The following is a 138194-nucleotide window of genomic DNA, read 5'->3' as shown; positions in this document are numbered from 1 at the left end:
TTTGATAAAATGTAAACACTCCATCTACAAAATACAAACACTGAAACATATCAACTATAGCAACTATATGAAGGAACAAAAATATGAGACTAATTAATTGAACATATAAAAAAATACATGTCATGTAGACCACACAATTGGATGAATATATACCTAAATCGAAGCATTTAACAAGTTCTACACGTCAATATCGCGGGCAGAGACTCAATTGTGTATGAACTACGTATCATCTAACACAAAACACCATTGCATTGCATTCAAAATTTAAATCACCAACCTAACCCTAAGTCACCTAAACATCCTCCGATCTACCAAATGCAACGGTAAAACACAAGAAAAAGTAGGGAAATACCTTCCACACGAAGCAGGGATCGATTTCCAATACTTTCCCCCACCCAAATCGCCAGATTTTGGGTGAATTTCGGGGTGGGGCGGTGGGGGCCGGCGCAACAAGCTAAGGGTGCTGGTGTGTCTGGAGGAGGAAGAAAGGAGGGAGGGAGGAGGGAGGGAGCCAGCGCGTGGCTCTAGTGTAGGCCTTGCCGCGCTAGGAGGGCTGGCGCGGCGAGCGCCCGCCCATGTCAGCGCCCACCTGGCGCCGCGACTCGCCGCGCCAGCGTGGCAGGGGTGTAACATCCGCAGAAATCACCACCTAAAATCACCCGTCAAAAATCATCTTTAAAATCTTTTTACCGCTGAGCTCCCGGAAATCGAAAAACTCCCCGGCGATTTGCGCCGTCCCGGCACCCATGCCGACCCCTACCTTTTTATCTGTGCCCGTAAATCTCGCCGCGTGACGTTGTCAGACGCCGCGCGCGTGCTCCGACCGCGTGCCGCAATCGCCGCCGGTCCCTCTCTTTTTCTTTCACTTTTTCCCTCCCCTTTTTCTTTTTCTTTTCCCTTCTTCCTTTCTTCCTCCTTCTTCTTTCTTCTTCCTCCTAGTGACTGGCGCATTTACTCCAGGCGCCCGGCGTCCTAGCGCCATACCCCAGCCCCCGCACCACTTGGGCCCGCGCCGCTCGGCCCGATCCCGTCGGCCGCGCCGGCGCCCCATCGACCGGCCCCGTGCTAGGACCCCAACGCCGGCCCCTACCTCCCTTGCACCGCCTCCGACCCGGCCACGGCACTGGTGCTGTGCCGGCCACCACCGCCCGCTGGCCTCCCAGCTGCACGCAAACCCCGAGCCCACCGCCGCCTGCCGGACCTCGCCCCCGGCGCAACCCGCCGCACGCCATCTCCTGCCGGACCCCCACCGCCGCCCGCCGGTTCCGGCCCCGCCTTGCAGCCCGCCGGCCACCTCGTCGGCCTATAAAAGGGGCGACGCCCCGGCCATCTCCTCCACGCCCACCCCATCCTCCTGCGCTAACTACCGCTGCCGCCACCCGTGTGCCACCTGAGCCGCCGCCACCGCCGCTGCCACGATCCACCACAGGCCGCACCCCCTTCCTTACCCAAATCCCCAAGGTGAGTAGCAAAATGGGGCCTCCACGAACCCCTCCGCCTTCTCCCGCCGCCTCCCCTTGCCGCCGGCGACCCTAAGCCGCCGCCCCTAGGCCGGCCGTGCCCCTCCCTCTCTCTCTCCCCCTGTGTACTGTGCGCACAAGAGGAAGAAGACAGCCAAATTCCGATCTAACCCCCTGAAATCCACTATTCACGAAATAGTCCTTCCACCACTCTCATAAACCTATTCGCAGATAAGCCCCTCCACCTCCAAATATTTACAAATAGGTCCCTAGTTTATTATAAATCAGTCCTCAACCTCCGTTTAAGCCCCTAAATCATGTTTAACCCGTCATTTCATGCGCCAAACTTCCTCCAATTAATCCCAAATTTCACCACTTCATCCTCCAAAATACTTTCACCGATCCATATCCAAATTTCCCAAAAATAATCTTTCTACCTATTTTCCGTTCACGTTTTCTGTTCGGAGCTCATGGTTAAAAATCAATCTTTCTTTTATTTATTTGTGTGTCCGTTTGTGTGTGCCGTAGATCGCGGATTGCCCGAGGAGGACCCCAAGGAGGAGTTTGACCGCGAGCCCGAGCCCGAGGACCAGCAGCACGAGCCGGAACTCCCGGAAGGCTTTGAAGACGGCAAGTCCAATCTCACCCTTTGATGCATATTTAATACCTAGTTTTTCAAACACAACCCATTGGCCTGTTTTTACAAAATGCATATTATTTCATCGCAAGACATGGTTGGGTAGCCACCCCTTGATTGTTACGAACAGTCCTTGTTATCCTATGGTTGTCTCTAAATATGATTCGCCCTATTTGGTCGATAGCCACCGCTAGAATGCTTAGGAAATTACTACTCAAGTACAATCACCACTACAACTATATTTTCGGAAAATAAGCGTGTGTGTGTGTGCAAGTAAGGAAAATGGCTTTCTGGGTTCAAGGGAAAGGATGTGTAGACAGGATGGATGGGTATTCCTTGTGTGGGATGCTAGGATGTTGTGCTCGTACCTTAGTGGTTGAGCAATGTTGGGAGATATCCATCTTGTCGTGGTTAAGGACCGAGTTGATGTGTCATCTTGCCTAATTCCACCATCGTGCAACCACTCGACCGTTGTATGGGCAACGGCTTAGCATAAATCCCACTAGTTGAACTGTTGGTCTTTAGGGGTGCTGGTGAGCAGCGGGAGCCCATGGAAAAGGAGTAAGATCTTGGTGACTTAGGTCCCGATTACGGTCTCATGGATGAGCCGTGAACCCCTTGGGTGCTTCCGTGAGGGCTAGCCAGTCTTAGCTAAGGTGGGTAATGGCTTTGTTAGGATCCGCACCGGCACTAAGGTGATCATGCTGTGGTACCCTACTTGTGGGAAAAGTGTACAACCTCTACAGAGTTAAAACCTATCCGGGTAGCCGTGTCCACGGCATTGGACGAGTTACGGCTTGGTCACATAACTAGCACTTGGGCATGGATTGTGTGTGTGTGTCGAATTTTGGAAGAGTCCGGCAGTTGTGCCGTGCGCTATGGCGGACGGGGAGTCCGATAGCGATAAAAACTTGGATCCTTTGTGTAGGATCAACCCCACTCCTTGCTCGGTTACTAAAGAAAAGTTTTACAAAAATTTATTTGAAACGAGCCTATGCATGTGTTGAAAAAATCTAGCTTTATTGCAAATAAACTCTAGCCTATCCTTGTTGTATCCTGTGCATATACTTGCTTGTATCCCCCTCCATGGATGGGGTTGGACTTGTTGAGTACGTTCGTACTCACCCTTGCTTCGTTACTACAGAGGAAGACCCTGACTTCATCGCTGAAGACCTTGAGTAGAGGTTGTGTCCGCACCCAACGCTGCCTGTGGTGTTGCCCTTTCCAAGATGCTGCTGCTGCCGTGTAGTCCCAAGTGCTGTCTTTTGGCAGTCGCTTGGTTAGCCGCTGTTGTTTATTTACTTCTTATCGCTGTGTGGCTCTCACGCCCACTCCCTCGGGAATTGTACGGTAACTGAATTATCTGTCGAATAAATGTGCTATCAGCCTCCTGGGACTGATATTTGTATCACATTTAGTCTCTACTTATGTGGGGACGCTTCAAGGGGCCTGCCGCGCCAGTGCATGCGGCGCGGCAGCGGCTTCCTGCCGTGCCAGGCGGTCTGGCGCGGCCAAAAGGGTTATTTCCGCAAATAAAGTCCCGGTGAGGTTACTTTTAAAAATAAATAAAAAAAAGTTAAAAATAAAAAAAATCCCCCGATCCCACCGTAGCCAATCCATTCGTTTTGCTACTGCACATCCCTTCACCTTTGTTCATGTACAAGGAACGTCATTCGATGCACCGTCCACTGCATATCTGATCATCGCCTTTGGGACGCATCCCAAATCCAAAACTCATCTTCCTTCAGGTTGAGGCTAGGGGCCATATAGTCAAGGGTCGTCTAAAAATTACAAGTTTGGAGGTATGGTACAATTTGTTTCATTTTAGAGCGATCATTGCAATTCGCTGTACAGCCCTAGCCACCAATCTGGGACGCACCTCAAATCCAAAATCCCTCTTCCTTTCATATTTGAAGTGGAGATGTGTGCATGGAAATTGTAAGTTAGGATGTTGGTATGATTCGTTTCTTCTTCGCATGTTTAACATGTGTGTGTGTTGGTCGTTGGCGTGTCGCACCAAGGACAATCACCATCGTCGTGGTCCAGGTCCTTAAGAGAGCTAGACACCTTCAATTATAGATAGATGTACACAAGGGGTTTGGAAAATAAAATGGTTGCGGAAATAAAATGCTGCTCGCACCGGCGGTAAGTCTACTCACACTGCATGCAGCTAGTGGGTGGTAAGTGAATATCTGAACATTCGCTGCCATACATGGCAAAGCAACAATCACACACGTAATTTTGGCCAATAGACCTCGATTAATGTACACAATCTAGATGCATGCTCGTTCGGTTTTTATGGTGCTACTACATGCTTAGCACCGATAGAGATTCCATCACAGCGCATCAGTTCTAGCTTTAAAACGGCAAATACAATAGTACCAACGATCCCATTTGCCTTGCTAGTAACATCATTAATCTGACGAGTACATTTAGGTGGTGTTTGGTTGGGCAAAATGTAACATAATCAGATTACGGATGGTAATGAATCACGTTACAGCTGTTTGTTTTCACCCATCCATAATCGGTTAACGTTGTAATCAAATTCTCATACTATACGAGCCTCTTACCACCCCTTTCCTCCGTAATCAGAAAACAGAAGAAGCATGCTATTTGATTACGTTACCGCAGTAGAACCAAACAAAGAGTTTAGTCGCACATTTCATAGTTGAAAGGACTACAATCCATTCCATTTGCATTTACATTACCATACTACGAATCAAACACCATCTTAGCACCGAAGACGATAGCTGCTGATCACTCTTTAGCCTCCGGCCTTCCAATCTCACACACCTCACGGAGCATCAGCTCTAGGCTTTCAAACGACGACCCGCCCGTCTCCATAGAGGCTCTAGCCGAGGTTGCGAGCTCACTCGCTTTGGCGGCCGCACATTTCCCTCCCTCTCCCAGGATCAACTCTCTAGCCAACGTTTGCACATCTTCGCTCGGAACCAGCTCGCTTCCAGGGCCACCGTCCCCCATTTTCGACGGCCAAATTCTGATTCCGACTTTGAGCACATCGACAACGAATTTTGCGTTTAGCTTCTGCTCTGCCGCCATTGGATACGCGAGGATGGGGACACCCATGCTGATGCTCTCCATCACCGAGTTCCACCCGCAATGACTGAAAAAGCCTTTGATAGCTTTATGGCTCAAAACACCGAGCTGGTTGATAAAATATTTCACCACTTTACCTCTGTCACCGAACCTGCCTCGGAATGGCTCGTCTTGACCGAACCACTTCGATCGAACCACCCATATGAAGTCCAGATCCGACCGGTCCAAGCCAATTGCGATCTCCTCAAGTTGTGACCGGCTCAGGTCAGCCTGCGAACCGAATGCCACGTATAGAACCGGGCGGTTCATCGCGAGCCTTGAGTCAAGCCAGGCGGCTATATCTGAATCCAAGGTCCGGACCGGTTCGCCGGCAAGGCAGAGCGGACCGACCGGCCACATCTTGTGGAGCGGCATCTCACGGTTCCACTTGTCTATGTAGAATGACTCGAGCTCATGGAAGGAATTGAGGATCCTGCCCCGGCTCGAGCCCATGGCCCTGCCGCTCTCGCAGATGAAATCCCAGTGAGGGCCGGCCGGCTCCGGGTCGACGAAGGGCGGGCTCAGGTCCGCCTTGGTGAGCCGGAGCCCCGGAAAGCCGTCGACCTCGAACGGCTCCGACGGCGAGCTCACACGCGCGTATGGCTTCTGCGCCAGGACGGCCATCGGGACGCAGGAGGCGAAGGCTCCCATGCCGAGCGAGACGAGCCGCGGTACGCCGAGTTCGTCGGCGGCGTCCTTGGCCCACGGGAGGAACCCGTCGTGGACGAGCAGGTCCGGCCGGGGGTCCAGCGCCGCCAGTGCGTCCCCAAACGCCGGTCGGAGCGCGGCGGAGGCGGAGACGACGTCGAGGAAGCTGGACGCGGAAGGGAGGTCCTCCATGCTCTGCGGGCCTGCCGCCGAGGAGGGGAACGGCAGCTCGACGACGGCGGCCGCGCGGGGGGCGCCGGCGCGGATGAAGGGCGCGTCGCGCGGTGTGGCGAGGAAGGTGACGGCCGACGCGAGGCCCCGGCAGAGGAGGAGGCGGGTCAGGTGGAGGAGCGGCATGGTGTGGCCCTTGGCCATGAAGGGGAGCATGACCACGTGACGGAGCACCGGGGGCGGCGAGGAGGAGGCCATGGGCATGGACATACAGCTAGCTGCTAGCAAAGTGGCGAGCTGCGCGTGCACCGTGCCGGTCGAGCCGTGCAAGTGCGTGCGGTGCCGGGCTGGTGTCTTATGCGAATTTATTGCTGTAGCGTGTGGTGACCGGTGAATGGTGATCGTAATATCATGTACTCGCACGCATCATCAAAGCCCTTTGTTTAGTTCAACCTCAACTTCCAACTTTAGCACTATGCAAAAAGAAGATTCCTCATCACTTACATGCATGGAGTACTAAATGTTGACGAAATTAAAAACTAATTGTACGGTTTTGTTATACTTTGCGAGACGAATCTTTTGAGCCTAATTAGTCAATATTTGGACAATAATTCACAAATACAAATGAAATGCTACAGTGTGCTACGGTGCTGTAACAGTAATTTAGCACCTCCGCAACTAAACAAGACCTAATTTCTCTCCAAAGCTGCTAGTGGCCAGCTGTCTACGATTGTTTTGACGGTGTGGTTATTAGCTGGTATCGAATTGCTTTTTTTTGTTTTGGAACATTTTCAACCTGCTCCGTCCGTCAAAAAAACAATTCAACCTGCTCCGTCCGTCAAAAAAACAATTCAACCCGCGCTTCTCGAGTAGTATAAAACTATATTATATGATTAATTTATTAATGAAATGCTACAGTGTGCTACGGTGCTGTAACAGTAATTTAGCACCTCCGCAACTAAACAAGACCTAATTTCTCTCCAAAGCTGCTAGTGGCCAGCTGTCTACGATTGTTTTGACGGTGTGGTTATTAGCTGGTATCGAATTGCTTTTTTTTGTTTTGGAACATTTTCAACCTGCTCCGTCCGTCAAAAAAACAATTCAACCTGCTCCGTCCGTCAAAAAAACAATTCAACCCGCGCTTCTCGAGTAGTATAAAACTATATTATATGATTAATTTATTAATATTTATTTTGTACCTTAAATACTTCTCGGTAGGTAAGAGTTGCTTTTTTTTTACGTAGAGAGTAGCTCGTTGTACTCGGTGTTGACTGCTTTTGTTTTGGAATCTTTTCGGGTGGAGAGATATGCATAGGATTTCCTCTAGCATTGGAGCAGCTCCAGTGGCAGCAGTGGAGCTCATTGGCCTGTTCGCTTCAGCTTATAAGCCGGCTGAAAAGCTGAAACGGCTGATTTGTTGTGAGAGGAAAACACTGTTTGGTGGCTGATAAACCGGCTGAATAACCTGATAATAGTATAGGCTAGCAGCAATCCTATCCTTCCCGGGAAGCGGGAAGCGCTGCAGTTGGGCTGTGAGTGACCCGAAGCTGCAAGACTCTACTCCCTATGTCCGGTAATTTAGAGGTGTTTGTGAGGAAGGGCTTTTAACCCCATCACATCTATGTTTAACACTAATTAGGAGTATTAAACCTAGACTAATTACAAAACTAATTACACAACCTTTAGGCTAAATCACGAGCCGAATCTATTAAGCCTAATTAGTTCATGATTTGACAATGTGGTGCTACAGTAACCATTCACTAATGATGGATTAATTAGGCTTAATAGATTTGTCTCGCGATTTAGCCTAGGGGTTCTGCAATTAGTTTTGTAATTAGCTTATGTTTAGTCCTCCTAATTAGTATCGAACATCCGCTGTGACAGGGTTAAAGTTTAGCCCCTGGTATCCAAACGCCCCCTTAGCTCCTTGGCCTTGTCCGAGAAAGAATGCAATCTAGGCCTTGTTTAGTTGCTCCACTTTGGACAACCAAAATTACTGTAGCGCAACTGTAGCATTTCGTTTGTATTTATGAATTATTGTCCAAATATTAACTAATTAGGCTCAAAAGATTCGTCTCGCAAAGTACAATAAAACTGTGCAATTAGTTTTTGATTTTGTTGGCGCTAGAAATCGGTCAACCGAATCCCCAGCGTCTGACACACGACCCGGGAGAATCTGCTTAACTCCTGTTCGGGTGATTGCCCTGGTGCGGTTCGCGCGGCGTGCCAGCCAATCTGACCTGTTGATTGGCAAGGAAGAATACGTGTCAGGTCCAGAAATCACGATCGGCTAAGTTTCCGATCTCGAGAGAGCTTATCAGCGAATCGGTCGATTTGCCGTAATGAAGAAATCGGCTATAAGGCAGCCGATCACTGTAGCCTTGTAGACAGAAAACTACTGGAGTAATCGACACAATGCTATAGTAACAATACTAGGAATAGATCTAATCGACTATATGTAAAATAAGTGAATTTAATAACAGAATGTAAAGGAAGCCGAAACCACCGATTCCTATCTGGATAACTGGTGATAAAACTAGAAAGACAGGTAAAATCTATGATTCTAGTAAATATCGATAACTAGTGAATAAATCTAAACGAAACAACAGCGATGCGCCCGAAGTTAAAGCTTAGAATTTACTCGGTAAACGGAACTTACAAGATCGGCCGGAGATCAAGTTGACGCAGCCCTGCCAACCCGTACGAACTCGTGAAAAAGGAGAAAGTATTTGGCGAAGTCGCCTGCTCGAAAGTAAGTACGAGGAAATAGTAGTTGGTTGTATTGATTTGTTGATGATTACAGATTTACAAAGGTAGCTATTTATAGCCCCGTACAGATGACTCCTTAACTGACTAGAATTCTATCCCTAATTCAAATAGAAAATGAATATTTACAAGCACGATTCGTGCTAGGTTGGTTATTATACGCTTCACCGGCTAATCTCCCCTTCATCCTTCTATTCCTTTCCAAGCCCATACCGGCCCAATTATCCCAACCTCCTAATCGGCCGATTCCTTATCGGCAAAAAGGTAACCGATCAGGAACCTGGCGTGTCCGATCCGAACCCAAAGGGTTAAGCGAGGCAGAAGTTATCGGCCGATCCCGTACTGTAGCATTAGCCGATCTTGGACTGTAGCGCCATTCGGCCGATTCCCAACCGTACTTTTCCAATTTCCTCTTCTCTTGGCGCCGATTCCACTGGTGACGAAATCTGGCGTCAACACATGCCCCCTAGTTTCGGAGTAAAACATAGTCTTTTACTTCGGAATTCTTTTCAACTTCTCCTCCGAAACAGCCGCAATGAAAATATCCTTCCGTTTCGCGGTCTTCCAGCTGAAGATTGCAATCTTTTCGAAACGGGCGCCCACGACAACCACTACTCCCGAAAAACTCGAAACGTCGGCGCGGTAACAATTCCATTTTTACCCCTCTTCAGGCGCCCTTTAAATAGCAGTTCACCCCGCACTTCACCTTCAAGCTCACGTCCTTCTTCCTCAGCGTGCGCGCCCTCTTCTTCCCTCAGCACTTTTCCTTAGCGCCGAAGCTTCCCAGCGCCATCCTCCTCTTGCTTCCTCTCTTCCCCTTCAATGGCGGCCCCTTCAGGCAGCTCTCCAGCGCGCGATGCTCCGGAAATGGCGCCTCCGGCGGTAGTGGCGACAGCAGTTGCTCCGTCGTCAGAAGAAGGAGCTTCATCGGAGATCCCAATGGCGATCCCCATCGCGGCCTCATCCTCCGTAGCTGCACCGGCGGTCACGCCGACTACTAGGAACTTCATCCCAGAGGTTATTACCGAATCCTTCCTCTATCGGCAATGTATTTACTTTAGATCTATTTCTTACTTTTGCACCCCCCTTTCCTTTTTAGGCGGTTAGACATCGCATCACCATCCACCTTTCGGGAAATCCTGGCCTTATCTGTCTCGAACCCATGGGGAACCCAGATCCAATAGAGCTTATCAATTTAGAAACCCCCAGAATCCCCTTCAAACAATCCACCATGGACCTGGATCACTGGTTGGGCACTTTTAGGTCCTGGTCGAATGAAACCCCAGGTTGGAGGGAGTGGTACCAACGGATAGCCGAACCGAAGAGGGTCCTATGGGATGAGCTCAAAATCGGCCAGTGTATCAACCTGTCTTTGTCCCAGATGGAGCAAAATGAACCGTTGGTGATTGCGGCCTCTTACTTTTGGTCCGATGCCCTCAATGCCTTCTTCTTTGAGCATGGACCTATGACTCCCACACTGGCCGATGTGGTTCTGTTGACCGGCCTTGACATTTCCTCCCCTAACACACCTTTCCGCCTCTTAGCCGCAACGTCACATCGGCTGGACACAAGAGGAATCGGCGGGTGCAAAGGATTCATCAGATGCAACAAAAGAGCCGGGTCTGTTGAGAATAGGGAGCACACGGCCTTTTTAATGATCTGGTTAGAAAAACACTTCTTTTGCGGAAGAGCAGCCGGCCCATCAACCAACACCCAGGCTTTAGCCGAAGCGCTATCAGCAGGAACCCCTGTTCCACTTGGGAAACACTTGCTAGGGGCGGCGTACCACATGCTCCACCAAATCGGCATCAAACTATCCAAGGGGGAGCCGATTGGAAATCCAGGTGGCCCCTGGTGGTTCATCAATTTATGGTTGAACCTTTATATGAGCAAGATCACTCAGCAGAATGTGGGTCACATGATGTTCCCTAACATTGAATCGGCAGAAGACCCTACTGCTCGTCGTCGATGCACATCTTTCGGTGAAGCGGCGTCGGCCTTCCCGGGTTGCTTGTACTCTGCTACAAAAGTGGCCGAGTACTTCCGATGCTTCTACAACGGCTTTAATGAAGATGCAACCGTCTGGTTTCCTTATCAGCGGGATGACCCAATCTTTGAACTCCCAACCTGCTTTGACTCAACTACTGGCCGATTCGACGAAGAACTCACTGATGAGTTAATCAAGCCAGGAATCCTGCTAGCCAACTTCTTTTCGGGGAAAGATGCCCCCACGTACGAGTTCTACAATCCCTCTGCTGCAGCACGCCAATTCGACATGGGTCAACTGTCGATTCAAGTATATTTTGCTGGCCGAATCAAGTTCAGAGATGGGCTCACAACAGGTCTGGACTACAGTCGGGTACGAGACCGGATCCCGGACTCCACCACTATTGACCTGAACAACTGGATAGTAGCCCCCTTCGCTGTCCAGCCATTCAAACTTTGGTGGGCTGAATGGAAACAATTCCTCTTCTGCAACTCGGCATCGGTATACTGCAATCTCCTAGATCCAGCCAACATCGACCCGAACGCCGAGGTATTTTCCTTAGCCGATTTTCACTCTTTTTTCAACGTAATTGAATACTAATGCTTTGCTTCATTTCCTCAGTCTGAGAATCGTACTCCTCCAACACACAGCCGGAGTGGTCAGCTAATAGAGGGTCATCATCCATACACCTCCTACCCTCTCATCGGCTATGACGCTCCGTCCGTGGACGTGATTGCTGGCCGATCGAAACAAGCACAGAAGAGAGTTACTAAGAAGACCAGCCGCCGAGTCCGAGCCCGTATAGAATCGGCGGATCCTCCCATGCTTGTATCGGCAGAGACTTCGGCCGCGCCACCCCCTCAGGCTACCAGAGATATCGACACTCAAGTCGTCGCACAAGCTGGGGCAGCCGCCGCGTCATTGTTGTTAGAGGCCGTTCAGGTAAACTTATGTTTTAATCCTCCCGATTGTTGTCTCGATATTAATCCTTCTTATCTTAGACTGCACAGAGTACTTCCATGGACACACAACAATCGGCAGCAACCCAATCGGCCATCGACGCGCCCCCGCTTCCATCCGTTGAGGTACAACACTATTTCACCGATTCCCCTAGTATTTGAATAATATGCTTACTCAACCTTCTGACACAGGTCATCGGTACGCCAAGCGCTCCTCAACCACTGGTCCCCTCTCAGGAAGCTGGTCCAAGCATCGCGCCGATCATCGTGGAGTCTTCCTCGTCTGATGAACCTATGGTACAGGCCCCTGAGCAGGGAACGACGGCTTCCCGAATGCAACTTGAAGAGATTCGCTTCAAAGTGGTAAGACATCTTTCAGCTTTATTTAGCCGATTTGCTATCACCGTCAGCCGATTTATTTTTTTTTCTTTATTCTTTCCAGGAACAGGACACCCCTGACAATAGCCTCTTCTCTTACGCGGTCGCCCTCTCTGACAATGAAGAAGTCGCTTCTCGCCAGGTCGCCTTGAGCTCCATCCCTGACGACGTCCGAGCCAAGCTTGCTAGCATCTGATCCCTTCTTCAAGGAGACATCGGCCTATTAGTAGAAGATGCCTCACCGATTCGGTAGCTTTTCGGTGACATTAGCGGACGAGTGCCAGAAGAAGCAGAGGAATCCTTGGCGCCGGCTGCATTCATCGAGTCCATGAGGATCCCAGTCTTCAGAGCCCTTCGTCACATGGCCGATCGTGCCAAGTTGGCCAAGACCCGTGAAGAAGAGGACGCGTACAAACGTCAGGCTCAAGAGGTACACCAACGCATCCACTTTCTGGAAGATTCCCGCCCAGGGATTGTTGGCGAAATAGACCGCCTCAAACGCCGAAGGGCAGAGCTCGCCAAGGAAATGGAGCAGGTGACCAAGGCAATCAGTGCCGAAGAGAAAAGGCTTCAAGAACTTCCTTCCGTCATTGCCGATTTAAAACAGGAGAGACAGCACTTGGCCCATGAAGCCCTGAAACTCCACCGTAGCGCGTCAGAAGTCCCCGGATCGGCGGATGAAGACCAACGGGTCTTGGACTCTGCCGATCAGATCTGGCACCGGGCGATTACGGCTATCGATGCCCTTCTGGGTAATCTGTAAAAGCACTGACTATTTTGTACGAACCTTTAATAACTGCTTTGACCGTCCTTCGCGACGCCTCTTTTATTTATTACCCTTCTTACTTCCGATGGGACGCACCCTTACCAAATTTCCACGCCTCTTTCTCTTATAAATACCGGCCTAGACTCCCCCTTCCGAGAGCACCAGTTTGGCTTCGGTCTTATTTTCTCAACTTGTTCTTATCGGCGCGAACTTCTGTCATGTCTTCGTCATCTTCTTCTTCCTCTATTAACCAGGTGAAAACCTCATCCTTCTTCTCCGTTCAACTTTTCTAAAGGAGATCACTTTTTTACTCTTTCTTTCCCCAGCCTCGATGCCTTAGCACCGGACTTGAGCGCGCCATCGAGGTTATACACTCCGATGAACCTTTGTCGTCGGAGGATAAAGATTTAATCCGGGCTCATCGTGACGAACTTCGAGAACACGTCTCTGCTGACGCCCGTCGGGTACTGGACTTTCTGGAAGGCAACGCCCGTCGGCGACCTCAAGCCGACAGAAGTCACCCGCTTCCTCCGCGAGTCGCCCTTGAAGACGCGGTGGCAGGAACGTCACGCCCGGCGGTGGACCGGAGCCACCCTCTCCCCCGTCAAGTCGAAGCGGAGGCTTCAATGAAGGAAATAGAAGAAGAGTACATCCGTCTCATGATAGAGTTAGGTCGGACTGAGAGAGAGCGCAAGAAAAAAGAATAATTAGTTATTATATATTTTTTGTTCTAAGGGCGACTTGTATCTTGTCGGCCGTGTAATCCACCGTCCGTACCGAATGAATACATCGGCCGATTTGGACGATTTCATGTTTGAACCGTTTTGTATCAGTTGTGTGCGATTGTATTACGGTCAATCCTTTATGCTCCGACCCATATACTAGGTTAGTATCTTTTTAAGTACCTTCCGTTCAAAGCCCTAGTAAACTCTTCTCCCTCGATTGTTTCCAAAATATAAGCGTTCCCCGGAGCACATCTGCCGATTTTATACGGCCCTTCCCATGTAGGGGACCACTTTCCGAATTTAGGATCTTTCGAACCAATCGGCAATACTAACTTCCAAACCAAATCCCCAGGGGAGAATTGTTTAACTCTGACCTTCTTATCGTACCACCTGGCTACTTTCTTTTTGTTTTCCTCAATGCTTATTAAAGCTCTCAATCGCTGGCCAGCTAAGTCATCAAGTTCCCTTTTCATGAGTGACGAGTAGTCGTCGGCCGTTAACTAGTCCTGGAGCAAAATGCGTCTCGATCCCGCCCTTGACTCCCACGGTAGTACTGCATCGTGACCGTACACCAACTGATAAGGGGATAACTTGGTGGCCCCATGACAAGCCATCCTGTACGCCCATAAGGCCTCAGTCAAACATAGATGCCATTTCTTTGGCTGCTCTTCAATTTTCCTTTTGATTAACTTAATTATCCCTTTGTTGGAGGATTCGGCCTGGCCATTGGCTTGGGCGTAATACGGAGAGGAGTTTAACAATTTGATCCCCATATCGGCTATAAATTCTTCGAATTCCCCCAATGTGAACATTGTTCCTTGATCGGTTGTAATAGTCTGGGGAATGCCGAATCGGTAGACGATATGATCCCTTACGAAGTCGGCCATGATAGCCGATGTTACGGCTCTTAATGGAATTGCTTCCACCCATTTGGTAAAGTAATCGGTAGCCACCAGGATAAATTTGTGCCCCTTGCTTGATGGTGGGTAAATTTGGCCGATAAGGTCTATTCCCCATCCTCTGAACGGCCATGGTTTGATAATGGGATTCATGGCCGATGCGGGTGCACGTTGGACATTCCCAAACTTCTGACAATCCTGGCATCCCTTATAATATTTGAAACAATCTTCGAGGATCGTTGGCCAGTAATACCCATTATTCTTGATCATCCATTTCATCTTATGGGCTGATTGGTGTGCTCCACATACCCCTTCATGGATTTCTCCCATTAGAGTCTTGGCCTCTTCTGTTCCCAGGCATTTGAGTAGGACGCCGTCAATCGTTCGGTAGAACAGGTCGTCTTCGAGCAGTACGTACTTAGTAGCATGAAAACGTACTCGTCATTCCACCTTCTTAGACGGATCCTTCAAGTAGTCGGCAATTTCTTTCCGCCAGTCATCGGCCGCGAGTTCCTGAGCCATAGCACCTAGAATTGGCCGATATCCAGATGCGTGCTGGGCGAGCTTGTTGGCATCCTCGTTGTGGTCCCTTGGGATGTGCTCGATTACTACCGATTTAAATTCTTTTAAGAGCTGTAGGTAATCTTCATAATAAATTCTTAATACACCGTCCTTGCATTCGGACCTTCCGGTTAATTGATCCACAATAAGCATGGAATCCCCGAAGACTTCGACAGAATCAACCTTGACTTCTCTTAGTAGTTGTAAGCCCTTCAATACAGCTCGGTACTCCGCTTGATTGTTAGTGGCGGTGGCTTCTATCGGCAGAGAAAAATCATAGCTTGCCCCCCGAGGCGATATGAGAACGATGCCGATTCCTGATCCGACCCCACATGATGTCCCATCAAAGTATAAAGTCCAAGGCGCCGGCTCTACGACGGTAACCTCTGGTCCGCAGTGTTGGGCGACAAAATCGGCCATGACCTGACCCTTGACGGCTTTTGCCGATTCATACCGCAGGTCAAACTCCGACAAAGCTAAGATCCATTTGCCGATTTGTCCTTTCAAGATCGGCAGTGATAGCATGTATTTTACTACGTCGTCTTTGCATACGACCACGCATTCTGCCGACAGTAAATAGTGCCTGAGTTTGGTGCATGAGAAGTAAAGACATAGGCACAATCGCTCCACCGGAGGATATCTTGTTTCAGCGTCCAGAAGTCTTCTACTGACATAATAAATCACTCGTTCCTTTCCTTCGAATTCCTGGACTAGAGCCGACCCAATAGCCTTTTCATCGGCTGATAAGTATAATTTAAATGGCTTACCAGTCTGAGGAGGAACCAATACCGGTGGTGAAACCAAGTACTGCTTGATATCTTCCAATGCTTTGCATTGTTCCTCCCCCCATATGAACTCCTGGTCAGGCTTCAACTTCAACAGCGGTGTGAACGCCTGAATCCGCCCAGACAGATTAGATATGAATCTTCTGATGAAATTCACCTTGCCGATTAAAGACTGCAATTCAGTTTTATTCTGTGGGGCCACGACTTTGTTGATAGCCGCTATGGTCTTCCGATTGATTTCTATTCCCCGCTCGTGCACCATGAATCCTAAGAACTGTCCGACGGATACGCCGAAGGCACATTTACTGGGGTTCATCTTCAGCCCGTGTTTCTTGGTGCACTCTAGCACCCTTCGTAAATCGGCCAGATGCTCTTCGTATTCTTTGGACTTAACCACGACGTCGTCAATGTAGATTTCTACCAGAATGCCGATGAGTTTGTGAAATATGTAATTCATGGCTCTCTGATACGTGGCGCCGGCGTTCTTCAAGCCAAAAGTCATCACCACCCACTCGAATAAACCAAGGTGCCCCGGGCATCTGAAGGCCGTTTTGGGTATGTCCTCTTCGGCCATAAGTATTTGATTGTACCCAGCGTTTCCGTCCATGAAGCTAATAATCTTGTGTCCCGCGGCAGCGTCTATCAGCACATCGGCCGTCGGCATGGGGTATCCGTCCATCGGTGTGGCCTGATTAAGATTCCTGAAATCAACGCACACGCGTAACTTTCCGTTCTTTTTGTACACTGGTACAATGTTGGAGATCCATTCGGCATAACGGCATTGCCGAATAAATTTCGCTTCGATTAGCCGAGTTATTTCGGCTTTTATGTCTGGTAGAATTTTAGGATTGCAGCGCCGAGCGGGCTGCTGGTACGGCCGATACCCTGGTTTTATGGGTAGCCGATGTTCAACGATAGATCGATCTAAACCGGGCATCTCATGATACTCCCAAGCAAAACAATCCTTAAATTCTCTTAACAAGTTTGTCAATTTATATTTGTATTCTGGGTCTAAATTTGCACTAATATAAGTCGGCCTTGGTTTGGTACCATCGCCTAGGTCTATCATCTCTAGTGAATTGGCCGACGTGAACCCGTGCCCTAGCTTCCCCTCTTCTCGGGCGAACTGATCCATTTATTCTGAGTCTTCGGAACCGACTGCTCGGATCGGCTGTAGGCCAAAATCGGTCACCTTCAGGAAATCGGTCTCCCATACTCTGCCGGATATGCACCTGACGGTTTCGCAGCTCCACTGCTGCGTGTCGGCTGCCGCGATGCTGTATGTGGACTCGGCGTTGACTACCTCGATGTTGTCGCCGACCCATTGTACAAGACATTGATGCATTGTTGACGGGATGCAGCAATTTGCGTGTATCCAGTCCCGACCGAGTAGCATGTTGTAGGATCCCTTGCCATTAATAATAAAGAAGGTAGTGGGAAGAGTTTTACTGCCGATGATGAGGTCGACGCAGAGGGCGCCGCGAGCGGGAGACACGTTGCCTTCGAAGTCTTTGAGCATCATGTCTGTCTTGGTCAAGTCGTCATCGCTCTTTTCCAAGCTTCCGGAGCACGACATATGGCATGATATTGACTGCAGCTCCTCCATCTACAATTAATCTGGTGAGGGGGCGACCGTTGACATGCCCTTTGAGGAACAATGCTTTCAGGTGTTGTCGTTTGTCGTCCTCAGGCTTCTCGAACGTGGCTATCATCGGCTCCAAAGCCAACTGTGCCATCTGTTCTTCTATCGCCGACACATCCTGTCTATCGGCAGGAGTCATAAATTCCATCGGCAGTATGAAAACCATGCCGATATCGGCTGCCGATTCATCACCCGCCGACTCGTCGCCCCCTCCATCGTTTCTTTTGGGGCACCATACCCGAGGCCTTCCTTCCTTCTTGTCTGTCGTGCTCTGTTGTTCCTCTTCCTGCTATTCCCACTGGCGGAGACGTTGGATCCTTCGTTTTTGAGATTTGGTCAATCCATCGGGACACCACCTGGGGTTTATTGGTTTGGCTCCTGACTTGGCGCGTTCCCACTCCGGTTCGCGTCCTAAAGGGTTCTCATCTGTAACCCGAGCGTCGGCCATCTCTTCAAGCCGACTGTGAACGTTGGCCCTGTTTTCTGGCCGGTCGTGTCGATCAAACTTGCCCCCCGGTCTGTCACGGCGTCTGTCTTCTGACCGGTCATATCGGTCACTTCTGCCCCCCAGCCGATCACGCACGGGAGGGCGCTAGTCATTTTGGTCGCGCCAGTTCCTGCTGATCGGTTCTGGTCTTCCGTCTCTGGAGCGAGACCTATTAAACGGCCGATTACCACGATACGGGCCGTTGCATTCTGGGCAATTATCGGCAGAAGGTAGCCTGAGGTTGCTTTCCCAACAATGGACGAAGAATGGGCACCTCCAGTGATCTTCGTGCCACCGCATCGCTTCTTCCCGGGATCTTGAGCGTTCATGTTGACGCTGATATTTCTGGAGCAGGAACTGGGAAGTAATGCGTGGCTCTTCTGATTCGCCGTCGTCGTCCTCCATCCGCCGCTTTCCCTTGACGTCCTCAGGCGTTGCTTGATTTCTGGGGTCTACGGCACCACTCTTTTTAGCCGATTCGGACGTCAGCACCTTTGTTTGGAGTGAGTTCTTCCCCGTATCAACCATGTTAGTGGGGAAGGGGTGCTGGTCGATCTTCATCGGCTTGGCCGATTTTGTTGGCACTTCAAATTTAAGTTTGCCCTGCTCAATGGCCGACTGTATCTGCTGCCTGAAGATTTTGCACTCATTAGTATCATGGGATGTGGCGTTGTGCCACTTGCAATATTTCATCTTTTTTAGTTGTTCGGCAGAAGGTATTGTATGATATGGCGAGAGCTTGATCTGCCCTTCCTGGAGGAGAAGGTCGAAGATTTTATCGGCCTTCGTCGTGTCAAAACCGAACGCCTCTGGCTCCTTTTTGCCGAACGGGCATGATATTGGCTTCTTTCCCTTGACCCACTCCGCAAGTCCGACCTCAACGTCTTCTTCGGCTTCCACCTCTTCCAGGAACGCCACTTTCTTCTGGAAATTCCTCCATGGATCGAAAGAACGTACCTCCTGTCCAGACAATCGGTGGACGATTTGGCTCAAACTCTCGAACTCCTGTGAGGCGTATTTTTCTTTGATGTGGGGTAGGAGGCCTTGAAAGGCTATATCGGCCAGCTGCGCGTCGTTTAGATCCAGGGAATAGCACTTGTTCCTGATTTCTCGAAACCTCTGTACATATGAGGATATCGGCTCGTCGCTTCTCTGCTTGAGGCCAGTCAAATCGGACAGCTTCATCTCATGTACCCCGGCGTAGAAGTATTTATGAAACTGTCTTTCCAAATCGGCCCATGTAATAATCGAATTCGGCGGTAAAGTCATGAACCACTGGAAGGCCGATCCGGACAAGGATGATGAGAATAGCCGCACTCGTAGAGCATCTTGCGTGGCCGCTTCTCCGCATTGGATGATAAATCTATTCACGTGCTCCATGGTTGAAGTGTCATCCATCCCCGAGAACTTGGTGAAGTTAGGCACTTTATACCGATGGGGAAACGGTAGTAGATCGTATGTAGACGGGTATGGTGTCCTATAGGTGTAAGTTTGTACCTTCGGCTTCAGGCCGAATTGTTCCTGAATCACCTCTGCAATACGTGCCGACCAATCCGGCTGTTGCTGGTGAACCGTCGGCTGAGGTATTGGCACGTGCTGGTATACCGGAGGTGGAATAGCCTGATGCTGAGTGAAAGCAGGTGGCATCTGAGTAAAAGCCGGTTGTGCATTTAGGGTCGGCTGTTTGAAAGAGCCACTCGTTTCATCATACAGTATGAGCTCTGCTGTTTTGCTCATCTCCGGTGCAACAGGCTGGTACGGCGGCATGGTTGGTCGAGTGGCCGCTTGGAAAGATGCCTGCAATTGGGGACTCCCCTGACTGGCCGATTGGTTTTGACCGGCCGTGGCTGATGGCGCCCCCCAAGGCGCTGGGCTAACCGGAGGGAACGGCACAGAGGACAGCTGGATGGAGTTATACCCCATAGGAACTGATGATGAGGAAGCGCCTGAACCCCTAACAGAAAATTGGATCGACTGAGAAACCGAATTCAAATAACCCTGGTTTGGTGGAATCGGCTGAGTATATGCCGGTCCCCTGTATCCTTGAGGTACCCAACTAGCGAAGGAGTTGACAACAGCATTGTACACCGTATTTGCAAGCACCGGGGATTGATCAATGAAGGCGTGATAAACGGACTGTTGGACCATATCGGCCATCTTGTCCGAGTCTTCAGAGATTGTGATCTGGCGGGGAGTTGGAAACGGAGACTTCTTGATAGTCTCCCCGCTTCTGGAGCGACTGAAAGACTGCAGGCAAGCTTTCCGGAACTGTGCCGTATGCTTATCCAGTTCTTCCTTCTGGTCGTCCTTTAGATCTGCTTCCGTCACTTCGATGACGTTATCTTCGGAGACTTCAGCAGCTTTCGACATGGCGGCGGTTGTATTTGTCCCACCGGGCGTGCCAAAAGTGTGTTGGCGCTAGAAATCGGTCAACCGAATCCCCAGCGTCTGACACACGACCCGGGAGAATCTGCTTAACTCCTGTTCGGGTGATTGCCCTGGTGCGGTTCGCGCGGCGTGCCAGCCAATCTGACCTGTTGATTGGCAAGGAAGAATACGTGTCAGGTCCAAAAATCACGATCAGCTAAGTTTCCGATCTCGAGAGAGCTTATCAGCGAATCGGCCGATTTGCCGTAATGAAGAAATCGGCTATAAGGCAGCCGATCACTGTAGCCTTGTAGACAGAAAACTACTGGAGTAATCGACACAATGCTATAGTAACAATACTAGGAATAGATCTAATCGGCTATATGTAAAATAAGTGAATTTAATAACAGAATGTAAAGGAAGCCGAAACCACCGATTCCTAGCTGGATAACTGGTGATAAAACTAGAAAGACAGGTAAAACCTATGATTCTACTAAATATCGATAACTAGTGAATAAATCTAAACGAAACAACAGCGATGCGCCCGAAGTTAAAGCTTAGAATTTACTCGGTAAACAGAACTTACAAGATCGGCCGGAGATCAAGTTGATGCAGTCCTGCCAACCCGTACGAACTCGTGAAAAAGAAGAAAGTATTTGGCGAAGTCGCCTGCTCGAAAGTAAGTACGAGGAAATAGTAGTTGGTTGTATTGATTTGTTGATGATTACAGATTTACAAAGGTAGCTATTTATAGCCCCGTACAGATGACTCCTTAACTGACTAGAATTCTAATTCAAATAGAAAACGAATATTTACAAGCACGATTCGTGCTAGGTTGGTTATTATACGCTTCACGGGCTAATCTCCCCTTCATCCTTCTATTCCTTTCCAAGCCCATACCGGCCCAATTATCCCAACCTCCTAATCGGCCGATTCCTTATCGGCAAAAAGGTAACCGATCGGGAACCTGGCGTGTCCGATCCGAACCCCAAGGGTTAAGCGAGGCAGAAGTTATCGGCCGATCCCGTACTGTAGCATTAGCCGATCTTGGACTGTAGCGCCATTCGGCCGATTCCCAACCGTACTTTCCTAATTTCCTCTTCTCTTGGTGTCGATTCCACTGGTGACGAAATCTGGCGTCAACAGATTTCGTCTACATTGAGTACTCCATGTATGTACCGCAAGTTTGATGTGATGGGGAATCTTCTTTTTGCATAGTGCCAAAGTTGGGATTTTGGGGAACTAAACATGCCCTTAGTTCCACCCAAAATTCCAACTTTGGCACTATGCAAAAAGAAGATTCTCCATCACATCAAACTTACGGTACATGCATGGAGTACTCAATGTAGACGAAAATCAAAAACTAATTACACAGTTTTGTTGTACTTTGCGAGACGAATCTTTTGAGCCTAATTAATCAATGTTTGGATAATAATTCACAAATACAAACGAAATGCTACAGTTGCACATTTATGGCAAAATGCAAACTTTGCCACTCCCAATTTGGAAACTAAGGCTATCCGCACTCATCGACCTCTATTTCCATCTCTTAAAAGGAATATTCCATCCTAGTTATCAAGATTCTCTGCTCTATATTTATTTAATCCCGTTTATCTCTATTCCATTCTCTATACCCACTATTCCATATTTTATTCCCCTCCATTTTCTCTCTCTCTCCGACTCTCTCTTTCTCCTTTTAGCGTTGCCCCGCTGAAACGCTGGAAGTAGCGGTCCGTGGCCCGCGCGGTAGCGTTCCGCGGCGCATGCAGGCGCGCGGTGCAGGCAATGTAAAGTATCTAGAGGACAATGCAGGCAAGGCAATACTTAAGTGGTTTTAGTTGTAATTAGTGTAGCTGAAGCCAAAAACTTATGCTCCAGAAACACATCTACTTAGCCTATTAATTTGATTGTGAGTCATTAATTAGATATATGACTTTCCAGTTTATGCTCATTGCATTTGTACTTTATCGCTTGCTTTCAGCATGATGGAGCTCAAGCAGAATTAACTGATGCTCGAACCCAGATGGAAAACGAAAGAGGTTAAAACAAAGGGTTCATACATTGTGGAGCTTCAATAAAAAAAATAGAGAAACACCAGATCGAAAGCATCTGAAGGTCGCAGAATTGAACAGACAATACAACTTTCTTTACATATAATTTGAGTACAAGAAGTATATAACGCAAATGGCGCAGCCTGATTTCAAACTGGTTTCAAGGCAAATGTTCTTTACATGCATCAGATTCACTAGACTGATCAACACCTAACAAGCTCCAAACAACATAGAACATGACGAATACATTATTCAGTGCCACAGAAAGTACAGCTGAGCTGAGTTACATGGATGGCAACACACCATGCCTTATTCTACCCAAGTTTCCTTCCTCGGTTCTTCTAGGTCTTCAGTAACTTGTTTTGCTCCCTTTTCATCTTCCTCGCCACCATTGGCCTGCTACTCTGCTTTCAAGAAGAGCCCAAGTAGCCTCTGCACCGGGCTGCCACGACCGGGAACACGCCGTTCAGAGGTCACAGCGTGCTCCACCTGGGTGATCCCCAGCTGCCACAACTGCATCGGGTGTATCCAGTCGCTGATCGGCGTCGCGTTCCTCTCCTTCTCTTCCAGCTCTTCATAGGCTCTCTTCCTCTCCGGATTGCTCTGCCTGCGCTGCATCTGACGTCCCTTGGCGATGATGTCACGATACTCGGCCTCAGAGAGAGGGGTCTTGCGATCTCGTGCAGCCGGCTGCTGCTGTTGGGAAATGCTGATGACACTCCCATCACTGGCAGATCCTGATGACTTGATACTTCCTATTGGGCTATTCACGGTTTCAGCAAACTTCTCTGGTGCAGGAAGGGAGGTGCCGCCGCACTCTTCTTCTTCTATCTCGCCGTCTTCAAGTAATGAACTGCAATTGCTGCTGCTTCTTGGGTTGTTCTTGGTATCTTGTTCAGTTAAACACGGTGATGAACACAGATCAACTGCCACGGGCTTGGGCTGCTTGGTAAGATCATCAGTCTTGGGAAGAACAGCAGGGGCCGGTCTGCTTGTCACGCTCTCATCGTCAGAGTCGGAGTCGCTGCTGTCGGAGTCTGACGAATCGCTGCAAGAACCTCCAGATGAGCAGCCGCTGCTGCTGGAGGATCCAGAAGAACTGCTAGAACTGCTGCTGCTGGAGGATCCAGAAGAACTGCTAGAACTGCTGCTGCTTGGGCTGTTTCCAGTTTCAGCAAACTTCTCGGTTGCAACAGGGGCGGCGCCGCCGCATATGACTTTCTCATCTGCTATCTCATCGTCTTCGAGTGTTCGTGCCGGTGAACAAAGAACCTTGCCTGCCGCCACGGGAGAGGCGTAGCTGCACGTGCCGGTAGCGACATCGTAATCCCCCTCCTCGACGATCTCGCCATCCTCATGTTCACGCGGCGACGAGCAACTAGTGGATCTGGACGCGTTCGTCGACGCCTCCTTCTGGTGCCTGTGCTTCTCTTCAGCGAACTCATCCAGCAACTTCCTCAGCTCGAACAAGGCAGAGTGCCTCATGGATCCGATGTCGATCTCCATCTCGCCGCTGTTCCTGTCTTCGTGGCCGGTGCACTCCTTCTTGAGGAACTCGAGGATGCGCGCCGGCATGTCCTCCGAGAGCAACGACACTTGGGTGGCCAGGTTGGAGATCTCATCCGCCGACATCCTGGGCTTGACGACCGCCGCAAGAGGCATCATCCTCCTTCTCTTGGTGGCCAGGTTAGAGATCTCGTCAGATGACATCCTGGGCCTGACGACCGCGGCAAGAGGCATTGTCTTCCTTCTCTTGGCGCTGCTTGGGCGATCTGCCTCCATGGCCGCAGGGCGGGGTTCCGCCGCCAAGAAACGCTCGTCCTTGCCGCGGCGAGGTGCGGCGCGGCCGTCGCCGATGGTCTTGCCGGCCAAGAGCTCGGCTTTCCTGAGGATGCCGCGGAGCGCCTCCATCTCCTCGCGGAGCCTCTTCTTCAGCATCAGGCGCGGATCGGGATTGCAGAGATCGGCCGGAGCGCAGTCCATCATCTTCGCGCCGAGTTCGTCGCGCGCGACTCGGCGATGGCCAGCAGCGCCGCGGCGCGATTCCTCCGCGCGGTTCCGCGACGGCGCCCGGGCCTTGAGATCACCGGGCATCTTCGTCGAGACGGTGGGCCGCCTGCTTCCGCGGCTCGCACAGCGCAAGAACGGTGGCGGCGGCGGACGACGTCGCACGTGGCGCGGCTGAGGGGGAGAGTGGGGGATGGGGACGTGAGACGTGGGTTGAAGTCGCCCCCACCTCTGATCTGCCTTATAAATAGAGTGGAAGCAGTGAAACGCGTCTCCGACACAAGCAGATGATTTCGAGTCGGAAACGAACAGATTTGGAAAGTGCTAGCTTGGCTATCAAGGAAGAAAGACTGTTTCGATCCACGGAAGCCAGAGTCGGATTCGGAGAATGAGGTGGAATCTCACTGCCCAAATCCTTGTCTGCCCTGTAATTCTTCAGAGGAATAGATGAAACTAGTAGATGCTCGAGTATTTTGTGGAAGAAATCCACTCAATTTTTGGGGAATAAGAGATGTCCGGAGATGCTCACCTTCTTCAATCTTCACCTCCGGCAAGAATCTCCGGCGAGCAATTAGGCTTCTGTGTTGTGCTGGGGCGACACCGGTTTCAACCAAGGTGGTGCGCTGGCACCTGGGTAGAAATTTCTTCTCAGTAGTAAGAAGCTCATTTTTACCACTTTAAGCAGCTAAAATCGTTCAAGTATTCAGTTACGTGTTACTGCCATATATTTGCTTCTAGCTTAAGTCCACACATAATAATGTTCGAGTGAACGATAACTCGCAGAATGAACAAAAGCGCATGAAAATCAATGATGATCTCGATTTGACTTCTACCCATATCGGCGGCATGCTGCAAAACTGGAGATAATTCGTCTATTGCTGATGAAGAAAACGAATGAAAGGTCATCTGAAGATAATGACACCACGCCTCACACGCTAAGTCTAAAACAACCGAGGATAATTAAGCAGTCCAGGTATTGCTGTGCGAGATCAGGACATCAGGCGCGCATGGTTGTCAGCACCTGACGTTCTGACAAGCTTGCCGAGTTGCAAAGAACTGAATAACATACATGCAGCACCATGTATCCATGGTTCATTTTCACGATCGAAAGGACAAAAAAAACAACAGAGTACTTGAACATTCTTTTTCAAGCTACAAAGGAGCACATATTACAAAAGAATACGTAGCCAAGACATCAGAAGATCTGATGTACCAGAGAAAAATAACAAAATATAAGAAAACGGAAAACTCAAAATCTCTGACAGCTACTTCAGTAATCTCCATATACATCTTGTTTCGTAAAGTTGTCTTTAAATGAACCGACTTCTCCTCAATAGGTGAAATCGAAATCAAAGCATGAACCAATCTAAAAACAAGGAAGAGAAGCAACTCCATCTGATGACCACAAAATTAAGATCGCAGCAAAACTATCCACACTTCTACTAACATAAGCAGTGTGGATAAGCAAGATACGAGTAGCTGTCGAAAACTTCAAGTTGGGCAACCACAATACCCGCACGAAGTACACCACCTCTCAAAATCTCCGAAACGACGCCTCCACCGAGGAAACAACAATGGTCGCTACCGCCACTGCCCGCTAGGACAAAGTTTTCACCTGGAGACTTAGTGATGGTGTGGGCTCGAGACAAAGTGATGACGCCCTCAAGAAGAAAAATGGCACCCAAAGGCATTGTCGCCACCGAAGCCGGCTAAGGCTAGCATGACTTTCGCCATCGTACCCTAGCCCACCACAACACAGCCTCAAAGGTCGACGAAACGTGTCCCATACCACGCCATCGCCGATCATTGGAGGTTGAAGCACCTGAAACCCAAAGTTAACGAAGTGCATCCCATACCACACACGCCGCACAGCGAGGTTCCTGAGCACCTGTTGCAAGCACGACGTCCGTGAATGTAATTACCAAAGTCCACGTTGTGCCATCGGCAACTGACCAGCCAGCCTCCCCAATAAGGTTGAGCAGATCCATTCACGCGACCATCGCACCAACCAAGCGAAGAATCAAGCTGAGCCGCCACGACGCCGTACACGGAGAGAGCAACAACCCCGCTCCAAGTGCAAGGCTATCGGTGCTAGATCCACACGAAGTAGATCTGAGCACCTGATGACCAGCGCCACGAGGGGGAGCTGTGCTGTAGCGCCTGCAGCGTACCAGGTTCCCCAACAGCCCCTAGTTGCCGCACCTGCAGCCCACCGCTTGCGCCCCTTTTAACGTGTAGAGAAGACGATGGCGGCGGCGGCGAGCCGCCCACCGCTGGCCACGCCCACGAGCGGCCACCGGCGCATCCTACTATTGTAGATTCGGCTCGGGGGTCGCCGAATCCAACCTCACCGGCGATGGATCTGCAGCCTCTTCGAGCCATCCGACCCTGACGTGTGAGACCTGCTCCAGCTGAGATGCCTCGCCATCGCCTTCCTCGCCAGCCGCTGGGCTTCCGGTGACCTGCTCGGGCAGCGGCGAGGAGAGAAGGAAGAGGACGGAGGGCTGGAGGCGGCGACGCAGGTTCATTTCCTTTTAGTTTCTACCTAATTTCTTCTACCCCAAGCCCTTCGTCAGTAATGCATCGCTCATTCGCCATCTCCTCGTCACCATTGTGTTCACTCCCCTATCCTCTATCTTTCTTCTTCAAGGCAACATGGTAGTGTGGTAGTGATGAACAGATATCCTTGTACACCATGGCTAGGGATGAATATGGATGTCTGAAAATCCGAATTATCCATATTCATATCCGCCTAAAACATTAATATGGATATCCGTATTTGTATTCGATTTTAATATGAATGTCAAATGGATATATCTGAATTCGATTTCAATATTTTTCTCCATCCGATTAAAGATTCGTATTAGACAAAAAAATATGAAATATCTGATACTATCCAAATTCCTGAAGAGTAAAATACCCATGAAATCATCTAAAACTTATTTTTATGACTAATTACTAACGATAAATGATGTTAACATTAATACTACTAATAAAGTAATTGTGTACACCATTTCAAGTATTAAAAAGCTATCTATTTGACAAATGACTAATTATGTTAGTCTAATATTACTAGTGATATAGCATGATTTTTTTATCTACTATAAAACCATCGATAAAGCAAATTGGTACTCGATATGACGCTACGTTCGATGTCGAGTAAGTATCCAAATGCGAATTCGAATTCGAACTATTCGTTTTGTATTTATATTCGATATGATTTGTATTTGTATCCAAATTCGAATTAAAATGTGCTAAATTGTGCTATTCGAATTTGATTCCATGCATATTCGATCTGAATGCATCTTTAGCCATGGCATGGGCGAGGCGTGGCTTTTGGAAAGAAGAGCAGGAGCCGGGCTGCTTGCGACGCTCTCATCTTCGGAGCCGGAGTCTCTGCTGTCAGAATCTTGCCGCACAAAGATTCAGACGAACCGCTGCTGCTTGGGCTGTTTCGGTTTCAGTGACCTTCTCTGTAACATCCGCAGAAATCACCAACTAAAAACACCCGTTAAAAATCGTCTTTAAAATCTTTTTACCACTGAGCTCCCGGAAATCAGAAATCCTCCCAGCAATTTCGTCGTCCCGGCACCCAAGCCGACTCCTATCTTCTACCTGTGCCCGTAAATCTCGCCGCGTGCCGTCGTCAGACCGCCGCGCGCGTGCTCCGACCGCGTGCCGCGAACGCCGCCGGTTCCTCTCTTTTTCTTTCTCTTTTTCCCTCCCCTTTTCTTTTTCTTTTTCCTTCTTCCTTTCTTCCTCCTTCTTCTTTCTTCTTCCTTCCTTCTTCTCTTTCCTCTCTCTTTCTTTTTCCTGGTTACTGGCGCCACTCCTCCCGGCCGGCTTCACCTCCACCGCCGACCGGACCCCCCCGGCCTTAACTCCCGCCGGCCGCGCCGGCGCCCTCGGGAGGCGCGCCGCCCGTCGACCGGTCCCGCGCCGGGACCCCGACGCCGGCCCCCTACCTCCCTTACTCCGCCTCCGGCCCGAGCACGGCACCGGTGCCATGCCGGCCACCACCGCCCGCCGACCCCGCGTTGCACGCATACCCGAGCCCACCGTCGCATACCGGACCCCGCCTTCGTCCCATACCGCCGGCGTGCCCACCACGCCGTGCTCCGGACCCGCCCGACGCCACCGCCGCACGCCGGCCTCCCGGACCCCCACCAACGGAGCTCTCCCCGCCGCCTATAAAAGCAGCCGGCTCCCCGCTCCCCACTCACCAACACCACCACCCACCGCCCCCCTGCTCTCGGCCGCCACCGCCGCCGGCAAGGCGCCGCCCGAGCTCTTCCGCCCGAAGGCCGCCACCACTCGACCACCACCGGTTGTCCCTCTCCCATTGCCGCCACCCACAGTAAGGGAGGCAAAATGGGGTCTCCACCCCTTCCTCCACCACCCCCCGGCCCTCGGCCGCCGCCGCACCCCCCACTCCTCACTTCCTCTCTCTCTCTTCCTGGAAGAAGAAGGTCCCAATTCCGATCTAACCCCAACAAATCCACTATTCACGAAATAGTCCTTCCACCACTCTCATAAACCTATTCACAGATAAGCCCCTCCACCTCCAAAAGTATTTACCAATAGGTCCCTGGTTTATTACAAATCAGTCCTAAACCTCCATTTAAGCCCCTAATTCATGTTTAACCCGTCATTTCATGCGCCAAACTTCCTCCAATTAATCCCAAATTTCACCACGTCATCCTCCGGAATACTTTCGCCGATCCATATCCAAATTTCCCAAAAATAATCTTTTTACCTATTTTCCGTTCACGTTTTCTGTTCGGAGCTCACGGTTAAAAACCGATCTTTCTTTTATTTATTTGTGTGTCCGTTTGTGTGTGTCGTAGATCACGGATTGCTCGAGGATGATCCCGAGGAGGAGTTTGATCGCGAGCCCGAGCCCGAGGACCAACAGCACGAGCCGGAACTCCCGGAAGGCTTTGAAGACGGCAAGTCCAATCTCACCCTTTGATGCATATTTAATACCTAGTTTTTCAAAACACAACCTATTGGCCTGTTTTACAAAATGCATATTATTTCATCGCAAGACATGGTTGGATAGCCACCCCTTGATTGTTATGAACACTCCTTGTTATCCTATGGTTGTCACTAAATATGATTCGTTCTATTTGGTCGATAGCCACCGCTAGAACACTTAGGGAATTGCTACTCAAATACAATCACCACTACAATGATGTTTTCGGAAAATAAACGTGTGTGTGTGTGAGGAAAATGACGTTCTGGGTTCAAAGGAAAAAGGTTGTGTAGATAGGATGGATGGGTATTCCTTGTGTGGGATGCCAGGATGTGGTGCTCGTACCTCGGTGGTTGAGCAATGTCGGGAGATATCCATCTTGTCATGATTAAGGACCGAGTTGATGTGTCATCTTGCCTAATTCCACCATCGTGCAACCACTCGACCGTTGTATGGGCAACGGCCACTAGTAGAGAATTGGGCTTTAATCCCAATTGGTAAGGTGCAAATATCTCAAAAATGCATCCGGGATAAACCAACCGGGACAAAAGGGGGGATCTTTTATCCCGGGTCACTCAACCGGGACAAAAGACCCCCTTTTATCCCGGTTGGTAATACCAACCGGGATAAAAGGGTCGAGAGCGCCGACGCTGCAAAAAAAAAAATTCCCGAGCTCCCAGACAGGCCCCCCACACGCGTAAGTCACAAGTCACAAGTCACGCGATTTTTCACGCGAAATATGCGCGTGCGCGGTTCGTGGGATTCGAACCCACAACCTCCAGCCTCGCGCGTAGCTTCCTTGCCATCCCACCTACACACCACATCTGACTATGTAGGGGATACTATCCTTTTGTATTAACTCGTGGAGGACCCTTTTATCCCGGTTGGAAACACCAACCGGGATAAAAGACCCCCTTTTATCCTGGTTGGTGTTTCCAACCGGGATAAAAGGGTCCCCCACGATTTAATCCCCTTCCAGTCACCTTCCAGTCACCTCGTTGGGGACCCTTTTATCCCGGTTTGAAACACCAACCGGGATAAAAGGGGGTCTTTTATCCCGGTTGGTGTTTCCAACCGGGATAAAAGGGGGGGTCTTTTATCCCGGTTGGTGTTTCAAACCGGGATAAAAGACCTCTGAGAGTCTTTTTTTCCCATTAGCCTTTGCAACCGGGATAAAAGGTTCCGGTTGGTGAGCCCCCCACCAGTGACCGAGTTTTAGTCCCGGTTGGTGAACCTTTTATCCCGGGCCAACTTTAAACCGGGACAAAAGGGGGCGTATGGAAAGCCAATTCTCTACTAGTGGGCTTAGCATAAATCCCACTAGCTGAATTGTTAGCCGTCAGGGGTGCTGGTGAGCAACGGGAGCTCATGGAAAAGGAATAAGATCTTGGTGACTTAGGTCCCGGTTACGGTCTCATGGATGAGCCGTGAACCCCTTGGGTGCTTCCGTGAGGGCTAGCCAATCTTAGCTAAGGTGGGTAATGGCTTTGTTAGGATCCGCACCGGTACTAAGGTGATCGTGCTGCGGTACCCTACTTGTGGGAAAACTGTACAACCTCTGCAGAGTTAAAACCTATCCGGGTAGCCGTGTCCACGGCATTGGATGAGTTACGGCTTGGTCACATAACTAGCACTTGGGCATGGATGGTGTGCGTGTGTGTGTGGGTTGAATTTTGGAAGAGTCCGGCAGTCGTGCCGTGCGCTATAGCGGACAGGGAGTCCGATAGCGATAAAAGCTTGGATCCTTTGTGTAGGGTCAACCCCACTTCTTGTTCGGTTACTAAAGAAAAGCTTTACAAAAATTTGTTTGAAAACGAACTTATGCATGTGTTGAAAATTTAGCTTTACTGCAAATAAACCCTAGCCTATTCTTGTTGTATCCTGTGCATATACTTGCTTGTATCCCCCTCCGTGGACGGGGTTGGACTTGTTGAGTACGTTTGTACTCACCCTTGCTTCGTTGCTACAGAAGAAGACCCTGACTTCATCGCCGAAGACCTTGAGTAGAGGTTGTGTCCGCACCCAACGCTGCCTGTGGTGTTGGCCTTTCCAAGATGCTGCTGCTGCCGTGTAGTCCCGAGTGCTGTCTTTTGGCAGTCGCTTGGTTAGCCGATGTCGTTTATTTACTTCTTATCGCTGCGTGGCTCTCATGCCCACTCCCTCGGGAGTTGTACGGTAATTGAATTATCTGTCGAATAAATATGCTATCAGCCTCCTGGGACTGATATTTGTATCATATTTAGTCTCTACTTATGTGGGGACGCTTCATTCTCTGCTGCGACAGGGGAGGCGTCGCCGCATGTCTCGACGAACACTTCACCTTCCTACGCGATCTCGCCGTCTTCGAGTGTTCTCGCCGGTGAAAAGAGATCCTTCTCAGTTCTCTGCCCTACGGTAGCTTAGAGGCGACGCCGCTCGCCGCATAGGTCGATGATGAGTTGATCGCATTGTAAATTCGTAATCATCCTCAACGATCTCTCCATCGTACTCTTGTTCACGCTGCGGCGAAATGGGTCCGGACGTGTTCGACGCCTCGTTCTGTGCCTGTTCATGATTATTAGGCTGTTTGCTGCTGTTCAAGTTCTATTTGTGCTGGTTCGTTTAGGAATTCCTTTGTCATAATTGCTTTTTTAGGGCATCCTTTCAATTTTTTGAACTCCAGATGAAACCATTTGTCTCATTTGCTTTCAATAAAAAGCAGAGGTGCTCTCCTTTCCCAAATAAATAAATAAATAAATAAAAATGGCCGAGCTCATCTCACATTTGATTGGGACGTTTGTTAGCGCTGTTAATTGACCCTGAAGTTTCAGCAAGTGGATGGGATTCGATTGGATTTTCGTCCCTTTAACTAGGACTAGATTGCATTTGGACTTCTTATATTTGCATTTTCCTCATATTCCTTTGATTTGATTTGGATATGAATTTTGATGCATATTACCAGGTCTAGTCTAACTAGCATGTAGCAGCTCTGACTTTCAGTACTTTAATGCCACTGTTTGTAGGGTATACATACAGCTGTGCTAGTGCTACATCTCTTGCTGAAAGTTGAAGCTTGGCCAACGCACGTCATAAGCTAGAAACAGCCAAACTGGTGAAATAAAAGGTGTGACAGTGCGAGCACACCGGACACAGCTAGCACACTCTTCAGTTATAAAACTTGAGGCCAGAAAGGGCACGGCACTTCTCCGCGGAAGCCATCGCTGGTCACCGTGTCCGCCCACCGGCCGCACCCCGGATGGCTTCCCGCGACGCAGCCGCCGACGAGGTCGCCGTCGAGCTCCTGCCGTTCATCCGCCTCTACAAGAGCGGCCGCATCGAGCGCCTCATCGTCGACGACACGGTCCCCGCCTCCCTCCACGACGCTACCACCGGCGTGGCCTCCAAGGACATCACCATCGACCCCGCCAACAACGTCTCCGTCCGCCTGTACCTGCCGCCGGCGGCGGCCAGCGCCGGCGGCAAGCTGCCCGTGGTCGTGTACTTCCACGGCGGCGGCTTCATGGTCGAGTCGGCCGCCTCCGTCAGCTACCACCGCTACCTCAACGCCCTCGCGGCGCGCGCCGGCGCCGTCGCGGTGTCCGTGGACTACCGCCGCGTGCCCGAGCACCGGCTCCCCGCGGCATACGACGACTCGTGGGCGGCGCTCGCGTGGGCCGTCGCCGCCGTCTGCGGCGGCTCCGCGCCCGGCGGGACGACGCCGGAGCCGTGGCTGGCCGAGCACGGGGACCCCACCCGGGTGTTCCTGGCAGGGGACAGCGCGGGCGCCAACATCGCGCACAACGTCGCCATGCGCGCCGCCGCCACCGGGGGCCTCCCGGCGGCGATCCGGGGCGTGCTGCTGGTGCACCCCTACTTCTGGGACGCTTCGGACGCCATGGGGCCCGCGCTGGAGGAGCGCATCCGGCGCGAGTGGCGGTTCATGACCGGGAACCCCGGCGCCGCGGTGGACGACCCGAGGCTGTCCCCGACGTCCGCGGGGGCGCCGCCGCTGGCGCTGCTGCCGACTGCGCGCGTGCTGGTGGCCGTGGCGGGGGTTGACTTCCTGGCGACGAAGGGGCGCGCGTACCACGCGGCGTTGCTGGCCAGCGGGTGGAGCGGCGAGGCCGAGCTGGAGGACACGCCCGGGGTGGACCACGTCTTCCACCTCGTGCAGCCGGGGACGGAGGCGGCCGAGAAGCTGATGGATCGTGTGGTGGCTTTCATAGCTCGTGCTTGATGGCACGCCAAAGTCCCGATGCGAACTTGCGTGATCCGTGTCAATGTGGAATGTGGATGTGGACAAATAAAGGAGTTGGCTTCAACTTTTTTTTTTTTGGCTTCAACTTTAAAGGGGTGACAAGGTGTTGTTTTTTGTTGGGATTGTCTACACGGCCAAAGGCCCTCGAGGCCTCGACACACAGTTTTTTCTTTTCCGTCGGAGATCGAGCGGAATTCCTTCATCTTCTACTTCGCGATCTAACTTCTCCCGCCAGCTTCCTTTTTACCGGTCAAAAAAAAAAAACTCCCCGCCGACAAGCCTTCACGGCGTCTCATCCCCACCACGTCCTGCTCCAGCTTTTTGGCGTCTTTTGCAGCTAAATTCATGACCGCAGCCTGCCACCAACTCACCGTAACATCGCCGGCTCTCTCGCTCGATTTGGAAGCTCGCCGAGCGGTGGAAGACGTCCGCTGGGCCGCATTGTCATCAACATCTTTCTTAGCCCTCGTTTACTTCCCTCCAAACTCCCAACTTTGACACTATGCAAAAAGAAGATTCCTCATCACATCAAACTTGCGGTACATGCATGGAGTACTAAATGTAGATGAAATCAAAAACTAATTGCACAGTTTTGTTGTACTTTGCGAGACGAATCTTTTGAGCCTAATTAGTCAATATTTGGACAATAATTCACAAATACAAACGAAACGCTACAGTGTCGCATTTATGGCAAAATGCCAATTTTGCAACTCCCAACTTGGAAAGTAAACAAGGCCTTACCTTGCCTCCCTGCCATTGCCACGGGCCTAGGCTAGGGGGCTGTACCCGCCCCTCCCCCGGCCCTACCCGCAGCGGCGTATAAATTTCTGCCAACCCACACCCACCCAAATTTTTAATTAATCAACCCTCTCCAACCTGCCCCACCGATGCTGAGTTATGCATGGGTTGCTGCGCAGGACAAGGCATTCTACTAAGGGGTGTTTGGATCCTAGAGTTAAAGTTTAGTTCGTGTCACATCGGATATTCGGATGCTAATTAGAAGAGCTAAACATGAGCTAATTACAAAACTAATTGCAGAACCCCTAGGCTAAATTGCGAGACGGATCTATTAAGCCTAATTAATCCATCATTAGTGAATGTTTACTGTAGCACCATATTGTCAAATTATGGACTAATTAGACTTAATAGATTCGTCTCGCGATTTAGCCTAGGGGTTGTGAAATTGGTTTTGTAATTAGCCTATGTTTAATACTCCTAATCCTAATTAGTGTCCAAACATTCGATGTGACACGGGCTAAAGTTTAGCCTGGGGATCCAAACACCCCCTAAGGGTGTGTTTGTTTCCACCCTCCTAAAGTTTTAGCTCCTAAAAGATTTTAGCCAGTTTTTAGGCACCTCCTAAAAGTATGTTTGGTTCCACCTCCTAAGGGGGCGTTTGGTTCCCTTTACTTATTTTTAGCACGTGTCATATCGAATGTTTAGATACTAATTAGGAGTATTAAACGTAGACTATTTACAAAATCCATTACATAAGTGGAGGCTAAACGGCGAGACGAATCTATTAAGCCTAATTAATCCATCATTAGCAAATATTTACTGTAGCAACACATTGTCAAATCATGGACTAATTAGGCTTAATAGATTCGTCTCGCCGTTTAGCCTCCACTTATGTAATGGGTTTTGTAAATAGTGTACGTTTAATACTTCTAATTAGTATCTAAACATTCGATGTGACGGGTTCTAAAAATAAGTCAAGGGAACCAAACGCCCCCTAAAAGTGACTAAAGGCAATAATAAAGTGGTAAAATACCCAAGATGCCTTTCCCCCATGCCCCTGCATGCCCCTGCTGTTGGCGCTTGGCCCGCCCGCCGCCGGCCCCGGACCGCCCCTCCGCGCTGGCCATCCCGCCGCCAGCCCCGGACCGCCCCTCCCCTCCTCCTGCTGGCGCCATCCCCTCCCCTCGAATCCCGGGCAACCCGCTACCCCTGTTCCTCTCTCTCTCACTCACACATCTCTTCTTCCTCCTCCAGCTGAGGAAACACCGAGCTGAGCAGAGCCCGTCCGCCGGCCAAATCCCCAGCCTTCGCTCCACCATCTTCAAATCGCCACCTCCCACGGCTTCCTGACCCCCTCCTCTTCCCCCTCGACCATCCTTGTCCGCCGCCGTAGCTCCTGACGCCGGGGATGTCAGATCCCGCGGCCGCCATTGCCGCCGGCCCAAGCTCGGGCGCCGCCGCCGAACACCACCTCCCCGGCCTCCTCGTCCCCAACAAGCAGCCAAAACAGGGTCGTGGTGAAGCCTCGGTGCTCCTGCGCCCATCACCGGTCGCGCCTTGCCATTCCCCACCGCCGGCCAAGGCCACGGCCGGCCATGCGTTGCCGGCTCGTGCCTGTGTGCGTGGTGTGTTGAGGGTGCTGGGCGGCAGCGGCGGCGGGCGGCAGGAGATGGGCGGCGGCGGCGGGCAGGAGTCGGGCGGCAGGAGATGGGCGGCGGCAGCGGGCGGGAGTCGGGCGGGAGAGAGAGGGTAATAAATGAGGGGTAGTAGGGTCAGATCTGATTTTAGGAGGCTTTAGGAGGGGGTGGGGGGACTAAAATTTTTGAGGCTCCTAAAAGATTTTAGTCACTTTTTAGGAGGAGTGTTTGGCACTTTAGACAGTTTTTAGTCACTTTTTAGGAGCTAAGGTTTTAGGAGGGTGGAAACAAACAGGCCCTAAAACATCATCAGTTGCTAATTAAGCATTCTCACTCCTTTAGCACAGTTTGCAGGAGCGTTACACATCAGTGGCTCATTTGCCACAATTTGCAGATGGGATGTACATCTAACAAAAAAACTAGGCTGCCAATAAATTACAAACAGAATTTTCTCAGCAATGTTTAGATTTGGCACGCTCAATATTTTCTCAGCTCTCCATCAGCAACTTATGGAGCTTGAAGAAGGGGGACATGAGGAGGACAACATTGTCTGATTGTCATTGTTTTCTCCATAGAGTGAAAAACTGAGAATTCTCCCCTCCCTGATAGCATTAAAAATGAAACCATTATCACAAGTTCACACACGCCAAGCACAAAGAGGGCTCACAGATTCTTCGCTTTTCTCATGGCATGCTAATCAATCACACATTCGTATTTCTCTTTATTTTTTTAGATGCACAGATGCAGCAAACTCCAATTTCCATATGCACATAACATATTGTTCAAAAGAACTAAGAACTGACATAAATCTGAGAAAGAACATACTACAGCATACTGGAAAAGCTTGAGAAATAACATACAACATATTATATACTGACCTGGTAACATTGCTGACTGAAATATTCAGAGATGTTTGAAATATTAAAAAAAATCAGAAATGGAACTGATGGCTTATCAATCCAGTAACAGGTGAGAAATCAATCCAGTAACTGGTAAGAAATCATTTTCATTAACTCATGGCTTAACTCAGGTTAACAGGGATTGTTAATGGTACAAAGCAAAGCAATCAGACATGGCACTAAGATAGTGAACAATCAGATTGTGCTATTTATAAAACAAAGCTCAATAGCCGGATAGCATACTTGTTCAAGTAAAACAAACAATGAAAGGTGGTCTATAAATTAACACATCAGCTTACTAGTATCACGACTTTTTTTAGAACACAAATGTATTTGTTAAAAAGTATCATAACTTGCATCTCAAACTTTAGTAAATAATGATGAGAGAACAGAGACCGTAAATCCCATTAGCACAGTAGCATAGCTACATAACTGATTCCTACGAGCACAGGGATCAGCGTTCTACTAAAACATCAAGCAATCAATTGCTAACAGATGTACCGACAGCTAACCATGAGCTATGGTGATTCAGTCACAGATTATTAATGCTGAACAGAACATGAGCAGGGATAAGAAGTCTGACTGTGCAAAGGATCGCAAAGGATAAGGATAATCTACTCAGAATTCCATAACTTCCTCCTGGACTGCACACAGATAAAGATCATCATGTCATGAAGGCCTCCCCCATAGATTTAGGAAGAAGAGGAAAGAAGTGAGTCGTTAAGGAGAACAGGAAGGGGTGATGCGGAGGAGATGGAGAAGGGAGGTGGAAGAGGGATACCTCGATCCGTGACCATCGGAGGAGGACCTCGCGTGGTGGGAGGGGAGGCGGCGACGGTGTCGCCTTCTGCTTGCGGGAGTGCAGCGACGATAAAGTCGATCCGTTCTAACCCGCCCCCAACCCGCAAATGCAACAGATCCACCCGCCCCAACCCGCTGGCCTCTAAATCCGTTACTACCTACGCAAACGAATCCCCACTCAATAACCCGACCCGAAATTCCCATTTGCCCCTGCCCCACTAGCAGGCCTACACGGTCCGGCCTACTATGAGCCCTTCTCCTCCTAAGCCCACTGCCCTCCCAAAAGAAAACCAAACCCCCGAACATCCACAGTCTTCAACGACTATTCGACTGGCCCAAACAAATCAAGTGGTCAGAGAGGCTGCCTAATCGCTCGAGTGAGCATTTGCTTTTCCCAAACCTGTTTCCTCATATCATAGATAACCCCGTTCCTCTTTCTTTACTTCTCGCCGATGAATCACCCTCGCCATCCCACCCATGTCCTCCTGTTAAGTGCACGAACTGCATGCTAATTATGTGTCATCAGGACCCTTCCTTGCCTCCCCCGTCCCCTGTCATGGGGACGGCCTGATGGGTAGAGCTTTGGTCCGACGCTGCTACTCGCCGTCCACTACCACCGCCCGCATGCGTAGCTGCCACCTAGAGATATCCACGGCGGTAGGATTGAGTGCTGCTGTACTGACAGGATTGCGAGGAAGAAGAAGATATGGGCCTATTTTTCGGCTTTCACTGCAACATTATCAGGGGGAAAAAAATTCCGTGGGTGTGAATGCTGGGCTCACAATCTCCAGCTCCCGCGCCTGCTGTCCACATAGACAAGGTGTTCGAATGTGGGTGTGAAGCATGGGCTCGCAAAACTCCAGCTCAGGGATGAATTAGCGAGAGAGAAAAAAAACGAATCATACTACAGCAGACAGCACCGTCCCACCACGCCGCCGAAACCTCTAAGTGCCCAACCTCGGGCCCCTTTTCGTGGCACCACGGCACAAATCTTTTTTTCCGGCCGCGTGCTACCCACCATGAACGTTCATGATATTTGTCTCACACCTGCACCTACCAACCGGTGCCACCTGGCCCATGCCGCACCGAACATGCTTTGCAGCCGGCGTCCGTCCGTGTGCAAGCCTTATCCGGCAATCGAACCCCCCACCATTTCCACCGACCTCGCCGCACCAATGCAATCCTGAAACCTGAATGCCAGTAGCCGAGCTGCGGCTGGGATTGGGGGAACGAGCGGCAGCAGGGTGGCGCTCCCGGCACCGGGGATGGCGCCCAGGACGCGTTCCTGCGCCAGGTGCCTGGCCAGTCTCGTGCTCCCCGTCCTCTTCTTCTCCTCCCTCCTCTGCCTGTACACCAGGCCGCCGTTCATCGACATCGCCGTCCGCGAGGAGGCCGCCGCCGCCCGGAAGCGGCTGGTCGTGGGCCGCGCCGCTGACGCCGCGGAACCCAATGCCAGTGTCAGTGTCAGTGTCGCGACGGACGCGGGGGCTCACGCCTCTGACGACGTTGCCGCCGTTGCAGCGGAGGGTGGTGACGGCGGTGTCCTGGCCGACGCGCCACCGGCATCAAGCGATGTCAATGTCACGACGGATAAGGTGCAGGTGACCGGCGGCATCGCTGCCGTTGCGACCGAAGGCGGTGACGCCAAGGTCGTGACCAACGCACCCCCGGCGTCCGGCGATGCCACCGCTGGCGCCGAAGTGCGCACGGAGGAGGTGAGTGCGTCGGACGGCGCGGCGGCCGCCGGCGGCGGCACGAGCGGCGAGGCTGACACCGTCGTGTTCGACTTCCGGCCGTACGTATTCGTGTACAAGAGTGGGCGCGTCCACCGGTTCCACGGCACGGACACTGTCCCGCCCGGCTTCGACGCGCTCACGGGCGTCGCGTCCAGGGACGCGGACGTCGCCAGCGCCGGCGGCGTCCGCGCGCGGCTCTACTTGCCACCGAGGAGCCGGCGCGGCGAGAAGAAGAAGAAGAAGAAGCTGCCCGTGCTGCTCTACTTCCACGGCGGCGCGTTCGTGATCGAGTCGGCGTTCTCGCCGCTCTACCACGCCTTCCTGAACATCCTCGTCTCCAAGGCCGGCGTCGTGGCCGTGTCGGTTAACTACCGCCTCGCGCCGGAGCACCCGCTCCCGGCCGCGTACGACGACGCGTGGGCCGCGCTCCAGTGGACGGTGTCCAACTGCCTATCAGGCCCCGAAACCTGGCTCGCCGACCACGGGGACGCCACGCGCATCTTCCTTGCCGGCGACAGCGCCGGCGGCAACATCGCCCACAACCTGGCGGTGCGAGCCGGAGCGGAGCGCCCGCTGCCCGGCGGCGCGGCCATCGCGGGCGTCGCCCTCCTCAACCCGTACTTCTGGGGCAAGGATCCGGTGGGCTCGGAGCCCGCGGAGCGGTGGGCGCGCGACGGCCTCGAGCAGACGTGGGCGCTCGTGTGCGGAGGCAGGTTCGGCATCGACGACCCGCACGTGAACCCGCTGGCGGCGCCGCCGGCCGCGTGGCGCGCGATGGCCGGGGAGCGCGTGCTGGTGACCATCGCCGGAAGGGACAACTTCCGGGACCGGGCGGCGGCGTACGCGGAGGGTCTGAGGAGGAGCGGGTGGCGAGGGGAGGTGGAAACGTACGTGACGGAGGGGGAGGCGCACGCGCACTTCGTGGGGAACCCCAGGAGCAACAAGGCCCAGCGGGAGACGGACAAGGTGGCCCAGTTCATCGCCGGCGGTGGCCGTGGCTAGGCCGATGTCTGGCGTTTTTTTGGGGTCTTCAGCGATGTGGTCCTGCCTGCTGCATGTGAAAGTGCGGATGCACATGTAGGGCCGCAATTTTTTTTTTGTCCGTGTACAGCTTTCAACGCTATTTTTGAGTCCTACAACTTTACTTTTAGCCCATATTAGATCTAACTTTGTGCTAATGAAAAAGAAACAGGTGTTGTGAGTATCTTTATTAAAAAGTTACACTTGAAAAGTGGTTGCAACTCATGTGTAAAGTAAGTAAATTCATGCTTCCCCTTACCATGCATTCTTACCTTCATAAAAGAGTAGCAAATCTCAAAATAAATTTAAGGCGTCAAAATTCATAATGAGCCTCTTTATAACACTTTGGTGAGATTATGGGCTTGATTTTTTTATATCAGATAAATGGAGAATCAGGATTTTGTGGTTTCTATTTATACTAGCAGAAATGCCCGTGCGTTGCTACGGGTCTTTACCCTCTCTAAAATAATTTTCTTCTTATTCCCGATTCATATTTCATAATGCTATAACCACTTTTCTTCTTTTCCTTCCCGGAATTTTGCGCACGGTATAAATTTAAGAAGTAGATAAGCTATCACAAGTAGAAAAATTCATGAATTTTATATCAGGTACCCTTCTTGTAGCATGATACTACACAATCTTCTTGACTATTGTATCTTCAGGTGGGCCCATAATTACATTATCCAATACGCTTCTCTACGTTCATTGCCTTTTAGATAACTTATGCCACACGGTTCGTCAGTGCCTTCAGAGCATTAATTTAGTGTGCAGACAATGCTACTGATTTTGTTTTAGTGTCCTCTGTACAAAAGCACTTCAATTGCTACCAATGTGACGGGAACGGTAAGATCAGTAGCAACTTTTTTTCAAAGTTGGGAATGACACATTTCTTGACCGATTTAAATTATCCTACAATCAAAATATTTTCAGCATCGCCTGCAGAATTACTCCAAAAATATTCTCCAGTCTTCAGGCTTCACTTATTGCAGTCTTCAAAGAAAGATGAAGGAATATCTTGTGGAGATACCATTGTCTACAGACACCCAAATTGTAAACATGTTTAAGCAGACAAATTTTAACAGAGTACAACATGCCGAAAATAGCAACCAAATTGAGATAATGGATGTACCTTGGGGTGCTCGTACTTCTCTGTGATAGCTTTTAGGTCCGGCCACCGGATGCTGAACAGCAGTTCATGTATGATGATAATGGATTTTTGCAGATCAAAGGTTTTATATCCCATGTTATTGAAGTGTCAAGTTCTGGTAAATCACGCACACTAAAGTTAGAAAAAATAGGTGTAAAAACTAATGTCAGAAAAGTATGCAGCTTAGATACAGTTGACAATAAAGACCATGTTTTCTTACCCAAGGATGAGTCCTTGTGCGGATTGTGAACCTCGCTACAAACAGTCAGGCAGCAGCAAGAACCGATGTTAGGTAGCTTATGCAGTCATAGTCCAGCAAGCTCAATTATGCGAGATAGCAATGCAGTGACACCTAGCAGTTAAGTCCACACATTAAGTCACTATCCACAACACATTTGATGTCTGTCACAAACATGCTGACAGAAATTGACCAGAGTCAAATGCTGACAGTTACAAAATTTCTACCAGACACATACCTGACAAAAACCACTTGTTCCTGCAGGTGGATGAAATTGAGGAGGACGTGAAGGCCATCATTGAGCCGATTATGGATCACAGCAAGCATGTTCATGCGAAGGCATGCCACACGAGTAACAGCTCTCAAAACCAAATGGGGGAACCTAAAGTATTCATTAAGTCCATAATTCCAGACATTGGGTTCTTCTCCTTGTCCATGCTTGGCTTGAACTGTCAACAAGAACAGAAGTTTAGTCAGTAAACTAACTCAAGTGTCATGTGACCAGCCTAGCACTATTCAGACAGGTGCTATAACAAACTAATCTGTCTATGTTTTAGGATTTGCACATGTTGTTAGCATTTGCTAATGTCTAACTACGAAATTTCAGTTTCCTATAGACAAAATCAATAAAAAAAAGTAGTGTCCTACGTACCATTTTTCAGTCATTCAGGGAAATTCAATATCAGACAGATTAAATATGGAACTGGAATATCACAAAGAAGATTAAATTAGCACAACACAGTCAGTACCTTGTCTTCGTTGAAATACAGGTCTAACCAGTTGCCTTTAGAAGCTTTGCAAAGGGTAACAACAACCTTTGTAGGTGCAGGACCCATCTACCGGTAGTTTTCACTGTCCCTGATAACTTCTGCATAAAAACCATATCTACAGGGAAAGTAACAATTTAACATCACCAATGAGCATTAACCGTCTGCAAAAATAATTGATGATTCCATATTATGTACAGACATACAGTGGGATGAGCACTTTAATTACCATCAGGGACACTTTTCTTGTCCATCTTTACATAGTTCCCATCAATGGTCTTCTTTCTGGACAGCAAGCAAATCCATAGGAATTCGAGTTCTTTTTGGACAGCAATGAAATCCATAGGAATCTGAGTACAGCAATCAAGGCATAACTCAAAGATCTCAATATGTTGGGCTCCAAATAAACAGCAAATGCACCTAACGAAAGGTATTTGTAAGAAATCCTCAGCAATCATGTAAATAGGACCATGCTGACTTACTGATGGTACCTACCTTTTCTCTTGCCTCCACCTTGATCAACATAACAGGCAGTATCATTGAAAACAATTCCATTAGATGTACCATTTGTTCCTCGAATGTAGCTCCCAGTAGCTTGAATGTTGTGAAAGTATTTGCACATTTCGTGCTAGACAATCTGATCGAATTTTGTTCTGATGTATTTCTTTGTTTGATAAATCCACCTGAAAGTAAAGCACTGACGTTTTAGGTCACTTTTGAAAGAAGGGTTAAAGAGAGGTCATTGCCTCATCGGGAATTGGACTTGATATAATTCAAATTTCAATGCCAATTTTCCCAATAGAGAAGTAAACCCTAAGTCCATAATTTAAAGCAGATCATTTAGCAGTGAGGTATAAGGAGCATGTAAGTTATTTTGTTCTCTAGATATGCACTAAACTTTATACCTGGCCTAATCTGAGTCGTTATTTTATTCAAGGAATTTCTTTAAGACTGGAAGAAGAATGTCGATGCATGTGGAATGATGCATATATGTGTCTTAACATGAAAGGAGAGAGCAATGATCACCGAGAGGGATTATGAGCAGCTATCAACAGATACATGCACATTGCAGATGTAACATCAATTTAAAAAGTTTGTAATACCTCTGCTTGCTTTTTTCTTGTTGCGACATGCAAAGCCGTGTTCCCATTTTTATCTGGCAGCATTACAATTGCTGGATCAGCATCCACTAAGGCTCTAAGAACATCACAGCTTGTTCCCTTTACGGCCATATGAAGAGCAGTTTGACCTTTCTTGTCATTTCTTCTTGCTAGCTGAGGATCTTTCTCAAGTAATGCTTTGACAATTCCAACATGTCCCTGTCGAGCAGCGAAATGTAAGGCATTTTTTCCATTGTCTCTGGCCATTTCCACCAATCCAAAGTCCTCTTGTTCCAACAACAGTTCAACAACTTCGATATGGCCCCTCATAGCTGCTGATATAAGCGGGGTAGTATTTCCAGGACCAAATGTCTTGGCAAGCATCAAAGGAAACAACAATATAAGTGGTAGAAATTTCCAGAACAAAGTTAATTGAAAAGGATATTGATGAATGGGACATTACTTTCAGATAGGTTAGAGGAGCATTTTCGTGCAAAGATTTCTCTATGGTCCAAAGCGTAATTGGATAGTAAGATTTTTTCCAAGTTCCCCCCCTGCAAATCAGAGACAAAGACCATGTCATTAGCAGCCTTAAGGGAAAATGACAAGCAGAATTAAGTAAGCAAAGCAGTAAAGAGATGCCTCCATTTTCTCAGTTACATCAGAGTGATGATCAATTTATTTATGCAAAGAGAATCATCCCATGGCCCTCTACAATGAGCTCAACTGGAAGGCAAGCGCAATTTATGCAAACTTTGCAAGAATGTCAGATCACCAGATGAATTAACATAATGGCATCTCACAATTAGTTGAAATGCAAAGCAAATCATGAACTACTACTCAGATTTCTTTTCCTTCATTTAAAGGGAAATGGAACTCTAAATTAATCTTCCAGACTCTCTGATCGAACAGGGAATGTGCAGCAAAAATATAGAGCAGAGTATGATGGGATAAAAATATACCATTATGTCCGTGGTCACAGTATCTGATGCCCCTCCAAATAATCACCACAGAGGGATGTGAATGCTGTTAGCAACCGCGTCAATCAGTGCCATCTCCACTCCTAGCCTTAATTGGAAAACAATTACAATCAAATACACATGGAATGGGAAATCTTTGTATTTGATGTGTAAACAGCAACCGAACACTTGAGTACACATATGAATATCAGAAACAAACATTAATCCATGCCTATTTTTCCATTTATTCATCAACGGCCTTTTTTTATAAATGGAACCTTTCTACATGAGCTAAACAAAATAATCGATTTGTCACATGGAAAGGACCTTTATGCTTATGTAGGTTTTTTTTTGGATACAAAACTGGTTGGTTTAGTGGCTTGTATTCTGAATGAACTGCTCTAAGCTTATAACTAACCAAACATTTTTTTTCAGGTTAAATGGGTTTTCAAGGACGATTTCACCAGGCCAGTTACCATCCAGAGCAAATATTAGCGGATATAACCAAGCTTGGTTTTCAGTTACGCTTCCTCTGAAGGCCATCTCACATTCATCCCTCTCACATATTTCATGCCACTCACCTCGTAAGGATGGCAACAAATTAGATCCTCCGAAAGAAACAAAATCTTTCAGTAATTCAGCGCCTGAAAGGCAATTCCCATCTACATCGAAGCCTATACTTCAAAATGCAGTCACCCCATCAACATTGGGATCACCACGTTCAACAATTTAAGATTTCCACAACATCCTAGACTTTTCAACGCGAATCGCACGTTCTTCATCTCAAGATCAAGCACCTGTCAACCTAACTGCAACAGAATGCAAATTTTACTACCCTGCGAGCCGGGCGAGGGAAGGTGCGGATTCCTCACCGATGCAAAGGCGTGTCCATGGAGGACACCGGTGACCTCGTCGAGCAGCGCGCCGAGCGACGCCGCGGGCCTCGAGCGCGGCCGGCTGGTCCTCGTCGACGACGGATGGCAGCACGGGCGCCTCCCGCACCCGACGGCGCCGCTGCGGAGCTCGACGCGCACGGCGACGTTGGAGACGGCGTCGAGGCGCGAGGACGCGATGGTGAAGGGCGCGGCGAGCGGAGCCCCCTCGGTCGCCGCGACGTCCACGGAGAATGTCTGAGGGTGGGGAGGAAGGGGATCGACGGGAGGTTGGAGGCGTGGAGGGATCGATCGGAGGGCACATATGGCCGCGAGGGGGCGAGCAGGTGGCGGCGGTGCAGGGCAGGTGGCGGCGGCGCAGAGCGAGCGAGGAGAGAAGGAGTTCGGAGCGGGGCGCGGCTCGGAGGGAGGGGGCCGCCGGTCGCCCGCTCCGCCGGCCACCGTGAGGCCGCTCCGCCGCCCGGCTCCCCTGCTCCACCACCACCTCGGAGCACCTCCCCGCCGCCCGGGTCCCCCGCTCCGCCCCTCCCTGCTTTCTGCTGCCCCTCCCTGCTCTCCACCGTCATCGCCCCTCCCTGCTCTCCACCGTCGCCGCCCGCTCCTGCCGGATTCAGATCCGGCACCCCGACGACGCCTTCTCAGACGCCGATGAGCTCCGGCTGAGGCCGCGCGCAGGGGCAGCGTGGGGGAGCGTCGGGGCGCCCCGCTCCAGCCGCCGCCCGCCAGTCCACTGCCGGGCGGCGCCGGGTCCGGAGCCGGACGGCCGGACGGAGTGCGCCCAATCCCCCTCCCCTCTCTGTTTTATAAGCTTTTTCCCGTTTAACCCCCTCCCTTCCCTTCTTTTTCCACCCGAGCCATTCCTCTCTTTACAATATGGACTGAGGGTTGATTCCTTGAAAGTTGAGGGGCTTTTTTGCAAAATGACCACGACGTACGAAAAATCAAGCAGAGGCGTTACTTGCTTTAATAATAGGTAAAGATAAAGATATACCAGTGTAAAAATGAGAAGTGCTTCACCGATAAAACCATCTCTGGTTCTGATTGTTTGGTTGGACCTTAGGTTTATTGCCTTTCAAATGCCATTGGACCAGATTGGGCCCGCTCGGAAGCCCATCAAAACAAGACGAGCCCACAAGGCCACAATGGGCTCCTCCATACACGCAATTCCATCTTGTTTTGAGTAGCAGGCCCTGCGATATTTGTGGGCTCCGTACAAGCAATTTCGACCTTAACCTGTGATTAGGTCAGCGGATCCGATCCCCATGCTCCTCATAGAGATTTGCCACTCGCGGCTCTGCACCAAACCTTGCAAACGAAACAAAAAAGAAGAAATGCAAATGATGGTGGAAACTGATTGTGGAAACAGGACCTAAATGGAAAGGCAAAAACTTGCTCGATCTATCCCATTTTCCATGATTGCCACAATGGACCAAACTCAAATGATTGCAGGCTCCACTTTTCAGAACAGCAAGGATTTCATTGCGAGGCTACAGTGTATTTCGTCTAATAAAATCAGCAAACACGGGCAATCATGTGGGCATGTCGTCGCTCGCTCTCCACCATTGCACAGAGCACCTCCGCTTAGCAGGCCTCATAATCCACGAAGCAAGCCGAAGAGCCCGACGCGATGGACCACCTGGACGACGAGGTGCAACACGACTTCTCCCCCTTCATCCGGCAGTACAAGAGCGGCCGCGTCGTCCGCCTCGGCGCCGCCGATGACACCGTCCCCGCCGGCGCCGACACTGCCCGCACCGGCGTGTCGTCCAAGGACGTCGTCATCGACCCGAGCACCGGCCTCTGGGCTCGCCTCTACCTCCCGGCGGAGCTCCCCGCCGCCGGGCGCCGAGCCAAGCTCCCCGTCGTCGTCTACTACCACGGCGGCGCCTTCGTCATCGGGTCGACGGCGAACCGGCCCACGCACGAGTACCTCAACAGCCTGGCAGCCGACGCCGACGTCCTCGTTGTCTCGCCGGAGTACCGCCTCGCCCCGGAGCACCCGCTGCCTACGGCGCACGACGACTCGTGGGAGGGTCTCAAGTGGGTGGCGTCCCACGCGACGGGTGACGGCCCCGCCGAGCCCTGGCTCGTCGAGCACGGCGACCTGTCGCGCGTGTTCCTCGGCGGGGTCAGCGCCGGCGCCAACATCGCGCACCACATGGCCGCGCGCGCCGGCGAGCACGGCCTCGACGTGCCCATCAGAGGGATGCTGGTCATCCACCCCTACTTCATCAGCGAAGCGGCCTTGCGCACGGCGTCTCCGACCGGGGTGATGAAGGAGAAGTCCGAGGCGTTCTGGCGGTTCGTGTGCCCCGGCACGCCGGGGCTCCACGACCCGCTGTGCAACCCATTCTCGGAGGCCGCCGGCGGGAGCGCGGCGCGCGTCGGGGCGGAGCGCGTGCTCGTCTGCGTCGCCGAGAAGGACGGGCTCCGGGACAGGGGCGTCTGGTACTACGAGAGCCTCAGGGCCAGCGGCTACCGCGGCGAGGTGGACCTGCACGAGTCCGTGGGTGAGGGGCACGTCTTCCATCACAGCAAACCGGATTGCGAGCAAGCGCGGTTGTTGCATGCGCGCGTGCTGAGTTTCCTCCGTCACGAGTGAGCGTCCATTCCGAGCTCCAAGGCTCCAAGCTTTTGGTGTGATGAATGATCCAAATCAGTTGTATTTCTTGCACGTTTTCTTATTCACCTTTGAGCTTCAAACCGTGCTCGAATCGTTCACCATTCTGTTAGAGTTTGATCTCCACCGACTTAGTCCAACGACTGAGTCGGACCCTATCTCACGCCCTGATCGGGGGCGCACAACCAACTCAGGGTTGTAGGCTCCCGTCGCACAGCGCTATAAAGAGAGAGGTGGGGGTCGGGGGCACGCACGCCGAAGTTCGTCGCCGTGCCCCACTTGCCCATCTAACAGAAACCTGATCTACTAAGCGTTGTAGCGGCGGGAAGCACCACCGCCACAGTCTCCGCCCTCACCGTCGACGCCGCCGTCACCGCCCATGGCCGGCTCTTCCTTCAAGCCCGATGGTCGGTGCCTCTACTCTCTCTATCTCTCTCCCTCCCTCTCGATTATTCTTCATTAGCCATAGGACATATTGATCTTAACCTAAGTTAAGTTAATTGCCCACACTGGTTAAGTTATTTGAGTCAGTGCAAAGCTAATTAAGTTCTATCATATTCCATGCCTCGTCACCGATACCACCTAGCAATCCGCTCTTGTCCCTAATCAAAGGAACTAGAACAAAGGATAAAGAGTAAAGCGACTAAGCTTTAAGCTCTTTTTTGAGTTGTGACATTTCTCTTAGCGGGAGCTGATTCAGCAAAAGAGCCCAGGTGCCACACTTTTTTTTTTTGAGTCTTTAGGGATCAGATCACTACCCAGTCCTTTTAGCCATACCGAAAAGACGGTCAGGACTGTTTACAACAGCAGGATGTGAAATCCATCTGAACACATTTTGAGCACTCCCCACCTCTCACATCGGATGTTTGGTTACTAATTAGAAGTATTAAACATAGTCTAATTGCAAAACTAATTGCACAGATAGAGTCTAATTCACGAGACAAATCTATTAAGCCTAATTAGTCCATGATTTGACAATGTGGTGCTACAGTAACCATTTGCTAATGATGAATTAATTAGCCTTAATAGATTCGTCTCGCGAATTAGACTCCATCTGTGCAATTAGTTTTGTAATTAGCTCATGTTTAGTCCTCCTAATTAGCATCCGAACATCTGATATGACCCTACTAAAGTTTAGCACCTCGTATTAAACACCCCCTTAAACTCTCCACCATACAAAGACGCACGGACAAAGAACTGTTAACAGCAGCAGGATGGGAAATGCATCTCTCAACACATTTTAAGCATTAAACCTTCACTATAAAGTTTAAACTCTCCACCGTATAAAGGCACACCGACAAAATCAGCTAAGATTAAACCAACAGGTAACCAGCCTCATTGGCCATCGACAACTTCTTCAGGTCAATCCACTTTCCACGCTTGTCAGCCTCTTCTAAGGAGGACGCCGTACTGATGAGGTTTTCTCCATTTCTTCAGGGATGGAGTATGGACTCCCATCTCCCAATCAGCTTCGTGTGTGGCCCCAGGTCCATGTGCCATTATGTAGACAGACTAACAGGAATAATGTACATCAAGTTGCCACTAATATATAATTCATGTTCTCGTTTTTTCCTTTAAGCCCAAGTAGAGAAAGGTTCTTGCAAGCCTATCGTCCAATAATAGCAGGTTCCCCCTTTTTTTTTTGTCAATTCAAGATTCATTGAGAAGGGAATTGCAAATAATTACAGGTAATAAGCGGCCAAGGCGTTACCATGCCTTGTACAGTTACTTGTTAGGACTCATACAGAAACTGTGGCCGGCCCGACAACAGGTCCGACAATACCGTGATGGATGATCGTCCCAAACTGTTCGCTGTGATGGGCTTATTGTCATAGACTCGTCGGCAGCGTTTCTTCCACAGACCACAGGTGTATGCGATGATCTGAATTCTGTGCACCAATATGCAGTGGGTGAGGTTTGGCCCATCCACCATGATTTCAGATTAGTGGCTGTGGCCGGCGCATGTCTGTGAAGGTCTTGGTGTCTCTTTGCCTGTGCCATGTGAATGTGGTTCCAGACCTGCTGTGCGTAGGAGGCCAAGAACAGTTGACTCCAAAATGGCTCATGGATTCGTTCCTCGTTCTGCATAATTGACCAATCGGGTTGGCCTGTTCATCTCGCTTAATGATCCTGTCAACAGTCAGGAGCTTGCGCTGTAGGAGAAGCCAAAGGAAAAAATTGCATTTGTACTCCACCTACAGTTTCGGGTGAACTGCGTCTCATAGGCTGAACATGATGAGTAGTGGTCATCAGCGGTGAAGCGCCACCGGATCAGATGAGGCTGATGCCTGAGATCCACATACCGCCGGATTTGGCCATGGTAGAGATTTGTTTTAGTTCTCCCATCCATTTTTATCTACTTCTTAAACCCTGTCGCCACCATTTGATTCTTGCACCATGCTAAGAAAAAAAATAAAGCGATGCAAAGTCCTTAGGTGCTTCTCTATGGGGCTAAAAGAAGCTTGTTTGCCGTCCATTGCTGACTGTAGTGTACCAGGTCCGCAACAATTCAGGGACTCGCTAATTAGCGGGCATCCATTGTAAAAAAAAAGTTATTAAAATATATTTTTGTGAAAAAATATTCGAAAATAGATAATAACATTGTTATATAATTTAGAAAATTTATATAATAGAATTTCTAGGAGAAGTTTATTAATACATTTTCATAAGAAAAGTTACTAATTAACATTTCTAGGAAATATAGGAGAAAAACAAAGAGAAAGAAAAACTATTTTTTCAAAAAAAAAGTTATGCAATATTTTCCCAGTAAATGAAGCAATAAAAATGGAAAAAGATCCTACAATGATCCCTAACCCTTGCATCGCGAACTGAGCGTAGCTCAGCTGATAAGGGTCCTCATGGAGGAACCTGCCCACCAGGATTCGAGTACTCCACTTAGCACCGGTGCTCGTACTTTCTTGGATTCATTCTAGGATTTAGGCGACATGCCTGTCGACAGCGAGATGTCAGTGGTGACTTCGTCAATGTATCTCAATCTCTCGGAGACACTCGTAGGAGTAGGTTTACGTGCGTGTATGGCATGTATCCGTAAGGTTGAGTTTGCATACGTCTGTGAGCGTCTGCGTACTGTGTTTCGAAAAAAAAATGTTGCACGCATCCACTCCACGCTGACGTGGCCCAACCTTTTTGGATGGATGAACTGTTTAAATTTAGAAGTAGCTTAACCAAATTCGGTTTTCCCAGGACCAAAACAACCACCACTCCATGTCTAAAGAGAGATTATGAAGACGCCTTTGCCCTTTTTTAGATAAAAAAACAATGCTTTTGTATTTAATGATGAACAATACTTTAGTGTACTGCATGAAAGGGGGCAGGTGAACGGTTGCTGGAAGCCGAAAGGGAGCAAAATGCACGAGACATCAGATCGCACCAAGGGTCCAGTACACAGCGGGGTGTGGGCATTGGTTCATTCTCCACCATGACACAGAGCAGCTAAGCTTAGCAAGTTATTGAGTTAGCAGTTGAGCAAAGCATACGCCCAGTGGACCCCGACAGCGAGGTGCAACACGACTTCCACCCCTTCGTCCGGCAGTACAAGAGCGGCCGCGTCGTTCGCTTCGTCGCCGCCAACCCCGTCCCCGCCGGCACCGACACCGCCCGCACCGGCGTGTCCTCCAGGAACATCGTCATCAACCCGAGCTCCAGCCTCTGGGCTCGCCTCTACCTCCCGCCGCTCCCCGCCGGGAGCCGCGACAGGCTCCCCGTCATCGTCTACTACGATGGCGGCGCCTTCGTCACCGGGTCCACGGCGGACCAGCCCACGCACGAGTACCTCAACAGCCTCGCGGCAGGCGCGAACGCCCTCATCGTCTCCACCGAGTACCGCCGCGCGCCGGAGCACCCGCTTCCGGCGGCGTACGAGGACTCGTGGGAGGGCCTCGAGTGGGTGGCGTCCCACGCCACGGGCGACAGCGGCGGCGCCGAGGCCGAGCCCTGGCTCGCCGAGCACGGAGACATGTCGCGCGTGTTCCTCGCGGGGTCCAGCGCCGGCGGCAACATCGCGCACCACATGGCCGCGCGTGCCGGCGAGTACGGCCTCGGCGTGCCCATCAGAGGGCTGCTGGTGATCCACCACTACTTCATCGGCGAGGCGCCCGTCGGCCCGGAAGCGGCGGACCCGGCGCTCAAGGCTTGGGCCGACGCGTTCTGGCTGTTCGTGTGCCCCGGCGCGGCGGGGCCGGACGACCCGCTGGGCAACCCGTTCTCGGAGGCCGCGGGCGGGGGCGCGGCGCGCGTCGCCGCCGAGCGCGTGCTCGTCTGCGTCGCGGAGGAGGACGTGCTCCGCGCCAGGGGCCTCTGGTACTACGAGAGCCTCGGGGCGAGCGCCTACCCCGGCGAGGTGGAGCTGCACGAGTCCGCGGGCGAGGGGCACGTCTTCCATACAGCAACCCGGGGGGCGAGCAGGCGCGGGCGCTACAGCCGCGCGTGCTACTTTTCCTCCGTGCTGAACGTGTTTGAGATAGTAAGGGCGTGCTTGGTTTCTTTGATGGTTACTGTGTCTCCTTGCTAAAGCGGCTAAGCCAGGTTAGAAAGTAAGACTGGGCATTTGGATTTGCAGCATTGCTCCCTCGGGGAATGTGTTGGCAAGGTTCAGCTTGCTAGTGGCGGAGAGCCGAAATGGCTCGCCTGGGGTGGCAAGCGCCTCGTTGCGTGCGCCAGCAAGGCAAGGAGAGGAGAGGCGAGCCTGGTCCAGCTACCAAGCAGCCCCTAAGGTGGTGCTGAACATGCATCTCCTCCAAATTATCCATCCTTCTCCCTGAAGCTAAGGGTGCGTTTGGATGGGAGACAATATAGGACGGGATGGTCCTGTCCCAGTTTTCTGGGATGAGATGATCCTATTTCATGTTTGGTTGAATGGGATAGGTTCGTCCCAATTTTTTGTTTGGTTGGAGAGATTGCAACATAGGGGATGAGCACCGTTTTCTCCTTCCGTTAGGCACCGTTTGTGGGCCCCACTCGTCATACTAACAACGTCTTCTTCCTCCTCCCTGCGCCACGCTAGCCTCCCTGCTCCACCCCCGGCGCCGCCCCTGCTCGCCTCTGCTGCCCCTAGGTCATGCCTGCGCTGCCCCCTGATCCACCCCGCCGCCCCCCTGATCCACCCCGCCGCCGCCCCTGGCACGCCCGCACCACCCCTGCTCCACCCCGTCACCTCCTGATCCTCCCAGGCGCGCCTGCCTCCGGCCGCATCCGCCCCAGCTGCGCCCGCCTCCGCCGACGTCCGCCCCGGCCGCGTCCGTCCCGGCCGCGCCCGCCTCCTCCCGCGCCCGCCCCGGCCGCACCCGCCTTCGCCCGCCGGAACTCCGGCCGCGGCCCCATCCGCGGGAGCTCTGGCCGCGGCCGCATCTTGTCGCGCTCGCCCCGGCCGCGGGAGCTCTGACCGCGCCCGCGAAGAAACGGCGAAGAAACGGCGTTGACGGAGACGAAGTGGGACGCCCCCGTCCGCTCGTTTTGGAGGGACGGGGGTATCCCACATATACAGAGAATATTCTCTTTTAGGGATGTTCCTGTCCCACCTGTCCTCCAACCAAACGCGGGACAAAGTGGGATCGTCCCGTTCCGTCCCACTTCATCCTTGGAACCAAACGCACCCTAAAATACTACTCCCTCCGTCCCAAATTATAAATCATTCCAAGAATCTTGGAGAGTCAAATCATCTTAAGTTTGACCAAAAGTATAGAGAAAATTATAGAGATTTATGACATCAAATAGGTATACTATGAAAATATAATTGATGAAGAATCTAATGATACTTAGATGACATCATAAATGTTATTATATTATCATATAAATTTGGTCAAACTTGAGGTACTTTGACTCTCCAAGATTCTTGGAATGACTTATAATTTGGGATGGATGAGTATCTTTTTGTGATGAGAGCTCCAGCAAATTACCAATCCGATCTCGATTACCAAAAAAATTTAGTGATCACCAAAATACACCTCCGTCTCACCCAAATGAAGGGGATTCATCACTCCACCCTGTCCATGGGTACGAGATGTTTTGGTAATATGCTACAGCACTAGTTAACAAAAGCACATAAAAAATGTTATTGGTGAGGGAGAGAGAAAACATATTGGTGACAAAGGATGAGTAATCTGTTGGAGATACTCTCCGAGCTTTGGAGTGATCCGAGAAACATTGTGCTTGATATGTGGAAATGTTGTTGTGCACTTGTCTTGGACTTCAAGTCTTTTTTTCCGAACACACAATACAGACGCAGACGTTCACATACACACTTGGTCAATGAGCAACGAATTGTGAGAATCAGGAAGAATGTTTGTGTGTGCTGTTGTTTTTCCTTCAACGGCTGCTGGCTTTGCGGTCGCCGGTCTGATGTTGCTCTCGTTAGAGTATGGCACCGCAGTATTTTACGACCTTGTTGTGCCCGTGGAGGCGTGGAGCAATGAAGGTAGTAGTTGGTGATCGAGAATGGTTGCCTGTCGTACCGGCCTTCATCAGCAAATAGTATGTTACAAGCATAATGTGGTGATTGGATACCTATTTTGATGCTAATGCTTGTGAACTACCAAACAAACACGATCTTCTGAGGAAAAAATGAGTGAACAGAAGAAAATAAATGTTAAATTGATGACCTAATGCATGGAACCTCAGGGCGAGAATCAAAGACTAAGCTGTGTGGTTTTTTGTCTTTGACCTCTTCTTTTTTTAGACTTTGTAGGGGTTCATTTGAGTTGTAAGCAGTCTAAGTATTGCAATGTCGGTTTCTCATCGGTTGTAAACTCTCAAAACGTTGATTGCTGAGACCGGATTTCACTAGTAGAGAAACGACTTTCCATCCGCCCCCTTTTGTCCCGGTTTAAAGTTGGCCCGGGATAAAAGGTTCACCAACCGGGACTAAAACTCGGTCACTGGTGGGGGGCTCACCAACCGGGACCTTTTATCCCGGTTGCAAAGGCTAGTGGGAAAAAAAGACTCTGAGAGGCATTTTATCCCGGTTTGAAACACCAACCGGGATAAAAGGCCCCCCCTTTTATCCCGGTTGGTAACACCAACCGAGATAAAAGGGTCAAGAGCCTTTTATCCCGGTTTGTAATACCAACCGGGATAAAAGGGGGTCATTTATCCCGGTTGGTGTTTCAAACCGGGATAAAAGGGCCCCCAACGAGGTGACTGGAAAGTGACTGGAAAGGAATTAAATCGGGGGGACCCTTTTATCCCGGTTGGAAACACCAACCGGGATAAAAGGGGGTCTTTTATCCCGGTTGGTGTTTCCAACCGGGATAAAAGGGTCCCCCACGAGTTAATACAAAAGGATAGTATCCCATATATAGTCAGATGTGGTGTGTAGGTGGGATGGTAAGGAAGCTACACGCGAGGCTGGAGGTTGTGGGTTCGAATCCCACGAACCGCGCACGCGCATATTTCGCGTGAAAAATTGCATGACTTGTGGCTTGCGACGTGCGCGTGTGGGGGGCCTCCTGGGAGCTCGGGAAAGGGTCTTTTGTCCCGGTTGAGTGACCCGGGATAAAAGACCCCCCCCTTTTGTCCCGGTTGGTTTATCCCGGATGCATTTTCGGGATATTTGCACCTTACCAACCGGGATTAAAGCCCAGTTCTCTACTAGTGTTTATTTCCTGAATCTAAAAAAATTGATGACGTAAGGATTATCCTCACGGTTGGTCATCGAGGCATTGACAAAGGTATCTCGAAGTCATTGATTTGATAGAGCTACTCCGAGTCTCTGACGATAGTGACAGACCTAAATGTAAATTTCAGCAACTCCCAAGTAAACAAAACAAGGCACATCATGTGTGTATATATGATTCTAACATTGACCGAAACAAAATTAACTGATGAATTGAATTATAGCCCACTAATTGAAAGCCCCTTGTGAGTGGAGTGCCACCAATCGAAAGTTCCTTGAACCTTTTTTCATATGCACTTTATGCCTCATCTTCCATACCATAACAAACCGCCCCTCATCCCAAAGAGAGAATCTCAACCTTGACAGCGCTAGGAACGGATCCGTTACAATCACTGGCTCAGGTGACTGGACCGTGTCCGCTGACTTCTGGCTAATCCTATGCAGTTATACACATAAGAAGACAGGAAGTGTTATTTTGTCCGGGGTCCACCCTTGAACACCACCCAGCTATGTTTACGTTAAACGAGCAGCAGACAGCGTAAAGTGACTAAGCCCCAGTGTGGCCTGTGGCACGTGACCTTTCTCCCTGTCAAACGGTGCACCGACGAGCTCTGCTCGTTGCACTCTTTTCACGAGAGGTGGGCCGCTGAAGACGAACAACACCGTCACTCTTCCCACCGTCACTATTTGATGACCATGCTTCAACCTTCCAGTTCCAGCGACCAAAAGTCAACAAAGGCCGGCGTCGCCGCGTCAAGGAGTTGGCAGCCGAACGAACTACCGAGACGCTTTCTTTTGCCCTTCGATTGGTCAGTTTTCAGTGAGTTTCCCGTTCGCTTTGCATTCTTGGACGATGCAGCCGTCACCCATGAGCAATTCAACATCTCAAGCCTTGTGCGGCGCGGCATGGGCGCATGGCGATTGCCGGAATTTTTTTATTTTTATATTTTTTTTCGATTTTGTAGAAATATATAGTCGGATGAAAAAATTGTAAACCTAGGCTATTGCCGTCGGCTGGGCCGGCGATAAGGCCTTACCACCGCCTCAGTCGGCGGTAAGGCCCTCCCGCCCAACGATCAGCAGGCGCCGTAACTGCCGCGCTTGATTCGAGGAACCGTCGTCGGCCCAGGCGGCGATAACTCCATTTCCGCCGCCTGGGCCGGCGACAAGTCGCCCCCTATAAAAGCCGCCCGCGCCCCTCCCCTCCCCTCGCAATAGTGCGCCAGGCAGCGAGCCAGAGAAGAGAAAGAGGAAAGGAGGGAAGAAAAAAGAAAGAGAGGAGAGGAGGAGGAGGGAAGAAAAAAAAGAAAGAAAGGAGGAGGAGGAGGAGGAGGGAAGAGGGAAGGAATTTCTTCCATCTTTTTCAGTTAAAAATTTTTTTTAATCTCGTAGTTTAGTTAAGTATAGTATGGTATAGTTTAGTTTAGTTTAGATCTAGATTTAGAAATATTAGTGGATCTGAGATTTAGAAATATTAGTAAATCTAGATCTAGAAATAGTAGGGGATTTGGACAGACAGCTGACGTACGGCATCAAGCACTTTGACGTGATGAATTCCCTTCAGCACCGTTCACTGCTTACGAGGGCCAGAGACGTCTGCAGGAGCTTTATCAGTGTTGTCAGTTGCCGTGGCGAGCACGGGGACGTCTTCCTTCCACCACAAGCTCCCTACCCCTGTGCGTCCTCTCCAGCTTCTACTCAGCAGGCTGGTACGTCCTCTCACCCGCTCGTTCATCCGACTCACGACGTTCACCCGTCGGAGCCCTGGACGTACGACCGGCAGCAGACTAGAGCAGCGCAGCGAGCAGCGAGGTGTGGTCGTGGTGTCGGCGAGCCTCGTTTCAAGCGAGAACGCATTTAGTGCGTAGGACGACTTGTTATTTTTTATCATTTGTAGGATTATGATGTGTACGATTATCTTTATATGCGAGGACTGCTCTGTCCAGATAAGAAGTTAAATGCTTTTCATTATTCGCGTGCGTTCACTATACAAGTCTAAACATTTCCCAATTAAGAATTAAAAGCACACAATTAAAATAACCGATCACTGGGAATGAAAATTGTGTGGCAAATAACGGAGTACATGACCTAAGCACAACACAATGAAAGGTCCAACAGTACACAATATTATCCATGAATAAACCATAGACACACAACGAAAGGTCCAACCGCACACAATGGAGTACTAGCTAATAACAGAGCCTACTGAGTACAACGAGGCCACTTTCCCTTCCTCAAGACATCGGGGTTCTCCTTGATTGCTACTTTCGCTCGGCGTGCACGCTCAAGCTTCCTCTCCCTTTCCTCCCTCTCCGCAGCAAGACGCCTCCTTTCCTCCTCTTCCTTGTGCTCCTTCTCTGCAGCCTCCTCTCTAAGCCTCTTCTCCATCCTCTCCTTATTCTCTGCTGCCCAACGCAACATGTACTACATCTCCTCCTTATCCTCAGGCTTGATCTCAGTGTCAATCCACTGCTCAAAATCACATAGCGGTGGAGGGTCCGCAACAAACGGAATAGTTACAATACAAAAAAAACATGCCGGATGTCATAGGACAGTAAAAAAATTAACAAACAGCATCTATTACTCACTATCTTGTTGATCCTGCGCTGACGAAGCGTAGGTCAAATTGAAAGTTGGAACACATCCAATACCTCTGCCTATACGTGTCCTCTTCATCGGACTTGGCTACCTTGCAAGGATCGCCGCAAAAGTACATGGGCACTACTGGAACACTACTAGGTAGAGGCAAAGGGTCAAAGGCATTTCCGGTCAACGAAACACCACTTCACCTTTACCATTTTTTTGTATGAACCGGAAGCAACTAAAATTAAATCATACGACTAGCAGTTAACGTAATAACGTGCACTGAGATTACCTTGGTTTCCCAGCTTTTCCACACCTTGACATCCTACGGTTGTATAATAAAAATATTAAAATTTTATGAAACTATACTACTAAATACTTCTAAATCTAAATACTAAACTATGAACTAAAAACCGAATCTACTATACTAACTAAGCTACATTTTTAATATCTAAAAGCACACAACATATACGTAGATCTAAATACTAAACTATGAACTAAATATCGAATTTACTGTACAAACTAAGTTAGATTTAGCATCTAAAAGCACAAGATATTTCTAGATCTACTATGGGTTTTATAGGGGGGACCCCCGTCGGCCCAGGTGGCGGTAAAGGGCCTTATCGCCTACCCAGGCGGCGGTAAGGACCCTTACCGCCCACGCGCTGGTCGTACCACAGCGGTGGAGGAGGCCAGGTCCTTACCGCCGACCCAGGCGGCGGTAGGGCCTTATCGCTGGCCTAGGCGGCGGTAAAGACACGAGCCCGCGGTGTCGGCGCCTTACCGCCGGCTAGCCTTATCGCCGGCTGCAATAGCCTAGATTTGCAATTTTTTCATCTGACTATATATTTCTGCAAAATCAAAAAAAATATAAATAAAAAAAATTCCGATTGCCGACTGCGACGTCAGGCCCGCGTCACGGTCCACCCAACTCCACCTGCTGGCCTTCTAGAAGCCCACAGGCCCACCCCACCAGCGACTGCTCTCCCTCCTCTGCTCGGTTCTCACACGACACTACGGGTCCACCACAGGACGGGCCTTCCTTTTCCATGGTCACACCAGTCGTCACTCACCAACACACTCACTCTTCCGCACCAACCGAACGATCGCCACTCGCCCCATGAGCCTCGCTGCGCGCCTGCGCCACTACACCAACCGTTTGGTCCGCGCGCTCCACCCATCTCGGATTCCTCCCCCACTACAAAGCGCCGCGCGGCCGGCATCGCACTCGCACCGACGCCGGGAGCGAGCGGTGATGGCGGCGGCGGCGGACCCGGACACGGAGGTGCAGGCGGACTTCTTCCCGATGATCCGCCAGTACAGGAGCGGCCGCGTGGAGAGGTTCATGAACATGCCCCCGCTCCCGGCCGGCACCGACCCGGCCACGGGCGTCGCGTCCAAGGACGTCGTCCTCGACCCGGCCACGGGCGTCTGGGCGCGCCTCTTCCTCCCGCCCGGCGTCCCCAAGGGCAAGAAGCTCCCCGTCGTCGTCTACTACCACGGCGGCGCCTACGTGGTCGGCTCCGCGGCCGACCCGTTCACGCACAGCTACCTCAACGCGCTCGTCGCGGAGGCCGGCGTCCTCGCGGTGGCGCCCGAGTACCGCCTCGCGCCGGAGCACCCGCTCCCGGCCGCCTACGACGACTCGTGGGAGGCGCTCAGGTGGGTGGCCTCCCACGCCGCGGGCGGCACCGGGCCGGAGCCGTGGCTCGCCGAGCACGGCGACTTCTCCCGCGTGTTCCTGGCCGGGGCCAGCGCGGGGGGCACCATCGCGCACGTCGTGGCGGCGCGCGCTGGCGGGCACGGCGCCGGCGGGCTCGGGATGCGCGTCAGGGGCCTCCTGATCGTGCACCCCTACTTCAGCGGCGCGGCGGACATCGGCGACGAGGGGGCGGCGGGGAAGGAGCGCAAGGCGCGCGCCGACGCGTTCTGGCGGTTCCTGTACCCGGGCTCCCCCGGGCTCGACGACCCGCTGTCCAACCCGTTCTCGGAGGCCGCCGGCGGGAGCGCGGCGCGGGTCGCGGCGGAGCGCGTCCTCGTCTGCGTCGCCGAGGAGGACGATCTGCGCGACAGGGGCGTCTGGTACTACGAGAACCTCAAGGCCAGCGGATACCCGGGCGAGGTGGAGCTGCTCGAGTCCACGGGCGAGGGCCACGTCTTCTACTGCATCAAACCGAGGTGCGACAAGGCGAGGGAGATGCAGGAGCGCGTCCTGAGTTTCCTACGCAAGTGACTGCGCGCCCGTGTGAGCAGACAACCACGCGCACGCATGTGAGATGGAATAATTTTACTGCCCGGGAGGCGGCCGTGTTTGAGCCTGGTGCTCGTGTACTGTCATGCTTCCATTGTCTCTCGAAAACATTATGGGTAGCCCCCAGTCGTTGACTCTCATCGTATTATTGAGATCTGACGATCATGGACTCGGCGTCTTCCCTGTTTCTTCCTCCCTCGCGAAGTCGATGAGGAATCTCATCGTACAATTGAGATCCAGTGATCATCGAGCCATCGTCTTCCTCCGTTTCCTCCTTTGCTCCTTCTCCTTCCTCGAGATGTAGTATGGGTCAGCACATCCGTACACATATGTTTCACAGAATGAAGGGAGATCCTAATTGTTAGGTGAGTGAAAAACATGTTCGGGTCAACCATGATTCATAAGGAACGTTGATAATTTTCTATTGAGTTGTAGAAAGTGTGCACAATGAAACGATCCATCCAAAAGATTGAAATGGGATCGCGAATAGATCAAAGAAATTTCGGGGCATTACAATTGAAGTATGAAAATGATTAACGAAAAAGCATAAGCACTCTTATTTTTCAGGACAATCTCCATGACTCCTTGCCGACAGAACGAGCCATGTTCATGTCTTGATGAACGCGACGGTCCGCTCCTGCAGCGCGACGCCCTCCTCGGAGTCGAGCTTGTCGAAGTGGAAGGCGTGGTCGACGCCCTTGGACTCGAAGAGCTCGAGCTCGCCGGCGTACCCGCTGGCCTTGAGCTCCCGGTGGTACCAGAGCCCGCGCTCCTTGAGCAGGAAGTCGTTCTCGGCGACGCACACCAGGACGCGCTCGCACGAGATCCCGGCGGAGGCCTTGCGCGCGGCGTCGTCGACGAACGGGCACACGCGCGGGTCGTCCAGCCCCACCGTCTCCGAAGCCACGAACCGCCACGTGCGCTCCATGAACCCCCGGATCTCGGGCCCGAACGCCGTCTCGCCGTCGATGGCCTCGCTGCCGGTGAAGTACGGGTGCACCAGGGCGAGCCCGCGGAGGGTCACGCCGTCGGGGAGCGCGCCGGGGGCAGAGGCCCGCACGGCCGTGTTGTGCGCGATGTTGGCGCCGGCGCTGCAGCCGGCCAGGAACACGCGGGAGAGGTCGGCGTGGTCGATCAGCCAGGGCTCCTTGCCGTCGCCGAGCGTGACCGCCCACCGCAGCGCCGCCCACGCGTCGTCGTACGCCGCGGGGAGCTTGTGCTCCGGCGCGAGGCGGTAGTAGACGGACACGCCGATGGCGCCCGACCGGGCGACGAGGTCGTTGAGGTAGTTGTGCGTGCCCGGCCGCGCCGGCGAGCCCACCACGAAGCCGCCACCGTGGAAGTAGACGACGACCGGGATCTTGCCGGTAGCGCCCGGCGGGAGGTAGATGCGGACGGAGGTGGGGCCGGCGCGGATGTCCTTGGAGACGACGCCGGTGGCCGGGTCCGTGCCGGCGGGGGCGGTGGGGGCGCCGCCGGGGCGGTGGATGCGGCCGCTCTTGTACTGGCAGAGGTAGGGCGGGAAGTCGAAGGCGACCTCGGAGTCGGGATCCATGGCCGCGGCCGGCGAGGAGTTGGTGGTAGTGGAGTCGCCCATGGGGGTTGGGGGAGGAAATGGAAATGAGTTGGCCACCTACAACACAGCGAGGCGAACGACGAACGAATTCAACTGGAGGCTTCACGAAGATAAAGGCTGTTGAGAGTTGGTGAGAGTTGACTTCAAAACAACGGCAGTTCAAGCTGATTTTTTGTTTCCCAAGTGGTTCAGAAAATCTCTTCCATTTCGCGGAAAAGTACATTATGAATTTTCACGATGCTACTGAGAGCGATGCTACCGTTTCCATTCGAAAAGCAAGAAATCCCCCACGAATTTTGGAAATTTTACAAGAAATGGTTCGACTCCCACCACTCAGTTAATTCCGTCCGCCAAGCGAACACGCAGGTAAAACTGATGACACTAAGCCAGGGACTTGTTTTTATATAAAACATCCCCGCTCTTATACCACAGATAAAGATACCATTTCTGCAGAATACCATAGTTCGCCATTTTTACAAATGCTTACTCAAAAGTATGTTACAACTACTCCCTTCATCCTTTAATATATGACGTTGATTAGTTGAGCTAACCAACGTCATATAATAGAGAACGGAGGTAGTATTTAACAAGATCCTCAATTATGTACTACGGAGTAGATATTATCGGTCTCAATCTGCTCCCCAGTACATCCGATTCAGGAATTGGCAGTCACAATACATCCGACAACCAGACAGTCATGACTCATGAGCTTGTGAGCATGTTACTTACTGCGTTTTGCACGGAGGCAAGTGAATCGATCGCAGTCTTGGTGAACCAGCTGATTCCAACCTTCACCCTGTGTTCATCTGTGGGCATTCTAAGGCAGTACACAAGCTTCCGAGCTGCAGAACAAAGTTCAATTTTATTTATGCATAGGCGAAAGTGAAATAACATGATCAGTTCATACCAGCATGTCCTAGAGGTCCTTCCAAGGTCAGTCCATCAATGAAACTTGCTGTTATTGCGGCGTCATTTCTACCAAGCGTCATCATCTCACCAAGGTTTTGGAACCTGCAAAACATTCAGCGTATTTGAGGTCTCCTATGGAGTTCAATCCTTCCTAGTTCCTACTCCTACTAAGATATGGAATACTAATGGCAAGAAAGTGAAATGAACAAATGCAAAGGTGTCCCCAGATTTGAACCTAAATGGCAGGAGAGGACGATCATTGATTGCCGCCCAGAGATTCCATCCAGCGAAATCTGCTTGTTGAAAAGCAACCTAGGAGATGAGAGTTTCATTAGCGACGTAACTACCAATGCAGCATCAACCTGGAGGAAATGCAGCAAATCTCTTACCTGTGCAGTGGCTGGGAGAAGTTTGCCTGAGGGATCCCTTAGAGCTGCTGAATCACCAATTGCAAATGTCCGGGGATGGCCTTTTACTTGAAGGGTTTCCTCTGTCTCCACCTGCCCCCGACCATTCAGAGGAATCACATAGGGAGCATCAGGAGGCTGTAACCGGGGAATCTGAGATGTTGAACCCACTGTCCACAGCACCAAATCAGCCTCCAGAGTCTGGCTTTTGACACCTCTTTCAGCAGGTTGAAGATCCAAAATTAGTTTCTTATGATCACCGTCAACTCCAGAACCTGTAACTGTGCTACTTGAATCATCAGATGTAGCAGCCTCTTCAATGCAGCTCACAAAATATCCCAAGAAAAGCTGAATATTCCGAGACTCAAGAACCTGACGAGAACCAAAATTTCTTCAGTGATTAGCTGCCAGCTCAGAACATATAATTTCCTCAATTGAGGAAGTTCAGATATGAAAACAACATCATCATGGGCCAACACTATGATGCGGGTAAAGCAATAAGCATGACTTCTTCATGTTGTATTGCATAGGATCCATAAATAACCCAATGGAAATGTACTATTTGGTGACATGTTACAAAATGGAGAAGGGATTTAATCATAAGGATATCAATATTGCACCAAAGTTACAGCCCTTCAACTGGATCAGACATGAAGAGCATGAAACATGCTATCGATTACAATTCTAAGATGAAGCTGACCAAAACAGTTTGACTTAGTTTCTCACCTTCAGAGCAGCATCACGGTTTCCTTGTGGAGCAGTGGGACATATGGTTGTTTGAACATTTATTGCCTTCACAGTTCCAGTGTTCTTTAATCTCTCAGATATAGTTGCAGCTAACTCAACGCCGGAATAGCCCAATCCCACTATTGCCACCTCAATAGTAGGGGTGCTTTTACCAAACCTTTTCCTCTCTAGCATTTTCAACTTGCTTTCAACTCTCTACAAAATAACATTTAAGAAGTAAACGACAGGAAAAATTGATGATCATGGACTCATGGATGAGCACTTAAGCTATTTATGCACAACAGGATCTATAATCCTTGAAATAGCTAATAGCAACCATAAAAGTAAATGGTTGATATATATCAACAAATGGCCCCAAAATTTTTAATTAAAAATGTTGAATATTTTAAAAAGTATGATTCACTTGTTACATAAATTGTCAGAACAAAGGCAACATGAAAAAAAGATTGATGATCATGGACTAATGGAGGACCAATTAAGCTATCCATGCTGCACAATAGGATCTATAATTCTAGAAACAGCTAATTACAGTCATAATAATAAATTCATGACAAATATCAATCAGCGCCCCCTAATTTCTATACATTTTCTATTTTTGAAAATTATTGGATTTCATTAATCACACATTGCAGAGATGAGGGTGGTAGACTCCCATTGAAAGTTTTGTGGTGCCAATCTCATTGGACATGGAATGACATGGGATAAAGCCCAATACGAACAGAGTAGTGGAGTACTGTGAACTCGTGTCTACCCACCTAGCTTGTTTTGCTAGTTTATCTGACACTCGTTTATAGCTCTTGGTATGATTCACTTGTTGCATAGATTGTCAGAAAACGTCGACAGTTATATTTTAAATTTTTAATGAGAAGCACACAGTAGAATAGATGCTTTCTATCTTTTCACTGGTGTAAAGGGTAATATTAGTAGTTCCAATAATAGATTATTTGTTATGAGTACATACAACATTTCATGAGGTGATTTGTGCTTACCAAAGCATCCTCTAATGTTGTGAAAGGAAGTGCATATTCAGCTGACCCCGGAACAACATCAATTTTAGCTTCAGCCCCTAAAGCAAGAACGAGCCTGGCTGCCCATTCCAAAACAAATGTCAGTAACAGGTTTATTTTAACTAAGCCATCAAATTGAAACAGCAGGGACTCCAGATCTAGCCATCTACATAAACAAAGTAGTTATACATGTTACTATTGTGTTCTATGGTTCCTTATTATCAATTATTGACAATCCACTCGATAAATACACAAGAAATATTCATTCATATCATGATTCAGAAGTGGCCTGAATGAATGAACCAATGCTACATGATTATGAGGAAAAAGGGGCACAGTCTGATAGCAGTAATCCCTGTCCAACGTGTTCAGTCAGTTAAGAGTCATTTGCTTTCAGTAGTGTTTATCACTTTGTTTCAGTTAGAGTTAGCCGTTCAGGTCAGAGTCAGAGTCTGTTAGAGTTTGTTAAGAAGTCATAGTCTTCAGGGTGCTCTCATCCGCAGGACGTGCTCCTGTTTGTTAGGGGCCACTAAGGCCACTAGTAGCCGGCTATCAAGCCGTGTAATCACTCTATAAATAAGAGAGCAATACATTCAGAAAAGCTGCCTTTGCAGCACAAAATTCCCAGCGTGTGTTTTCTGAGTTTGGTGAGTTGAGAGCTTACACAGTCCACGCGATCCCAAGTTTACAACATTAAATATTAGTGAGGCAGCCACTGGTATTTACGATTTTACATAATCTAAAAACTTTGTAGCAGCAAATAACAACTTTATCTTACATGTCAAAATAAAATATCCTTAAACATTATTTTACATGAAAAAAATAGAACTATAGCAAACTACTTTAAATTTGTTCCTGAAAGGAAGAATTTGACCTGGCAATCATGTAGAATTTATTATTCTTACCAATCATATTCAATGACAGTGCCACTTTCCAGATGAACAACTCCACCAGTGCATGATTCTCCAGGTTCTCTTCTAAAGTGATCAGAAGGGCGCAGAAGCTTTACGCTGTCCCTCACAAATTGAATACTAGTGTTTTTCAGCAACTCTGTAAAAGATGGAGCTATCTCCCAGACATCCACTTCTGGCAACCAAATCAAATAGCAACAGTTTAAAATATCAAATCATGGGAAAAGAAACAATAAACTATATGCAATTGGAACCGTGGTACCTCCTGATAAGAGCTCATACAACATGGGCTTAAATACAAATCTATCAGATTGATCAACCAGCACAACCTGTAATTTGTTTTGCTGTCTTAGTAAACTGTTGCAATTTAATAAATGTGATGAGAAGATTGCAGAAGATACCATCAGGAAATCATAAGACCCATAATACAGGCCTACAGGGTTACATAAAATCCCATCAAGGAAATTTATGTATTTTATAAGGAGTGCAATATCCACCCGCTCAATATAAAAGTAGCACATAGGAAATTGGAAGAGCATTCGCATAAGAGCATCATCATTTTACCTGAGGCTTCTTACCACTGGGCCACACAAGAGATTCTAGTCTTAGAGCAGTGTACAGGCCACCAAATCCACCACCCAAAATGCACACTCGTGGTCGCTGAAAATAAGGGGAAGACACATTCAGTAATAGCAACATAAACTGTTATAGTTATAATTGTTTTTTTTTTACAAGTCTAACTTTCCCAAAGGCCAAATCGTAACAAATGACTATCCTCAGTGAGGCTCAAATAAATGAAACAGAAATATGCAAGCCCCTGCAACCCCCACGGAGCCACACCTAAAGAACACAAATAAATGTATTATTAAGTAGTGTTTATCTAAAACTGCATCTCAGGAGTTCCATATGCATGCATTAAATATTTCTGTCTGAATGATGTATACCCAAGTCTAACATTTCTCCTAAATATTTCTCTTGTGATTCTAACGTTTCCCCTAAATTAGCAATGCATTAGCCATTTGAGTAGGCAAGTTGAAGGTGAACTGACTCAATAGTCTGACCACATACAGATAACTAGCAACTCGTGAATAGGTGAAAGCAAATATCAGTGAACAGCAGGCGATCTAAGTTGTAGATAGTCCAAAAAAATCAGTCGACCTGCTTATCTGGCCATGAGTATAACGGCAATGGTGCTACTGCTTCGTCAGTCGATGTAGGCCGAGCAAAACCACCATCCCCAGAGCTACTTGAAGCCATGCACCTGAACAGCCTTGATGGCAGTGCAAACATATTTGGAACACCAGCACCAAGTGTCCATGAGTTCTTCAAAATTGCATTCTTCCACAGGTTCCTATTTCCTGTCAGGAATCAAGGACTGATCAACAAGGCTGCCAAAAAATATTTACCCAGATGAATTCGTACCAATTGTCAGATTGGAATACAAAGCACTGCGAAATGCAAGTCCATAGTACCAGCCTAACAGGAGCTTCACTGTCCTACGATGATGAAGCGTTCGTGCGAATAAAATATAGTGCGGCTCCATATCTATCAAGCATGCTCATCAAGTCCAAATGTTTCAGAATTCTAACTCTTCCATCTAATTTGAGATTAGAATTCAGAGAACATGCTTGTATGTTATATGCTTCCGAAATCAGAAGCATCAGTGCCAGATATACATCAGAGCCAAAATTCAAAATTATTCTCATAGCTAAGCTAAGTAGTGGCCCCGTGCGCGCACTTAACAGCACCTGCTTACCACTGGACGTAAGCCCCAGTATCGGGAAACAACCCACTAGGCAGGCAGCAGACCAGCAGCTGAATCAGACAACCACGAAATCTAGACGCGGCCTGGAGCTCACCGAGTGGGGAGCGCGGCCGCGCCGAGGTGGGGAAGTGCGGCCCGGAAGGGAGCGAAGGGCGGCTCCACGGCGACGCGCGGCAGCTCATCGCCGGGGAGCGGAGGAGCGCGCGAGACGTGGCGCTTCTCTGGTCGTAACTGCCGACGATAGGGGAGCAGAAGGGAGGAGCCAGCCGTCCGTCTCCGGGAAGAAACGAACGAGAAGTCGAGAAAGGAGAGCCGAGCGAGAGGCCGACGGAGGGGTAGAAGGCCTCGATGGGCTTCGCGCGGGGCCCGATTCCTGCTGGAAGCCCATTTCTGAGTTAGTAATTGCCGTGATTGGGCCCTTCGAAGCTTGCGGTTGAGGAACCTGATATATTCGTAATTTCGTATAATGGAGTATGGACAGAACCGGAGAACCTATATAGTTTTCGGAAGCTAGTTTCCTGTGTTTGAGATTAGTGCGGCTGATAGGGCCGCACAATCTCCTTCTTCATCCTCCCCTCTGCTTGCTTAGACTAGACATGCGCCACTGTGGCCTGATCTCGCGCTGGCGAGAAGCATGGCTGGAGGAGCGAGGCTAGGAGGGGTGGTGGGTGGGTGGGAGCAGCCCGGCGGCGAGGTCGTTGCTGGCCGCGGGTGGTGGTCGAGGCGGTAGTGTTTAAGGTTAGGGGGCCTGTTCGCTTCAGCTTATAAGCTAGCTGAAAAGCTGAAACGGCTGATTTGTTGTGAGACAAAAATGTTGTTTGGTGGCTAATAAGTCGGCTGAATAAGCTGAAGCGAACAGGCCCAGGGTTTCTAGGGTACCGGGGCTCTAATGGCCACCAGCCTTTAGGAGAAGGTGGGCAGCGGTGGAAGCTCGGCGGAGGTGGCAGGTTGGTCAGCGGCGGAGGCAAACAGGTGGGTCGGGCATCCGGTGGGTAGTGGCCGGTGGCGGGGTGAGGAGGAGCGCCGCCGGATTAGGAAGGGCAGGCCGGAGGGGGCAGCGGTGGTAGGTGGGTGGGCGGCACACTCACCGCTAACCGGGGTAGTGGAGGTGGTGGCGGGGAGGAGGAGCGCCTCTCGGTGGGTCGGAGGGGGGAAGCGGTGGGTGGGTGCCGCAGCGGCGCGCTCGCCGTTGGCCGGCGCAGGGGAGGTGGCGACAAGGAGGAGAAGAAGAGGGAAGAAGGAGGTAGAGGTGTTATTTGGACTTGTAGTGGGCCAAAGCTATGTAACTATCTGGCTTGTGGAAGCCAGATAGAAGCTCCCGGACTGAACTCATAAAGGAAAAAAATTGTACGGTACGAACTTCATCCTTAGCATCGCTCTATGAAATCCCCGAAACAGCCAAAGAAATCCCCGAAACAGCCTTGATAGAATTTTCAAACATATTTGGCATACCACACCGAGTCTCCACGAATTTCTATAGATTGGATTTTCCACGGATTCCTACCTCTTCTGCGGGAATCAACTATGGTGCGAAAGAATATTTTACCTAACTGACCCACCACCTCTTACCACTATTTTCCGAGATACTCTCGTCGTCCCAAAATAATACATAAACTTTACTATGTATCTAACATAATATATATCTAAATGCATATTAAAAGTTACGTATAAAAAATTCAAAAACAATTAGTAATTTGGAATGTGGAAAGTACAAAGGACACCACATAACAAATCCAAAAACAATTAGTAATTTGGAACGTAGAAAGTACAAAGGACACCACATAACGCAAATGTATTTTTTATTAAGGCCTCGTTTGGATCATTGGAATTGAATTCCATCCTAATAATCATAATTTAGACACAAATTAATTAAGCTAATATAATTGTATGTGGAATATAGTTGTATATTATAGTTGGTGATATGGGAGAGATACTTATATGCTGCACTTCTACTATAGAGAAGCGAGTCCAAGAGCGTGCTATAAGAATTGAATTCCATTCTAATAACCATATCTATAGAATCAATTTCCATCTCCCACCCCATGAATTTAAGATAGGCTTATATCTAAACTTTGAAAAGTTGTGGAATGCCACATTCCAACATAAATTAGCCTACTCCATTAAATAGATTCCAATTCCTTCAAAATGAAAGGAACCCAAACAGGACCTAAGAGTTGTGCTCTGTGCGAAACCAGGCTTAAACATAAAGTAGTGTAAAACACAAAAATTCAAAGTATTAGTGTACCTGATGGTAAGCCAACCATTGTATATACGAAATAGTTGTACACGTCACCTAAAGATAGCCTAACAGGTAACATATCCAAAGGATCAATATAGTACATATTCCAAAATTAATATGGATCCGCAAGTGAAAATTTTATTTATTGCATACTCATAGAGGTGCAGCGTTAGCCAAGACTTTGGAGGCAATTTTATAAATCAAATTGCAAAGGCTAATTGGTCGGAAATTGTTTAGTCGTTCAGCTTTAGTGACTTTAGGGATTATTAAAACAATAGTAGTGTCACACAAACCATCCGGAATATCATCACCCGCTTCACTTTTGTGCTAGAAAGAGTGAGGTCCCTAGGGAAGAACTGAAGTGAGGGGTTTGTCACCCTTTTAGCAATCCAGTGTGCGCTTGCCTGATAGAAACCCCCAACAAACATTCCATAGCAAACCACCGCTCTAAACGCCAACGATTCTCCCATCCGAATCTTGAGCTGGGTTACGTTTGGGTTTGCTGGTCTCCGCGCTCGTCAAAAGAAAAGTGTCCTGCGATGCATAAGAAACTCGCAGCAGATTAGGTGCTCATGAGCTCATCGCCTCATCCGATTAGTACTAAATCTGAGGTCGCCTTGGAAACGCCTTTGCAGTCAACACCGACTAGTCAAATGCGACAGGCCAGCGGGGCAGCGCGCGGGTCCGGGCACGAGGGACAACGACGGCGATACGTCAAAGCAAGCACACGGCGCAGCTCAAAGCGGACGCTGGTCGCCGGAATGCTGTCCTAGTCTTCCACGCGCCCACGCGGGGAGGAGGCAGGATAAACGCTGTCCTGTGGCACGCGGTGGTTGGCCTCAACTGGGCCAAGCAACTTGCCTCGCCGACGCCGACTCCGACGTGCCGGCGAGCAAGGCGCGGGCAGACATGGCGGCGCATTGATGGGAGGCAAATGGCTGACCGACCGTCCATAAGCTCGATAGCCATCGTGAAAAGTTCAGCGATGGTCTTTGTCTTCAACCAATTATTATATACTCCGTATATCAATATCAATTATCATTTATCAAGGCATCCAATTCAGGAAAAATAATCTACTATTGAAGCCATGAAGCAGTGCTCAAACCCAGGTGCGCCCATTCAGCTCTGTCACTATATTGCATAGTATAGGATAAAATTTTCAGCTCGAGGGAGAAAAAAACATAGGCAACAATTCGCATGGCATAAGCTGTGCCCACGTATAAGAGCATCTTGTTTCGTCAGATGTTTGATAGACCTGTATTTTATTGGTCAACTCCTCAAATTCAACCAATATCATTTCTTCAAGCAAAAGGTCGAAATGCTGAGTCATCTTCGTAATCTTCTTTTATATAAGATCATGGTGGTCTCTATTCCATCGGCACTATTTGGCAGCATTTTATATTCAGCCTGAATATTTCGATAATGCTTTATTTTAAGGGAGTTTCTGTTCCATGAAACTAAAACATGGCTCTGTGATAAAAGGCGGATACAGTCAACTGATTGAGATTGTAAAATGCCTTCCTTTCAGGGAAAAGTCTTGTGATTCCAATCCCAAGGAGGTAAATGGCGCACGAAGATATGACAGCGAAGCACGCGAAATTTTTGTGAACCTCCAGAAGGAAACCGCCATTTTGTAGGGTCAAAAGTATTTCACTTTCCTAGACGACGTAGCCACGGAGTTGACTTCTGCGCTTACCGTTTCAACGGACCGGTGGCCTCAGAAGATGCATACACTTGAGTTCGGAGCACGGGAATTTCCCCTTCCACAGGAACTCCGTATAAAACAATTCAAATGAAAACACATAGAGAAATCCATGTAATCTCAAATCTCAAAAGCTAGGTATTTAGAAAAAACAAAACGAATAGTAATTTGGGATGGAGGGAGTAGTTTGAATCGTTTCCCGTGGAATTGGCATCTTACAAAAATCAAGCATCGCACCGAAAGATGGGCCGAAGCTGATGTCAACAAGCAGTACTAGATCAACAGGACTGGCGTCATTAGCGGCCGCACCAAATCAGAAGCAATCTGCGAAGGAAGTACAGGCTACAGAGCACGAGTCTTTTTTGGACGAGAAAGCGGCCGTCTGTTTCCTAGCTGACCGTATTTTATTGTCAAATCCGTGTCGTCATCAGCGAAGGCTTTAGAGAAGGCACGCATTAGTCCATCAGAATCACGCTAGGCAAAAAGCGGTTATCTTCACTTGTTTATGTAGCAGCTCGCATGAGGCGATCACTGTCAGAGTGTATCACCAGCCTTACTCTTCTTTTAGGTCCCTGACAAGCACAAAAAACATGCGTGATTTGGATCAACTCGCCTTCGTCTGTACTTCCAGCAGACGAAATTTGTCCGCAAAATACAAAGATAAAACCGATGATGGATCCTTTAAAATCTAAAATCTAGATCATGTCACATCAAATCTTCGGAGGCTGATTAGGAGGACTAAACATAAGTTAATTATAAAACTAATTACACGGATGGAGGCTAATTCACAAGATGAATTTATTAAGCCTAATGAATTCATGATTAGCACACGTTTACGGTAGCATCACATTGTCAAATCACGGATTAATAAGGCTTAATAGATTCGTCTCGCAAATTAGCCTCCATCTAAGTAGTTTTGTAATTAGTCTATGTTTAATACTCCTAATTAGTATCTAAATATTCGATGTGACAGCTATTTTAATCCGGACTAAAGAAACACCCCTCGATAATCGATAAAAAAGAATCAGTCGGAATCCGACTCAAATTTTCAATTTCAAGAGTCTATCTCAAACAAGAGTTTCAGAAAACAAAATCTTCCTTACGATGGCAACTCTACGTTCCGTGTTCCAAACGTGCTCCTCTGGTATATTTTGCCAAATATAAAACTTCCTAAAAAATCCATGCCCTTTTATATTCGTACGTATTCAGATCCTTCCATTCCCAGGCTTCCCCTGCTTCCTCCCTCTTTCCTTGGCTTCATCCCATCTCCATCCTCTCCACGCGCTCTTAAACCCGCGGCAGCCATCGCTAGAGACTCTCCAAGTCCAAGAATCCATCCCAAGACCACCGAAATGGAGCTGAGGATGGCTCCAGCCTCGCCGCCAACGCCGCCGCCCGCGATGGACTTCCGGCTCGACAGCGCGGCCACGAGCCCGTACGCCACGGCGCCGTCCAGCCCAAGGGGGCGTCTCGTCCGGGACGAGGGAACGGCGGGCGGGTTGTTCTTGACGGCGCCGCCGTCGCCGAACCCGTTCGACCTCCTGCCACCGGCCACCCCGCGCCTCACCGGCGCCAACCCGTTCGACCTCTTCCAGCACTTCACCAGCGCGCCCGCCAGCCCACGGCGCGCCGCGGCCATATACGCGCACTTCGCTGAGGGGAACGGTGGGGATGGCGAGGAAGACGACGACGGCGACGAGGAGTTCCAGCCGCGCGGGTCGTACGCCACGGGCGGCTCGTCCGTGCCGTTCGACTGGGAGGAGAGGCCGGGGACGCCGAAGAGGGGGCTCGGCGGTGGCGCGGCCGCGAACGAGGCGGCGTGGGACACGGACTTCGAGTTCGGCACGATCGCCGACAAGGCCGCGCCGGCGGAGACGCTGACGACGGCCGACGAGCTCTTCGAGGAGGGGAAAATCAGGCCTCTGAAGCCGCGGCTCAAGACGGCCGAGGAGCCCAAGGTTCGCCCACTGAAGCCGCCGCCGGGGCTGCTCGACGGCGGGAGCGTCGCGTCATCGCCGCGGTCGCCGATGGCGAGGGGCGGCATGCGGTCCCCGCGGCGGCGGAGCAGAGTCGGCTCCGGTGTGGACTTCGACCCGTTCGCCGCCGCGCTGCTGGAGGCGACCAAGGCGCCCTCCCCGCTCGGCGGCAAAGAAGCCAACGGCGGCGTCGCCCCAGGCTCGCCGCCCAAGAAACTTGCCACGCGTCCCGCGTCGAGGAGCACCGGGTGGAGGAGGTGGCGGCTCAGCGACCTCCTCCTGTTCCGGAGCTCGTCCGACGGCGCCGGTGCCAACAACAAGCAGGAACCGATCTTCAAGCCGGCGCAACAGTTCGACGCGCCCGTCAAGAAGGCGTTCGCTCAGCCGGCGATGACGATCAAAGCCGGCGGCAAAGGCGACGACATGGGCAAGGCCAATAAGCACGGTAACAGGAGCGCGGCCGCGGCGGCGGAGAGCGTCGCTGGGTGCGCACGGCTGAGCCCGCTGCAGCGGCTGGCCAAAGGGCTCGGCTCGTACTCGTGGCACTACGGCCGCGGCATGGCGGCGCCGGCGACCAAGGGTTGAAAAATCCGAGTCGTCGGCCGTGTTGCTTTGCCCGGTTCTTGTCCATAAAAGACGCGATTTTTTCTCTTTTATTTTCTTTTCTTCTTTTTGCATATGTGAAACCATGTACAAGTGCATTTTGCCGCCAAGACTGTTCTTGGCGTTGGTTTCTCTCTCTTTGTGGAGCTTGACTATACTGTCGTGTCCTATCTGCAGAAGAGATCATACAATGATGCCGGAATATTTGTTAATTCTTATGGGTTAATGTGCTCTTGATCATTGGCATGGCCAAGTTTTTTTCCTCAAAACTTGTGATAAAGTTAGATTCTGCCTACAAAAAAGTGCTTCAATTATCAAAATGTAGCGTGCCTAGCATCATGAAGGTTGCATACAAAAACTACAGTAGCTGCTCCGCTATGTAGGTGTTTCTTTCATCACGGGTCGACTTGGGTTTCTCACTACAGCAAAAAAGAAGTCGTGCTACCTTATCGATATGGAACGTTCTGTGTGTATTGGAGGCTATGGACAAGGAGGCAACAATGGAGTCCATTTCTAAGAACACGAATAGTATGGTTTTGCTCTCCCCATTTTTTTCGGGTTTTTTGAGGAACTCCAATTTCTTAAACATTATTTAGTAAATACGGCTAGTTCCATCATTGATGCTGGATTTCGAATGAGAATCAGAATCCTGCGCACTTATCTCCACTGCCATTCCTTTTAAAGGTGCTTCCACCGAAATTCGTTTCCTCTTACCAAAGGAAAGGAGTACACACGGCACACCTTAGTAGTGCTCAGTGGCAGTGCTTAGTGTTGACCCATGTGAGTTTGTGGCCAGCAGTGGCCTCTATCCTCCTGTCTCGTCAGTTATATGAATACAGTACAAAAAAGTTTAGCGTGCCAAAAAACCACTAGTTTAGCACCCTCCCTGAACCATCAGTTTCCAAATCTAAGGTTCCATTGGCATCCTTTCATTTTAAAGGGATTAGAATCTAGGTTATTTGTCTTGGAACTTGCATTCCGCAATTTTTTGAAGTTTAGATATAAAATTATCTTAAATTTATGGGTGTGGGAGATAGAAATTGATTCTATAGATCCTTATGCAATGTTTCTAATGTGCAACTTATAGCACGTTCTTCGACTCGTTTCCCTATAGCGTGCATGATTCTAATGTGCAACTTATAGCACGTTCTTCGACTCGTTTCCCTATAGCAAAAGTGCAATACATAAGTATCTCTCCCGTATGATCAACAATAATATACAAATATATTCCACATAAAAGTATATTAACTTAATTAATTTATGTCTAAATTATGATTATTAGAATGAAATTCAATTCCAAAGATTCAAATGGATTCAAATGGGGCCTAAAAATTTTATGTTCCATCACAGTTTCGTAATACTCTACTAATGGAGGCTCGAAAGATTAATTTGCTCCTGATGGCTGCTATAGTTTCAGGACAGTGGCAAGAAAAATGCTCCTGAAGAACTTAAAAGGTATCAATACAATTAAATCCATTAAAAAGAGCTATTCCCTATTCGAAAGAAAAAGAAAAGATAAAGAGAAAAGGGATGGTGCCCTTTAGATGTACTCGTCTGAACACCTTTGCTCCGTACAAGGACATGCAACCAACGCAATGGGCAAATAAATGGCAGATATCTACCATTTTCTGCACTACATATGTGATGATCCAAAGGGAAGATTATCCTCGGCTGATCGTCAGTGACAATCATTAACTGGGCTCCCACAAGATACATTTTTCATATGTTATGATCCAAAGGGAAGATGTCGGCATAATCATTTAGTTGTTCTTAGGATGGAATTTTATCCCTTTTGTTTTGTTGTATAGATGTATCGGTTGTAGCCATTGGTAGTGCCAGTCGTATCCTGGTCGGCGGCTTGCTGCGAGCACGTCTGCGTAGGTCCGAATTAGCAGACAGAAAACTAATGCCTATCTTCTTCAACTTTTCCTGTTATTTTTAAACCAACAAAATTGGAAGCTTGTAGTGGCGCTTTAGTGCTACTCATGTCGTCGCTAGTGGTGTCTGAATTGGCTTAAGCAGGCCGCTCTTTGTTTCCTTGCCCTACAGGTCATCGGCATCAATCGTAACCCCAAGAAAAAGCCCGGGGTTATGGAGTAGGAGTAGGTGAGGAACAGTAACGATCTCTTTTCAAAAAAAAAAAAAAACAGTGACGAGCAAGTACAGTACGTGAGTACGTTACTGGTTCCAGTTGATGTAATAGCTGAATCTCTGTTTTGCATCCACAGTTAGCAGGCCCTCTGCGCCTCCTATCTGGAGGATTTTACCTTTCGGTAGTTTTGTCTGGGTTAAAAAACGACTTGAACTATGTTTGTAATTTCGTTGCTTTTGTAATGAAATTCGGGCGGAGCCTTAATGGAAAAAAAAAAGGAGAGAATGCCGTCGGTCGTGTTCACTTGAGGCCCCACCTCGTCGACGCCTCAACGGTGACATTCTTGATCCGCCTGTAAGCACAGTTTTATATAAGCAAATACGTGAATTTGATCCCGACAACTCTGATCGCCGGTCCTACTTCGTTCTACAGCCAGCCATTTTGTTTGTTGAATTGCTTGTTTATCGGGTCCGTGGGCCTGTGGCCAGCAGCGTGGTAGTAGGAGGCGAGCAGCTGCCGTTCTACGGCCCCAGCCCGCGCGTGCTTATTTTGACCGGACCAGTCGGATCGATCCCTCCTTCGGTGGCGCACGGCGCCGCGCCACCGTTTCGCCGGTCAAACGCGACGTGCCGGGCCCACGCGAGCCACGCGCGGAATCGTTTTTTTTTTTGTTGCCCCCGGCGAATAAAGCGGCCGCGTACGTGCGCGGCTGCCGTGCGACCCGAGTACCCGACCCTCGCGCATCGTCGAATCGAACGTGCCCATCATCTTTTCTTCTTCTTCAGAGAAAAAGAGGAGAAAGGACGATCCACACGTAGATCGAATCAAACACGCACGGGAACTTCTCGGCGACACGTCCGAAGCCGGGCTTTGGAGCGCCAATTCTTGGTTGGGCTTGCGGCGGCACCGGCGGCCGTGACCTGCCTCGCCCCGTGTAATCGGCGTTGAGGCGAGACCGTGAGAGATACGGGGTGGGTGGCTGGGTGCCACTGCCACCGTGACAGGGTTGGTGGGTGACCGGTGGCAGTCCATCCATGCTCGCGCCGTCAGGACGGGGCTCGATCGATGGCTCGGTTTCGTTCAACTCCCGCGGGGGCGTTAGTGCGTTACGTGTCCGGCTGCCTCGGCCTTGCCGACCAGACGCCTGGACGGGGAGGCCGGCGCGTACGCGGCTTGGCCAGCGGAGGCCGGAGCTGGTTGACTACTTGACTTGTGCTCGTGCCGCTGTGCCTGTGCGTGGTGGAGTTGCGAACTCGCGGGTATGGATAATAACGGGCACATTACCCGCGGGCAGAGGATTTACAGACCCGCGTCCGCAAGATAAATCTTGTACCCGTGCCTGCGCCCACCGCACATCATGAGCAAGAAGTTGTGCTTGCGCCCATCACCCGCAAGACAGTCTACCCGTGGGCACACCCGTGCCCACCAGGCAACCAGCACCTCCGGCTCTAGTGGCGTTGGGCGGAACCGGGCGTCAAGCGGCGGAGCAAGGACGGGCGGCGGGAAGTGGCGGGGAGCGAGGGCGGGCGGCGGAGAGGTGGCGGCAGGGAGGTGGGCGGGCAGAGAGGTTGCGATAGGGAGCGAGGGCGGCCGGCAGCTGGCGGTGAGCGACCGAGCGAGGGCGGGCGGCGGGGGGTGGCGGCAGCTGCCTAGTGTGTGGGGGCGGGGTGCAGGCGTGCGGCTGGGAGGATTGGAGGAATGAAGGAGAAAATCCTATAAATTGATTATATAGTTGTACATGGGGTTTGCATGTTAGGCACTATGTAGCGGGTTCGCGGGTACGGGTAGGATATTTTTATGCCCGTTAATTTTTTACCCGCGGGTACAAACTCAAACACGCATATGTACCTTTAGGCATAAAATAGAACCAGTATCCTCACCCTACCGGATTTTTTCCCACGGGCACGCGGGTAATTTGTGCTCGTTGCCATCTATACTTGCGGGTGAGAGACGAGTTGACCCCCAGCCGGGCCAGCACGGCGGATTTGAGTCGTTCGCTCCCGGCCGCTCCGCTAGCTGAGGCCAGGAAGCAGGAAACGGATGCCTGGACTGCAGGCAGCTCGGTGCTTTCACCTTGGTCACTGTCAACGGGGTAAGTGTGGGCGACGGTAGACGACGACTGTTCAGTGCAAGCCCACGACGTTTTCGTTTCCCTCCCCCACGGCCGAGCAGATTTCCTCCAGAACTTTTCCAGCGTTGCAGACCGGTTTTGCAGATCCGATCGTCATACGACACAAAGTACTTGTTTTCAGAGTAAAATGAGACCAAGCACAGAAAACTGAACGAGTCCAAAACACTAAACCAGAGAGAGCTGCCATGGCCAACTCCTCGGCGCGTCCTGCTTCAGATCTGAAACACAGAACACACTATCCACCATCCCGAAAACGGTCACTGCCATGTCTCGTTACGAGCATATGCATCCGCGAAAAATAATATGCGTTCATATTCTTTTACATCTGCAAACGGTCAGGAACACATGGTTGGCACAAAATGCAAACGGGTTGTTTCTGTAAGACCCTGCCCGTTCTTTCTCAGAACACCTTTTGTCAATATTTCTTACAACATCAGGCAGTGCAATCGTTTGGCCCGAACGGGGAGAGTAGCCTGGCAAGGATGATCACCTTAGTAAGTTCTGTATAATCCCATCAGCGGCTTCTCTCTATCCTCTACTCTCTTTCTCGCAGCCTCTCGGGCTTTGAGGGCTGCTTCCTCCTCCTTGGGGATCACCTTGGGCTTGCCATCCTCTCTCTTCCTCTTGTTAACAGCAACAGCAGATGGAGCAGGAGTGCCCTTGGTAGGTCTCATCGGGTTCAATGGCTTTGTGACAACCCTACCTGGAGCTGGACCTCCTTTAATAGCTGGAACAGCTGTTTCCGCAGCAGGAGGAGCTTTTGTTTGTGAAGTTGAGGATTGACCAACGTCTGTTTTGGAAGTTTGCACAGATTTGTAGGCCTCTTCTTGAGTAACCCATTTCCCTGCCAATTTTTGAAAAAAAAGCATCAAGGTAAGTGCCACAAAAACAGCTTTGGAGAAAGACTGGACTAAACCAATTATTCAGATATAATTGCGCATCTGCTTGATAATCACCTAAACCATCAGAATAATAGAAGCCGGAGTTTGAATCATAGTAAAGTCCAGTAGATTTGTCGTAGTAATATCCTGATGTTGAATCAAATACCCATCCTGCACATACCAGATTTAAGGAAACATTACCAAACAGAAAGAGAACATTGATGTAGCCAGTAGCATGACAGTCTATGGAAAGAATGCTTCATGGTTCATATCACTTGGGGCTTGGAAGTATAGTCTAAAAGGCTCTAAGGGGTTGGCTGGCTGTACTGTCAGATTGTCATTAGTATCCAGTGATCTAGGCAGCATATCTGCTAAGGTAGTGATCAAGTCAGCATATCTGCTAAGGTTGGTACATAACGTGAATTCGTGCACATGCAAGGTCAAATATGGAAAAATCGTCAAAGCAACTGAGGTTGAAATGATGTTGTAAAACAGTTTGTAGCACAACAATAGACTTTTGGGGTTGAAATAAGCATTTTATGTCTTCTTCACCGGTAAGGATAAACTTTGCAAGGACAACAGAAAATAGGAAAGCAAGGATATGTTTCTGGGCTAGAAGAAATAAATGTTTGAATGGTTGATTTAATTGCATAAGCTAGAACAACAGAAAGTATGAAAAGAAGGTTTCAGGGCTAGAAGAAATAAGTGTTTGAATGGTCGATTCAATTGTGTAAGCTCTACATCAAACAAGCGGCTTTTATAAACTAACAGTAACATGGCCACTTATCAGGCTACTTCTCAGTTCACCACTGTAAGTCTGGTGATGTGAGCTACAAGAATAAGGAAGATGATGCTAGAATACAAACGACGCATTGAACTAGAGTACTAAAGAATATACTGCATTGTTGATACATAGAAACAGGAAAACCGTACACAACCATCTCCAGGAGCTGCAGAAGTGTCTCCATCCACATTTCTCTGGCTATTCTCCAAATCCTTTTGATAGCTCTTTTTAGCTTTCTGCAGCAAAAAAAAAAGTAGAACATAATCAGGGATGATTCCATAGTTCACAAACCAATTGCAAGGGAAATTACAAAGCACAACAAAAAAGCACAAGGCATGAATATAAAGGCAAAAGGCAACAACCTCATGCTGCATCAATGCAGTAAATAAGGTCTTCTATGTAAAAAGCATTCTAGTTTACGATAGAATGGGGCAATCATATCCATATCACAGATGACATTGGATAAGGATAACATTGAAGCATAAAAAATGTGAATATGAGGACTTACTGCTTCGATCTGCTGAAGGGCTCGGGCAGCTTGCTGCTGTTCCTTGTCCTTTGCATCACTCTCCTTTTGCATCGTCGATAATCTTTTGGTGACATTGTCCTTGTGACGCTTACCAAGTTCATGTGTTCTGATGCTGAAGGGATTGTTAGCTATAAAAATCTTGCAGAAGTCGCACCATTTGTTTCCTTGGCTCACCCAATACTGAAACAAGGCAGGTAAAGGAGAAGTCATTATTCAAAATCCTAACTTGCACAACTTGATGTTCTCAGTAATCGCAGAGTTTAACAACATAACAGTCAGAAGATTCCATACAACATTTTAAAGAGCCAAAGAAACTTGTTATTCCTTTTTACCAGCGCTAAGCATTATATCTTCTAATACTATCATTTACTCAGAATGAGACTACAATTTCGGCACAATGCATTGGTGTTCTCATTGTCTAGCATCCACTTAAAATCACTACAAAGCAAATCACAATTGAAAACAAATAATTGAGCAGCGGGTAACATCCGCCAAAACAATAAGACCTAGCTGGCAATTCTGTCCCAAACAGCAAACCTAAGATGCGTGAGGTACCCCACATCATAACCCCATCAAAGGGCCGTAATCTCTGCAGTTCTGCCTCACGAAGCCATATACTTTCTACTCTACTGTGGCATCGGACAGTGCCAAAGCATCCCCAGGCACAAGCACGCGCAGCTAACCCTAATCTGCAGAGAACCCAGGGACACGAAGCAACCACGCGAGGTCCAAGCTAGTACCACCCAGCCCCGCAAAAGTTTGCCTCCCTGTGGCGGCGGCGCAGATCGCCTAATGACCCCAAACAACGCCGCGATTTCGCTCGAATCGGATCGGAGATCACGGGGAATTTGACGCGGCCTCGAACATCGTGGGAAGCAGGGAAGGGGGAGTACCTCCGTCATGGCGGCGGGCAGGGGATCCGCGCGAAGGGGATACGAAGCTCCGCCACTGGCAGCGGGAGATCACCGGCTCAGCCGAGCAGGGCGCGGATTGGCGCGGCTCGTGGGGGGCGGCGCGGCAGCCGTCAGGAGAGGTGCGTCCGAGGAGGTTATTTCTGCGGACGTGGGGACGGGCAAAAGGGGCAAGAGCAACTCCAAGACACTCCTTTAAAATTACCCAAAAATTTGAGGGGAAAAAACTCACCAAAATCTTATTTAAAGGAAAAAAAACTCACCCTAACGGTTCCCTCATCCTTCGTGTAAAAATACGTGGAAGCGAAAAACACCTCCGTCACCTCGCATATACGCGAGAAACCGATCCTTCCCCAATCCACTGCGTTCGGGATCACCCCTCCATTGCGTCGCAGAACTTCGATGGATGGTGGACGGCGTGCGGAGCCCCTTCTATGTCGGAGCTGAGCGGCCGAGCTTGAGGGGCGTGCTCGCTGGGTGAGCCGAGCTTTGCTGGGGGCCGCGTCGCCGGCCGGGCAAGCTAGGATCCGCCGCTAGCCAGGCGAGCAGGAGCTCTTTCGCGGCGGCGCGCCGTCGGTCGGGCTGTTAGAGTCCGCCGTCGGCCGGGCAAGCAGGAGCTCCTCCGCGCGCGAGGGGGGGTCGCTGGCCGAGCGAGTATGGGCGTCGATTGAGAGAGATCCTAGCGAGAGGATAATAATGCAGGCGAAATAAAAAGAAAGCCATGGAGAATGACAGGCGGGAGGCACCCGTGTTGCCGACGGAGGAGGCCACCTTGCTCGCCGAGGTGCTCTGAGGTGCCACGTCGTAGCTGAGAGCTCCTACCTTGACCGCTGATTTTCGTGGTTCACGTGCTGATGTGGCTAGTTTTGAAGTATTGGGAAGTTTATTATTGGAGATCTGTTGTGGGATGATATGATTTTGGGAGAAAATTTTTAGTAGAGTTCTTTTGGGAAATATTTTTTGACTCCTAGAGTTGCTCTAAGAAAGATTTTAGAATTATACCTACATATTTGTTATTGATGCGAGGATTAATCTACACTTTTGCTATTTTTCTAATGTGACGAGCTATGTCCTCACTCTAGGATGAACCGAGCATGACAAATGACCATTGCCCTTGCTTTCCTCCTGTTAGCCATCAATTCTACCTTCTCCAGCCACTTACGTGTGGGACTCACACGTCAGGATCATCCTCAACCTCCTGTCACATCCTCCCGTGCGTACGCCGCTGCAGCACTCCAACATATCCTCGGTCGCCGCGCTCCGGTAGGCCCCGCGCGTCCGTCCCCTGCGCCGTCCGCCACAGCCGCCCTCCAGCCCAGCCCCGCGCGTGCGCCGTCCGTTGCTACCGCGCTCCGGCGGCCCCGCGCGTTCAGCCCCGTGCATCGTCGGCCGCTGTCCTCCAGTCCGGCCACGCGCAAGCGCCGTGACGCCGTCCACCGCCTCCACTGCCTCCCTCCAGTTCGGCACTTATGGTATAGCTTTGCTTCGTTGGGAACAAAGCACGGAGGAGAGAGATGAGCTACCGCCACTTTCTTTTTTCAACAGAAATTGTCAAATTGGAGTAGGGAAAATTAATTAGATGGAGGTGCACGAGCCGACCCGATCTTCCATGCTGTCTACGGGAGCCGCCACCAGATGACCAGAGGTCCATCGCCCCTCCCCCAGGTATGGCACTGTCGCTGCCCGAGGCCAGAGCCGCACCCCCAGGCTCCTCGACCGCCGCCACCTCGTGCACCGTCTGCCCCCAGTCCGCCCCCGCGCTTGTTGTTGGCCTCCGCCACACTCCGGCCGGCCCCGCAACAAGCTGACCTGCCACCGGGCAGTGAGGAGGAAAGGAGCTGCGGGAGGTTGGAGATGATCTTGACGTGTGGGTCCCACACGTAAGCGGCAGGAGAAGCGCCGGGAGTAAAAGGATAAGACCAGGGGCACGGGAGTCATTTCGTGTCACGAATCCAGCGTGGATGGGTGACTTGGCGCGCCAGGACAAAATGACAATTTTGTTGCTACTTCTCTCCGGTAGCAAATACGTGGGCGGTGTCAGCAGGTTGCACTAATTCTTGCAGCAACCGTATGCCCGCCTCTCGCGAATGCGTGAAGCGTTCGATGTTCATGGACCGAAGCAAGAAGGGATTCCAATCAGAGACGCAGAGTTGAATATTTTAAGACTCACTTCACTTACCAGTGAGCAGGAGCACACTGAGTTCCACCGCTCCGCCGCGCAATCTCTCTTCATCCACGCTCGCGAGCTTTCCCCCGCCGCTCGCAACCTGACTGCGGGTCCGCGGCGATGCATCCCCAGGAGGCCTCAGGCGCCGCCGAGAAGGCGATCGCGCCGTACGGGTCCTGGGAGTCGCCGATCACCGCCGCCGCCGTCTCCGCCGCCGGGCGGACCGTCGAGGGGCTCGCCGTCGCCGGCGACGGCCGTCTCGTCTGGGTCGAGAAGCGCCCGGAGCAAGGAGGGTACGCGAAACCATCCACGGCACGCACTCCCATTTTTTCTCCTTTCCTTTTTGCCGCGCCCAAATCTTGGAAGAACCCGTCGTGTCCGGTGAGTTTATCCGAACTCTGAAGCTTGTTGCTATTTCGTCAGGGCCTCGGTTCTTGTGAGGGAGGCGGCGGAACCGCGCCGTCAAGCGCTGGACGTGACGCCGCAGGGATTCGCGGTGCGGACTCTCGCCCAGGAGTACGGCGGTGGATCTGGGGCATTCGCCGTGCAAGGGGACACCGTCGTGTTCTCTAACTACACCGACCAGCGTCTCTACAGGCAAACCATCGGAGGTACGGAGTTCAGGCTTAGCTATTGCCATGGACCATGGTCACTCGCTTGTGTGGTTACTAGTTACCAACTTACCGTCGAGATGCATTATCTCAACAACGTACGCCGCCCCTAAACATTTAACGCTAATCTCCTTGATATGCATCATGTGGACTCCTAATTGTACTTTTAGCAATCAGTTCACATCAATGTTGGGATATCCATGCTCTAGGCGTTCAAAGGACACATTGGAGTACTGAAAGTAACTTAGGGGGTGTTTGGATCCTGGAGCTAAAGTTTAGTCCGTGTCACATCGAATATTCGGATGCTAATTAGGAGGACTAAACATGAGCTAATTACAAAACTAGTTGCAGAACCCCTAGGCTAAATCGCGAGACGAATCTATTAAGCCTAATTAATCCATCATTAGCGAATGTTTACTGTAGCACCATATTGTCAAATCATGGACTAATTAGGCTTAATAGATTCGTCTCGCGATTTAGCCTAGGGATTGTGAAATTGATTTTGTAATTAGCCTATGTTTAATACTCCTAATTAGTGTCCAAACATTCGATGTGACAGGGGCTAAAGTTTAGCCCGGGGATCAAACACTCCCTTAGCTTTTGTTCCGTTTTTGAACCGTAACCTAACTTTGAGTTTCCTTATATTGGTTATACAAACACCGGGTTGTCTCTTTATAGCGCTTCTTCGACCTCTTATGTACTCCCTCCGTCCAGCAATTTAAGGCATATTGTGTTTTCAAAAAGTCAAAGTTTGCAAATTTTTACCAACAATTAGTCAAATTATATGCATGTTTAGTGTACAAAAGTTGCATCAACAGGTTCATATTTGAATTACTTTAAAAAATAGTGTAACTGTGTCAGAGAAATCAATGGTCAAAAATTACTTTGAAGACATTCTCGTTTTAAAAGATGCCTTAGTGCATGGTTGGATGGAGGGAGTAATATATATAAAAAAATAGTTGTAACTGATCTAACAGAATATTTTACTTGTTGGGTTTACCTGTTTCAGATAGCTCGCCACTACCGCTGACACCAGATTATGCCGGATCAGAAGTCCGCTATGCAGATGGTGTCTTTGATCCTCACTTCCATCGTTATGTAACTATAATGGAAGGTGATTAGAAGCTATTTCCTGTACCGTGTCAATTGTGCTACCTACAGATTTTCACTTGGTATTAAGAACAATCCAATTTGACTGTAGATCATCGCGACAGTAGCTCAGATCCCGTCACAATCACAACCATTGCTGCTGTAAAAATAAGTGATCGAGATGTTAATGGTAACGAGCCCTTTCGTTCATGTACCTAGTGCAGTAAGTTGTGCTTAAGTTCTTTTGGACTATTTGTGAAAAAGTTTTCAATTTCTGCCTCAGAACCAACCATACTGGTCAGTGGCAATGACTTTTATGCCTTCCCACGCATTGATCCATCTGAAAAACGTATGGCATGGATCGAATGGAGTAACCCGAACATGTCATGGGATAAATCACAACTATGGGTTGGATATTTCTCTGAAAAAGGGTAATGTCTACATGCTTTGTGTTTTGCAGTTCTTGCTGAAAGAAATAAATGTTCTACTCTACAGGCTAAGGAATTTTTTGGTCCTTTCTCATTGTATATTTGTGAATGAGCATGAAATCGTTCATACCTACTAGCAAAATCTGCAGCACAAGCCCGCATTTTATACCACTGTATACTTATTTTTAGGGGAACAACTCAATACTTACAGACAATTCACAGCAAGTGCTGATCTGCTTGAGATTGTATTTACATATTTTAAGTTGATGTGCTATTTGGAACATAGGTTGTTGGTTGCAGTTCCTTTTTTTTTCCCTGAACAAAACAGACTGCGCCTGAGAGGCCTTCTACCCAGGTGCTTGCAGGTCATGTGAGTACCTCCCTAAAGGGTTCGGTACTCCCCTCTCTTAAGGCATAGTGAGGGACTTCTTCTCCCTGTGGTCAAGGTTGTTTTAACAAAAAAAGAGCAATGCTTGAGTTGCATTGTGCTTTAAGTATGCATCAACACGGCATAGTTTTTCTTCCAAGCTTTACACATTTATTGCCATTTATTATCTGCAGAGAAGTGCATAACCGAATTTGTATTGCTGGTGGAGACCCAGCATTGGTAGAATCTCCTACTGAACCCAAGTGGTCCGCAAAAGGTATGTGTTTTGAATGTAATGATTAATGCTTTTACTTGCGAATTAATTTTTTTCCGCATGAATAGTTTTCGTTCTACATGTCAAAATTATTCAATAGGTTTAAATTCACTAAAAATCTTGTTAATTGAATCAATTTTTTCTTTAGGGGAGCTTTTCTTCATAACAGATCGGCAGAGTGGATTTTGGAATATCTATAAATGGGTATAATTTTCTGACACTTGCACCTTTTTCTATTCAGTTGCCTAGTGATCTGGTTGTGTTCATACTTCCGACGTTGCTGAACTATGTAATTAGAGAATGGAATGGGGCATACTGTCTGTATTGTTCCAGTGACCCTCTTATAACTAATCTTTTCTATATTTATTTCTGGCACCTATTTGTTCAGTCTCTATTTCTTCTGTTTTTAACAAATTATAACCTTTTACATAATATGTGCCTTTCCACAGAAACAATTATGATAAACCACTTGCATATTGACTATTGAGTTATTTTGTCAACTCCATCACGTAGGTTAGTAGTAACACTTTCATTGATAGCCTAATACTAAGATGCTCTCAACTTGGAGGGTTGTAATTGAACATAAATTATATAAATATCTGAATTTTTTTTGCTGGAAAAATCTTGCTTTCTTGCTATTGGTACAGGATGAGCAGAGCAATGTGGTAATTCAATTGTATGCTTTGGACGCTGAATTCTCAAAACCAATGTGGGTTTTTGGTGCCAGCTCCTATGCTTTCCTGGGAAAAGATGACTCGAGTCTCAAAATCATTTGCTGTTACAGGTTTTCACATTTCTTGTGTTTGTTATATTTGTAGGTGAATTTTTTGTATGTATTTCATAAGAGTAAGCATGCTTGTTTGTTCCCAGACAAAATGGAAGATCATATGTTGGGGTGCTTGACCCTGGTTCAGGGTCCTTTTCAACACTTGACATTCCCTTCTCTTCTGTAACTAACATAGTAAGTACAAAAGTCTGATGAGCTGCCTTAAAAACTAGTTGAAGACCTACTGTGATGTAATATATCGTACTGCTAGATTACGTTCTTAGTCCTTAAATGTGTTAACATGGTGACTCTTTAATTCGAATCATGATAATTTTCCAGGTTTCAGGAGATGAATGCTTCTATATTGAAGGTGCATCTGCTAATCTTCCAGAATCAATAGCAAAGGTTTGACTATCTTAATTTACTGATTGTCTCATGCCAAGTATTGGAACTGAAATTCTGCACCATCGTTCTCTTTGTGCCAGGTAACTCTGGATGAAAAGAGGAAAGTGACTGCTGATTTCTCTCTAGTTTGGTCCTCCTCAGAGGATGTAACAAAACATAAATCCTATTTTAGCGTGCCTGAATTTATCAAGTTTCCTACTGTAATTCCTGGACAGCATGCATATGCTTATTTCTATGCTCCTTATAATCATAGTTTCCAAGGTTCATCCAATGAAAAACCTCCATTATTGGTCAGGACTCATGGTACAGTTCTTGTCCTTTTCTTTAAGATTCCAAAAGCACATCAACGGCTGTTTTCTGTATTAGTTTGTGTGCTTTTTTTACGTTTTCATTGATTATATTGTAGCAGAACCTTTCAGCAAATGATGTTCAATTTCATTTCATATTTTCTAGTATAATTTGAACGAGAAGTTTCTGTGTTCTATATATTTACACATAATGTCAGTGCTCTGATGGAATTATGATGATAAAAACCATTCAATGATTCTAACTGACTTGATTTACCACTTACCAAATTACAAGGGTAGTGAAATAAATCTTTTTTGTCCAGTTGCTTAATAAAGCAGCACTGTAATCCTTTTACATCACTGCAATTGTTTAGGTGGACCTACCGAAGAAGCACGTGGGGTTCTGGATCTTAATGTGCAGTACTGGACGAGCAGAGGATGGGCACTAGTTGATGTCAACTATGGGGGAAGCTCAGGTATTTTGTTCTCTCTAGGCTCAGCTAAACTCTGACAAAGAACCCTGCATTCTTCCTACATGCAAATCTGATGCATTAATTATTCAAAATGATGCATTGCCATCCTGAGCTCAGAACATGATTTACATCCTCTTATTTACGAGCACCTTATCCTATTTGCTATTAAAGATTTTGGTGGTGAATCTGCTGGCGATTGTCCATTTCCTTCTTGTTTCTTCTCTTTCTTGAAGGCTATGGGAGAGAATATCGAGAGAGGCTTTTAGGGCAATGGGGTGTTGTTGATGTCAATGATTGCTGTAGTTGTGCTACATTCCTGGTATGGCTTGTTTGGACTGACAAACCCTTTTCGTAATTCATGTACAGGCTGTAATCTACATTTACAGTGGGTACTAAGAAAATATGAATTGATATATGCTTACATGGTTACACCATGCTGATTATTAAGGTGGAAACTGGAAGAGTAGATGGGAAACGGCTTTGCATAACTGGAGAATCTGCTGGTGGATTCACAACTTTAGCTTGCCTTGCTTTCAGACAGACATTCAAGGCTGGTTGTTCTTTATACGGGGCAAGTTTCCATTGCCATTTTTCTCCCATTTGGCTGCAGCTTAATCCAACTATACTTATTCATGTGGGGTTGTGCTGTGTTTATAAGCAGATTGCTGACTTAACTTCATTGAGGGCAAGTTCGCACAAGTTCGAGGCGTGCTACACTGATAACCTTGTTGGTATGGAATTTTGCACTCGTCTATATTTTAAGGTGGCTATCCAAATTCTTTTCGTGGCTGTATTGACGCCATCACTTTGCCTTCAATATTCCAGGGAACAAACAGGCTTACTTTGAGAGAGCACCAATAAACTTTGTTGACAAATTTACGTGCCCACTGATTTTGTTTCATGGATTGGAAGACACAGTAAGGCTATAATACCTGAACTTACCTAGTTGATTGAGGATATGCTAACCCAAATCGATTTTCATAATATGTCTGAAAATCCCTAACTATTTAATATCATTTCTGTAGTTTATTTTTTATATTTCACTAATCATCAGGGGTATGGGAACATACGCTTAACACAACATCTATCTAGCGCTGAATTAAATCAAACTATTAATCGTTGATGAGGGAATAAATGAACTGCTCGGGATGACTTCCCAGTGTGTTGTCTTTCCCATTGTTACCATGCAAGTGTTTAAGCTATTCGATTTGGGTTCTGCTCTCTTTACCAACTTCAATTATCCGCAGGTTGTGCAACCAGATCAGACAACGAAAATATACAGGGCCATAAAGGACAAAGGCCTTCCCGTTGCTTTAGTTGAGTATGAAGGGGAACCACATGGTTTTCGCAAGGTCTAACGATTACTCTCTGCTTTTCTATCTCTTTAGTCCTTATACACCGAACCTACGTGTCACATTCATTATGGGCAGTAAAATACTGAAGTTCTGTACTAGCTTTGCTATTTAGTGTACTATAAAAGGTCACTATCCGTTGCTGTTCTCTATCAAGGTTTTTTTGATGAAATGTTCTCTATCAAGTTAGCATTTTAATTAGTAGGACACAGTTGAATTTGTACTCTGCAACTGCGGATGGCTCATACCTGACGTGCGTTCCTTTGAACAGGCTGAGAACATCAAATTCACCTTGGAGCAGGAGATGATGTTCTTCGCAAGATTAGTGGGGAAGTTCAAGGTGGCTGATGACATAACACCAATCAAGATTGAAAACTTTGATTAGTCCTTTGCAAACGTTTTAAACAGCAGCAATCTGCGTACTGTGTAATAATCCACTGCTCAACTACAAGGCAGCTTGTGGAGCAAGTGTCCTTCCTAGCTGCGCGTGTGCCTACGTATACGAGCAGTAATGAAAGCAAAGCTTTGCGTAGCTTTTCCCTGATGTTGGTTTGTTAATTTTTCATGTTCCACGATTTGTTGGCATGCGAACAGAGAAACATCTCTATTTAACTGTGATTTAGTTTTGCTAACGTGAGTTGGCTGTGATTCGTGGACTGCTTTGGGATGGAATTTGAAAGGCTGTTGAAAACACTACAAAACCCTCTGGAGTTCCTTTTAGACACTTCTATTCCAAACAGGCCAGTAATTGCTTCGAGATATTGTGATAGGTTGCTAGCACATAAGAAGTCTGGTATATCCTGTCATTAGAAGTCCGTGAAGCTCATCAGCAAACAGTGGGCTGTTTGGAATAAAAAGATAGAATTCGACATGAAATGAAATGGTTCGATTTCTGCTGTTTTTTCAAACCGATTTCTGCTGGATTTGAGAGAAATTCCACATGCTTGTGTAGTTTGAGTCAACAGATAACTCTGGATGAGCTCATGAGCATGAGCTTGCAGTCCTGCACCTGCACCAAAACCCCACACAAAAACCTTATAAAACAGAGCCCGCACCCCGCAAATGGCGACACGCCTCGCCTCCATCTTCTCGACCGCTCGCGGCCCCGCTTCCGCCCCGGCCCACCTCCTCCACCGCGCACTCCCCCGCGCACTCCCCCGCTTCCGCCACCGGCGAGCCTGCCCCTCGCCGCCCCGCATGTCCTCCACCTCCTCGGCCGCCTCCCCCGCGCCGCCCGCCACGGCGGCGGCCGGCGGCGACAAGCCCGCGGCGGCGCCGTACGGGTCCTGGAGGTCGCCCATTACCGCCGACGTCGTCTCTGGCGCCGACAGGCGCCTCGGAGGGATCGCCCTTGCTGGGGATGGACGCCTCCTCTGGATCGAGGGCCGCCCCGAGGAGAAAGGGTAACTGACATCCGCCTCCGAGTTTTAGTGTCCAAGGCGTTGATGTTTGGGAGCGATGGTGTTTCTGAAATTTTTTATGGTGCTAACTTGTTTCTGATTAAACCCCAACCTGCTTAAGTGGCCTATCCAACTTGCTTGTGAGTAATAGGCTTTTTTTTTAATTGTGTGAGTAAGGCTTTATAGTTGTTGCTGTATATTTTGTTTAAACCAATAAATCCCGTGCAACATGAAAAATGCTCTGCATTTGTGCTTCACAGCTTTGAGCGACTGAGATGTTGGATGTATTGCACATGGTTGATAATTGTGGTGTAAGGCTATTGTCTAGTTTTTTTGTTATTATGATTGTGAGTTAATCATAGTTTAGGTCACTTTGTGTATATGTGATTGTTATTATAGTTTGTAGGGGCATCAAGCTTTAGCGGCTAATGCGTTGACATTTGAGCGCCATGGTGCTCCTGAACATTTTGATGCTCCTAGCTTGTTTTTTATTAAACCCCAACCTGCTTAAGTGGCCTACCAACTTGCTTGTGAGTAATAGGCTTTATTGTTGTTTCTGTATATTTTGGTTAAACCAATAAACCCCATGCAACATGAAAAGTGCTCTGAGTTTATACTTCACAGACTTGAAGGACTTCAATGTTGGATGTATTACACATGGTTGATAATTTGTGTAAAGCTACTGTCTAGTTTTTTTTTTGTTATGATTGGGTTAATTGTGGGTTATTTATTGGTCACTTTGTGCATATGTGATTGTTATTATAGTTTGTAAGGCATCAAGCTACATTGGGGTAGTTCTATGTCCGGTGAGTGTTATGTGGGTTATTCTGGGAGCCTGGACATTGTGGAACCATTGCAACCACTGTGTTTTTTTATGGGGCCTCTCCAACTGTTGCCAGAGCTCTGTTGTCGGCCAGCGAGGAGTTACATGTGTGGGGTTTGGCTCAAGCTCAAGGAGTTAAGCACCTTCTTGCTCTAGTGCCAATTGAGGAGTGAATGTTTAGGTCGAGGTCGGTTGTTTGTATGGTTCCATAGTGGTGTGTAAGAAAGGCGTAAGAGCTAGCTGATCTGAAACGTGTGTGGGTGCTGTAAGGGTTCTTATCCCTTTTTTCTTCTTAATATAATGATATGCAGCTCTCCTGCGTGTTCGAGAAAAAAAAAAAGACACCGTCAAAGGAATATGTGATTCCGTGCGAGTGAAGTGTTGAGGCACAAGAAATAGATCGACTAATGTGGTTTTTACTGTATGAACCAAGGTTCTTAAGTCATTGCCTAGGCGTCTAGTACTCTAGTTAGACTTGTCGCCTAGGCGGTGAGGCGTTAAGAACCTTGGTATGAACAAGCTAAAACAGGACATGCACCAGAGTACAACAGCAAAAAGATTTGGCAGGTTTAGTTTCTCAGTGAAAGTTACTACAAAATGAAGCTGTTTTATAAAAACTTAACGCAATTTGAGAACCCAAGTTACATTTTGTTTCTGCTGTCGCATGTGTGAGCAATTGCATTGTAATCAAAATGATACCAGAAGAATGATGTTGTATAACAGAACATATTGTTACACTGCTTGGTCATCATTAAATCCACGTGCGTGCGCATATCAAGTACAGCTGATATGCTAGTTCTCAATTAATCTGTTTTTGAACTAATACTTTTCATATTGTATTTACCTAAATTTGTATTCAGGCGCATGGTTATTGTAAAGGAAGAGGATAAGCCTGTGGATGTTATACCTCAGGAATTTGCAGCACGCACCTTGGCTCAAGAATATGGAGGTGGTGCATTTGCAGTTGACAAGAGTGTTGTTGTGTTCTCGAATTACAAGGATCAACGTCTATACAAGCAAGCAATTGGAAGTAAGTACTAAGTAGTCTGCTATTCTCTTACTGTTGAGGCTGGCTTAAACTAATAGTAGTCAATAGGTGTTCATTAAGAACATAAACAAAAATGTAAGGATATGGTGTTTAGTAATCTGGAAAATTCTGTACATTTACATGCGACCACATCCTAGTCCATCCATTTTTTAATACTTGGCACCTTTGACCAAATCATGCTTACTAACCTTTTCATATTTTGGAAAATATGCAATGAGAAATATGCTTCCTAATTATATATTTTTTAATCATGCATGATTATTTTACCATGTCAGTTGGTGATCCACCTGTGCCTCTTACACCCGATTATGGTGCACCGGACGTCAGTTATGCTGATGGCGTATTTGATCCTCACTTTGGCCGTTATGTTACTGTGGTGGAAGGTACTTGAGTACTTAACCTATGATCTGATTTCAATATATGTAGTTACACAACAAACTACTAACATGCTCACATATTTTGGTAGACCGTCGAAAGAGCAGCTTAAACCCCACTACAACAATCGCTGCTATAAACTTGAGCGGTGATGGTACTCTTGGTAAGATTTCCAGAATGTTATAACCAACTAATACCAAGTTAGATCTATGATTGCTTTTGATCTTTATCCATCTTCCCTTCACAACAGTAGCTTACATATTTTCTATGTTGAAGAACCAAAAGAGCTGATCAGTGGCAACGATTTCTATGCTTTCCCTCGCATTGATCAAAATAAGAGGCGGATGGCATGGATTGAATGGAGTCATCCAAACATGCCCTGGGATAAATCAGAACTTTGGGTTGGCCACTTCTCTGAAAGTGGGTAAGTGTCGTTATCTTCTGAATAACATATTAGGCAATGTATCAGGAGGACATTTGGATATCGACATGCTACATAAGGGTCACTTCATTTATTAAATACCCTAGGGGCCACTTTATTTTATAAATATCTAAAAGATGAGACATCAGATTTTAGTTAACACAATAAATTTCTAGAAGTAGCAGTAGGAAATCAGGTACTTCCTCCTTCTCACCTGTTATTTTACTCGGATTTATATTTTTATTATGATGAATGGATAAATTATTGAGACTTGAAACTTGCATATGCAAACACTGAATTGCTAAAATCCTAGAGACTATGTGGGGCTGTTATATTGAGCTTACATTGTGGTACTGTGATTCTTTTGGAAACACTGAACATTTAGCAGAAATTCCTTCTGACTGTTGCTGATTTAGCCCCACGTTTTTTTTGGGTGTCTGCAGAGACTTGGCAAAACGGGTTTGTGTTGCTGGTGGCAATCCTCTGTTGGTTGAATCTCCTACTGAACCTAAATGGTCTCCCGAAGGTACCATGCTCCTGCTATATTTGTATGGACTCTTAATGATTTTAAAAAATGCTACTTATGTGTTATACTTAAGTTATAATAACCTCAGCTTAATATTTTTTTTGTGGGAAGAGACTCTTAATTTTATTTTTTTTCTCACTCAAGTCTTCTATCAGCTGTCCCATCAGAAATTGGAGCTAATTATGCTCTATTGAGATTTCATGTAACTTGTTTCTGTTTGTCTTACATCATGCAGCATTCAACAATTTCTTTAGCTTTCTTTGCTCCAAATAAATGAACTAGTTTAGTCCATTTCCATGATATGTATACACAAATTCCTTTTTTAGGTAAATGGAAATAATGTGCTTTGTTATTGACCAGCCGAATGTATGCATTGCTGCTTGAGGGGTCCTTTTTTGTCTGCAGTTCACACTACCTTAGTGATTGAATGATTATTTCCTATGGAACCCTGATAAGTAATAACAATATATTTTACAGCACATACTGCTACGACTGATCAACGTAACTTCATACCATATGTCATCTAATGCATTCAAACTTGCAGGAGAACTTTTTTTTGTAACTGACAGAGGGAGTGGATTTTGGAACATTTACAAATGGGTGAGTAGTTTCTCTCAACTCTCGATATTTTTGGACAGTACTCACTTCATTTGAAATTATAAGGAACATTTTTGTTTCGTTTGGACAAGGCTTTGACCAATAATTACTCTATTACTATTTCACTTATGTGATACAAAAGTATACTCATAAAAATGTATTTCTGAATGCAAATCTAATGGCATCAACTTTGTCACAAAATATATATTAATAGGGTTGTCCTAACGAAATTATAAATAAGCCTTATTATTTCAAACCTAGGGAGTATGTGGTAACATCATTTTGGATGATTGAGATTGCTGCCATTAGTATAAATTTGGAGCTCATGACTTATGAGCGAGCTAAATTAATATTATTGCTGCATCTCCTTTTTCTATCATTATTCATCATCTGAACTGTATCTGCCATATAATTTCTCTACACACTGCGTTGTCATCAGGTAGAACAAACCAATGAGATTGTTCCAGTGTATGCACTAGATGCTGAATTCACAAGACCATTGTGGGTTTTTGGCATCAGCTCCTATGATTTTCTTGGAAACAGCAACATCATTTTCAGTTACAGGTATTGATATCAGTGAAAATTTGTTCATCATTTTTCACTTTTGTTTGTTACCATCTTCACTTACCATTGCAATAACTATGCCACCCAGGCAGCAAGGAAGGTCATATCTTGGTGTGCTTGATTGCGATTCTGGTTCAGTTTCAATGCTTGACATCCCTTTCTCTGATTTATCTAATGTGGTATGTGTTCAGATCTTCATCACCACATTTTGGAAAATTGAAGTGTATATGTTTTGTGAATTGTTATGTATAATGGCTTGTTACTTGCTTGGTCTCGCAGGTTGCTTCAGATGATTACTTCTATATTGAAGGTGCTTCTGCAAATATTCCAATGTCTATTGCAAAGGTTTAACAGATGTCAAGTCCATGATTTTTTTTCCACCAAATTTTGTGTATCGACTATCAATTGATGCATCTGTTGTGTCATCCAGGTGACATTAAATGAGAGCAAAACAAAAGTAGTCAATTTCTCAATAGTCTGGTCCTCCTCTCCAGATGTCACACAATATAAACCTTTCTTCAGCACACCAGAACTTGTTGAGTTCCCCACATCCAAGCCTGGCCAGAAAGCTTATGCCTATTTCTACCCCCCTTCAAATCCCAATTTTCAAGGTTTGCCAGATGAAAAACCTCCATTGCTTGTGAAAACGCATGGTAAGTATTGCAGCCTTTTGATGTTTGAAATAATTATTTAGTTTGATCCATCGAAAGAATTATGCAGGTCTTTCAGCTGGATTTTTTCTTTTCTTGGTTACTTAACTGAAAGAAATGGTTTTGTTAAATAGGCTACTGGATTCTTTCTTTTCTTTCAGATGAAAACCATGGTATCCTTTAATACTCTTATCAATTTTCAGGAGGACCTACAGCTGAGACACGTGCAATTTTGGACCTCAGTGTCCAGTATTGGACAAGTAGAGGGTGGGCATATGTTGATGTTAACTATGGAGGAAGCACTGGTTTGTCCTCAACTTGTTTAGATTAAACCCTTTCTGTACAGTCAGGTGTAAACTTAGTTTATTTGTTATAAGTTGTCTTGCCTAAGACTCCAGCTCATTTCTACAACCATATCCCTACCAAATGTTGAACTTTATTGAAACATAAACTGAAGGTTATGGAAGAGAGTATCGCGAGAGACTTTTGGAGAAATGGGGTATTGTTGACGTTGATGATTGTTGCGGCTGTGCAAGATTTCTGGTACATCATTGGAGCAGTTATTGTAATGTCAATTAGCATTTTGACTTTTTGTTGAAGATAAGAATGCACTTTGATGCTTGATTACTTCTTTTACTAAGGTGGAGAGTGGGAAAGTAGATGGGCGGCGCCTTTGTATTACTGGTAGATCAGCAGGTGGATACACTACTTTAGCTTCACTTGCATTCAGAGACACATTCAAGGCTGGAGCTTCTTTGTATGGTGTAAGTTTTAGCTTTCTAGAATCTATTTTGTGTTTGCCGTAAATATACACCAGATATTTTCTCTCTTCTATTCTTGCTTGGCAATTTACCGCTCACCCCCGTTATCCTTTTGTCTAAGTGCCAGTTACCTTGTTTGATGCATGTGCCTCTCTCAGAATTGCAACTTGCAGTAACATGTTGGTCCTATACTTCTATGCACACTCTTATATTGATATTGCATGGTATATCAAACCTGGCATACTTTCTGATTTCTGAAGGAGCTAAAGAAAGAATGCATGTGTGCTTGGTAATTTGCATTAATAGAATTATCAAAATACGCTTTTGGCTTGTGAAGCATTTGTTTGATTGATATTGTTATGTAATTTTGGCTTTTGTTTATGTTTTTTTTTGAAATAAAGGCTTTTGTTTAAGTAATAGACATCCATAATAACCAGCTGTGTTGATGTATTACCAATTGATTAGGTTGGGGACTTGACTCTGTTGAGAGCTGAGACACACAAATTTGAGTCCCATTATCTGGACAATCTTGTGGGTAAGAAATGTTTTATCAAAACATTTCTTTTGGAAGATGCTAACCCAATTCCTTAATCTAATTTACATTTACTTCTTCATCCTGTTCCTTTAGGAAATGAAAGAGCTTACTATGAGAGATCACCAATCAATTTTGTCAATCAGTTTACATGTCCAGTGATATTGTTTCAAGGGTTGGAGGATAAGGTATGTGCTGACCAATCATTACTGCATTACTTTGTGGTATATTGGTGTTTCAATAGCATAGTATAGTTATATGATGAGGTTACCCCTGCGAACTGCTCATCTGATTTAATGTTTTCCAGGTTGTGCCACCAGATCAGGCACGCAAAATATACAATGCCTTGAAAGAGAGAGGTTTGCCTGTTGCCTTAGTGGAATACGAAGGGGAGCAACATGGGTTCCGCAAGGTTGTAACCTCACTGTTATACTACGTACTTGCGTTTCAGGCTTTCAAGCAAATTCAATTGACCTGCACGGATTTTATAACTTTATCAATTTTGAACAGACTGAGAACATCAAGTTCACCTTGGAGCAGCAGATGGTGTTCTTTGCAAGATTAGTTGGGAACTTCGAGGTAGCAGACGATATAACTCCAATCAAGATTGAGAACTTCGATTGATCCAGTTCGAAGTTTTGTACATGTATGCCAATGACATGCTTAGCAAAGTAATTTAGCATATTAGTTTCTTTTGAGAATACAGTACTAAACGTTCACCGATCGAAATCTTATTTTGCCCTGTATGTACCTCTGTTCCAACTATACTTATTTCCGTTCATGTGAGATGGAGATGATTATGTACTACCAAACAATTGTGGCGCTTTATGCAATCGTTTGGCTAGTATGGTGATTGTATATGAGAGGAGGGAGGAGATCGTGAGATCGTACGTGCCAAGAGGGAGGTGATTCTCATGGGAAACACCATTTTGAGTGACTCCCCTGCTAATAAACAGACTAAAACGTTTTCTGCCTAGTTCTTGCAAGAATTAAGAAACATGATCTAGTGTCCCTGCAGAGCCGGTTTGGAAGAGGAGCGCTATATCAATTTCTAGAATTTGATTTAAACTTGAATTTAGCCCTAAGAATTTGGTCCTATGGGACCTATACAAGTCCCTGTAGCTGGTTACTCCCTTTGTCCCAAATTGTACGTCGTTTTGGCATTTTGATATTCATAACTTTTGCTATGTATATAGACATAGTGTATATCTATGTGCATAGTAAAAATAATGAACCTAGAATGGCAAAGCGAACTTCAATTTGGAACGGAAAGAGTAAAGTTACAATAAGGGGTAAGTTTATATGTATCAACATTAGTCTTAGCCTTCTAGGAGTCGTTTTGATTTTTCTAGATTCATAAATGTTTATATGCATCTACACATACGCATGGGCGAATCCAGCATGCGATAGCGCCTGGGTCATCACTGTTGCAGGCCAGGATATTTACCGTTGTTAAACATCGGACAACAGTAATTTCATTGGTTTTGCGAAAGATCGTCGGGGTCATTGACCCCAACAAAAGGGCCTAAATCAATCTCTGCATCTAGGAAAATCAAAACGGCCTACAATTTGAAACGGAGTGAGTAGATAAAAGGGTTTATTAACATCACCATTACTCCATTAGTCCTATGGGACGGAGTGAGTCAATAAAAGGATTTATTAACATCACCATTACTCTGTAGTCCTAGAATCCTAGGTAGAGAAGAGATGAAGATAAGGAGATTCTTCGGAGCAGGGTAGCAGGTCTTGCATGGCCACGCGGGCTCCAAGTAAGAGGTAAAAAAGGCCACCATGACGTCATGAATGGTTGGCAAAAGAAGAGAACCATATTATAATGGACGGTGAAGAAATAGAACCATACCATACAGTTATAGATTGTCTCTAAAATAACGTGGCACAGATTTTTTTTTTTAAATGGGGCATATGTTAAAGACCATCGAAACACTCTCATAACACACTCATGTTGAACACTTGTATATATGCTAATTCAAGCGTGGTTCAGCTCCACGACGCTCACGTACGTACAATATGTGCCAATTGGATTTTATATATAAAGCTGATTCATCGCCTTAAAATTTAAATCAACCGATGACGAATTCAGTGGCAAAGGTAAACGAAAAGTCCACTCAGTATCCTTAAAAAACAGTCCACTAAAACAGAAAGGAGCCACCAGACTTGGCCATTGCAAAACTTCGCCGCGCCAACCCCGAGTCCGCCGCCGCCGCGCCCTCGCCTCGCCGCCTGGCATGTCGTCCTCCTCCCACGCAGCCTCACCCGCCGACGGTGCCTCAACAGCCAGCGGTGGTGTGAAGCCCACGACGGCACCTTACGGGTCCTGGAGGTCGCCGGTCACCGCGGACGTCGTAGCCGGCGCCGAAAAGCACCTCAAAGGCATCGCCCTCGCCGGGGACGGCCGCCTCATGTGGATCGAGACCCGCCCTGAGGAGAAAGGGTAATTATTATTAGCTTTTCACTTCTGAGATTAACTGGTTAACGCGTCAAAAACTGTGGGCACGGTGATGTTTCTGGAAATCTTGATGGTGGTAGCTTTTATATCTTGTAAATTAAACCCTGCAACATATATGAAGGGTCTCCCAAATTTGCACATCCTAGTTTTGAACTGTCGTAATGTTTGTACTTGTGCAAGGCTACCATTCTTGGTCAAAAGTCGGTTTTGCACAGTCAAAGTATCACCCTATAATAGAACGGCCGGAGTATTATATTATAGTAACACTAGTACTTTATACTGCATTTTTCATAATATATTTAACTTCCTTTTCTGTTCATATGGCTTTTGTTGGGTTTGATCTCTGGCCTATGTTTGTACTTGTGCAAGGCTACCATTCTCGGTCAAAAATTGATTTTGTAGTCAAAGTATCACCCTATAATAGAACGGCCCACTAGCATATATACTGCATTTTTTATAATATTTTTAACTTCCTTTTCTGTTCGTATGGCTCTTGTCGGGTTTCATCTCTGTCCTACCCCATTATTTTTTAGACTGAAGTCTTTGTTGTTTTTGTTGGTTTGAATAGAGCAATACAAGTACAAATAAATGGAGCATTAAATAGACCAAGTAATGCAGTTTCACCTGTTAAAACATGTTAAAACAGGACATGCTGAATAATAACTTAACTAAAAGTACTTGGTGGATAAAGTAGCTTGCTGAAAGTTGCTACAAAATAAATATGTTTCAATAGACCTACATGTCTCTCATCAAAAAGAAAAAAAGGAAAGCAAACAGAGTTTGAGAACACAGATTGCATTCTGTTTCTGTTGTCTGCACATAACATATTGCTACTACTTAGAAAATATTGAACCAGTGTGTTTCCTTTTGTGTGCACATGAAACGTTCTGGCAGTTGTTGACTTCATTTACAGTTGATTAGTAGTGTGCCACATTAAATAGTTCTGTTTTTGGTAGTTTTTTGCTGGTCCTTGATGTAGCCCTGCGCGCTTTGTTACATTCTAGGAGATTATCCTTTCGTTGTCCAGCTAGGGTGTTTGTTTGTCTGTCACAATGTTTCAAGCGTTTCAACTCCTTGGCAACATTCAATCAGTTTGTGTTTCAAATATTTTATTTTTTAATCATATTTGACTGAATTTGTGTCCAGGCGCATGGTCATTGTAAAAGAGGAGGATAAGCCTGTGGATGTTATACCTCAGGAGTTTGCAGCACGTACCCTGGTTCACGAATATGGAGGTGGTGCATTTGCGGTTAACAATAATGTTGTTGTGTTCTCAAATTACAAGGATCAACGCCTGTACAAGCAAACCGTTGGAAGTAAGTAGGCTGCTGCTGCTGTACTCCCTCCGTCCCAAATTACTATTCATTTTGCCTTTTCTAGAACACACCTAGATATATATTTATGTCTACATACATACCAAAAGGGATGTATCTAGAAAAACCAAAACGAATATTAATTTGGGACGGAGGAAGTAGACTATTGATTGGACTGGATACACGAACAGCAGAATAGATCAGCTAACTCAGTCCTCCCTCTGGAGGCTCTGAGCTGCTTTCTTTGATGTATTTCCTGCTTGCCTAATTTATGAGGCAAGCCTTTTATAGACAATGAGACAAGGTGCGTAACAAACTCACTAACAAATCTTATCCAAGATACTAACTAATCCCATATTCCTATGTGCTAATAAACTTGAACAAACTAATCCTATCTGTTGCTGCCGAACTGGCCAGGGCTGGCACACTTTAACTTTTTTTTTATGGAATTGGCACACTTTAACTTAACACGTCACCCCTCGAAGACAGCTCGTCCTTGAGCTGGGACAGTGCTCAGAGCTGGAGGCCGTGTAATTCTAAAGGCCACGAATGGATGTGGGCATGGGGCAAGCTATGACACCAACAGTCCTGATGCATTAGATGTAGGAGACACAGCAACTGATGTTGTGATGCTAGCTCCACCGGAGTCTTGATCAATATTCTTTGGCTGTGGGCAGCGTGCTGCAGTTGACGTATGAATATGACCTTTCCGGAATATGCTCCAACAGTTGCAACCTTTTCTTGGGACTGGTGCAGTTAAACTGATAATGGAATCAGAGTCCATAAAGAAACATACCCAAGTTGAAATGATGTGTTGTTTACTTTGAATATTACTGTAGATGATTAATTTTAAATTGCATACATTTGCATTCCAAGTGGCAGCATGAGTGCAATGTGTTATGTGCCTTGAAAAAGAGGAAAAAAACACTGAAGAGCATGATTCAGTGTACTAAGAAATGTAGTTATGAACATCATGTATGTAAATCAATACATATTTTAGCTAAACTGTTTGTCCTTACAAATCATGATTGCATGAGAATGTTCTGTTACCAGTCAACATATATGAGGAATCCATGTCATAAAAGATCTAATTTATCATTCCACAGTTTGATATTTCGAAGTTAGGAAACTTTGATCAAGTGAGGTTTATGTTTGTTTCATGTCAACTGCAACAGACCGCACTTTGTAGCACACGTCCACTGATCATACACACATTCTCCAGTCAGATATAGCAATAGTTGTAGCAAGCAATTTGGCCACTACTGAATTTGTGGCACACCACTCTTTGCCATTGTTTCAACCAATTAGGCCTGCTAAAACTGCCAAACAATGAACCAATAAGATGATGTTGCGTGTTCAGAAGATCTAACAAGATGGCCTTATCATATTAATTGAGATAGTATATTTGATTTTTATGATAATTGACCAAATAAAATTTAATAAGATGCAATGATGTATTAAATAGTGTATTTTTTCATTCTAAAATTCTTTCCAATGATTATTTCTCCTTGTCAGTTGGAAGTCCACCTGTGCCTCTTACACCAGATTATAGTGCGCCCAACATCAGTTACGCTGATGGTGTATTTGATCCTCACTTCAGCCGTTATATCACAGTGATGGAAGGTACCTTGCTTATAACATGGAATTCATTACTTTTCTAGGGACATGAAACTACTACACCATGCTCCCGTTTCTTGATAGACCATCGAATGAGCAGCTTGAATCCCACCACAACAATTGCTGCTATAAACTTAAGCGGTGAACAAGTTCATGGTAAGAATTTCAGAAATGTTACTGCCTCTATACCAAGTTAGAACTATGCTTGCTTTTCATGGTATGATCACACATATTTCTATATTGAAGAACCAAAGGTGCTGATAAGTGGCAGAGACTTCTATGCTTTTCCACGAATTGATCGAAACAAAAGGCGGATGGCATGGATTGAGTGGAGTCATCCAAACATGCCATGGGATAAATCAGAACTTTGGGTTGGCTACTTTTCTGAAAGCGGGTAAATCTATATTTAACTAGATATGTGGACATTTTTTTACTTGCACTAATGTATGCCATAAGTAAAGTTAGTAGCTATCATAGACTAAGAAAAAAGTCTGCATAAGTTGGAGCATGCAATATATCAGGAGTTCAGGACGATCTTCATGCATAATACCTCCACATTCCATGAATATTCACAAGGATCCAAACATGGCTTGCAATGCCACTTCATATGTTAAATAGTATGCATCACATTGTAGGTGAAGGACACAGCACATTTCAAGAGTTATCAATTTTCCTTGAACTTGCACATTCTTCTTTTAGTCAAGAATGGAATTACAATCATATCATATTTAGGGTGCGTTTGGTAGAGCTCCCAAAGCTGATTCTATGCTGAATCCAGCAGGAGCTCTGCCAAGCAGTTTTTTAGAGAGAAGTGATTCTCTCCTGATTCTGTGAAGTGATTCTCTAAAATGAACTAAGAGGCTTGGAGCTAAAAAAAATAGCTTCTCCTGATTCAATGAAGTGATTCTCCATCTTGATTTTAAGAGTTTATGCAAAAGAATCAAAGAGAATCACTTTCAGCCACAGAATCACTTCTCTCAGAGAATCAGCTCCCGTGGAGAATCAGAATCAGATGGAGCTCTACCGAATACATTGGCAAACACCCATTTGCTAACCAGGAGATTGTGTAACTGTTTCATTATAACCTTGCATTATTGTTCAAAAAAATATAACATTGCATTATGGTATTATGCTTATTTTGGGTAGAAAGCTCTAGCATTACAATCCATTGCACAAGTTCATGTGGCTGAAGTCCCCTTTCCAACTGTTGCTGTCTTGCTGATTCAGCCCCCATATTTTCTTGTATGTCTTAGTGACTTGGAAACACGGATTTGTGTTGCTGGTGCTAATCAAATGTTAGTGGAATCACCTACTGAGCCTAAATGGTCCCTGAAAGGTACAATTTTTCAAGCTATATTTTTATGTATTCTTAATTATTTTCAAAAGTAAAAATTCTAATTTTTTTCTCCATCCAACCATGAGGGGAGAGAGAAAGGGGTAGTTTTTTTTATTTTTAACCCTTTTTAACTAATATTTTAAAAATATTAAGTAAGTGTGCTACTGCCACAGTGCCACTTATCGTCCAAGTAAGTGAAACCACCAACGAAAACAACTAGATGGCTAGATGTGTATGGTTTTTGTAGTTGGGTGGTCAAAAAAATATCCGGTTTTAGAGTTAGATGGCCAAAATGGCACTCTAGCGATAATTATTACCTATGGGATATGGTTGAGTGATTGGTTATGCATCTTATTCTTGTACAAATGCAAACAGATTTGTGTACATCTCTGTCTCTTGTGCTTGTTTGTCTCCTGTGCCACTTTAGTAATGATGAGTTTGCTTATACAATACTATGGCTGCTGACTACTGTCATTATGTTCCAAAAGTATGTCTAATACATTCAAACTTGCAGGAGAACTGTTTTTTATAACTGACAGAGGGAGTGGATTTTGGAACATTTATAAATGGGTAACTAGTTCTCCGCAAATACTAAGATTTTTCCCCGTTATGCTGCAAGTGTTTTTTAGACCTACATCTTGATTAAGGTTGTTGTTGAAGTTACAAATCTGACATGACTCATTAATGGACCAAGTCAATATTCTTGTTGCATTCCTTCTTTATTATGGAGTTCACCATCCAAATTGTGTTTCATATATAATGTTTCTATACTTCTTTGTTATCAGTTTGAACAAACCAATGAGGTTGTTCCAATATATACACTAGATGCTGAGTTCACAAGACCTTTGTGGGTTTTTGGCATCAGCTCTTACGATTTTCTTGGAAAGAGCAATCACATCATTTTCACTTACAGGTTTTGATGATGGTGAACATTTGTTCACTTTGTTGTCATTTATCGGTGAAACATCACATTGTCAAACAACTTCATAAAATAACTACGTTATGCAGGCAGCAGGGAAGGTCATATCTTGGTGTTCTAGAATGTGATTCAGGTTCTATTTCACTGCTTGACATCCCCTTCTCTGATTTATCTAATGTGGTACATGTCCAAAACTCCAAATCTGCACTACCTCTATTTCAAAATCTTTATAAAACATGTCTGATTCATTGTCTATGTTGGCCTTACTTGGTTTGCACTTGTAAGTTATGATAAGCTGTTACTTTGGTTTCACAGGTTGCTGCAGATGATTACTTCTATATTGAAGGTGCTTCTGCAAGTGTTCCATTGTCACTTGCTAAGGTTTATAGGATGCTATACACACAATTTTATTATGTCTTGATAATGTGGTCTTTGTTTTGTTTCTGCTCTTTTATTTTATCACTGTGAAGATTACATCTTCTCTTTGGCAACTCTTGTTGTGGATTTAATTACTAGCCTACCCCAACTTGCTTGGGACTAAAAGGTTTTTTTATTAATGATGTTCTAAACTACTAAATTTTTCTATTGACTACTAACTGATGAGGCATGCATCTGTTATTTCTTCCAGGTGAATTTGGATGCGAACAGAACAAAAGTTGTTGATTTCTCAATAATCTGGTCATCCACACTAGGTGTTGAACAATATAAATCTTTCTTGAGCACACCAGAATTTGTTGAGTTTCCAACATTGATCCCTGGCCAGAAAGCTTATGCTTATTTCTACCCACCTTCAAATCCCAATTTTCAAGGTTTGCCAGATGAAAAACCTCCATTGCTTGTTAAAGTTCATGGTAAGTGAACTATCGAATCCTTTTTTTATGTCTCATGTAATTATGTTGCTTGTTCTAAAAAAATATTACTCAGCTTTAGGTGTTTTTCTTCTTTGTTTATTTAAATAAAACAAAAGTTTCCATTAAGTAGGTTATTGGTTTCTTTCAGACAAAACTTCAAAATGATGTGATACTCTGAATAATTTTCAGGAGGACCTACATCTGAAACGCGTGCAATTCTGGACCTCAATGTTCAATATTGGACAAGTAGAGGTTGGGCATATGTAGATGTTAACTATGGAGGAAGCACTGGTTTGTCTTGAACTCTCACTATTTGATTGTAATTAAGTCTTCTGAACTTCTTGTTACTCAATCACGTTATCCTTAAATTGAATTGATTTATGAACTGAAGGTTATGGGAGAGAGTATCGGGAGAGACTGTTTGAGAAATGGGGTATTGTTGATGTTGATGATTGCTGCAGATGTGCAATATTCCTGGTACATCATGAAGGAATGATTGTATTATCACAGTGGCAACTTTAGCAATGATAACAAAGCACTTCAATGCATCGATTGTTTTTGTTGTTAAGGTGGAGAGCGGGAAAGTAGATGGAGAACGGCTTTGTATAACTGGGAGATCAGCAGGTGGATACACTACTTTAGCTTCACTTGCATTCAGAAACACATTCAAGGCTGGAGCTTCTGTGTATGGTGTAAGTTTAACATTCTAGATTTCTTTTTACTTACCATAAATAGAGACCACATATTTATTGCATTCTGGCTAGTCAATTCCATTCATCCTCTTAGTCCTTTTGGAAGTGCCAATGTTATGGGCGTGGTCCTTGGGGCCACCAACAATACGGCAGCAGCTAGGAGCCAGGGATTTTTAGTCTTTGATGTGCATGATAAGAACTAACTCTGTTTCGGTGTTGCCAACAAGCAGGTTGCTGACTTTTCTTTGTTGAAAGAGGAGACACACAAATTCGAGAAACATGATCTCGACCATTTCGTGGGTAAGAAATGTGTAGAACTATTTTGCTTTCGGAGAAGATGAGTGGCTTAATGTCTCCGTCCGATTGACTGATTACCTCTTCGAACTGGTCTTTCAGGAGATGAAAAGGCTTGCTATGAGAGGTCACCAATCAACTTTGTTGATAAGTTTACATGCCCGGTGATTCTATTTCAAGGGCTGGAGGATAAGGTATATGCGCTGGCCAGAAACTATAGTAGATGTGTTATATCAACGTTTCTATAACTAGACATAGTTGTTGTTCATCTGATTTGTTGTTTTTTTCAGGTTGTGCCACCAGATCAGGCACGCAAGATATACAAGGCCTTGAAAGAGAAAGGTTTGCCTGTCGCCTTGGTGGAATACGAAGGGGAGCAGCATGGGCTACGCAAGGTTGCAAGCAAACCGCATTTCTATCCTCTTCCTAGAGACCTTCATCCCACGGCTGGCATGAGGTTGTAACTTCTTTCGTGGTTTCGAACAGGCGGAGAACATCAAGTTCACCTTGGAGCAGCAGATGGTGTTCTTTGCCCGATTGGTCGGGAAATTCGAGGTGGCAGATGATATACCTCCAATCAAGATCGAAAACTTCGACTGATTTTCCCGAAGAAACGGGTGTATCCATGGCTTTCGTTTCATGGAGTATGCCACTGTAAGCTTGTATGAATGTTGTTTAGCCATTGTTATTGTGTGGGGTGTCGATCGAAAGCTTACTCTGTCGCTGTTATATCAATCTGGTCTGGATACTTCTTTGTATCCTCAGTTTCGTCCGTCGTAGCCAGAACTGCCTCTTCTTGGGAGGATTTTTTTCCTTATTGTTTGGCAGAGCTTCCAGAGCTGATCTTTTATTGAATCCCGTAGAAGTTCTACCAAATAATTTTATTTTTAGAAAGAACTGATTCTCTGCTGATTATGTGAAGTGATTTTCTGAAATGAACTAAGAGGGTTGGGAGTTGGAAAAAGTAGCTTCTTCTGATTCTGTGAAGTGATTCTCCATCCTGATTTTAAGAGTTTATACTAGAAAATTAAAGAAAATTACTTTTAGTCACAGAATCACTTCTCTCAGAGAATCAGCTCCTATAAAGAATTAGAATCAGATGGAGCTCTACCAAACAGGCTCTAAGGACAGAATAGTCATTTTCATCCCTCAAACGTTCCTCCGTGGCTCAAATTTGTCCCACAACTGTCAAATTGACCAGTTCAGTTCTCAATCTTTTCACTTGGACTCTGTTTCACATATTGCTTCACATATGGTGTGATGCGGTATATCTATGATGGTTCTTAGCATGTATTGAAGTGATAGATCGACCTAGAATGCATATCAAAGATGAGTGAAGAGTGATTGATGATCTTGTGTGTCTAAAAATAAATGCTTTACAATTTGCTATTTTTGCTCACCCCTTGACCACTTAACCATATATTTATGATACATTGAACACATCGAAGAAATCATGGTGAAATAACCAATTTATATATGTACATTGATTCGCTTTGCACCAACCATAGCTGATTCGCATGCCAATATGGGACGTCACACGTAATCAGGGGTAAACTTTGAGCCTAAATAAAAGTTTAAGGTACATGATAATCATTTTTTTAGGAATTATGTTAGTTAATTTGATAGCTGAGGGATAAATTAGAGCCTAATATGAAAGTTGAGGGATCAAATAGATTATTCCACCCTTTTATAGAGTTATCACTTCTCTAGTATTTTCTCGTGGTTACTAGAATATTTTTTTTGATTGAAGTCGGTTGGGAATCTCTAACCTATTTTGTATATATTTTTTATTTTAGATTTGTTTAATTTGTTCCCATAAGGAGTCGAATCCAGATCTGCTAAATGTGTAGAGACCTTTTCACCGGTTATGAGAATTATTGAAGATGCCCAAAAAACCGTTTGACAGATTAAAGCGGGAGAAACATCGACTAAGTCAGTTTCTTGAGTATCTGTAAGTTAACAAGACTAAACTGAAGTCTCAAATTGACTTAAATGGTTTTTTAAATATTCTTGGGTCCCAAATAGTGCCTCTCGACCCTAAGTAGTAGATGATTTTTTTGTCTAAAAAACAAATCAATCCGTGATGTTTGTCTAAAAAAATCAATAGATGAGTTGTCTAGAAAAACAAATCAACCCAATGCTGAGTGTCAGGAGTCAGGACTCAGGACTCAGGGGTCCCACACGTAAGTGGCAGGAGGTTGAAGATGATCCTGACGTGTGGGTCCCACATGTAAGTGACAGGAGAAGGTAGAATGGATGGCTAATAGGAGGAAAGCAAGGCATTATGATCATTTGTCATGCTCTATCCACGCTGGAGTGAGGACATGGCTCGCCACATCAGAAAAAGGTAAAAGTGTAGACTAATCCTCTCACCAATATGTTGGTGCCATTTTAAAAGTGGCTTCGGAGTGGTCTTTGTTAGGATAGCAAATAATTAAATAGCCCCGGCGCTCAAGGTGTGCTGGTCGCCGGCGTCTCACCACCGGTTTGAGCTGTTGAAGAGTCTCGCCATGTTCGCCACCGCGCGCGCATGTCTCGGCCTGCGTGTTCCTCCCTACTCGAGTCCGCTGACACTGGGGTGCGTAGACGAAAGCAAGGCCATCGAGATCACGGTCGAACACTATTCGATCTTCATCCAGCCAAGCACCGATCAATGCGGACTCGAGCACCACCGCGAAGCCATGGACAACAGGACAACGCGCTGCCATCGCAGCTGCCAATCGCCCCGTGCGCGCAGTGACAAAATCATCAGGAGAGCGAAGCTGTAGGATGATACTGAACGTGAGGAAATTAAATTTTACTGCATGATTTCTCCTCGTAGAGAAGCCCCGTCCCATGAATCAGCTAGGACAATAAATTTGCGGTTTTGTCAATTATACTTGCATGTTATGAACATACATAGAATAGGAAGAGAGCTGATGGCGAGAATGATAATGCCGCTGATGTAGTCGGATATGGTCCCGGTATGCAAATGGTTTGGCCGTTGAAGATGGAATGCAAAGGCTAGTGAAGTCCTGTTCAGAAAAAGTCTAATATCTGATACAGGCTAAAGGAACACATTTTAAAAGGAATGACATAGTGCTGCATATCATGATTTTACTGCTTCAATTGAGGACAACAAATAGTTGGACCGAAAAGAGCTTCAGGGGCTGTTACTTCTCTTGGATTTGCAGTGCTTCCACCAAATTATCTAAAATTCAACCCCAAACAGGAAAAACTAAATCGCGGTCAAGCAGTAGCACTGCCTTTGTCCCTTCGCGTGCCAACGAATCGAGGAGTATGAAAACAGACCAACATCAACAAAAAAAAAAAAGCTAAGGAAAGCTTGTTCCATTATTGCTCGTAGTCGTAGTCTTGTAAGAATGTGCAGCATGTACCAAGTTGCATCTAAGCTGACTAGTTCAGCAGTTGATGGTGGGTAAACAGAATGCAGATTGCTGCCATTTTAAAATAAACGTTTACAAGCAGGGGCTAGTCAAAGTTTTCAATCTTGATTGGAGTTATGTCATCAGCCACCTTGAATTTCCCCACTAATCTTGCGAAGAACACCATCTCCTGTTCCAAGGTGAATTTGATGTTCTCAGCCTGTTCCAAGGAATGCATGTTAGACATGAGCTAGCTATCCCTTGTGCACTGTAGATTTTGAGTTTATCCAAATGATTAAAAAAGTTTGACTCGATACAAAGCAGCTGCAGATAGCGGGTTTAACAGTATAATAAATACTCAATTTTGTCGAGCACCTCAGTGTTTTACTGTTCAGACTCAATGTGACATAGAAGGTGTGGTGGGTAAACAGAGTAATTATAGACCTTGCGGAAACCGTGTTGTTCCCCTTCATACTCAACCAAAGCAACTGGAAGACCTTTGTCCTTTATCGCCTTGTATATTTTCGTTGCCTGATCTGGTGATACAACCTGAAGATCATATAGGTGAAAGCTGATAAGGAGAGCAGATACTGAAAACGGTAGCTAAATGCTCATGATAAGAATGGTGAAGACTGGCAAACTGGCAAGTTATTCCTAGAAGGTTCTGATTGACAGTTTGGAATTTGTTCATCTCTAGATGTTGCATTAAGTGGATGTGAATGTTCATCTCTATTTGCATTAAGTGAAGCATAACCAATACATTCCATAAATGCTATTAGTAGTTAGGGGTTTCCAGGCATGTTCTGAAACTCGACTTAGGTTAGCAAATCTCCACTGTGCAAGTTCAGGTCAAGCTTGTAGCCTTACTGTGTCTTCCAATCCTTGAAACAAAATCACTGGACATGAAAAATTGTTAACAAAATTTATTGGTGATCTCTCAAAGTAAGCTTGTTTATTCCCTGAAAATTGGAGGAACAGTAATGTTGTTAATATAAACCATGGAAACAAAAATGGATATTCAGTTTCCAGTATAGACGAGTGCAAAGTTCCTTACCCACAAGGTTATCAATATAGTATGCTTCAAACTTGTTCATTCCTGCCCTCAATGCCGCTAAGTCAGCTATCTGCTTATAAACATAGCATAACCCACATGTATAAGCTCTTAGCTGGTATTATCCTGAACCCAAAAGAGAGAAAACTTCACGGGAATCGTAACTTGCCCCATATAAAGATGAGCCAGCCTTGAAGGTCTGTCTGAAAGCAAGACAAGCTAAAGTTGTGAATCCACCAGCAGATTCTCCTGTAACACAAAGCCGTTGCCCGTCCACTCTTCCGGTTTCCACCTTAATAATCAGCATGGCATCAGCATGCATGTTCATTCATCTTTTTTTAGTAGCCATTGTAAATGCTGAGTACAGGCATCTACAAAATTTAACAAATTGAGTTCGTCAATCTGAACAAGACATACCAGGAATGTAGCACAACTGCAGCAATCATTTACATCAACAACACCCCATTGCCCTAAAAGCCTCTCTCGGAATTCTCTCCCATAGCCTTCAAGAAAGAAACATCAATAACTATCAACACCAAAATCTTTTATCACAAACAAAGTTAAGGTGCTTCTGAATAAGAGATGGACATTCATCACTGAATACTTAATGCATCAGATATGGAAGTACAAGGAACGTTGAGTTCTTTATTGGATATATAAGCTGAAAAAAAAAGGGCCAAGGACCTGAGCTTCCCCCATAGTTAACATCAACAAATGCCCATCCTCGGCTTGTCCAGTACTGCACGCTAAGATCCAGGACCCCTTGTGCTTCAGCTGTAGGTCCACCTAAACATTGAAGTGGTATAAAGAAATTACAATAATGCTAAGAAAATTTTCGACTCTGATGCTTTGCCAAGCAATTGAAGCAAAATATTTATTTCACTACTCGTTGCAATTCATGGAATTGATAAATCAAGTTAGTGTGGACCATCATATGCTCCTTTACCATCAAAGTGCGCTAGCAATTTATGTAAAAGAAAAGACTGAATTAACAGATACTACACTCAAACAAAGAAAAAGACTGAAGTACAGGCAAACAATTGTCACTGTTCTATACTGATAGACAATTCGTACATGAGATCCAATAATTTTTCTGAACCATAACAAATGTTTTTGCTGATTAATTCTGATATAACATGAAGCTGTTAACATGATGACATTTAGAATAAGAGAAAAGGACAGGAGAAGATATAATTGAATACCATGGGTTCTGACCACTAGTGGCGGCTTTTCTTCTGATGAACCTTGAAAAATATCATTATACGGAGCATAGAAATAAGCATATGCATGCTGACCAGGTATCACAGTTGGAAACTCCACAAATTCAGGCAAGCTGAAGTAGGATTTAAATTTTGCAACATCCTCTGAGGAAGACCAAACTATAGAGAAATTGGTTGCCATAGTTCCCCTTTCATCAAGTGTCACCTGGTGGAAACAACAAAGGATAAAAAACAAATGTACACTGGAGGATTTAATATCAATAGTTGACAGGAGGATATGAGAGAACCAATCAATTAAAGCAGTTAAGTGAACCTTTGCTATTGATACTGGAAGACTAGCAGATGCACCCTCAATGTAGAAGGATCCATCTCCAGACACCTAGCAAATCAGCAAGCATTAAGATAAAGCATCACAACATTAATAAGTTTGAGCATTAAGTACCTAATCTTACAAAAAGAAAATTGTAGCATTTCAAATAGTTATTAAGGTAAATCATCAGATATTGTACTTACTATGTTATTTACAGAAGAGAAGGGGATGCCAATTTTTGAAAAGGACTCTGAATCATAGTCAAGCACCCCAAAGTATGACTTCCCATTCTGCCTGGATTAAGAAAAATGCATGCTGATTCTTCTGTAACTGCCAAATATCCAACAAACAGAAAATGTGAAAAACCTGTAACAGCAAATGATTTTGTGACTTGAGTTGTCTTTTCCAAGGAAATCATAGGAGCTGACACCAAAAATCCACATGGGCTTGGAGAATTCAGCATCAAGTGAATACAGTGTTGTTACCACATTTCTCTGCTCATCCTGTCATACACAAATCAGCACATAAATTTGATAACAGGAAGAGTGGCATAAACAGTTGTGTTCTATGCTTTGATGATGTAATGGTCAAGTTTTTGGAGTAAACCAGCAGAAGGTGTTGAGCTCTTAACTGTTACGGACAGGTCTAAATTGTTGAACAGTTTCAATTACTTGGAGGCAGCGCATCAAATTGATGTCCCATTGATTTTGTTATAGATATGAGACAAAAAAAAAAGATAATTTTAAAAATGATATATGAGTTCATAATATTATTTTGAGTTAGCACCCTTCTTATTAGAGATAGTAGGCTATCAACACAAATATCAACTGTTGGCTACATGAAGTTGCCAAAATAACAGCTGTTCCTGTGATAGATATGCATGGATGAAGAATATAACTATTTCTTATATAAAGGAATCAGACTGAAAAAGTGGGTGCAAGCGGTACATATAAAACAGATGATCAATATGGGGGTTTCAGGCAAATATAGACATATATGCATTTGCAAACCTAGGAGTGCAATCAGATCAATAGGCAACTAAATAGAAACAATCAAACAAATACAAGTGCAATAGAAAATTATACCCATTTGTAAATATTCCAAAACCCACTCCGACGATCTGTTATGAAGAACAGCTCCCCTAGAGCAAAGTTGATTAAATTGAGTGAGATTTTTAAATATAGTTGCATTTGTTCTAGTGAAGTAAAAAACCTAGTGAATGATTGCAACATGCAGAAAGTCGCCTCTCCATGTCCTTGAATCGTAACACTTAAAATGCATGTAAAACTAAGAAAAAATTAGGATTGAATTGCAAATACCTTTTGAAGACCACTTGGGTTCAGTAGGAGATTCTACTAGTGTTGGGTCTCCACCAGCAACACAGATCCGTTTTGTTACCTCTCTGCACATAATAAGCACTGCAATAAATCTGTAAATCTTGGGAGAAGGTCATGAAACATTCATCCATACTTGAAGCAATAAGAAACTCAACCATTGATCCCTTTTATTTTTAAAAAAAGAAATGGGATTGGAACAGATGAATAACCAATAAAACTGATCCTTAGATCCAAAGCAAAATGCATATGCTGTTACAATAACCCATGTTCTGAATAAGACAATAGCTAGACTATGTTAAATATAATCTCGATCAGATACTCATTTCCTCTGGACCGAATACAAGTATAGAGTCAGAGTGATATGAAATATAGACAAATCCTCAGTATATGTAGCTAATAGGCATGAAAGACTCCATGCTCAAGATCCAGTGACACATTTCAGTTAATGAAAAAAAGGGGACTCCAGCAGCTGTTGAAGTTACAAGTATATATGTGTAGAACATTTCTTTATTTCATAAAAAAGGAGTAAAACAAAAGGATGCAATAATATAGTACCCTTTCTCGTTGAAATATCCAACCCATAGTTGTGATTTATCCCATGACATATTCGGGTTACTCCACTCGATCCATGCCATACGTTTTTTAGTTTGATCAACACGTGGGAAGGCATAAAAGTCACTGCCGCTGACCAGCATAGTAGGTTCTGATGCAAAGAAAGATGTAGAGTTTACAAATAAGCCTAAACATCTTAATTCTTAGAAACAACTTACAGCACTAGGTACATAACCCAATAATTTCTTACCTTCTACATCTTGATCACTTATTCTTACAGCAGCAATTGTAGTGATGGGATTTGAGCTGTTCTGGCGATGATCTGTGGTCAAATACGATTTATTTTTATATATTAACTAATAACTGTAAGCATAGCAGCACTATTGACATGATACATGGAATAGGAATAATCACCTTCCATTATAGTTACAAAACGATGAAAGTGAGGATCAAAGACACCATCAGCATAGCGTACAACTGATCCGGCGTATTCTGGTGTCAACGGTAGTGGCGAGTTATCTGAAACCAACAAGGAAAAGGTTTTGAGAGATTAGTTACAGCTTGTGATTTCTTAGACATGAGTTAGGAGAATACAGTGACGCCCCTTTATTAGTCCATGACTTAGGACCATAAAGGTTTGCAGAATCAAACTTTCCAATTCAAAGATAGGCAACAGTTCCAAAAGAAATCAAAACTGGATACTTCCTATTTTCCGATGTTCTTTTGAATCCCAAAAGCATGGAGATTCAACCATTGTGTGTACTATTTTACTAATAAATAAAGATACTAATATGATGCTTATAAAGTCAACAGTGGAAAAAAGCTTAAGTTTGGTACAAAATAGAACTTTTTGTCTAATTCTCTGGACAAAGTTTAGTTAGTGCCTCACAAAAAACAAATGCAGATCCTAGACCCTGCCCAGCTTGTACACTTCATGGTCCACGTTTTGCCTTCTGACATCTTATTCACCATTTCAGCATTCTCGCAGCACATGAATCATGGGCATAAGCGCTCATCGTAGCGCACAATTTCAGACAGATACATGCAGCATTTTGGGTTTGAAGCTCGGAAGTATATTTGGCATTAAGTGACCAATAGTGACAACAAGACAAGGTTTTGAAGGAGGTGAGTAGGTGAGCAAAGGTGAATGCAGCAGGATAGTCCACAAAGGACAATAGTCGCTGTTAAACGTAAGTTCAGCTCCTTATTACCTCCGATTGTTTGCTTGTACAGACGCTGGTCGGTGTAGTTGGAGAAGACAACAACGTCCCCTTGCACGGCGAATGCACCACCGCCGTACTCCTGCGCGAGGGACCGCACCGCGAACCCCTGCGGCGTCACATCCCGTGCCTTGCCGCCTGACTCCGTCGATTCTTTCACGAGGACTGCGCGCCTGACAACGAAAAAAAAAATCACAGCTTCAGACAAAACAACCGTGCACAATGCTGACTTGCTGAGTTCTAAAATTTCGGGTGCGGTCTCTGTGAAAACGGGGAGCGGGTGGCTGGGCGTACCCTCCTTCCTCGGGACGCGTCTCGACCCAGACGAGCCGGCCGTCGCCGGCGACGGCGAGCCCCTCGGCGGTCCTCCCGGCGGCGGAGACGGCGGCGGCGCTGATCGGCGACTCCCAGGACCCGTACGGCGCGGTCGCCTTCCCGGCGCCGCCCGCGGCGGGGGGATGCATCGCCGCCGTCAGGTCGGGATCGCGCGGGCGGCGCGTCGGGGGAGTGGATGAGAGGCTCGAGCTCGGAGTGCGCGCGGCAGAGCGGTGGCAGTTAGCTACTGTAGTCAACTGCTGCTCACTTAACCCAAATCAAGTGAGGCGAACAGGCAGACAGCATCTTTTGGGATACGAAATTTCGAGTGAATTTTCGACACAATTGTGCTCGTGCTCGTCGGCCATTGGATAGAAGTATAAAACCACGCAAATGCTTGGCAGTTTGCTACTAGCTGGAAATCATCGAACCGAGGCAGCAGCGGAAGAGTCTGAATATTGAATGGATCCTTTAGTTGACCGGAAGAAATAAAAATTTCCAATGGCTGAAGAATAGTAAGTTTGGTGAAGCAACCAAGGCACCAGGCATCATCGCGGTGCGTTTGCACTTTGCACCATGTTCCAAAAAAAATGGAGGAAATGTGCAAGCTTGATCTGACACCCTAATGTTTTAGAAACCTTCAGCATCTGAATATTTCTTCACCCAGGACTCTTAGCTCCTTTGGCATAAATTAATTTCTATAGATAAATAATTTTAGCTTCGTTCTAAGTTAAACATCTCTGCGTACTTTCGACAAATTTATTGAAAATGCACAGATATCTACTTACACCAAACTAGTTTTATTAGATACACATGAAATATATCTTGCTACTTCTATACACTTAATCAAAATTCGACTAACAATATGAAACAAAAATAACTACTTGATGTGACTTCTCACAGTCACTTCTTAGTATAACTTGTTTAGTATCTGATGCAAATCAGTTAGTTTTTTTTACCTCAATGCTTCGTGAGTCAAATCGGATATATTTTTCATGATTTTTCTAGGTGGAAGCAATTGATGCATAAGAAACTTATTTTGTTTAGCTGCGCTAAATTTGAGGATAAGCCCCTTAAACTATTTTTGGTTTAATTTTCTCCCACAACTATGTCAATTTGTCCAATTTATTTCTTACTAAGATTTGACTTTTTTGTCCTCCATGCACAAGTGAAATTTTAAGTTCAAAATTTGCAGCATGATATATAGCGGACATCATAACAAATGTTAAAAAGTACACTATGTTTTGTCATAATTTGGATAGGTTATGACATCTAATAGTAAATTAATCCTTATGGTATATAAATATGTATGAATTATAATAAAGAATATATTTTTAAAAGTTAATTGTCCATTGTCACCCAACAAAATTTTAGTTTAAAACTCAACTTATATATGCATAGAGAAACAAAAAAAAATCTTACTAAAGGTAGTTGGACCAATTAAGATAGTTGTGGGAGTAAATTAAACTAAAAAAATAGTTTAGAAGTTATTGAGAGTTCAGTCATACTTGAGAGGAGTGGTCGTTTGAACTTTTTACTAGGCTAAATGACTTACTCCGATCACAATAAGTGATATGCTAGGGTTGTGTTAAGCCAACAATTACAAACTTTTTTTACAACATGCCACGCCAGATCAAAACCTTTCCTTGCAAATACCTTGGTCTCCCTTTGAGCCTAAGACGATTGACAAGAATTGAGGTCCAACCTTTGATTGACAGAATTGCAGGAAAGCTCCCAAATTGGAAAGGGAAGCTAATGGATAGAGCTGGGAGGGTGACACTAGTAAGGAATGTTCTCACCTCAATGCCAATATATTTCCTAACTGCCTTTTCTTTGAAAAAGTGGGCAATAAAGAAGATAGACAAACTGAGAAGAAGCTTCTTGTGGAAAGGCAATGAGAATGCAAATGGAGGACATTGTCTTGTCAATTGGAAAAAAGTGCAGCTACCAAACAAATGGGTGGCCTAGGCATCCTGGACCTCAACCTGTTCAGTAGAGCATTGCGATTAAGATGGCTTTGGTATCAATGGAGTGAACCTGATAGACCGTGGGTGGGAACACCTGACTCCTTGTGACAGCACTTACCACCAATTGTTCAGGGCAAGCACGGTTGTAACAGTGGGCAATAGCACAAGAGCAAAATTTTGGCATTGCAGTTGGTTTGATGGCAAAGCTCCAATGGACATTGCTCCCAATCTGTTCAAGTTGGCATGGAGAAAGAATAGAACAGTCAAAGAAGACTTAACCAATCACAGCTGGACGAGAGGGCTATGGCGAATGGAATCAATTGAGGAAATGGTTCAGTTTGTCAAATTGTAGAAAATGGTACAGAATTTCCAATTCAATGAAGAAGAAGATAGCATAAGATGGAAATGGACAACAGGTGATGCATACACGGCAAAATCGGCGTACCTTGCTCAGCTACAAGTCACATATCCTTCTCTCAAGGGCAGCAACATATGGAAAGCACACGCGGAAGGGAAACAGAAGTTCTTCGCTTGGCTACTTATCCAAAACAAGATACTAACGGCTGATAAGTTGTTGGCGAGAAATTAGCCTTGCTCAGAAATTTGCGTCTTACAGCTTCCAGAGACAGCATCTCATATCAGTTTGCAATGTTGCTTCGCAAAAGAAATTTGGTTCCTGGTGGCAAATCTGGTGGCAAATTGGATGGGACCGGGGTCAAGCATACTTTGTGCTGCTGATGGCAGCACGTTGAATGATTCTGAAGGGGAGTTTCAGGACTGGTGGAACAGGGTTCTAGAGCCTTTCAAAGCAAAACAACGACGTTCAGTTGCAGCGATCACGATGTATACAACATGGAACATTTGGAAAGAGAGGAACAAAAGGATCTTTGACAACTCCTCGCTCCGGCTGGACCAGGTGTTTGAGTTGATTCAGAACGACGTTATGACCAGGCAAAGTGCTTGTGGGACTCCTTTGATACGAGAGGAGATCCTTGTATCCTAAGTAGTTAAGTTGCGTTTTCTTTAAGTTCTAGTGAACGATCGAGTTCAATCTTTTCATATGTAATAGTCAATGTTTGTAAGCTAAATGCTAAACCTCTATCTCCTTAAATGAAAGACAGTGCTCCTGCCTATGTTTAAAAAAAAAAACTTTTTTAAATATTGCTTTTCATGTGTTTGAGTCTAAGATTTGCCTCCAAAATGTAGGTTCATAAAAGTAGTAAACATTTTATCAACAAAAAGTACTTGTCAAAATTATGTTTCGTAGACCTTGTCAATATCCAAAAATGTCACTAATTTATGGCTAGGCTGGACTAGTATGTGTGCTGACCTGCACAGGTTGACCAGTGGCGTTGAAGTTTCCCTTATGCTCATTACCAGTGGCGTTGAAGTTTCCCTTATGCTCATTGGCGCTAGTCCGGCCACGGCAATCAGCAGTGTGCACCGCCTTTTGGTAACCACGACCAGCAGTCCGGCACCTTCCCGAGAAAAGGATTATCACTGTATCAGCTATTCAGCTCTGTCATGGCTGATGTCTTTGCACGACGGAGACGGCTGTGCATGACGGATAGCTAGGGTGACGAAGGGCATGGGAACGGGAGGAAAAAAGGATACGGATGAAAACGAGATGGCTGGAAAATGGCAAAAAAGCACTCCACGAAGGTTCATTCTTGACACCCTATAAGTACTCCTGCACCACCACCGTCCCCTTGAAGAAGCACAAGCAGAAGCATTGAAAAAGAGCTTACTCGCGCCCAAGAAAAGCTGGTTGCTGCCGACTGCCGAGCAAGCAAAGCTAGGGATCGTCGTGTTCCGTCACAAAGAGAGGAAGTAAGATGGTGCGTGAGGCGTCGAAAGAGACGATCCCTCTGATGAGGCCCTACAAGATGGGGCAGCTCGAGCTCTCCCACCGGGTGGTGCTCGCGCCCCTGACGCGGTGCCGTTCCTACGGGAATTGAACTTGCCGCAGCCGCACGTCGCCGTGTACTACTCGCAGCGCGCCACCAGGGGCGGCCTGCTCATCTCGGAGGCCACGGACGTGTCCCCCACCGCGCAGGGCTACCAGGATAGCCCCGGCATCTGGACGCAGGAGCAGGTCGAGGCATGGAAGCCCATCGTCGACGCCGTCCACCGCAAGGGCGCCTTCTTCTTCTGCCAGATTTGGCACGTCGGCAGGGTCTCCACCAACGGTACGTGGCACACTAACGAGCGCGTATTTACTATCAGCTTGGTTGAGCAGTCTTGTTGCTAATTCTTTGTCAAAAAAAAAAACAACAGAGATGCAGCCTGACGGGCAGGCGCCCATCTCCAGCACGGACAAGCAGATCACCTCAGACGTCGGGACCGGCATGGCGTACTCCAAGCCACGGCCACTGCGGACGGAGGAGATCCCAGGGATCGTTGACGACTTCAGGTGCGCGGCGCGGAACACCATCGAGGTGGGGTTCGACGGCGTGGAGATCCATGGCGCGCACGGGTACCTCCTGGAGCAGTTCATGAAGGATGGCACCAACGATCGCGATGACGAGTACGGCGGCAGCCTCGAGAACCGGTGCCGCTTCGCCGTTGAGGTGATCGACGCCGTGGTCCGTGAGGTGGGCGCGCATCGCGTGGGTGTTAGGCTCTCGCCATTCGCGGACTTCGTGGAGTGCGCCGACTCTGACCCTGTGGCACTTGCGGACTATATGGTGCGGCAGCTGAACATGCACGAGGGGTTACTCTACTGTCATATGGTGGAGCCTCGGATGTCGAACGTCGATAACCGCATTCCTCATAGACTCCTAACATTTCGAAAGGCCTTCAATGGCACGTTCATCGCTGCAGGTGGATATGATCGGGAGGAAGGCAACAAGGTGGTGGGCGATGGTTACACTGACCTCGTCGCTTATGGGAGGCTGTTTTTGGCCAACCCCGACCTACCAAGAAGGTTTGAGGTGGATGCATCCTTGAACAAATATGATCGCTCCACTTTCATCACTCGAGATCCTATTGTCGGGTACACAGACTACCCTTTCCTTGAGGATGACCACAACGACCACTCGACTATACATGCCTAATTATGTAGCTCATCGATTCGATGGCATGCTTGATTAATATAATGTAGCCCCTAGAGTTTCTTGTGTTGTAATTTTATTATTGATCTGATTATTATATGAGATCTCTCCCTTCGGTATAAAGTTTTTGTCCACACCTTCGAAGGCAGGAAAATGGCAGTGATTTCAATCAATCTCATGTGACATGGTGTGGTTAGGGTGCATTGTTGCTAGTGAAAAAGCTTCAAGGGTTTAGGGGAGTAGGTTTTTGCGGTCTACGACAACCTAAATCTTAGATGGACAGTCATAGACAGTGGTCAGTAGTGAGACATAGGGGTGCTTGGATGCCAGCCGCGTTTTGCCACACCACACCTACGGTGGCACTGAGACCGTGGCGCAAAAATTCGGCAACGATTTGTGCATGGAAAGCTGTGGTGGATGAAGTCTACAAACTAATAAAAGCAGCAAACTTTGTAGGTGTGGCCTGCCACACTCGTGGCGTGGTGAGTTGTGGCTGGTATTCAAACAACCTCATAGTGATGAGGGTAGCTAGGTAGCAAGCGGTAGAAGGGGTTGAAGTTAACGGTGAGGGAGCTCCAAAATGGAGGTTGACGATTTCGAAATTAGACGGTTCTATTTCTCTATGGCTGATGTAGCAAAATAAAATAAATAATGTTGGACTAAATAAAAATGTGTATGCTCCTCTACTAATAGGGGTTTGACAATGCGTCAAACCATTGGCCTAACTAAAAACATATATTGCTGTTCCTTCACGTTCATTCATTGAGAAATATGAAAATGTCCATTTAGCATTCGGGCCCTCCAACCTACAAATGCTACCAGAGGACATACAGGAAAGAGGAGCCCGGATATATAGCGAGTTCGAAGCTTGAACTCGACAGCCTCACAGGCTCACCGCGGCTGCTGACCGGCTGGCTGCTTGGCCACGCAGTCACGCACCACGCTTGCCAGGCTCAGCCACTAGAGAGGATCGAAACCATCACTTTTCCAAGCAAGGGTGCAGATCCTCACTCAAAGTTCTGAGATAATGATAATCAACAATTTTTCCACCATGTTCAGTTTTCCTTGAAACGTACCCCTCTCAAATTTTGCTCTAGGATTATTGAAGGTAATAAATCCCGTTATATATATTTGGTTGCGGTGGTTTGTAAACAACTGTCATTGTAATCGAATCTCTTACCTAAATAATATCTGTACAAGCTTGCTACCCTCCTCCCCCACCATAATAAGATACAATACCTACATCGTAATCTGATTATGTTACCAGAATGCAACCAAACAAAGAGGGTAATCACCCATTCCCCCGCTATACATTGTAATCTGATTCCCTTTGCGTTTACGTTACCTTAGCACGAACCAAACACTATCTAGAAGTCACGTTAGAAGCTACTCGGGCCAGGAAGAGTAACGCTCAAGTTATTGGACCGGAATGGGAGACATGCTAGGGTTTGTTGGGCCAGTAGTAGTGTTTTAATTTGGTTCCACTAGTTCGTGTGTTAATGGGTTTGCGGCTGATTTTGATCTAAATTGAAGAGTACCTTTTTTTTTGAAACAGAAAACTGAAATATTGAACTCTCTAGGGAAACGATTACTGATAAACCATTTCCTTTTTCAATTAGGAGAAAACCTGATGTTCAAATGCACGGATAATTTCTGCCTGAAACATGTCCTTTAAAAAAAACTGAACTTCATAAGTTCATATCATCAATAATTTATTCCGGCGAATGCAATACATTATTTCTTTGCACACTAGCGAAGAGTTAAATAAACAGCATACATGCTACGAAATCCTGTATACAAATCAACGGTTAATGCCGGAAATCAACCATATGCATTAATAGCATGAATCATGCACATTATTTTTGCTTTGAAAATAAAAGACAAGTGCAATCACTCACTGAACTGCATGATTAAGCATGAGCAACTGAGTCATCATGGTCTTCGTCAAGGAAAGGGTAGTCGGTGTAGCCGATAACAGGGTCTTGTGTGTAGAAGGTGGAACGGTCGTACTTGTTCAATGGTGCACCTAGCTCAAACCTCTTAGGCAGGTCTGGGTTTGCCAAGAAAAGCCTTCCATAAGCAACGAGATCTGTATAGCCATTGGCCACTACGTTGTTGCCTTCCTCTAGGTCATAACCCCCAGCAGCGATGAACGTCCCATTAAAGACCTTTCGAAACGGCAACAACCCGTGTGGGATCTGCCTCCGACCGTCGACAACAAACATGCCATTGTAGGACAGCCGAGGCTCGACCATGTGGCAGTAGAGGAAGCCATCATGCTTGTTGAGCTGCTGCACCATGTGGCTGCCGAGCGCCACTGGGTCAGAGTCTACACACTCCATGAAGTCGATGAACGGCGACAACCTCATGCCGACGCGGTTCGCGCCCACCTCTCGGACGACGGCGTCGACGACCTCCACCGCGAAGCGGCACCGGTTCTCAAGGCTGCCGCCGTACTCGTCAGTGCGGTCATTGGTGCTGTCCTTCATGAACTGCTCTATGAGGTACCCGTGCGCGCCGTGGAGCTCCACGCCGTCGAACCCGGCCTCGATGGCGTTCCGCGCTGCGCGCCTGAAGTCGTCGACTATCCCGGGGATCTCCTCCTTCCGGAGCCGTCGTGGTTTGGAGTACACCTTGCCGGTCTCAATGTTGGGGGAGATCTGTTTGTCTGTGCTTGAGATCGGCGCGTGTCCGTTAGGCTGAAAATCTGGCGGATGACTCGGAAATCAGAATACATTCTTTTCCACAAATTGAAGACACACGAATCCATCAACCACATACCTGATGGTAAATTAAACAACAACAAACATTGCCACGTACCGGTCGAGGAGACTCTGCCGACGTGCAGAATCTGGCAGAAGAAGAACGCGCCTTTGCGGTGGACGGCGTCGACGATAGGCTTCCACGCCTCGACCTGCTCCCGCGTCCAGATGCCTGGCGTGTGCGGGTAGCCCTGCGCGGTGGTGGACACACCCGTGGCCTCCGCGATGAGGAGGCCGCCCCTGGTGGCGCGCTGCGAGTAGTACACCGCCGCGTGCGGCTGCGGCACGTTTCCGTAGGAGCGGAACCGCGCCATCGGCGCGAGCACCACCCTGTGGGAGAGCTCGAACTGCCCCATCTTGTACGGCGTCATCAGCGGGATCGCCTCCTTCGCCGCCTGCTGGTGCGCCATCTTGCACAAGCGAGAGGTTGCTTTGCTTGGTTTGCTCAGCTTCTTGCTCGCGAGCAACAAGGTCTTTGTTTGTTCGCTAGCTGCTTCTGCCTTTCCAACGGGTCAGGGGTGCATGAGTATTTATACGTGTCTGAGTGGAGATGGCGTGGTTGCTTTGGATCTTTCAAGCCGTCATTGTTTTTGACTCGTCTCCCTACTTCTGTTTGCTGCTTGGGACTGTTCGTGCTCTTCAGTCTTCACTATTTCCACCGTAAATCCATCCAGTGGTCACAGATGCTCCGGCATGCCACATGGCAGCACTACAGCAGCCATGGTACTGTCTATTTTCCTATCACATAATGAACGCAGTCACAGACCAGGTGGCAGGTGCATTGCATGCAGCCGAGTTTCTTCGCGCAAGCACACGTGAGGTTTAATTTGGGCGCCCTGCTCGCTCTCTGATTCTTTCTTTTGTGCCCGTCATCACGCGAATCAGAAATGACGCTGCTACCAGTTGTCAGGGGATCTTCTTTACCGATCGTTCATGCGCTAACAATTGTGGCTGTTTAAATTTGAGGCATGCAAATCTCCCCATCTATATATTTTTTCCTAAGGTACGAAGTTTATTTTTCTTCGACCAACTTTGCTGAGTATTCAGTTACGACAAAGCCATGCGGGCCTGTGTCTGAAATCCTTAAAAATACTTGACTAGATGACAAAAATCTATAATACATGCAAAGATGACAAAAATCTATAATACATGCAAAGATGACAAAAATCTACAAGTTACAGACGATCCTGGTAATTACCCCCGGATGCCCAAATGAAGATGGCTCCTCAAAAATGTATGAAAAATGTTTCAACATTTTAAAAGATCGTGTATGTTTGAAGTTGCACTTTGCACAGCAGGTATACAAGTCCACCAAAGCACTAGGCAAGCGTTCTCATTGACCTCTGCTCTGATTCAGAATCTAATTCCGAGGGAAATATTCTCACCCATTTTTAATAGTACAAGTCAAACGCGCGCATAGGATGCACCTGCACTCCCGTACATGTCGCACACACATAACCACGCACACACCCATTTTAGTAGTCCAAGTCCAATCGTTGATGTGGTATACAATTTAATTAATACTTATAAAACTTTTATGAAAGCTTCCATTGATCTAGCCTCGCTTAGCAGGGTCACGCATTTTGACCACTCAACACACCCATTCATGCATATATATATGCTATTTCTTCCCAAATTTAATTCAGGTAAAAAGTAGACATCGTGCTGAACACGTGAATACAAAAAGATACTCCTTTCGTTTCAAACTACAAGTCATTTTGACTTTTTTAATATGTAGTCTTTGTTATATATCTAGATATAATATAAATCTAGATACATAGTAAAAATTTTGTATCTAAAAAATCAAAATAATCTACAATTAGGGACGGATGAAGTATAACGCTAGCAACATGCAACAGAACCAATAAATCATCAGTACGTGTACAATATGAACTTACGTAGAGCTTGAGGATAACAAGGTAGTGAAAGAGGGGTTGTTGTACATGTTCTTGCGCAACCTTATATTGTTCCTCATTTTTTTATTTTTTCTAAATATAGTATGTTGAGAAATGTAGTGTGTTGGATAATTAGGCAATTGCAGAATTAATTTTCAAAATAAATAAATCATGACAACAGCAAACTCTAGCATACAGCTCTCTAACATACTAGGCAACAGGAACAACATCTCCTACTTTGCTAATTTCTTATCCGATTCTGTTGAAATGGTTTCATAATTCTGATTTTGATTCACTAGTTCGAAAATTCCAACTGTAGGTACCATTTGTGTAATTGCTGATTGGCATGGTCCAGTTGACTTCCCTCGGTTTCGTTTCACTCAGCCTTTTTGTAATGCCCTTGCCTGTTAACGTTTTTAAGGTCATACTACTATAATGCTTTGGTAAGCTTGATATGCTAGAGTTGTATTTGAGTAAGAGAAGGTCAAAATTAAATCAGAGTCAATTTTAATTTCTCTTTGCAAAGCTCTTTTCCAGAAAGAATTTGCTCATGTGTTATAAAGAAGTTCAACATCAACATGTCCCGGTGCCTCGATCTCCTTGTGTAATTGCTTGTTTTCATTTTCTTTGTTACTTTCTTTGTTTCTTCATTTTTGCCATGTACTTTTTTTCTACCTACTATAATATATAATCAGTAGGGGCTAACCCCTCCTGTTTCATCATAAAAAGGTTAAACGTTGCTGTAGCAAAGTCGATCCAAAATGAAGTCAAGTCAATTAAACAGCAGACTGCTTCCTCAACAATTTCTCAGCCATAACAGAGAAGAGTAAGATGCAGAAAGAAAAAAGAATTGTAGGCTCAACAGAATAAATGTTTTATTCTCTTTAATAGTATTGTTAAAATGGAAACAGTTTACATCAAACTTTTACAAATGAGAACCTGAAAAGAAAACAAATTACATCATATCACACATCTTCTTACAACATCACTAGCGATTCTGTGTATATAACAAACAGATGATGACTAGGGGAATAATCAAACATGTGGGTACTATGAATCACCCATGTTATTTCTTAGAAAAAAATTATGATTAAGCTTGAGTAGCTGATGTGATTGTTGTCATCGCCAAGAAAAGGGTAGTCAGTATAACCGACAACCGGATCTTGTGAGTAGAAAGTAGAGCGGTCATACTTATTCAGTGGCGTGTCCAACTCAAATCTCCTCGGTAAGTCTGGATTGGCCAAAGAAGAGCCTTCCGTATGCAACAAGATCGGTGTAACTCTCCACCATAACCTTATTACCTTCCTCCCGATCATACCCACCGGCAGCAATGAACATACCGTCGAAAGTCTTCCGGAACGCCGATGTGGGATTGTAACAGCCCAAAAATTCAAATCTAAAAATCACTTGAACTCAAAAATTTCAAAACCTATTTTAAAATTTTTAAATATTGCAAAACTATTCTCGAGCTCAATTCGTTTTCCATCCATAATCCATCCCAAGATCCCCTTTAATCCTTTTGCCTTTCCAAATCAATTCAGGCATTTAACTTTCTCTCTAACCTTCCTATTCTCCCGAAGCTGTCAACTTGCTGCTCCTTTACTTCACGTATGGTCCTTTGAGCAGGCTTGTCGTCCCCTTCCTATGTCCTTCAACATGCACAAGCTAGACCACGCACGAAAGCACACAACAGCAGCTCACACTGGTACAATGTGCAAAAGCTCCACACGCCAGGCCCCCTTGCTGTGCTCCCCCTGTTCTGCTTGAGCGACAACCCACCCCCGCGAGGTGACCACGCCCTACCGCCTGGCACCACGCCGTGCCACCCCTTGCCGTGTCCCCACCTCAACCACGCCGCCACCTCGTCGCGCGCACCGTCAAAACCGCGTCGACTCAGCGCCACCGCCGCAGCAAGCCGACGCTTGCAAGCTGCCGTCCAGACACGCGTCGCCATTCATGGCGAGCGGGTGAGCCGCTGGCACAGCTCCGCCCTCGCCGCCTATAAAAGCCACCCCGAGCTGCTCTCCGTCGCCATCCCGAGCTCGCCGAGCCGCCCAGCTCCACCGCTCACCTCCCTCCTCACTCAAATTTCTCCCTCCTCTATTCTTGCGCTCTCCCTCATCGATCTCCGACGATAAGCCACCACAGCTCGATTAGTTCATCGGTGAGCACCTCCACACCCTCCTCTACCTTTCCCAAGCAATGGCCCTCCATATCCTTGCCTACACCGAGCTCCCCAAGGACTCCAGGACCGCATCCATGGCCCCTCGTGGCCGACCTCCTTCCACCCTCTCACCTCGGCCAAGAACCCCAGAACCGAATCCCCATCCACTCCTCTCTCTATCCATACCCTTGGATTCGAAAATGGTGGCCGGGGCTGCTGTTCCGGTGGAGCTCCTGCCGCTGCTCATGGCAGTGCTGCCAGGGGCCCTCTACTCTTTTATCCGAGAGCAGCCTTATCTAGCCAGTGGGCTTTGGTGCCCATGTATTGCCAGCCCAATCCAAAAGACAGCCCAAAATGCAAAAAGCCGCACGTACTTGTTTAACCCGTGAAGCCTCCGTTCGTTTAACCCGTGAAGCTTCCGTCCAATTATGTTAAACTATTTTCGTAATTTAATTAGTAGCTAATCTTTACATAGCCATATCTCACACATCAAAACTCCGATTCACTTGATTTTTTTCCTAAATTCCTCTAAAATCAAATTCTATCTAATCCAGCTATTCTCCTCTCCGTTTAAGCTCATTTTATTTTGTGTTTATGCTTGCTTGTGTTTATTTGTCTTTTGCACCGTCATCACCGTAGCTGATGGAGTGATCGAGGAGGAAAATCAGTTTGGAGGCCAGTACCGCGAGCCGGAGTACGAAGGCCAGGACCACGAGTCGGAGCCGGAAGACCTGTACCACGAGCAGGAGCTTTCGGAAGGTTTTGAAGATGGCAAGTCCAACCTGTTCCCTTTTGGTCATATTTATTCCAGTTTTCAAACACAACCCGTAAAAGCCTCTTTTTTTCATAAATTGCATCCAATTATATATATGCTCAGATTATTTTACTACTTGATTTAGTTATAACCCGATTGGATAGCCACTCCTTGAGTTGATATATCTTGATTATACCTTGACGACATAGGATTTATCACTGGGCATAATACGCTCTGTTAGCCGATTACTTTGAAATTAATACACTTAGAAACTGGTTACTCAACATCATTACTACTTTTTTTACAAATGCAATGGTTTTACAAAGATAAAATGTGTTGAGTATGTTGGGGTGAGTATGAGTTGGGATTTTGGAAAAGAGATTTTAAACAACTGGTGTTGGTGATTATTTAGATGGGGCGGATCAGGGTTCCTTGTGTAGGATGCCTTGGAGTATTGGCTCGTGCCTGTGTAGTTAAGTATGGGAGATATCTATCTTGTCTTAATTAAGGACCGAATTCATGTGTCATCTTGCCTAACCCAACTTATTGTACAACCACTTAATTTTTGTGTGTGGCAAAAGCTTAGCTTAAATCCCACTAGCTAGTCTGATAGTCGTCTGTAGGCAGGTGTGCAATGGGAGGCTAAGGAAGAGGCGTAAGTAAGTACTGGATTAGTAGCCCGGTTGAAGACCTTGTAGGAAGGTTAGGAACCTCTTGGTTAGCTCTCATGGATGACTAGTCAGGAGTGTGCAATGGTGGGTAATGGCTTTGATGGATCCGCACCGGCACTCGGTGTTCGTGTTACGGTACCCTACTTGTGGGTAAAGTGTACACCTCTGCAGAGTTAAAACCTATTCGAATAGCCATGTCCACGGTCTTGGACGAGTTATGGCTTGGTTACATAACTAGCTATTTGGGAAAGATGGGGAAACCTTTTAGTGAAAAACTAGACTTTTAAAATATCCGACAAGTGTGCCGTGTGCTATCATGAACGGGGTGTCTAGTAGTAATTAAAACTTAGATCCTTTGTGTAGGATCACCCCTCTCTTTCACAACATTATAAATGTGGTATATATGTGTTTTGCAAAAATCGCTTTATAAAATCACACCTTGCATGTGTATAAAAGATTGCTTTCTACAAAATAAACCTTGGTCTATTCCTTGGATTATCCCTATGCATGTATTCATTATCCCTTTCCGTAGGGTGTGGTTGGATTTGCTGAGTATGTATGTACTCATCCTTACTTTGTTGATACAGAAGAAGACCCGGACTACGTCCTGGTGAAGCTTTCAAGTAGGAGGTCGCCTGCGCACCCAACTTGCCTATGGTGTTGGGCTGTTAAGGATGCTACTGCTATCGTGCAGTGCTGCTTGCTGCTTATGCACTTGTTCATAGGTTGCATCTACAACCTGTTTGTGTGTTACCCGTCCTCTTCTTAGAGAGTAGCACGACTTTTTGAACTATCTGTTGAATAAATGTGTGTACCAACCTTCCTAAGATTGGTATTTATTAGTCTCTGTGCAAATGGAGACGCTCCAGGGATCTGCCTGCGACCATCAACAACAGCCATTCGGGGCTCCACCGTGTGGCAATAGAGGAATCCCTCATGTCGGTTCAGCTGCCGCACCATGTAGTCAGCGAGCGTTGCCGGATCGGAATCCACGCAGTCCATATAGTCAAGGAACGGCGATAACCTGATACCCACACGGTGAGCACCCACCTCGCGGACTACGGCGTCAACCACCTCCACCGCAAAGCGGCACCGGTTCTCAAGGCTACCGCCGTACTCGTCATCACGGTCATTGGCGCCATCCTTCATGAACTGTTCCAGGAGGTACCCGTTCGTGCCGTGGATCTCCACGCCGTCGAAACCAGCCTCGATGGCGTTCCGCGCAGCACGCCTGAAATCGTCGACAATCCCGGGGATCTCGTCCACACGCAACCGCCGTGGTTTGGAGTACACCATGCCGGGCTCGGCGTCCGGGGAGATCTATCTGCTTGTCTGTGCTCGAGATGGGCGCCTATCCGTCAGGCTGGAAACCTGCCGATCGGTTCAAAAAAGTGAGTGACAAAATCAACTGATCAAACAACAATCACACAACTGACGAAAATGCTTGTACTCACCATTTGTGGAGACCCTGCCGACGTGCCACATCTGGCAGAAGAAGAGCGCACCCTTGCGGTGGACGGCTTCGACGATAGGCTTCCACGCCTGGACCTGCTCCTGCTTCCAGATGCCATGTGTCTCCGGGTACCCCTGCGCGGTGGCGGACACACCCGTGGCCTCCGTGATGAGCAGGCCTCCCCTGGTGGCGCGCTGCGAGTAGTACACAGCGGCGTGCGGCTGCAGGCCGTAGGACCGGCACCGCGTCAGCGGCGCGAGCACCACCCGGTGGGCGAGCTCGAATTTCCCCGTCTTGAACGGGGTCATCAGCGGGATCGCCTCCTGATGCACCATCGCGTAGCTTGTCTCTGATCGTTGCCGCGCTCAGATGCTACTGAAAGCGGGAATCGCTTGCTAGCTTGCTTAGCTTTGCTCTGTTTCTTGGCTGCGAGTAAGCTCTTGTTCGTTTGTTCACCTGATTAACTGGTGGAATACCGAGCATTAACCGGGACTAAGATATTTTTCCTTTTACCCTGAATTTTTTTTCCATATTAATGCTAATTGTTACTTCATGTATACGCTCATATGCATATACGTATGCATCCTTAGCGCACACTACTTACATGTATATGCTCGTATGCATGTTGTATATATATTCCTTGATAGTATATGCATAATATTAATTATAACTACTATATATACAATTCCTAGTATATTATACACATCAAATTAATATTTATACAATTACTATATATACAATAATTTGTCCACTTCATTCTTAGGATCCTCCCGCCATGGAGAAGGAGTCCGAAGCTCTCGGCCTAAGTGGCTCGGGCTCGGGGAAGAAGAAGCTGATGACTTTTATAGGCGAGGCGTTTAGTCCTGGTTGGTGTTTTCAACCGGGACTAAATGTATGGTCTTTAGTCTTAGTTGGTGTTTTCAACCGGGATTAAACACCCCACCAGATTCCCTTGTCCCACTAGCCATTACAACCGGGACTAAAGGGTGCTCTTTAGTCCCAGTTGATATTACCAACCGGGACTAAAGTTCCCGTCGTCGGTGGCCGTCGGTGATGTCCGTTTGACCCGGGACTAAATACCCTTTAGTCACGGATAAAAAAATGATCAGGACCGAAAACCCTGAATGCTATGTGGAAGGTTTTTTATCTACCGGTGGTTGTGCTCTCCGGCCTGCCGGGACGGAGTATTTATACCCGACAGAGGGTGGCCTCGAGTTGGCAGCTTGTTATTTGCGGGCCGTACGTCTCTTCTTTTTTACTAGTCTCCGTTTTGAATATTGGTTCCACGACGTTCGTCGTCGTTAACGTCATCCGTTGGTCTCTGTTGTCTGATGAACTATAGCAGCCATGCAGGTACGCTGTAAGTACGTAGCCAGTCACCATGACCAAGAGATGACGCCACGAGGACGTTGTATGCCGATTATCCCTAGTTGTTGTTGCCTTGTTGGTGACGGACCAAAAATGTAGGAGTGCAACACATTGGATAAAATGATGCTTTCACTACTGAAGTAATTGATGCTTTCAGAGACAATTATTTTAAAATGTATAGTACACAAGTATTTTATCTCTTATCTTCCATATTTGATAACACAATATCCATATACATACTCTGTGGTCCGTACCTGCTGGTTGGGACAATCTTTAGTTTACGAATCCAAATTTTGTCATCCCTATTGAGATCCTACTACCTTAGCTTGGACTATGTCAGCTCTTGGTGCCTTCTATTTTTTCTTACTTTACCAATCCAAGATTTTGTCATCCCTATTGAGATCTCACTACCTGCAATTTTTTTAAAAAAGATCTCTCTTTACATGTTAAGCTAAAACTCTCCTTTTGGGTTTCTTGTTTTATACCCTCTTAGCATAAACAGAAGTTTCAGCTTGGCCTACAACGTCCAATATGTAAAAAAAAAAATCTGTAATGCTACACAACAGACGTCCGGAATTAAAAAAAAAATCTTACGGCTCAACGTATATTCTAATAGTTAAGCATCGATGTTGCAATTATTATTTCCACATGTTTCACAATGTTGCATGAGACATAGGGTTCATGTTGCGGCAGGAATTTCTTATCTTGGAGTCGAACGACGTAGTTATTTTTTTGCATATTTTTCAATATTGCAACTATACATTTTCGATGTTGCAGATATTTTATTTTGATGTTGCAATCGAGCGTCCAATAGGAAAATTCTCATCGGACGTCCGGACGCTAGCAGTGCCGTTTTTTTTCCTATCAATGAACTATACATATACGATATACACCACTCGCGGCGGAAGCATTGGAGCTCGTTCGGCTGGCTGCTTTGCAGCTGGCTGCTGCTGCTCGGCTCTCTGCCGCAGCAGCTGCAGCACGCAGCAGCTCTCTGCCGCAGCAGCCAGCCAGCCGAACGCAGCAGCCAAGCGAACGAGCCCGGCATCATCCTGATCCTCGCTCAGTCGCTATTGGTCTCAGTTGTGACTTGTGAGGCTTAGCAGCCATGATGCCTTGCTTCCTTCGCACACAGACGACACGATGACGTTGTATGCAGCCATACAAACAGCACGTGAGGGGCGGACCGCTGACTCTGGTTCCAACCATCATGAGCAAGAGGTGGGGTCACTTAGCATGTCAAAAAACGTAGCCGTAGAAATCTTTCTTTACCCATTATTGGCTGCTTTTCTGCAAAACGAAAAATAAGAATATTTGCTATTCAACTGCCCGAACCTATCTAAATCGGATGTCTGTGTTCACTTTCGAGTTCCTGACCTCGGCGAGCCCCACAAATCAAACACTACCTCGGGCACCCCCTCGGTATGTTGCCGGGTCTAAACACCAGCAGGAGATCCTGATATCCGGTTTGAGGAAATAGAGGGTATACATTAGACGGTTTCATAGATTAGGGTTGTGTCTTAGACTTTTTTGGCAGGGTTTAGGTGGGTAATGTGGACTTATTCCTTAAAAAAATATAGATTCGATTCAGTACGTATCCCAGTCTTTACCTAAGTGCGAGGCACCAAAATTCCGATGATGGAGTCTTTCCGAACACTGGGGTGATATTCAGTAATTTCTCTCTTTGTTTGGACGAATGAATATATTCACTTTGTGGATCATTTTTGAGTTATTCACCAGCAGAATTGAACGGGTGCAGAAGTTAGTCAGAACTCATCCAGACGGATGGAATGTGTAATAAGTGTCATCCAGATGAGTAGCTGTTTCAGTAAGTTGATTTGTTAGGTGTGGTGTTTGTACGAAAGGAGATCAAATCCAGTAAATTATATGTTTATTTCCTATTAAATTTGACAGGTTAGATAAATGGTGTATGGCCAATTCAGACAAATTGAATTCAAGCCAAGTAAATGGTGTCTGCTTCCTGAACCAACTGTTATTTCCTTCATTCAGCGGAACAACAATTGAATTGCTGGACCTGAGCCACAATAATATTTCTAAAAAGATGTTCTCAACCTCAACCATAGCAGTGAACAACAAGATGTAAAGAAACGAAGGACTATATGATCAACAGAGTTGATATTTTATTCTGGATACAACAAAGCAACAATGAAGGGAGAAATAAAACTTGTGCCTCTCGCAAGAATGTAGCACGTTATTAATCACAATCGAACAATTGAACTGGATGATTAAGCATCATTTGCAGTTAGGTCACTGCTGTCTTCGTCAAGGAACGGATAATCCGTATAGCCAACAATTGGATCCTGCGTGTAGAATGTGGAACGGTCATACTCATTCAGCGGCGCGCCAAGCTCAAACCTTTTAGGTAGGTCCGGATTGGCCAAGAAGAGCCTTCCATAAGCAACGAGGTCGGTGTAGCCATCTGTGACTACTTTGTTGCCTTCCTCACGATCATATCCGCCAGCGGCAATGAACATACCATTGAATGCCTTCCGGAATGGCAAAAGCCTGTGCGGGATCTGCCTACGACCATCAACAACGGCCATTCTAGGCTCCACCATGTGACAGTAGAGGAACCCCTCGTGCTTGTTAAGCTGCCGAACCATGTAGTCGGCGAGCGCCGCTGGGTCAGAGTCCACACAGTCCATGTAGTCGAGGAACGGTGACAGCCTGATGCCCACACGCTGCGCTCCCACCTCACGGACCACAGCGTCGACCACCTCCACTGCGAAGCGGCACCTATTCTCGAGGCTTCCACCGTACTCATCATCTCGGTCATTGGCTCCGTCCTTCATGAATTGCTCAAGGAGGTACCCATTCGCACCGTGTATCTCCACGCCATCAAACCCTGCCTCAATGGCATTCCGCGCAGCGCGCCGGAAGTCGTCGACGATCCCCGGGATCTCGTCCACCTGCAGCCGCCGCGGCTTGGAGTACACCATGCCGGGCTCGGCGTCTGGGGAAATCTGCTTGTCCGTGCTTGAAATGGGCGCCTGTCCATCAGGTTGAAAATCTGCCATTTCGTTCACAACGACGTATTAGCGTTTGAACGAACAATAATCAACCAACCAGGCAGCTGATTGAACAAGATTAATTTTGAGATGTTAGTGTGGATGCCTACCGTTTGTGGAGACCCTGCCGACATGCCACATTTGGCAGAAGAAGAGGGCGCCCTTGCGGTGGACGGCGTCGACGATGGGCTTCCACGCCTCGACCTGCTCTTGCGTCCAGATGCCGGGGGTCTCCGGGTACCCCTGCGCAGTGGCAGACACACCTGTAGCCTCCGTGATGAGGAGGCCACCCCTGGTGGCGCGCTGGGAGTAGTACACCGCGGCGTGCGGCTGCGGCACGTTACCGTAGGAGCGGCACCGGGTCAGCGGCGCGAGCACCACCCGGTGGGAGAGCTCGAACCGCCCCATCTTGAATGGCGTCAGGAGCGGCATCACCTCTTGATGAACCATGTTGTCTGCTAGATCGAGATCGCCGATGCGCTGCCGATGAAGGAAATCAGCGATCACTAGGTGGCTTTGCTTGGCTCTGTTTCTTGCTTGCGAGTAAGCTCTTGCTTGTTCTCTGCTTGTGGTGTGGTGCTCTCCAACCGGCCGGGGTGGAGGAGTATTTATACCTGTCGGAGGGTTTGCTCCGGGCGTGTTGGCAGCCTGGCATTTGCCAGCCGCCTCCTTTTTGACTGGTCCACCTTTTGATCCTCCCACGCCGTCGCCGACGTCATCTCTTGATCTCTGTCGTGTAACCAGCGATAGCAGCCATGTCATTCTCCAAAAACAATAGCAGCCATGCTATTTCCCTTTTTTTTATGCAGGTACGTTGTATGCTGACACTGGTGCCCATCATCATGAGCTAGAGATGACGCCACTAGTACGTCATCCCCTGGTATTCTTCCTGAATGACGACTGATCCAGAAATGCAGCTCATCTGATGCATAACGCTTCACTTATATTTGAAAAGGATCGCTTTATCTCGTAGCGCGGGGTCACAACATATTTCATTGACAAATGTTTTCTAACGTTTTTCAAGGAGTCTTATCTAACACGCAGATGTTTTAGGGGCCCAGGACATCGAATTTTCTTCTTGGCATCCAATTTTAAAATCTGCAGCTAAGATTAAATATCTGTACTAATAATAAAGATGGTGAATGCTCAAAACTCCCTTGCTTTTGCAGGCGTGCTTTTGTAATTTTCCCAATACCTAATTTACTACGCACCGTTACCCCAAAATTGCATCCAGAAAATATATAAGTTTTGTTTAAATTAAATATAGTTCCAATATAAACAAATAGTAATAGAGCTATTTGCAATAAATAAATAAATATTAGTGCAGTTCAAAAAATGAAGAAGTCCATTTTACACCCCCATCTTTTGCGGTGGTATGAAATTCAACCCCCAACTACAAACCATGCTGTATCGTCGCACGTATGCTGACCAAACAACTGAACAAGTGAGCTCTTCCAAAAATTTTGATTGGAAATATAGTATCTGGTGCTACACCTTAGTTAACTGCAGACATTGCAAGCGGTTTTAGAAAAGAGCTGGTACTATTGCATGAAGCGATAACAACAATTACGGGCCATGAGCTCACCAAAATTAGACCTTTAACAAAAGGATACCATTACTCCGAGATCCCAGCGAAATGTTTGGAGGAAGAATTTTGCAATGCATTCTATCTTAAGGACAGAGACAGACCGTCGAGCTGTTTCTGATCGCGCGCCTGCCACGATGTACAGGGGGTTTGGATAGATCCGTATACTGGGTTGCGCATCGAGACGTGGCAGATATAAAGACTGTGGAAGACAGAAACTAGTCGAGGACTCGGAAAAATACTCGTAACAGTTAGAGTAGGACTCTCTAGTCGAATCCGACTAGTATTCCTGTACCTGTAACCCTGCTCTCCCGATATATAAGGGCATTGAAGCAAATCCCGAGAAGATATCCGCCATCATCGATATGTAAGCTCCGTCTAGCATCAAAGACATTCAGAAGCTTACTGGGTGTATGGCGGCCCTTAACAGATTCATATCAAGACTTGGAGAACAGAGCCTTACCTTCTTCAAACTACACAAGCGGCAAGATAAGTTCCAGTGGACCGAGGAGGCAGACCAAGCCTTGCAACAGTTGAAGGATTTCTTGTCAAAGCCACCGATCCTCACGGCGCCTAGCTCCAATAAAGACTTGCTGCTCTACATCGCTGCAACTACTAACGTCGTAAGCACGGCAATAGTAGTCGAAAGATCAGAGCCCGGCCATGTATACAAAGTACAGAGGCACGTCTATTTCATCGGCGAAGTACTCTCAGATTCCAAGACAAGGTACCCACCGGTCCAGAAATTGCTATACACCATACTACTCACTTCGCGGAAGTTGTGGCACTACTTCCTGGAACACAAGATCTCTGTCATCACTGACTTCCCCCTGAGCAAGATTCTCCACAATCGGGACACCACAGGCAGGATTTCAAAGTAGGTAGTGGAACTTAGAGCATTGTCCCTAGATTTCAAGTCAAGAAC

The 138194-nt window shown here is 46.9% G+C and overlaps 16 protein-coding genes, 1 long non-coding RNA gene and 3 pseudogenes across 23 annotated transcripts; 11 read left to right on the top strand and 9 right to left on the bottom strand.

Annotated features, from left to right (window-relative positions):
• Positions 1–4728: 4728 nt before the first annotated feature.
• Positions 4729–6377, bottom strand: LOC117851686 (UDP-glycosyltransferase 90A1). The gene has a single exon (XM_034733556.2). It carries the CDS (start codon positions 6280–6282, stop codon positions 4855–4857), a length of 1428 nt encoding a protein of 475 aa, XP_034589447.1. The 5' UTR covers positions 6283–6377; the 3' UTR covers positions 4729–4854.
• A 16133-nt stretch (positions 6378–22510) lies between these two features.
• Positions 22511–25213, bottom strand: LOC117853367 (uncharacterized). The gene has a single exon (XM_034735747.2). The coding sequence runs from the start codon at positions 24477–24479 to the stop codon at positions 22785–22787; it is 1695 nt and encodes a 564-aa protein (XP_034591638.1). The 5' UTR covers positions 24480–25213; the 3' UTR covers positions 22511–22784.
• A 7211-nt stretch (positions 25214–32424) lies between these two features.
• LOC117851769 (tuliposide A-converting enzyme 1, chloroplastic) lies at positions 32425–33679 on the top strand. Its single transcript, XM_034733668.2, has one exon. It carries the CDS (start codon positions 32603–32605, stop codon positions 33581–33583), a length of 981 nt encoding a protein of 326 aa, XP_034589559.1. The 5' UTR covers positions 32425–32602; the 3' UTR covers positions 33584–33679.
• A 4907-nt stretch (positions 33680–38586) lies between these two features.
• LOC117852812 (probable carboxylesterase 7) lies at positions 38587–40693 on the top strand. The gene has a single exon (XM_034735089.2). It carries the CDS (start codon positions 38945–38947, stop codon positions 40415–40417), a length of 1473 nt encoding a protein of 490 aa, XP_034590980.1. The 5' UTR covers positions 38587–38944; the 3' UTR covers positions 40418–40693.
• A 718-nt stretch (positions 40694–41411) lies between these two features.
• Positions 41412–46622, bottom strand: LOC140222546 (uncharacterized; annotated as a pseudogene).
• Positions 46623–46980: 358 nt separating this feature from the next.
• LOC117852038 (2-hydroxyisoflavanone dehydratase) lies at positions 46981–48271 on the top strand. The gene has a single exon (XM_034733957.2). It carries the CDS (start codon positions 47167–47169, stop codon positions 48139–48141), a length of 975 nt encoding a protein of 324 aa, XP_034589848.1. The 5' UTR covers positions 46981–47166; the 3' UTR covers positions 48142–48271.
• A 2833-nt stretch (positions 48272–51104) lies between these two features.
• LOC117853366 (2-hydroxyisoflavanone dehydratase) lies at positions 51105–53110 on the top strand. The gene is given in 3 exon segments (XM_072293396.1): positions 51105–51131; positions 51623–52559; positions 52562–53110. Coding segments are annotated over 3 exon segments (1041 nt in total). The 3' UTR covers positions 52639–53110.
• Positions 53111–57820: 4710 nt separating this feature from the next.
• LOC117852339 (alternative NAD(P)H-ubiquinone oxidoreductase C1, chloroplastic/mitochondrial) lies at positions 57821–68227 on the bottom strand. Of its 4 annotated transcripts, none has more exons than XM_072293074.1 (12): positions 68040–68223; positions 67339–67538; positions 66745–66840; positions 66443–66509; positions 66175–66355; positions 65252–65345; positions 64242–64457; positions 63498–63887; positions 63344–63420; positions 63107–63210; positions 62929–63041; positions 57821–58258 (listed from the first exon to the last, which is right to left on the bottom strand). In XM_072293074.1, the coding sequence occupies exons 1-12, from the start codon at positions 68125–68127 to the stop codon at positions 58214–58216; spliced, it is 1671 nt and encodes a 556-aa protein (XP_072149175.1). In that variant the 5' UTR covers positions 68128–68223; the 3' UTR covers positions 57821–58213. The 4 variants fall into 4 exon arrangements, with proteins under 4 accessions (XP_072149175.1, XP_034590276.1, XP_034590277.1 ...); XM_034734385.2 differs by lacking the exon at positions 57821–58258 and adding an exon at positions 61021–62256 and having other exon boundaries at positions 68040–68227; XM_072293075.1 differs by lacking the exon at positions 57821–58258 and having other exon boundaries at positions 62644–63041; positions 68040–68222.
• On the top strand, positions 59457–60763 carry LOC117852341 (2-hydroxyisoflavanone dehydratase). The gene has a single exon (XM_034734387.2). The coding sequence runs from the start codon at positions 59493–59495 to the stop codon at positions 60603–60605; it is 1113 nt and encodes a 370-aa protein (XP_034590278.1). The 5' UTR covers positions 59457–59492; the 3' UTR covers positions 60606–60763.
• Positions 68228–73100: 4873 nt separating the features above from the next.
• Positions 73101–74677, top strand: LOC117851605 (uncharacterized). Its single transcript, XM_034733445.2, has one exon. The coding sequence runs from the start codon at positions 73239–73241 to the stop codon at positions 74445–74447; it is 1209 nt and encodes a 402-aa protein (XP_034589336.1). The 5' UTR covers positions 73101–73238; the 3' UTR covers positions 74448–74677.
• Positions 74678–78933: 4256 nt separating this feature from the next.
• Positions 78934–81973, bottom strand: LOC117854143 (zinc finger protein ZOP1). The gene is made up of 5 exons (XM_034736440.2): positions 81776–81973; positions 80862–81062; positions 80508–80589; positions 79645–79740; positions 78934–79532 (listed from the first exon to the last, which is right to left on the bottom strand). The coding sequence occupies exons 1-5, from the start codon at positions 81782–81784 to the stop codon at positions 79180–79182; spliced, it is 741 nt and encodes a 246-aa protein (XP_034592331.1). The 5' UTR covers positions 81785–81973; the 3' UTR covers positions 78934–79179.
• A 1138-nt stretch (positions 81974–83111) lies between these two features.
• LOC117852167 (dipeptidyl-peptidase 5) lies at positions 83112–90644 on the top strand. 2 transcript variants are annotated; one of them, XM_034734144.2, is made up of 18 exons: positions 83142–84253; positions 84384–84571; positions 85581–85685; positions 85773–85850; positions 85944–86091; positions 86650–86732; positions 86878–86933; positions 87377–87513; positions 87600–87690; positions 87835–87900; positions 87981–88203; positions 88562–88663; positions 88894–88979; positions 89109–89231; positions 89322–89391; positions 89486–89577; positions 89908–90012; positions 90284–90644. In XM_034734144.2, the coding sequence occupies exons 1-18, from the start codon at positions 84081–84083 to the stop codon at positions 90395–90397; spliced, it is 2040 nt and encodes a 679-aa protein (XP_034590035.1). In that variant the 5' UTR covers positions 83142–84080; the 3' UTR covers positions 90398–90644. The 2 variants fall into 2 exon arrangements, with proteins under 2 accessions (XP_034590034.1, XP_034590035.1); XM_034734143.2 differs by having other exon boundaries at positions 83112–84253; positions 89109–89391.
• A 388-nt stretch (positions 90645–91032) lies between these two features.
• On the top strand, positions 91033–98455 carry LOC117852168 (uncharacterized). The gene is made up of 18 exons (XM_034734147.2): positions 91033–91415; positions 93096–93265; positions 93559–93666; positions 93750–93821; positions 93935–94082; positions 94523–94605; positions 95150–95205; positions 95642–95766; positions 95855–95945; positions 96046–96111; positions 96197–96419; positions 96620–96721; positions 96874–96959; positions 97058–97180; positions 97643–97712; positions 97806–97897; positions 98017–98121; positions 98220–98455. Exons 1-18 carry the CDS (start codon positions 91075–91077, stop codon positions 98331–98333), a joined length of 2175 nt encoding a protein of 724 aa, XP_034590038.1. The 5' UTR covers positions 91033–91074; the 3' UTR covers positions 98334–98455.
• Positions 98456–99870: 1415 nt separating this feature from the next.
• LOC117852847 (acylamino-acid-releasing enzyme) lies at positions 99871–107970 on the top strand. 3 transcript variants are annotated; one of them, XM_034735126.2, is made up of 18 exons: positions 99871–100161; positions 101323–101492; positions 103005–103112; positions 103191–103262; positions 103353–103500; positions 104360–104442; positions 104957–105012; positions 105228–105355; positions 105451–105541; positions 105677–105742; positions 105990–106212; positions 106402–106503; positions 106604–106689; positions 106782–106904; positions 107135–107204; positions 107301–107392; positions 107489–107593; positions 107685–107970. In XM_034735126.2, the coding sequence occupies exons 1-18, from the start codon at positions 99956–99958 to the stop codon at positions 107796–107798; spliced, it is 2043 nt and encodes a 680-aa protein (XP_034591017.1). In that variant the 5' UTR covers positions 99871–99955; the 3' UTR covers positions 107799–107970. The 3 variants fall into 3 exon arrangements, with proteins under 3 accessions (XP_034591017.1, XP_034591018.1, XP_034591019.1); XM_034735127.2 differs by lacking the exon at positions 105228–105355 and having other exon boundaries at positions 99872–100161; positions 105356–105541; XM_034735128.2 differs by lacking the exons at positions 99871–100161; positions 103005–103112 and having other exon boundaries at positions 101464–101492; positions 103151–103262.
• Positions 107971–110513: 2543 nt separating this feature from the next.
• LOC117852848 (dipeptidyl-peptidase 5) lies at positions 110514–116936 on the bottom strand. Its single transcript, XM_072293073.1, has 18 exons — positions 116548–116936; positions 116245–116426; positions 115448–115552; positions 115284–115355; positions 115037–115184; positions 114464–114546; positions 114230–114285; positions 113511–113647; positions 113348–113438; positions 113148–113213; positions 112817–113039; positions 112299–112400; positions 112032–112117; positions 111780–111906; positions 111618–111683; positions 111431–111522; positions 111008–111112; positions 110514–110783 (listed from the first exon to the last, which is right to left on the bottom strand). The coding sequence occupies exons 1-18, from the start codon at positions 116715–116717 to the stop codon at positions 110670–110672; spliced, it is 2025 nt and encodes a 674-aa protein (XP_072149174.1). The 5' UTR covers positions 116718–116936; the 3' UTR covers positions 110514–110669.
• Positions 116937–120174: 3238 nt separating this feature from the next.
• On the top strand, positions 120175–121625 carry LOC117854110 (12-oxophytodienoate reductase 1-like; annotated as a pseudogene).
• A 1686-nt stretch (positions 121626–123311) lies between these two features.
• LOC117853983 (12-oxophytodienoate reductase 1) lies at positions 123312–125213 on the bottom strand. The gene is made up of 2 exons (XM_034736261.2): positions 124409–125213; positions 123312–124295 (listed from the first exon to the last, which is right to left on the bottom strand). The coding sequence occupies exons 1-2, from the start codon at positions 124758–124760 to the stop codon at positions 123499–123501; spliced, it is 1149 nt and encodes a 382-aa protein (XP_034592152.1). The 5' UTR covers positions 124761–125213; the 3' UTR covers positions 123312–123498.
• Positions 125214–127207: 1994 nt separating this feature from the next.
• Positions 127208–131789, bottom strand: LOC117852070 (putative 12-oxophytodienoate reductase 5; annotated as a pseudogene).
• Positions 128243–130676, top strand: LOC117852071 (uncharacterized). Its single transcript, XR_011897999.1, has 3 exons — positions 128243–128409; positions 129049–129180; positions 130422–130676. It is a non-coding gene; the product is annotated as an uncharacterized lncRNA (long non-coding RNA).
• Positions 131790–134756: 2967 nt separating the features above from the next.
• LOC117851684 (putative 12-oxophytodienoate reductase 5) lies at positions 134757–136279 on the bottom strand. The gene is made up of 2 exons (XM_034733554.2): positions 135795–136279; positions 134757–135686 (listed from the first exon to the last, which is right to left on the bottom strand). The coding sequence occupies exons 1-2, from the start codon at positions 136132–136134 to the stop codon at positions 134902–134904; spliced, it is 1125 nt and encodes a 374-aa protein (XP_034589445.1). The 5' UTR covers positions 136135–136279; the 3' UTR covers positions 134757–134901.
• Positions 136280–138194: the final 1915 nt, after the last annotated feature.

The sequence above is a fragment of the Setaria viridis genome, chromosome 4 (assembly GCF_005286985.2).
Source record: "Setaria viridis chromosome 4, Setaria_viridis_v4.0, whole genome shotgun sequence".
NCBI lineage: Eukaryota > Viridiplantae > Streptophyta > Magnoliopsida > Poales > Poaceae > Setaria > Setaria viridis.
This window is presented reverse-complemented; position numbering and strand designations above follow the sequence as displayed.

Bases quoted from the DNA above. Each gene is read 5' to 3' on its own strand.
- LOC117852339 (XM_034734385.2), bottom strand. From the start codon at position 68,127: ATGAGCTGCCGCGCGTCGCCGTGGAGCCGCCCTTCGCTCCCTTCCGGG. The intron at 66,841-67,338 runs GTCGACTGATTT...CCTTATTTTCAG, and splicing joins ACTCATGGCCAGATAAGCAG to CGACCACGAGTGTGCATTTT. The intron at 63,421-63,497 runs GTAAGAGATTTG...CTCATCTCCTAG, and splicing joins TTCTCCCAGCCACTGCACAG to GTTGCTTTTCAACAAGCAGA.
- LOC117853367 (XM_034735747.2), bottom strand. From the start codon at position 24,479: ATGCCCGGTGATCTCAAGGCCCGGGCGCCGTCGCGGAACCGCGCGGAG.
- LOC117851684 (XM_034733554.2), bottom strand. From the start codon at position 136,134: ATGGTTCATCAAGAGGTGATGCCGCTCCTGACGCCATTCAAGATGGGG. The intron at 135,687-135,794 runs GTAGGCATCCAC...ACGAAATGGCAG, and splicing joins CGGCAGGGTCTCCACAAACG to ATTTTCAACCTGATGGACAG.
- LOC117852847 (XM_034735126.2), top strand. From the start codon at position 99,956: ATGTCGTCCTCCTCCCACGCAGCCTCACCCGCCGACGGTGCCTCAACA. The intron at 104,443-104,956 runs GTACAATTTTTC...TCAAACTTGCAG, and splicing joins GCCTAAATGGTCCCTGAAAG to GAGAACTGTTTTTTATAACT. The intron at 106,905-107,134 runs GTAAGTTTAACA...GCCAACAAGCAG, and splicing joins CTGGAGCTTCTGTGTATGGT to GTTGCTGACTTTTCTTTGTT.
- LOC117852341 (XM_034734387.2), top strand. From the start codon at position 59,493: ATGAGCCTCGCTGCGCGCCTGCGCCACTACACCAACCGTTTGGTCCGC.
- LOC117851769 (XM_034733668.2), top strand. From the start codon at position 32,603: ATGGCTTCCCGCGACGCAGCCGCCGACGAGGTCGCCGTCGAGCTCCTG.
- LOC117852168 (XM_034734147.2), top strand. From the start codon at position 91,075: ATGGCGACACGCCTCGCCTCCATCTTCTCGACCGCTCGCGGCCCCGCT. The intron at 95,767-95,854 runs GTATTGATATCA...TATGCCACCCAG, and splicing joins AACATCATTTTCAGTTACAG to GCAGCAAGGAAGGTCATATC. The intron at 97,181-97,642 runs GTAAGTTTTAGC...CCAATTGATTAG, and splicing joins CTGGAGCTTCTTTGTATGGT to GTTGGGGACTTGACTCTGTT.
- LOC117851686 (XM_034733556.2), bottom strand. From the start codon at position 6,282: ATGTCCATGCCCATGGCCTCCTCCTCGCCGCCCCCGGTGCTCCGTCAC.
- LOC117852167 (XM_034734143.2), top strand. From the start codon at position 84,081: ATGCATCCCCAGGAGGCCTCAGGCGCCGCCGAGAAGGCGATCGCGCCG. The intron at 86,092-86,649 runs GTAATGTCTACA...TATTATCTGCAG, and splicing joins GGATATTTCTCTGAAAAAGG to AGAAGTGCATAACCGAATTT. The intron at 87,514-87,599 runs GTTTTCACATTT...GTTTGTTCCCAG, and splicing joins AAAATCATTTGCTGTTACAG to ACAAAATGGAAGATCATATG.
- LOC117853983 (XM_034736261.2), bottom strand. From the start codon at position 124,760: ATGGCGCACCAGCAGGCGGCGAAGGAGGCGATCCCGCTGATGACGCCG. The intron at 124,296-124,408 runs GTACGTGGCAAT...GTCATCCGCCAG, and splicing joins CGGCAGAGTCTCCTCGACCG to ATTTTCAGCCTAACGGACAC.
- LOC117852038 (XM_034733957.2), top strand. From the start codon at position 47,167: ATGGACCACCTGGACGACGAGGTGCAACACGACTTCTCCCCCTTCATC.
- LOC117852812 (XM_034735089.2), top strand. From the start codon at position 38,945: ATGGCGCCCAGGACGCGTTCCTGCGCCAGGTGCCTGGCCAGTCTCGTG.
- LOC117851605 (XM_034733445.2), top strand. From the start codon at position 73,239: ATGGAGCTGAGGATGGCTCCAGCCTCGCCGCCAACGCCGCCGCCCGCG.
- LOC117852848 (XM_072293073.1), bottom strand. From the start codon at position 116,717: ATGCATCCCCCCGCCGCGGGCGGCGCCGGGAAGGCGACCGCGCCGTAC. The intron at 111,684-111,779 runs GTTACGATTCCC...ATAAGCAGATAG, and splicing joins CTCATCTTTATATGGGGCAA to CTGACTTAGCGGCATTGAGG. The intron at 110,784-111,007 runs GTCTATAATTAC...TCCTTGGAACAG, and splicing joins AACAACACGGTTTCCGCAAG to GCTGAGAACATCAAATTCAC.
- LOC117854143 (XM_034736440.2), bottom strand. The intron at 80,590-80,861 runs GTAAGTCCTCAT...TTTTTGCTGCAG, and splicing joins CCCTTCAGCAGATCGAAGCA to AAAGCTAAAAAGAGCTATCA. The intron at 79,533-79,644 runs GTGATTATCAAG...AAAAATTGGCAG, and splicing joins CTATTATTCTGATGGTTTAG to GGAAATGGGTTACTCAAGAA.